Source organism: Onychostruthus taczanowskii, unplaced genomic scaffold (assembly GCF_017590055.1).
Source record: "Onychostruthus taczanowskii isolate IOZ18803 unplaced genomic scaffold, ASM1759005v1 scaffold44, whole genome shotgun sequence".
NCBI lineage: Eukaryota > Metazoa > Chordata > Aves > Passeriformes > Passeridae > Onychostruthus > Onychostruthus taczanowskii.
Genome location: NW_024501903.1, coordinates 6,929,434 through 7,073,612, shown reverse-complemented (window position 1 = coordinate 7,073,612; position 144,179 = coordinate 6,929,434). Strand labels below are relative to the sequence as shown.

The 144,179-nt window shown below is 38.8% G+C and overlaps 3 protein-coding genes across 6 annotated transcripts; 1 reads left to right on the top strand and 2 right to left on the bottom strand.

Annotated features, from left to right (window-relative positions):
- Positions 1-54,682: 54,682 nt before the first annotated feature.
- On the top strand, positions 54,683-71,059 carry CHORDC1 (cysteine and histidine rich domain containing 1). The gene is made up of 11 exons (XM_041414066.1): positions 54,683-55,010; positions 58,286-58,335; positions 60,316-60,372; positions 60,853-61,013; positions 61,590-61,690; positions 62,613-62,671; positions 63,669-63,739; positions 64,015-64,120; positions 65,196-65,315; positions 65,969-66,031; positions 66,559-71,059. The coding sequence occupies exons 1-11, from the start codon at positions 54,947-54,949 to the stop codon at positions 66,700-66,702; spliced, it is 996 nt and encodes a 331-aa protein (XP_041270000.1). The 5' UTR covers positions 54,683-54,946; the 3' UTR covers positions 66,703-71,059.
- A 1,580-nt stretch (positions 71,060-72,639) lies between these two features.
- Positions 72,640-109,948, bottom strand: LOC121340974 (N-acetylated-alpha-linked acidic dipeptidase 2-like). Its single transcript, XM_041414090.1, has 19 exons — positions 109,765-109,948; positions 108,153-108,264; positions 105,112-105,298; positions 103,325-103,426; positions 102,368-102,493; positions 101,507-101,693; positions 99,934-100,027; positions 99,520-99,618; positions 97,749-97,834; positions 96,991-97,110; positions 96,475-96,557; positions 93,510-93,573; positions 91,515-91,582; positions 88,416-88,507; positions 86,906-86,996; positions 85,988-86,252; positions 82,068-82,149; positions 81,035-81,127; positions 72,640-79,449 (listed from the first exon to the last, which is right to left on the bottom strand). The coding sequence occupies exons 1-19, from the start codon at positions 109,850-109,852 to the stop codon at positions 79,260-79,262; spliced, it is 2,229 nt and encodes a 742-aa protein (XP_041270024.1). The 5' UTR covers positions 109,853-109,948; the 3' UTR covers positions 72,640-79,259.
- Positions 109,949-115,551: 5,603 nt separating this feature from the next.
- FOLH1B (folate hydrolase 1B) lies at positions 115,552-142,258 on the bottom strand. 4 transcript variants are annotated; one of them, XM_041414161.1, is made up of 19 exons: positions 142,086-142,258; positions 140,608-140,716; positions 137,501-137,687; positions 136,540-136,641; positions 134,842-134,967; positions 132,747-132,933; positions 131,074-131,167; positions 129,683-129,781; positions 127,683-127,768; positions 126,559-126,678; positions 125,120-125,202; positions 124,776-124,839; positions 124,205-124,272; positions 122,154-122,245; positions 121,242-121,332; positions 120,200-120,464; positions 119,293-119,374; positions 117,906-117,998; positions 115,552-116,917 (listed from the first exon to the last, which is right to left on the bottom strand). In XM_041414161.1, the coding sequence occupies exons 1-19, from the start codon at positions 142,201-142,203 to the stop codon at positions 116,728-116,730; spliced, it is 2,256 nt and encodes a 751-aa protein (XP_041270095.1). In that variant the 5' UTR covers positions 142,204-142,258; the 3' UTR covers positions 115,552-116,727. The 4 variants fall into 4 exon arrangements, with proteins under 4 accessions (XP_041270095.1, XP_041270096.1, XP_041270098.1 ...); XM_041414162.1 differs by lacking the exon at positions 142,086-142,258 and having other exon boundaries at positions 140,470-140,608; XM_041414163.1 differs by lacking the exons at positions 115,552-116,917; positions 117,906-117,998 and having other exon boundaries at positions 120,200-120,240; positions 120,354-120,464.
- Between the last annotated feature and the right edge of the window lie 1,921 nt (positions 142,259-144,179).

The following is a 144,179-nucleotide window of genomic DNA, read 5'->3' as shown; positions in this document are numbered from 1 at the left end:
GTTGGACATCAGGAAAAATATATTCATGAAAGGGTTGTCAAGCCCTGGAATGGACTGCCCAGGGAGGTGGTAGAGTCACCATCCCTGGAGGTCTTCAAGAAATGACTGGATGTGGCACTCAGTGCCAGATTTTATTTGATAACGTGGTGATCAGTCAAAGGTTGCACTCGATGGTCTCAGGGGTCTTTTGCAATCTAAATGATTCTGTTCTTCTGTGATTCTTTAATTTATATAATTTTGCAGTTTTACATGTTAGATAATATTTCTTTATACTTTTTCTTATCCCTAAAGTCTGCTTTTTTTAGCTGTAGGTCTGAGTTTCATTAACTACTATTACTGAGTTGTTTATAGGGTCAGCCTGTTCCCATCTCTAATAATCCCATGCCTGTACTTCTCTGCACCACACGCATTGTCTCCACTTCTCCGGGCTTGTATTTCTCTACAAAACATCCTTGTGTTAAGGCCATAAATATTTCACCTTACGTAAAATATTTATTGATTGACATTTTGTTTCTGCTATCTACCTAAAAGTCAGGGGATATCATAGAAAGATAAGGAAGTGATGCAATTTAGCCTTTTACACCTGGTCATTAAAAGGAATTGATGTCAAGGCTAAATAAAGTCAAGCAAAGATGCAGGCAGGTCAAAGAAAGTTCACATAGAGGAAGCCTGGCAAACCTCCCTCTGAGAACTTGAAAACTCTGTAGGAACTCTGTGTCTCCAAGTAGCAATGGTGCAATACAGAGCTATGCAGGCACACCTTGGGGGAGATGACTGTGCTCCTAAGGTGAAAGTACATCAGGTTCAGAGCTGTAGAAGGTCCTCCTTGGACTTCATACTAGGGCAAGATATCATTAACTACCTCTTTATCTTGCCCAAGGTGCTAGTAATGGAGGCTTCTGACATTTCAGCTCTAATAGTTTTACATATCATAATTATTGACACATACACAGGTTTGACATACAATCCTGAAACACCATCCATTCCCACTTGTATTGTCTACACAGATTATGCTATAATGAGATGCATTTTGAGAAATAACACACTGCATCTGTCTGCTCTGTCTGGGCTAAATCTATCCCGATCCAGATATCTTTGCTATAGAATAATGAGAGGTAACAACTGCATTTTTGGGTGTTTTTCCATAAAGACTGAGTGGCATTTCAATAGATAAGGCAAGAAAATCAAGATATCCTCCTGTGACAGTGCAAAATTTCATCGTGTGATTATGTTGGAGTGCATAATAAAAAGAGTACTGGTCTGCATGAGGACACACAGCTCCACAAAGCTCAGCGGCATTATACCCCTTGACTTAATTCTGCCTTCCTGGCGAAGTGCTGCAGCATGCTCTGAAATTAACTGATAAAAAGCAGTATAACATTTCTTAACATGATCATGGATAGATTTTTATTTTGTGATTGGCTCCTCACTAGAAGAACCCCAACTGTTAGGACCAAAGGTGATCTGTAAAAGCTACCCCTCAAAAAAAAAAAAAAAAAAAAAAAAAAAAAAAAAAAAACCCAAAAAAACACACACACCAGAAGAAGCCAAGTAAGCAACCATAAAAACCCAGAAAGAGTTAATATTTTTTTTTTTTTGCAGATTCCTATTCCCTGTGAATATTGTTTAAAGAATATAAACAATATATCTCTTCATAAGGAGAATAGGCAGTTTCAGAATATCGGTGTGTATACTAGGGTCTCTAATTAGTTATCATTCTGACCACAGAAATATTTTTATAACACCATAAGAGAAAAGGTTTCCCTATAACTACATATCAAAATAATAAAATATGATCAAAATATCTTGCAAAGGCATGATTTTCCATCTGAAAATGCTGACTCCATGCAATAAAAACATTTAAAGATCAAACAGTAATTTTCCTAATTTTCACACTTTGATATAATTAAAAAGTTTTGTGTGGTATTATTCTGACATTGAAGATTTATTACAGAACATATGATGGAAGTTAAAACAATATAGATGAGTATCAATGAAATATCTTCTGAAGTGATCTGTAAGAAAAAAAAAAAGCACAAAAAACCCCAACAACCCTTAATTTGAGATTAAATAAAATCATAAAAGTCACATAAATTACTGTGGGACAGATTTTTTATTTTCAAGTTCATACTAAGCAATCTATTTGTTTGTCAAATAATGTTTGAATCTTGGACAGTTAGAATAGGTAAAGTAAATCCAAATGTTCTCATAATAGAATTAGTGTTGGTCTCAAAGTATACCACTTTCCCCAGATACCTAATTGCCTTGGAAGAATAATTATTCTCTCATGGAGATGAAACTCCTCCAGTTATTAACTGCAACCTCCAAAGACATTTCAATTTTTCTCAACCAATATTAATTTGAAAAGGTATATTGGCAGTGATTTTCAGAGACTGACTAAAACAAACAAGAAACTCTCTGAATAAGGGATGTGAAACAATTTGGTTTAGATATGACATGAAATTCTCCATTAGATCTGTTCATTATCTTGGCTTGGTTCATAGTGAACTTCTAACCTGTCAGAGGAATCTATGGAATAGGAAAGTTTCTCTAGGTTTTTTGTATCTATTTTTAAATAAAACAATATTTATCAAAAGTTTTTAAATAAAAAGTATTAATTTTTATTTGCTCTTGTTAGAAGAGCAACCTTTTAAATAAAAAGGCTGCTCTTCTAACAAGAAAAATTATTTCTGGTACTGCGTACTGAGACAAAGATCATTCTGGATCTTTCATGCATCGTGACCACAATATCATCTTTTTAGAAGGTTTCTTGTACTGAAAATTGGCAATGGTGTTGTTTATGTACTATGAGTGGCATTTTCAAGGGTAAATCACTTGCCTAAATCCCACTGAAATCAAAAGGGCCTATAGATTCCGAGTATGTATTATTAAGTACTTCCCTGCACTACAGGGAGGCATTCAGTCCATCTGAGCTCCCCCTTTCTGAGAAGTAAATATACCTCTTGTATTCATTGCAGCCAGTGGATCAGTAGGCCTCCTAACTCAGGTGTTTAAGATTCATTGATGTAAGTGTTTGCTGTTTTATGGGAAATTGAATTAGAGCTGAATACCCACACTTTCAAATGAAAAATCTCTAAGCAAGCCTAAGCTGTAAGTAAGTAGAATTACATTCTACTCAGTTGTTTTAAACCACAAATGATGAACTTTATTAAATTTAAAATTATTATAGCTGCTATTGCTATGATGATGTTTGAGTATGGTCTAACAGCACTATTTGCATTTTAAAAAGGTGATTTTTCACAGAAACTGAAGCAGGTGATATGCATCTCTCTACCTTTCACTATCCTGCCAAATACCTACATGGTACATGTGCACATTTGACCCTGAACTGAGGTCCAAGTCCATTGTCAATAGAAAAATAAGGGCTCAAAATGACATATTTGACAACCATATTTTTTATGCCTATGTTGCAATGGAAGATGTATTGAGAAAAAGCCACATGGAATAAAAGCATAAATCATAATAAAAATTACAACTTAACTGCTATAAATAGTGGAATTACTGATGTAGCTAAAAATATTAATATGGAAAATTACCTCTCAAGAGGAATAAACCACAAAAATCTGAAGATTTTTTCTTTATAAAAGATATTTGTGCTTGTTCTGTATTCAGCAGATAAAGACAATAAACTGACTGAAAGGGTCTGAATAATGATAAGAGAAATTTAATTGTATGAATGTATCCCACAGTGTTTTAGTCTTTTGATATACTTCAGACTACCAAGCCAGAAAGATCAAGAAAAAAGGTTTATTTAGAGCAAACAGTACAATTATCAGAAGCTGGGAGTAATGGAGATGTCAGCTAATACAGCACAACAAAGACTCTATAGTTCTTGAAATAATCTGGAGATGGGAAGTTGAAGGAATGGTTTTCTACAGTGTACTACAAAACCAGGGAATTGATGATGTAGAAGGTGGAGGAAGGGAAAGATGGCACTGACCATTGAACAATGGCATTCTTGTCTCAGGAAATAAAGGAAGAGGAATAAAGACAAAAGACCTCAAGAAAATAGCAAACTCAATTCATAACTGTGGAAAATATGTCAGAGTCTACAGCAGAAGAACTGAAGGCACAGATATTTAGGTTAGGTGTCATTGAGGGCTGGTGGTGTCCTGGGGCACATCAGGCCCACCATCACCAGCCAGGCAAGGGAGGGGACTGTCCTGCTCTGCTCTGCACTGGGGTGGGCTCACCTCAAGTGCTGGGGCAGTTCTGGGTGCCACAACAGAAGACATTAGAGAATATGCAAAGGAGGAAACATGGATGGTGAGGGGACTCGAGAAGCCATATGAGGAGTGGCTGAGGTAATTTGGTCTGTTCAACCTGGAGGAGACTGATGTAAATTCTCATCACAGACTACAACTTCCTTGTGAGGGGAAGGGGAGGGGCAGGCACTGATCTCCTCTCTGGTGACCAGTGGCAGGACCCAAGGGAATGGCCTGAAGCTGTCTCAGAGGAGGTTTAGGTCGGATATCAGGAAAAGGTTCTTCACCCAAAAGGTGCTGGGGAACTGGAACAGGCTCCTCCGGGAAATGGTCACAACACCAAGCCTGACAGAGTTCAAGAAGCATTTGGACAGTGCTCTCAGGCACAACTCAGAATATTCTATGAATCTGAAATCTTTTTTACTATAAAGTTATGTAAGCATGAGGACAGACCACCTTGGGAGATTCTAGGCTCTCTGTCACTGGAGATTTTTCAAAAGCAGCTCAGAGAATCATCTGTCAGGAAAGAGAGATATGGCTGATCCTTCCTCTGGAGTGGCCATGCCAGCCTTCCTAAATTGTCTCCCTTTGATTTCTTTGATTTTTATGATCTGTGTTAATTAGCTTCCCAAATCCTTTTTTGCCCTCTTTTTGCTGTGTTCTCCTTAGGGAATATATGTTGCATGAAATAAAAATGCATTTCTTTACTGGAGCCTCTTTTGCTCTAAATTCAGCAGTTACAAAATCAATACCAGTAAGACAGCAGTGAAACCTTTCTGCCTTCCTTTCTCCAATCAACTCTGTTTAAAGAAAAAGGAGGGCTATTACACTACATATAAAATATTGATCTAAAAGATACTAAAAGTGCATAATGCATGAGAAAAAGCTGAGATTTCTGTTTCTGAAAAAGTCTAGCAAGACTGTTTTTTATTTTGTTATATAACAGTCCTGTTTATTGTAATTTTATTTTACACTTAGAATATGGATGAGCAACCCTCAAATGATTCCCCATAAAGAAATATGGGAAATATTTAAAATGCACATTGAGCTGCTAGGCCATGTCTCTTTGCAAACACCTAGATCTCATTCCTCAATCCATTTCCCTCAGTTTCAGCAACTCTCACTAGAACTGGGATTTAGGTCACCAGTGCCATTCCAGTCAGGGGGTGATTTTATTTGATCAGGAGGAAAAGCTGATAAGGAAGACTGTCAAACGCATCCTGGCAAGCCTAGTAGTATTGGTGGCAGGCTGTCTCACCTAGCAGGAAAAGATGTTCAGTAGGACAATTCCCTCCCACAAAACTCTTTGTTGTCAAATGTATTATTGTACATAAATATCTTCAATTAGCTAAAACAAGGTTTCAAACACATTTTATTTAGTGCTAGCTCTCAAAATAAATTTTGTCAATGACTGTACAGACATCTCAATTTTATGTGCTTGGCTCTAGAGTGGAATTTAACACTGCACAAACACTTGAGAAAATGTTAGAATAATTATTGGAGAGTTTCCACATTTCTCCTGCCCTGAAAAACTGCCCTACTTAATAAACTACACAGACATATTCAGCATTGTTTGCTTCACCAAGGCAATGAGTCTTGAATTTTTCAGCATAGCAATGAGAAGAACGATTGAATTCACTTCCTGATTTCACTCCAACACCTACGCACACTCGCATAGGTCAAGAGTAAAGGCAAGTAAGAATTTAATGCTTCAAATTGCTCTTGTTTAAAAGCAATCAAACACTCCTTCTCAACTGACTTTTAGAGGACAACAGCAATCATTCCTCCACAAATGAGGACTATTCTTACAGAAGTATGCCAGACTTGCTATTCCTGACAAAATTCCTCATGTGAGGGAGTATCTGGTCTCAGGATCATAGTCAAGCTTAAGCATGAGAGAGGTCAATCTGCCCTGCTACTGTCTGAGGTACACCAAAGTTAAAAAATTGAGACAGATGCTGGGGTTGCTTACATTAAGAACTGGGTGGCAACATAGCAGTAGTTTTTGGGGTTGAATTATATTTCAAACCTACTTCAGGAATGGACATCTTTAACCTGTAATCATGACAGGACAGATAACAGCAGACACACAAGCTTGACTTTTCTGGCTTCTGATCAATTGAAATATTTATCTTACAGGAGTCAATTTATGCTTTTGAGAGCTAAAATAATTGTTCTAAATGTTACATGTTTGGGAAAAGTCTATACTGTTTTGAGGGCATAGATGGGACCAGTTCTCTTCAACATGTTCATTAATTACTTGGATGCAGGATACTAATCAAGTCTGCAGATGACACAAAAGGAGGAGTTGTTGACTCCCTTGAAGGCAGGGAGGCCCTGCAAAGGGACCTTGACACATTAGATGACTGGGCTAAGTTTAACAAGAGGAAATGCCCAAATCTGCACCTGGAACAGGGCAACCGTAGGTGGATGTACAAACTGGGGAGCAGGAGGCTGGAAATCAAAGGGACCTGGGGGTCCTGCTCAATGGCAGGGTGAACACAAATCAGCAGTGCCCTGGCAGCCAGGAGGGCCAAGCATGCCCTGGGGGAATCAGGCACAGCATCACCAGCTGGGCAAGGGAGGGGATTGTCCTGCTCTGCTCTGAGCTGGGGCAGCCTCACCTCGAGTGCTGGAGGCAGTTCTGGGTGCTACAACAGAAGACAGACATTAAACATTAGAGAGCATCCAAAGCAGGACAATGAGGATGGTGAGGGGCCTTGAGGAGAAGCCATATGAGGAGTGGCTGAGGTCACTTCATCTGTTCAGCCTGAAGGAGACTTGAGGGGATACCTCATTGCAGTCTGCAGCTTCCTCATGAGAGGAAGAGGAGGGGCAGGTACAGATCTTCTCCTTCTGGTGACCAGTGGCAGGACCCAAGGGAATGGGCCTGGAGCTGTGTCACTGCAGTTTTAGGTTGGATATCAGGAAAATTTTCTTCACCCAAAGGGTGGCTGGTCACTGGAACAGGTTCCCCAGGGATGTACTCTCTGCACCAAGCATAACAGAGCTCAAGAAGTATTTGAATAATGCCCGCGGGCACGTGGTGTGACTGTTGGGGATGGCCCTGTGCAGGGCCAGGAGTTGAATTTTGATGCACATTGTAGGTGCCCTTCCAACTCAGAATATTCTGTGATTCTATGAATTCACAGCTTCATTAACTCAGTTTTGCTATTGGCTTTAAAGGAGTGATTAAACCTTGGGCTTACTTTTAGAGAAGTGACTTAGTTTTTACCTCTCTAATAAGAGGGTGCTACTTAAAAATCTCTGTGCTAAACAGAGCTCTTGGCATGGTAGATCATAGTTGAAGTTTAGTTTCTAATCCTACAGATATATAATATGCTTAAATATAAGAATGTGAAGCATTACAGAGGTGCTGCCCACTTTGGACTGTTTTTCACTCTCTTCCATGCTGCTAATTGCAATAATCTGGTGCCTTGAAACCTCCATTATTCAGTTTGCTCTTTTTAAAGTGGGAACTGAATTTATGAACTTCATAGCTGTGTTATCAGGGTAACTAAATTTCATTTCAGGATAAACTTGTACTTAGATCTTGGCTTGCAAATCATCATATAAGAAAGGGTTTTCAGATTTTTAAATATTAAAGTACATCACTGGACTTTTAAAGATGATTGGCATTAGCATTGGAAACATGAGGCCACCAGAAATTCTCTTCATCTGAAAAATACATTAAAAAGTTTAGGTCTTTGATTACCCTTGCTTGCACATGGATTTGCATTTCTATATGTAGACAGTCAGATATATTGCTTATGCATGTTCACAATCTTGAAGAATTTTTTTTAAGACTTACAGAGATGTGTGTTTGAGCACTGGTGAGCAGCACTGAGTCTTGGTAGAAAATCAGCTTAATTTTCTTCTTCATGTGTTTTCATTTTCCCAGTTTCGCTTGAGGGATTCATCCCTCATCTTATTATAACTTTGTGGCAATTTATTGCAAAGTTTTGGTAGATTTCCTTAGTAGAATTCAGTTATTGCAAATTGTAAACTGATGTTTTTACACCCACATTGTGACACTGACTTTTACAAAGCCGTCTAAATGACCATTGCTTTGAAACCAAGCTGGAAAAAAATACACTACAATACCAGACTTTAGTTCTGGTTGAGAAAATTGTTTGACAGAGACAGAATGATTCCATTGTCTAGGGACTAAGTCCTCACCTGAGAGGAAAATCACCTCCTTCTTGTAAAAGTAATTGAATAGAAGTGACTGGCAGACAGCCTTCTGCCCCCTCCACTCTCAGTGGTGTATGCTGTCTCTCAGCTGAGAATTTGTAGAGCACATCTTGCTCTTAAATATTAAGACATCTCTAAATATTTAATCTATAATGGCACAGCTTCCATGGGAAAGACTGAAAACTATCCCACCAATTTGCTGATAAGCTGGGTGTCAAGGCAGTCCCCAAGGAACCAAAAGTTTGGACATCTCCACGAAAATTCAGAAATGGAATATGTATCTGCCATATCCTGTAGAAAAAACCCAAGCTGCCAAGTATCAGATGAAAAAGGGGCTGCACATCTGCTCCTGTTTTTTTTTAGCACCAAACCCAGCAATTATGGTTTGGAAATTCCTTACTGATGCCTCCTGCAGACAGCCTGAGGGAATGCTGCACTGCTGAGCTGACTACAACTTGTATAAATCACATCACAATAGATGAAAACACCTACAGTTTAAAAAAATATCAAGGCACATAAAGGTGTAGATAGACATGCCTGTGGGATCTTCACAGGTCCCTGTATATCTAAATACAATTTAGAGACTGAATAACTAGGAGTTTTGCACTTATTGTATCTGAAATCTCACTGGGCTTTACAAATTTTACCCCAAAAGTCTCACTTTTAACTGACCTTTCAGCAAGCAGGGTTGTTCCATGCCATCTTCACTGCTGTTTTATACTGTTGTTAGCAGTGTTGTATGCTTCATTTGTGCTGGAGCACAGAAGGGAAGAGTCATGTCCAAGGAATGTCTCTTTGGATGCACATTTAGCTTCTGCTTTCAGTTTGGGATGAATGCCAGCAGTGCTGGTGCCACTGAGATCTCCCAAACCTCACTCTGTGCACATTGCTGCTCGATATTTATATAATCAACTCTTGATTCACCAGGTAGTAAATAGACCAAATATAATATATGTACACATCTACTGAGGCACAGTAGCCCGAGAGACTCAGCTTCTCTGCAGACCCTTTAATTTTAAAAACAACAAAGATATGCAGTTATGCAGTGATCCATTTGGGAGCTTACATGTGCTAAGATATATAGATCTAATATTTCATTTTGGAGAAATAATTTATTTCCAGCAGTAAATATGATGTTTGTGAAATGAGAATAGGCTATTTCAAGCTGTTATAAGGCCACTGAATAATTGAATTATTACTCATCAGGGGGCAGTGTAATTTGTTACCTGTGTAATTCCAACACTCTGAATCAAAGTAATTACATTCATGGTGCCATTTAGTGAAATAATGCCATGAAGGTCTCTATGAAGAGAAAGACAATCGCTGAAAGGATTTTGTTGAAATAATAGCACCAATTCAATTGGTCCTCTTGCTTCATTCATTTATTATATGGCTAAATAGCTCCTTCAGCTCTGCTTTGTTAGAGTGACAAATAGAAGCTTTGCAAATAGTATCTATGACGGGCAAAAAACCCACATCTTCTAAGGGGAATGTACCAAATAAGCCTTTTTGGAATCACAAATGTGCAAATGGCAAATGGTAGAAAAAAATTATTAAAAAAAAAAACAAAGAGAACACAAAAGCAGATTTTAATATCCTTTGAAAGTTCAGAGGTAAGATTCCACTAGAGGTTTGTCTGGTGTAAAGAACTGGTGGGGGATATCTGAAGATTCCTTCAAACCACAGAGCAATCACTTTTAAATCTCATGAACTAGGCATCAGAAAACTATGAAATTGGTATAAAAAACCAAAAAAACAAAGGAGTCACTTTAAAGAGTGAGCATTTTGGAGTTGTTATTTTATGTTTGTCTACAAACTGTAAGTATGCAAGAATTAATGTATGTAAATATGTTTTCTCTTGTGCTACTTCATCCACATCTTACACCTTAATGCATTTATTGCCAAGACCAGTCTGTGAGGTGAGACAATCCTGCACTCACTCTTTTGAGAAATCAAAGAGAAAGAACTGTAAGCACATGATGAAAGCTGAATGCATGGCTTACAACCACTTTCTCTTAAAATTTATTTTATCTTTTTCTTTAAAATTATGTATACATTGTTGAATATGATCACAACCACCTCTGGCTTTCTTTATGCATTTGTCTCCAGTGTGACTTAGAGAAACACATATAAGAACAAAAAAAAAAAAAAAATAGGTGTCACAGAGTGATCACCTGAAACATCTTTTTTTCAGATTCCTAAATCAGTCTTTAAAAAAGAGATTGCTACACAGCTACACCAAACTACTGATGATGGACATGATGATCCTGGGGGCGGGGGGAGGTTTTTTGAGGTATTTCACAAGATGTTCACACATTCTATGAACACAGGTGGTGAACTTTTCAAACTGTAATAAACTGTAATTGGGTTTTCCTAGGAAGATTCAACAGTGACCTGGAGCAACCACTGACTACCTGCAGTTCTGAGGTTATTTCCAGTGGATTTCACAGTACAATAATAATAATCACAACAACTGGCATTGATGATCCGAGATGAGAGAAGAACTGGAAAACTTGCTTGTTCCTGCCAAAGCCAGCACAGAGCCAGTGCACGGAAAGGGAGGAACAGCAATTCATGAAGAGTTTCATCCACTGAGAGGAATTCAATAGGAATTGTTGGCATTTTCTTGAAGCTGATCTGAAAAGTATGACTTTGTTTTAAGCCAAACATCAATCTGCTTCAGGGACAGAACTTGCAGCTATTTAGGTGCTGTGAAGCCTTGTGATAGACTTGACAACACTCCAGAACCATAAGGATATGAAAATATTTCAGGCAAGCCACTTTTTTTCTATGAACCACTGCTTCCCTCCATGAGATCTAATATTTTTCCTTACCCTAAGGTGGACTCTCTTCTGCTGACACCAGTGCTGGCACCAGAGACATCCAGAACTGATCAGTTCAGGCAGTAGGAGAGGTCTTCCCAGCATTTGAGAAGGATTTGTGTTTATTTAACAAAAGACACATGCCAGTTCCAACAAGCTGTTGAGGACCTCAGTCCTGTAGTGTTTTTAATTCCCAGCCAAAGGTTGAGACCCTGATAACTGAAAAAATTTTTCCCTAAAAATAGATTTCTTCACATTGTTGGATTCATGTAGCATTTTATACAATTACAGCCCTTAGAAAATTTATGTTCTGCAGATCTGGGTAATAAATCCTCCACTTTACAGTACTGGTGTGGCTGTGTTATAAGCGCCTACTGCTAAGTCTAACATTTATTATTGGGTAAAAAGATGGAAAACAAATCCACACTGCAGAAAGTGTTCCACAGTACCACAGTGTATTAGCAATTTCTGAACTGCTATTTTCATCTGTGCATGTATCATGGGGATTTATCATGGTGCCTACACACAGAAACAGCAGGCCAATATGCACATATTTTTGGACTGAGAAACAAAATTGTGATTTTTTTAATAGGAACACAGTTTTCTGATGTGTGTAATCATTTGAGAAAGCAGTCTTTCAGTTGAGTAATTTAAAAACAAGAATGCTTTTTGCTGAGGGAATGTTTTCAACCCTTTCTGAAAAATCTGTCTCATATTATCTTGAGGTGATCTTCAGGTGCCTGACAGTGCAGTTCCACATTATGGTATCTCAGGGCATAATTTTATGCTGAGTTATCCCTATAAGGCAAAACCAGCATAAAAGATGTTTGCCTTTCCCTATTCCTGGTTGCCTGTTCCTTGTATTCTGATGGAGATACACCTAATACAGATGCGCTAAATCCAGAAGATCATCAGGTCATTTTCCTGCACTTATAATCATAGGAGTTTGCAGTTTTCTCCAAATCTCACTGTGAGACTTTACAGACAACTGTATCCATGGCACAGACCAGCTCTGCAGAGCGCACACAGCCTCCTTACAGCAAGGCTGGGATCAGCAGGCACACAGGACCATGGTCATGGGATGGCTGGGAGGGACCTCTGAAGCTCATTTACTGCAGCTCCCCTGCAGTGTGCAGGGACATCTCCAGCTACATCAGATAGCTCAGAGCCCTCTCCAGCCTGACCTTGAACATTCCTGAAGCTGCCTTAGGACTTGCAAAGGAAAGCACTGAGGCAGGTTAAAGACTAGCAAAAAGTGCTGTCCACACCATTTCTTTTAGGTTTTTTTCCTTTGAGAATGCAGGTGCTGGCAATCTGAGCAAGTTTCCAAGACGTGTTTACATTCTATGATCTTACAATCTCCTTGCAATTGATATTTACAGCTGTGACATGATAAGAGACCATGGACAGCCTTGCAAGTAGACAGCAGCAGTACTATATTATTTAAGGCCTTAAACACTGGAATTAAAATGCTAGAGTGCATGTGTGCTACATGAAAAGAAAAAAAAAAAAAAAGAAGGCATTTACATAGGGAACAGAGGGAAGAGCTGAAAAGAAATCAATCAAATAGGGAGGAAATGTGACAGAGTTAGTAAGGCAAAAATTACAGCCTTTCAGTGTTTTTATTAAGGAGGACACAGGAGTCTGAGTCCCTGGCCTGATTGGCATCCCCTGTGAGTTTATGGCAGATGGTGAAATCCCCCTCAGGAAATGCTGTGTGCAGTTCTGAGGAGTTACCAGTGGGAACAGCTGTCGGGTGCCATGGTTTAACAACTACCACTTCCAAAGTGCAAGGTCATCTCCACTTCAGCCTGCTTAATGAAAGCTTTAGGTTCTTGGAGAAAGGAACATTCTGAAAACATCTTCATTTACTGCCAGGACTGTGTGACCAAAAGCTGTGAAATCAGGAACCCTCCCTGCAACATGGTTTGACTATGCTCCATGTGGTACCCTGGCATTCACATGCTGGTGCCACAGGAAAATGGTGCTTTCTAAACAAAGCCTAGTTGAGAAAAGTTCTTGTTTGAGCATAAATCCCTGATTACCTCCAAACAAATGGAAAAGTTTTAGTTAAATGCATATTAAGTGTGGCTTATTTCCAAATATCCACAGCTCTCTATTTGGTGGAATTAAACATGTCTGCCAGAGACAGCCTCTTCTAGTCTTCTTACTGATAATATTCTTTCTTTTCCTTCCTTCCTTCCTTCCTTCCTTCCTTCCTTCCTTCCTTCCTTCCTTCCTTCCTTCCTCCCTTTTCTCCCCTCCGTCCTTTTTCTTTTCCTTAGGTTTTTACTGGAGAAGTTGTAACATTCAAATCCTCCTAGATTAAAATCATATAATTCACCCTTGAGCTAAATAAGCATCCTTGGCTGCATGGTTCTACTGAGTCCAATGGGCCTGTGCCAATTTTATGGTGTGAGGAATTCACTTGTTCACTTGTGTCTAGACTCAATACATGCATGTAACACGCTGGGGAGCACAGGGTCTTTGCTTCGGGGGAGAAATTCTGAGCTTCATTCATTTGCACAAATAATTCAGTTTTATACATCTCTGAGACAGGTTGAAGACAACTTGACACCTTCTGAGCTTTGTTTTTCTGGTGGCTGAAAGATCTAGTTTCATTTTCAGGAGAAGTTTGGAAAGGAAAGGGAGAGAAAGAAGATCCTCAGTTAATCAGTTATGGTAAGCCCAGCCCACTATGCATTTTAGAAGAGGAATGAATACAAAAATCAAGAATATTCCAGACATAAAAATAAAACATTTTGCTATTGTAAAAATGTGCAGCCTGTGCAGACCGGTTGCCTGAGCTGAAAACAAGTTTGACCTATGACAGAATTTTGGGTTTGGATTATCCTCGAGGCACACTGGTAGAATATGGTGTTGAACTTGCCCCCTTAAGTCCATCAATACTGGGATCTTCACTACAATACCACATCACTACTGGGAACTTCACTACATTTAGACTGTATTCACACAGTAACTGGCAACTGCTCTACTTGAGAACGAGCTCTTGCTCATCAGCTCACCCACTGCACTGACCATGATCACAACCCCAGAGCAAGTGCAATTGCATCATGGAAGCTGACATGCTTCACTCAGTCTTTGGAGTGAATGCCTAAGAGGTAAAAGACAATAATTCAATTTCTTGACATATATCTGCTGAGAGCAGCAGTGTAAGACTATGCTTCTAAAAAGGCACTAAAGGTGTTATGTTTTCAGTTCTCACTTGGATTTGGATGATGTGATTTTTAAGGGCATCCAGAAAATTTCAGGAAAAAAAGACACCAGGAGGAATCTTAACTGTTAACTTCAAAACCATGATGTTTCCAGTTCTGAGGAGACACACAGAGCTTTTAGTGTCGAACATTTGAACTGTCTTACAAGAGCAAAAAACTTCCTAAGATGCCATTTAGTACAGATTCATTCCTATTTAACCTCCTCTGGACACCATTCCTAAAGTTTGTAGATATATTAGGCTTTAAGATATGATAATAAAGCAGGCTAAAAATGTAGAGCTGTTAATCAGCAACATCATTTATTTGATCCAGTATTTATTAGCTGATTTAAAATGGCTGTTTGAAGGGATATTTATTGTTATTTCAATAGGATGGAATGCCTTGAATTTAATGAAGTTAGCTGTATTTGAAATCACTGATAATAAATGCATTTCTCTGCAGTGGTGTTGGGTTTTCAAAAGAATTTATGAAATGTTAGACCAATGATGTGAGACCACTGCTTCTGTGGAAGATGACCTGTACATGTGACCATCCCAGCTGCCCTCATCTAAATCCTTTGGGAAGGTAGGGTTTCATGACATGGAAATGAATTGACCCTCACAGTCTTGTATGCTATATATACTGCTTGTCCCCAGATCCACATTAAAAGTCCATGTTGGAATAACAGCATCCTTGTCCCCAGTGTAATATTGTTGTGTGTGAGCTGCCAGGAGAAAATAACTCATCCCAGCCAGCTCCATGGTGTGGAGTCAGGAACTGCTGCATCACAGAGTGTATCTGCTTCAGGGTGCAAACACTCACCAACCTGGTTAAAAACACCCTGACTCTGCTGGCTGCCACTCCTGCTCCTGCTGCTCTGTCTTTTAAGCTGCTGACCATCTCCAGGGAGCTCTCTATGGGCCTCAGGAGACTGAAGAGATTCAGTGACTTTTGCAGACTTATATGTGGCCATTCCTTGCTAAACTCAACACTGGATGTAGCTGCCTCTCCTACATGCTGTGCCGCAGGTAAGACACCTGCACTGCTGCTGCTCAGAGGTTTCCTAAAATGAATGTATGCATTTTTTATAGATTCCTTAATGTGAAGTGTCACACTCCTGGCAGAGAAAGCATATAGCTTTTTGAAGTGTTTCTAAAAAAAAGTATAAATGATAATTATTTTTTTTCCTCTTCAGGTTCCCCTATATCTGTGACTAAGTGGTGGGGTATTTGCAAAATTTAGAGAGGGCTCAGAAACATGGCGCTGCATTTGAGGTTCATTTTTAGAAGGTAAAGTAGCATATGTTATGAGTCAGTTAATCTCTTTAGGGCTTTATCCAGCACAAATTAGGCTCTGTGGTCACCAAGTCACAGCAGGCTGTGGGCCGCTGTAGCCTTGGAGCTTTATTCCAATTCAGCTGCCAAGAAATGAACTGCTCTGTGGGCGCAAAAATTGGCTTATGCTCTGTGAACTCCAGCCAAGCATGAGCAGTTTCAGAGGCTGCTCTTTCTCTGTGCACAGCTACATGATTTCATACTCACCTCTCCAACAACCTTGATTTTTAAGATGAAGAAAATAAAGAAGCTGCTAATTCAGCCTCATTAGAAATCAGTAAAGGTTGTGAAATAGTTTTAAAATATGTGGAAGTCTTTATTGCTTTGGCTGTTACAAATGTCCACTGGAGGGATTAGCTCTGTGCTACTGCTGGAATCAGGAACTGTCTTTTTTTTTTTTTTTTCTGTTTGCTTTGGTTTTCTAGTTTGTTTTGCATTTTCTTTTTTTCACTAGTTGCCCTCAGTCTATAGCTGGAGATACTGCAAAGCCAATAAAAACAAAATGCCTTAGATTTCCTCAGTGGACAAAAGGAACTCTAAGACGTGGTTTTAATTGCAACTAATGTCTTGTGGAGGCTTGAAAAATATCACTCTTAATTCACTTCACAGAGACACTCACCTAGGTCACTCAGGGTGCTCACCTACAGGTGTCAAGATGTCTGGCCCTACATGCAGCTTCCTTCCCTACTTAATCCTTGACCTTGGTAAAGAACTCATTATCTCTGCACTATAAATTGCACATAATAAATGAGGCTATAAATAGTTGCCTGTGTCATAGCTGTAGTGCTGATATCAAATGAGTACTTACTCTTTGTACAAACTAGCAAAAATCAATTTATTGTTACCCTATTTGTTTTTGCCATTCTATTTATTTATTTATTTATGCAATTCATATGAAATAATGACTAACATAAACATTGCTTAGTTATTTTCTCTTCTACTCTTAGTGATTCTCTTAAGTGATCATTCCTGGAGAAGGGGTAAATTTTGATACGTTTAAGCAGAAAATATACAGGATGTGCACAAATGTGACATCCTGAACAGTCAAGACATTACTTGAATACCAATGAAAAGAAGCTGTTGTCACTGATGCTTGGCCAGGAAACATTGCCAGAGGAGGCCAGACACAGGGCTAAATGCCACCTTGTAAAAACACCAAGAACTCCTCATTTCTGCGGAGCAAGAGCAGGAGGGTATGTGCAGCAGGAGTCCAAGAACCAGTTGGGCTGGCTATTGACATCTTATTTCAGCTGAGCCCCCACAGCTCTGCCTTTCCCTCCAACAGACAAGTGCCTGAAGCTGTGACACTGCACACCTTGGACTCCAGCATCCCAGCTCAGGTTCAAGAAAACCTCCTGCTGCAGGATATTTGGGATTCAAAATCTGGAGGTCTTTTTGTGTAAAGTCACCTTTATCTGATCTGGCAGGTGTGCTGAGATCACATGCACATTTACTGGCAGCCCTGACTTCATCATGAAGCATGGTAACCATCATACTTGTCCTCAAAAGAACAGACAGAAGATTAAGTGCCATTTCAAACTATTTATCTTGTGGCATCTCAAAAACATGTCAAATTTAGGTTCAAAATGCACACCTGGTAAGAGTTTGAGCTGGTAAGATCTACAATTGTACTCAAAAGGTAGAGAAAGGCATAAGGAGGCTTCTCCTGCCCACTTCACTGTCTGGCTCCAATATTTTGTGTTCACTGAGGATTGTAACACAACTGCCACAAGTCCATTTCTCATCAACAGCACTGACTGCAAATTTTACAGTGCAGGAAAAATGTAAATATCAAAGGAAGTCTTTCTTAACTCTCCTTATTATCTAAATTATGGATTAGGTATGCATCAGCCTAAAACAATGTATTAAGAGATATTGAACCTCATGAACCAAAAGAGAAATCCAGTAGCTTGGTTATGTATACCCATCTGTAATTTGCCAAATGCATTTTATCTGTGAGTAATTTTTCAATTATTCTACTCTGCACCCAATAACAGTTGCAAAAGATATACTTGGACTTAAATGCAGATGTTTAAGGGGTTTGCTATATTAGGGCAAGTGAGACTGACCCCAATATATTTATGTTGCATAACTGGAAGAAATATTTAATCTAGTCCTGGTAATCCTTCATTATATTTTTAATTTACAGAAGCTGTAGCGTACATAGGATTGCCTCAAAAATACACAGATACTTGTAGCAAGTCAAACTAGATTTGGAAAATCTCTACAATTTTATTTTCAGTCATCTCTGCTGGGGTTTTTTGCTCTTACTTGGGAGTACTGGTCTATATAAGGCACAAATAGAGACAGTTTTCCAAGAGATCTGCCAAATGTTTGTCACATTACAATTGTCATAAACCCATGCTTTCATTATTATTTTTAAGACTAGGCCTCATAAAGGAAAAAATTAAATGTGTTTCTGCAAAGATCTCTGTTAGGAATGTTTGGAAATGTGGAACCTTCACCACAGAAAGTCCTTGGGGGGCAAATTCTTGAAAGACTGGACCTTCCAGATGAAGCTGATCATGTCCCTTTTTTGTACATGACACAGAGCACCTCTACTTCTGCGTTATAATAAGAGCAACCAAAAGGAAGGCTTCCAGCCTTTCCACTGCATCCGGTGAACTGCAGATCCATGACATATATATGTGTTCAGCCCCTGATGTTGTATAATTCCTACAATTAATACAGCCACAAGAGAAGTGATGTAAACATAACACAAAATCATTGGCATGAAACATAAAAGAGCTGAGTAATTTATGAATATTGCTTTTAAATCTATATTAATCACTGTTTAGGGGGGGAAAATAACATACCAAAAACATTCACAAAAACTATTAGCTTTGCAGTTAAATCAAATTTAGGATAGGGCAAAATGCTTCTTAGCCATTAAATTCTCCTTTAGTTCTTACAGATTCGATAGAGAAAATAGATTAGTAAATTCCAAGACAGAATTCCAAGTATGCATGAACAACACTACATGACAGCATAACTCAACAGTACAAGAAGCAGGTATGGACAAGATCACTAGAAAGAGACTCTCAATGCAGAACAATGCTGTCGACTGTCCTGTCTGTCAAGGTGACAAACCAGGATGAGCTGCTGAACTACTCCTGGAATTAACATGTGCATTGTGATTTCACAGCCCTGATACACAGCTAAACCACAGTTATAACCAAAGAGCAAACTTCATTTTCCTACAGAGAACTCACATGCCACAGCTCTTGTCACAGAGTTTTTTCTGGATGGTACTAAGCTGGATGCCTGCAGAAAGCTTTTGTACTATTAAGACAGACTCCTGATCCTCCATGGGTCTGTTTTACTAAAGCTTGGCTACTCAGATGTGTTGTAATGCAACAGTGAACACGGCATGCTGCTCTGGGTCTCCTTTCCTTTTGAATAATAATCCAAAAGCCAGGAAAGCATATTCTGTTTTTCACTGATCTGCATATAACTTTCTTCAAAGTGGGTCACACCATCATGCAAATATATGAGGACCAGCTCACCACTGTGGAAAGAAAAGCCTGGGGAACAGAAACAGACTTAAGGATGACTTCACATTCCTTGAGGCTTTCATAGGGGAAGAGAAAAAGCAAAAAAAAAAGAAAATTAGCGTTTGTGGTTTTGGGTCCTGATTTGCATAGTGTCTGAGATCTCCATTCAGCACCAGCGGTGTTCTAGAAATTAGGCCAGAAATCATGCTCCTCCTGCTGTGATGGGAGTGACAGGTGCCTACTTGGATGACAGCTGAAATGCTCTCTCTGTGCTGGTAGGTTAAAGCCCTGGGCTTTTCATCCTGAATGTGTTCTTTACCAAAGCAACAGATTTGGGTTTGTTTATATCTTTTATGAACATTTTTCAATAAATTAATCAGAAGCTTCAGGGGATTTAAGGCTTTTAAAAACAGATCTGTTCTTTTGCAATTCCCTTCTCAGAGCTTCAAAACTGGATTTCTTCCCATTCAATTTTTCATATTTCTATTTTGCAAAACTGAAGATCCCTGAGTCCGTACTCCCCTTGACTGGAATTTGCCTCCTAGCCACTGTCCATGGGGTCCAATGGACCATGCAGCTTGCCCTATTCAAAGGTCTGTGTCAAGGATTCACAGTCCCCATAATCAGATATATCTTAACCACAATTTCTCCAGCTCATTAAAAAGCTCCAAACACCATCTTGTCTCAAATTTTCCCTCTAAGTTTGGACAGGGTGAATAATCAGCAGAGCTCCTGCAGTTCCTTCTGAGACACTCCCAGCATACTGGGGGAAAGCATACTTTTCCAAATTCCTCTTTGGACCAATTTGGCTGCTCCCAACAGTGAGCAGCAAAACATTGCTTTGAAGCTTTCTGATATTGTTTGGGAAACCAGTTTATAGTTAGTAACTTTCTTATATTCAGAAATAAAAAGCATTGAAATCACCAATAAGCTCATGCTGTAGAGGACTCCAAAAGACTTAATGCTGGATAAAGAGGGTTTAGGCAGAGCCTGGAACTGCAGCTAGGAGTATCCCCTCTTTTACACTAAAATAGGAGGAGTGGGTATATGCAGTTTGTTTCAAGCACTTTCCTTGTTAGCCAATATGGCAGTGCCCTTTTGTAAGGAGAGACCCAAAGGAGAGAACAGAAGTCCCTACAACCCCACAAAACCATCCCACACACCATATACTGCATCATTTTAAAGGATTCTCCATAAAACAGGTGCACAAAAGGCAGGTTATTTGTGTTCTTTTGCTGTTTGCACAGTAAAGAATCAAGGCAAAGGAGACACAAGGGCATAGTCATAGCTCATAACTTTTTACAACAAATACACAACCGTGCCATTCCTAGCAATATACTTTCAATCTCTCTTGTCTTATTTCTGGTTATTTCTATAATATATATAGCTCCATGTGTGTCATTAGAGGTCTCACAAGAGCTTTGAAGTTCTACTGATGACACACCTGACATGGACACAAAAGAGATGTCAATATTACTGATAACACACCTGAACTGGACACAAAAGAGATGTCAATATTTCTTCAGTGCAGTCTTAGCTCAGACAGGTGTCTAGGCAGGGTGCTCACAGTAAGACACAGGATCTCAGAATCTGAGAATCCCTGTTAATATTAATGAAAGCATACAAGAACTTGCAGTGATGTAGAAAAACAACTGTGGTAGCAGAGCAGGATTTGGGCTGAAGACTAGAGTGTAAAGAATTGAAAACTGAACCTACTGGTTCTGAGCAATGTCAAGTCTCCTGGTGCCAGCCAAGACTTCCTTGAAAATACTGATGTTTGACTGTTTCAAGTTTGAAATTCCTTTTGATTTAAAAAAAAAAAAAAAAAAAAAAGCTTTTTTTTCTTTCTTTTTCTAGCTAGCACAGGACCTCAGTAGTCTTCAGGAAATCTCTCAAGACTCAAATCAATACAAGCTGAAAAGAGTAATCGTGGTAAAGGCTTTTCTTTTGGAATCCCTTGGCCAGAGACAAACTGTGCACTTGCCAAGAATATATATACTCCAAGTAAAAGCATGCATATGCAGTAGGGAAAAGGAAAAGGACAGTCCAGCTGATGTGGGTTGACGGCAGATCTGTGGTTTTCCAGTCTGGCAGCCTGCAGAAAATTTCTAAGGAATCTGCAAAGGGTAACTAAGAAATAAAGGCTTTTGTCAGTAGGCTAGAATATGGTATACAGAGGTCTACTTCTACAAAAAAACTTGTAAGAGCTTGAAATTGAAAGAATTTGAAAGACACAGGAGTGGAAAGACATTTGAAAGAGAGACAGAATAGTGTTATAAAATTGTTAATATCCAAAGCCTTAGAGAAAAACTAGTGCAAATACACATCTTCTGAAAGATAACTTATAATCTGAGAATCATAGAATCATAGAATATCCTGAGCTGGAAGAGACCCACAAGGAACAGCAAGCTCAAAGGCTAAGAAAAAAAAAAGTGTAACAGCTCAGAGATTCATCTGAAACCTATATTTTACTGGCACCTCATGTCAACATTTATTATAAAAATAAAATACAATATAGACAGTCACTGGGGTTATATCTGCAAACAAGGGATTACACTCAGATGTTAATAAAGTTTGAAATTCATCTCGAAGGAAAAAAACAGACATGCCAGTGGTTTTGTGTGCTCAAAAAAAAATTTGAGAATATTTTAATAAAAATCAGGTGGGTTTTTTGACATTGTTATCTGGAATAAAATACTTTGACAAAGTTCAGTTGAAGTTTCATTGTTGACTTACTGATATGGTCTCCCATGATCTGGTTGGAACTAGCTTAATACACCCACAGGGCTTTTTTGTTACACCACCTCACTGCACAGGCCCTCTACCTCAGGAGAGTGATGGCCATACTTCCTTGCACAAGTTGGATTATTTTGGCAGCTATTATCATGCATTGGAGTCAGATGATTTCTACCTTGAAACACAGAGCACACTTGGAAAGAAATCCATTTTGTCTTGTGAAAGAAGGAAACCATTCTTTGGAGGCCTCCAGTCCATCAGGAGTGATAACATCTCAAACTGCCATCTCATGCATGAAATGGAAAAGCAGTATAAAAATTTACTATATAGAGAAAGCCAAAACTTCTGAGGCCACTCAACAGAATAAAACACTTCTACCTTTTCTGCACCCACCCAAACTAAAGCAATCTTACTAGACTTTTGCTAAGGAAAGAGAGTTTAAAAATATTTAAAAAGAAAAGATATAACATTTTGACATCATATAAACAGCATTTTGCATCTAAAAATAATTGCAATCCCCTTTACCTGGAAATTCTAAAAGAACATCACTCTTGATTCACAGCTTTGTTTTCCTTTCCCACCAGTTTTTATACATGTAATAAGTTGATGTGAGTAATAGAAAATTTATATTATGTGGAAAAAAAGGTCTCAGCAGCTGCCATTTACTACAGTTAAATACTGATCTTTCACCCACAGGGAAGAAATTACCTTGTTTTATGGAGATGGTACCTGGTGGCCATGGTAGCTGATGGTCAAGATGAGCCAGAGTGGACCCTGGCTCAACTGGGATATGTAGACTGAGAGTCTGGCCCCAAAGGCAGCAAGGCAGGGTTTGCAAGGACAGAATCATGGAATTACTGAATGGGAAAGGTTGGAAGGGATCATTGGAGGTAAGCTAGTCCTACCTCCCTGCTAAAGCAGGGTCCCCTAGAGCAGGTTACTCAGATTTGTGTCCAAATGTCTTTTGAATGTCTCCAGAACCGGAGACTCCACAGCCTCTCTGGGCAGCCTGTTCCAGTGCTCAGTGACCTGCACAGTACCTCATGTTCAGGTGGAACATGAAACACAGAGAAGACATAAGAAACTGGTGAATCAAAGAAAAACACTTTTGCGCTGGCAGCCCTGAAAAAGGGACAAAGTTAAAGACATTTGAGGCATTAGATTTTTAAACTGTGTTCAAGAGCTACCTCTAGGGGTTTCTGCCAGGTTCAGGGAAGCATAACTTTGTGAATATTCATTGTAAATAAGCAGGACAGTATCAAAAAAAGTCTGTCTGATTTCTGTCAGCAATTTCTCCTCTTAATGGAAACCTGGCCAGTCCCCAAATACTAATGGCTTGGGTCAGGGGTTAGTGATCAAAGAAATTACTCTAGTAAATGCTATATAGCTTGTAGAGCTTAAGCAAGTGATCCAGGCCTAGCAGGAGAAGCATCTTTAAAGCTCATTGCTGTAAATCCCACTGCCTTCAGCAGAAATTAGAGGTGCACTTAACAGTCAAGCTCTATTATAATTATTAGGATAATCTTGCACAACACCTTCTGACCAAAAATGAAAATATATTTGCAAAAAATTCAGTAGAGTTATGGATAATTAACCACATTTGTAAAATCCAGATAACAGGCAACTAGCTAAAACATCAAGAGAGGTGCAGTTCTCTAAAAAATGACTATTTTTTTTATAAATCATCAGTCTGCTTCTGATTTACAGACAGATAAGTGGAATGCATAGTGATCTCTAACAGACGAGAAGAGTGAATTCTTTATACTGTGAATATTAATCACTTCATTATTTTGCTTATTTCTACATCTTCTGCTTTTCTGCTCATCTCTACTGGAGTGGTTAAATGTAATTTCAATACTAAAAATCATCATCCTAGGTTGAGAACCATTCTAGGGTAAATTACAGTGTGTTCTTTTTGCCAGTTAGTTTTCACTCTGAGCATACCATACCTGTACACAATAATGAGGCTGCTGGTGACCTGGATGGCCACAACAGCCCTACAGAATTAGAGGTGCTGTACCATAAAGGAATGACATCTGAGTAAACAAGGCTCTAGCATGTCTACTTGAAATCCAATTATTTTTCTACCATGTAGGAAAACCTACACAGCTCCATTTATTATGAAAGGATGACACAACACAGCTACATGAATGGAAAACTTCATACAAAGATCTTTTTGTTCTGTACACACACACTTTCATGTTCATTTTTACAGGTTCTCTGAACAAATATAGCCCATTATAAGCTCCCATTTCCAAGCAGTTCTCTGCTTGGATAATATTTGTAAAAGGACCTGAGGGACTGGGAAACCAAACAATGAAGATTCCAGTGCCCATCACTTCAGAAGTGTTTCAACTAAATTTTTGAAAGTCTCACAGCCACTTGAATGGCGTTGGCTTTGAATGGGATTTGGGCTTCTTTGAAATCATAGGATCCTAGAATCAAATTTAGGTTGGAAAATATTTTTAATATCATTGAGTCCACCAGTTAACCCAGTATTGCCAAGTTACCACCAAACCATGCCCCCTTGTGCCACTACAATCTACACTTCTACATCTACATCTACACTTCTTTTAAATCCTTCCAGGGAAGGTGACCCAACCACTTCCCTGGGTAGCTTTTTCCAATGCTTGAGAATCCTTTCCATGAAGAAATTTTTCCTAATATTGAATCTAATGACGGAAGTGGCTCAGTGAGCATTTCTGCCAGCTCCCTCACTACCCAATCTTGAGCTTCTTCCACATTCACTAAGAAGGCAGTCTTATCACCACATCAGCAAGAATACCTGAGAAATGGTGGAGGAAATCAAACCCAAATCCAAATTTCCTACACTTTAAATATTTTTTCCATTAATACTGTAAATAATTTTTTGTGTTAATAATGCTTAATACTAGTCATTAAAGGGGATAGATAATAGAATTGCTGCAAAGAATGGACTCACCTTCTGATTTTCCTTTCCTTTGTAGACCAGTTCTTGTCTCATTCTTTTTGCAATTTTCCAAAGAAATGCCATACAGGAAGAACTAACAGAATCATGCAGTGGAATGATTAATGTAGCAACTAGGCTTTTGGTCTGCATATGATGCAGAGGGACAGCTTTATCAGGAGGAGTAATAATAAAATCCTATGTCTGGTGCTATCTGGGATGTCTGATATGAACGGTACCCACCACAGAAATATTAATGACTCTAACTGATTTTCTGCATTTTGAATGTCTTTCAAAAATGTGCCTTCTCAGAGCTGGAAGGGACTTAGTATGATTTCCTAATTTACATGGCAAAGAGACTTTATTCATCTATGGTGTCAAAGGTAATTGTTGGGCTAATGAGATTTTATATCAGACATTTATCCAGCTAAATAAACAGACCAGACTCAGCTTGTAAGAATGGCCAGGAGATTAATTTGAAATGTGCAAAAGAAAGAGTGAAATTTGGGGAAAGTATTTCTTGCTGCAATATGCAGACAAAGTGCAAAATGGAAAAGGGCAGAAGCTTTTTTGACATGTGATGTCAGTCACAGAGCTCAGGCCAGGCTGGATCCCTGAAGGATGCAAATATAGCTTTCAACTAATTCAAACTAATGAAGTAATTGAAAGCAAGTGCTGATTGTCATCTTTGATGTGAATCAGCATGGAGGGTGAGGAATATGTTTCTCTCACAGGGGAGATGAAAGCTTTCACATGTGCAGAGAGCAAGGAAACGTGGTATGGAAACCCCAGCCTGGTGTGGGAAGGCAAGCAGTGAGTGAATGAAGTGTCTGTCCTTCCCATCACCCGCCCCAGCTGGATTCACTCCAACATTACCCTGCTCTCCTCTTGCTCTTCCTCCCACTCCACATGGTTCATTGTCACTGCTTCTCCTAATCCTTGCCACACCAGTTTCCAGCCAAGCTTCTCACCCCAATCCCAGCCATCAGACATCAAGCACATTCAACTCCCTACTCTTTCTCCTGCACCAGGCTCCTTGCCCAGTCAGTCCCAGCTCCCTCCCAACTTGGATCCTTGTCTAAGCCATGCCCATCTCACCTCCAGAGCACCAATGACCTGCTCCTTGTCCTAATTCCAATGCATATCATTCAGGTCATGCTTTCAGTCATTCTCTGTAGTTTCTTTGCCCAGGCTCAGTAATTCTGCTCCCTCTCTGTTCACTCTCCATATCACAATCCAGCTCTGCTGGAAGATGATGACCTGAGGGCTGCTAAGTTACAAGGCCATTAGAAAGAGTTCAGGAGGGACTCACTATTTTCATGCCTGGTGCTCTGTGCACCCAATCCCCAAAGAACCAGGAAAAATTTATTAATGAAAGTATAAGATATTCTTGGTAAAATAAAAACATGCAGCAACAACAAATTGTGGGTCCCATCCCCATTACTGAAATATTTCCACCCTTGCTGGATGCTTTAAAGTCCTGATGCTTAGGCAGAAGGAGTTCAAATAAATAAGACCTATTAGCAAAATTATTTGGACATAAACTGCCACCTTAAGTTTGCTCACTGGAGCTTGGGGACAGAGATATTCATGCAAGAGACAGTCTTTTTGAGAAAAACAGCCAAAGAAGACTGGGAAAACCCTCCAGAGATTCTCTGAAAGCAACAGAGGTTTTCCTGAAGGGAAACAGAATTTAAAGGCTGAAGAGGAAGAATGTACTACACTGAATCATGAAAACACTAGGGAAAATGAAAGGACACTCACTGTATCCAAATCCTCCATAAATTTTGACCTATTGCTGACACAAGAGATATCAGGAAGGAAGCTGGAAAAAGCATTGAGGGGATAGTATGAAGAAAAGGTGCTTGGTCTTGGCAAGACAGAATTAAATTTCCTTTCTCCTAAGTTATTTTGCCAGGTCTCTTGCAATGCTCCCTTTCTCCTTCCCTTGATTTGCATAATCTCTTTCTAGGGATTGTGATGGAGCCTGTATTGCCCTTTTGGTTCTTAAGGAATCATTATTTTACTTTTTCTTCAGAGTTTTCTTCCTTAAGGGGACTTTTTCCCTAAGGCCAGCAACACAATAAACCCAGAAAATTCAGCGATCAGTGCCAAGGCAACATGCTAAAGACATCACAGTATACTATATCATGGAAATCTACATTTAGGGTTTGAGCGGAAACTTAGCCTAGGGAAATGCTACAGAAAAAAATGCTGTGGCATTTTAATGTTGGTGGTCTCAGCTTAGACTAAAGATAGAATTAATATGACTATCTGTCATTCCTCTTCCCATATACAGGTCCTTGGCTAAACAGAAATGTTTCAAAAGGAGTGATGGCTCAGAATAAATCCAGTTTCTGCTTGTGGGGCCAAACATGGCCCCATTGCTCCAGTCATTGGAAGATGTAGTTTCCATTTAACAGTCTTTCCAATAGCATACAAGGATTTGTCCTACTTTTCCATTATGAGAAAAGCTGTGCTTGTGTGAAAGTATGTATTTCTTTAGGGAATGAACCAACATAATCCTGGTAAGTTTTCATGTGATCCTTCCCAGTTTCTTGCGCTATGCCGGAGGACATTTAAATAAATATGAAAAGCAATGCAAAAGTTGGTTTAAGACAGAGGCTGCATGCTGTGTTTCTCAGTTCACTAAAGGTCATATCCTTTGGCAGGGATAAACCTCATGATGCTTTTCCTCAAGAGCTTGGAATGCCAAACAATAGAAAATTAACAAGATAACTTTCCCCAGGTGACAGGTGAAATTACATTCCTTCTCCCTTTCAAACTCATACATTAAATGTGCAAGCATGCTGTGAAATAAACAGGAGACACAGACTGGCTGAAAGAACATCCACATAATAGTGTACTTAATGTTGCGTGAACTGATACGTTCAGCATTTATTTTGAAAATTGCTTGTATTTAGTCCTTTTGCCCTTGTTTGGTAAAATTGATAATCCATGCTCAGAAAGGATCCAGAACCCAAACAGAGGAAATGCCCAAGGCCTGCAGTGACACAGAACAGAGGACGTGGATGTCAGCAGTGCACCTTGGGCTTCTATTGATGCCCAGCAATTTCCTATCCTGTGAGTAGGTCAGATATTCTACATTACAGCACCACAATCCCCGAAAGTCCATGTCCTTCTCACAACTGGGGTTCAGCAAATCCCCATAAAGAAGAGTAAATTCCACCCTGAAGAAAAAACAGCAGCTTTTGGAGGGAAACTGAGGCATGGAGGGTAAAGTGACCTATAAAGTTGCAATAGATTAACACTCTAAAGCTGAGAGTTGTAACTTTTAGGCTGGTGCTGTACCCAGGGCCCCATCTTTCTGCAGTGCTTATATGACCAGATCCTACTCAGAAGCTCACTGAAAATGAATTAAAAAACTATCGACTTAATGGTTTTCCAACTTTGCTCTCTAGCTCCAGAAATAAACATCCCTGTTTACTTAGAAATATCTAAAAAAGGCATCAAAAATACCCCATTAATTTTGCAGTCATTAACTTCTCATACATGCTTGATTAATTTGTGTGTGTCTGTTGAATGCTGCCATTAATGAAGCTGACACCCTTTCACTAGGATCAGAGTGCTATGGATCTGCTGGGGAACTGGCTGGGGCTGCACAGAGACTTGTTAAAATTCATTCACTGCATTAGTAAATACATTTCTGAGACCAGAAAAATAATGCTAGTGTGTTTTCCCCCTTTTCCTATTCCTTCCTTACATTTACCTGACTCCCTTTTTTTTTTTTTTTCCTTTTTTTTTTTTTTTGAGGAAATAAAAAATTCAGATTCTGATGCTTTTCACTGAATAAATGACAAAATCCCCTGTATCAGCAATTAAACTGGAGCCATGAAAACAAGCTCAGAGATTTATCCTCCATTCCTTCTGGCAAGAGAAAGTTCATGCCCAGAGGTCTTCTGCAGAGAAGCTCAGCAAACTCATTAATACTCCAGGAGCAGACAATCAATCCCTTCAGGTCAAAGAGGAGAGGTAATGGTATCAAGGCTTAAACAGCAACCCTTCAGCAGTTCATCTGGTGTTGGCTTCAGATTATGAAGATTCATCCCTGAGGCTGAAGGCTGGGTTTTGTGTATTCGCTCCCCATTTCACATAATCCTAGACTGCGGCTGGGACATCTTTTTTTTTTTCTTTTTTTAAAGGAAAAGGCTTCATAAAATACAAAGAGGAAGAATAATACTCCCTCTGGAAGTAAATGGATGTCCTATTACAAAAACACCCAACCTCTGAAGCGCATAAAAGACATAAAATGCCTACATAAAATGTGAGCATACAATCAGGGCAGAAATGTTATGAAAGGTGAGAACGGTGCAAGCACTTTATGCCCTTTTCTGTTCCTGTAGGCTTGTGGAAGCACAACATGTTTACACTTGGAAACCAGAAGAATGGGTAATTAATGACTGAAATTTCATTTTCTTTCAGCTTGTTACTCTAGCTGCCCTATTGCTGTCCTTAGCATCCACAATAACCTCTTCAGCCTCAGCTCTATTCATCAGCTATGAGCACCCCCAACAAAAAAATAAGAGAGCTATTCTTTATACACAAGGCCCTAATTTTGGTAAAGGGGAGGATCCCATAAGAAATGCCTGGTTTCATAATGTGCACTCTTAGCAGATGCAATTTATTTTCAGCACTACCTGCATTATTTAGTTAACAATAACTCTAGATTAAGGCCTGTTTACTGACTTCCAGTGTTTTCTTTGCTAATGCAAGAAAGGACAGAATAAATTACAGGATGCCAAGAATTCAGGGAGAAGTATGTACTGCAGAAGCACACTGTTTCCTCCCAAACAGCGTGGGGCTTTCAGAATGAGAGACCTGCACAGACATCTTCCCAAAGCCTGGTGCAAGCACTGCAGGAGGGAGGCAGGTCATGCAGTGCCCCGGGAGGCCAGGAGAAGGGCTGGGGTGAAGCAGAGGGCGGTGGATGCAGAGCTACGGGCAGCCTTTAGTGCAGGGCATGGAGTGAGCATTGAGCTCTGCCGCTGCAGCCCCAGGCCTCTGTGGCTCTGCCAGGGCTGCATGGCTCCCCGTGATGCTGCTCTGTTTATCCAGTGGGGTATTATTTATCCCAGTGCCTCCTGGGATCCAGGGAGCTTTGTCCCAGCTATCAGGCTGGATGCAGCAACTGTTAAGCCACTTTCCACATAAAGCCTTATCCAGGTACACCCTGGATCAACAAGACAATGCAGCTGAAATAAGTATTATTTGCCAAATGAACTGAACTTGCTGGTCCCAGACCACTCCTGGGTGCAGAGAACTGCACAGCCAGGGCAAAGGCATTCATTTCCATGTGTTTTTCAGTTTTTAAACAAATTGGCAACAATTAAATCAGTTTTTGTAGGAAATATCTCCTAAAAACTCTCTCATATGTCCATGTGCTCTGTGGCAGTAGTGATAGTATATGAGTAAATAAAAGGAATAAAAAGATTAAATTTATTCAACAATCAGATTCTCTAATCAAAACAGTTTTTCTGGAAAAGCTATCACCAAAGTTCACAAGTGCTTCCACAATGGCAGCAGAGCAAATGAGACTCGGTTTTAATTTTACCATCATATTTGCTAATCTGACACTGAGATATTTCATTTGCAGTTATTTCTGAATTACACTACTGTAAAGCACGATCAGACTGGAAGATCAAGTATGTTCCATATGACTTGAGATTTCTTTATTTTTCCTATCTTTTTGATATCTATTGAAGATTTCACAATGTAGAATTTGGGCAATAAATTGAATCTCAGATTAAAATATGCAATAGTATCAAAAACAGTGTTAATCTCAGTTTACTAGCTCGCATGAAAACTAAATCCCATATCATCACTTCCCAAAATGATTCAGGCAGATTAAATCTGACAGGACAGCATGGGGTAATTTGTGCTGTGGTAGCATGCAGTGTACTAGTTTTCAGATAATTTCTCATTTCCAAGGCATTTGAACATTTAGCTTTGAAACTCTGACACATAAAAGGGGAAAAATGCATTTGAGGAAAACTGTTTTCTCTCTTTCCTCCTCACCTTTTCATTCACTTTTGAAGAAATGAAGGGACATGAAGACAGATTGCCATCTATTGGTGTGACCAAGAAATTCCATGACTGAAAATTCCCTGCTCAAATACAACTCAAGTACCAAATTTCTAAAAATCTGAAGGTACTCAGTTTCTGTATGTAGTACTTGCTTAAACATATTGATGCTGTCTACCACATACCTATAGAAAGTTAAATTACCTATTTAGACAAAACCAGATTTCCCTCTTCTCCCCCAAACGACATACCTGGATTCTCCAGTTAGGTCAGTTTTGAATAGTCAATAGGTATCAGGGATTGTCTTTGTATTCTGCTATTGTTTATAGAGGCCTTAGGAGCCATATCCTAGATCTGAAAAACAAATTAGAAAAAATCAAAAAGCAAAGGTCTTGTTTATAATAGCTCATTTTAGCAGAGGAATTTTAGGTATCTTGGGAAGACAGAAGAGATTACCATTTTTACAGAAGAACTCAGAGAAAGGAAGTGGGAAAAGAAAATTAATTCAAGGATTTCAAGGCATAAAGACATTTCCTGATAGGCTGGAAGATGAGAGGTTATATCAGAGAAAAGGACCAGGAAGGAAGCACAAAAATAACATGGGAGAAGTGACTGAGACCAAACAACACAAATCTTTAATGGTTTTAACCAGCTGTCCCCTCTACCGGCCTTTCTACCATGGAGTAAGTATTTTGTGGCTAATCTTCAAATTTCATTGACTCTCAAAGCCAAGAGCAGACAAGCTGCCTTATGGATGATGCTACCTTGGGTGCCTGTGTCACCACACAGCAGCCGGATATTGTTCTTTCCATCCACCACTTGAGAGGTTTACATGGCATTTTTCAATGGCATTCACAGTAGCACTATTGGACTGTGGATATAACATTATTTATTATAATCCATATACTTTTGCTTAAAGGCAATTATTTCACAAAAGCAGAACTAAAGGAATGACAGCCAGCAGCAAAGGGAGTGGTGCTGATCTCTTTCCCCATCACATCTGGGTCCTGAGCAAAGACATGTGCTCTGATATTAAAGCCCTTTCCCTCTGTGTCCCTACAGAAATGGTTCTTAGCACAGATTGGAGTTTTAGTTCAGGCCGCACTGAGGCCAAGGTTTCCCTTTTCTATTGCTATAAAAATTCACTTTATGATAGTTCAAAGAGGCATGTTTTTGTTTCCTTTCTTCCCTCATAAAAAGAATGTGTCAGCATTGGTTTAGTCATCCAGACTTGTTCAGACATTCTCTATCCTTCTTCTATCCATAAGCCTCCATCTGCCTTTAGATTAGGTTTCTGTCTTCCTCCTAACCTGCCATGACACCTTGGCATAGTTTTCCCTTCTTCCACTGACACAGAGCATTTTTCCATTCAGCACAGCCAATGTGTGGGACATGGAGGGCATTTCCCTAATGCCCTGGTAAATGTACTCTGGTACTCTGGAACAAGAATTCACTCTGCAGACTCTATTGGTCAAACTGCAGACCTGCAGACTGAAAAACCTTTTTTTTTTTTTTTTTTCTTTATCTGCATGGTCTTAGCAATGAAATGAGTGGATGGGAGGTAGCTGTTTTCTCTTCCTGAGGGAAGGCTGGAGTGCTACAGCCGAGCAGCACATCCCTGTTCCCTGAGCTCTGGGCTATTACACTGGCTGGCACAAGCCAGGGCATCCCTTTTGCTTCTCCGACACCATCACTTCTGGGCATCAGATTTCTCTCCAAAAGAAACTAAATGAAAACAGCATGTATCTGTTTGAGAAAGGGACTTTCCATGACTTACTCTGTCAGGAGAAAGTTAAAAGTGGCCAATGTTAGCACATAAGTAAAACAGACTACCAGGATGCTAATCAATAAAGCATCTCAAGAGATATTTACCAAGTAGATTGGTTGATATTACTGCCTGTAAGATCAGCATGGAAACAGCCTTTGAGATATAATGAATAAAATTATCAGAGTTGGAGTGCAGAGAATACTAGACTGCATTGCTGACTCACAAAGGGAGAAATTGGCTTATTTACTATTAAGAAACCAACTTATAGTGTTATGAGGTTCTATGTCTCTGTTTACCAGGAAATAATATATAGATCTGATGTTTGTTTACTTATTGTGTAAACCTTTGTCTGTTACTTGTTCCCCGCAAAAAGCAGTTGGTGGTACGGTTATTGTATGGGAAGGCTGTTGCACAACAGCTTTCGCTCACTTTGGTACTGTGAAATAAAATGCTGAGCTAAACCACATTACACAGAAAAAGAATAATAATTACTAACTAAACCATAAAACCAGTTTTCTAAAGCAAGAGAGTTTAATGTTAAGAGGAAGAAAAGTTTGCCTTTAGTTCTACTTTTGTCAACTGATTTTCAAGCAAAAAGGCACTACAGACCACTTTCAACCCACCTAACAGAGGTGCTGAACTTCATCATCATAACTACTGAGGTGCCAAAGCTCAAACAAATCAGGTGGTATCCTAAGAGGGAGGTTAACCTATGCTATTTTCCACAACATACAGATCCTGGTTCCACACACAGTGATGACAGAAAAGTGCCTTTGAGGCAAAGCACCCAATGCAAGACTTATTTTGCAATAGATTGCTTAGGAAAGTGGGAAAGAGGCAAAGTACAGCCCTAAAACACCTTGCTTGATATTTTGCAACAAAAAAATTGTTGTAATCACCACTGTGAAAACCTCTGTGAAAGGTGAAGTGGGTGGTAAACAAAGGCCCTGGCTCTTGCTATTGACACCAAGTTGTAAGACGTGCAAAATCACTGATTTGAATGAAAGAGCATGCATTGGACTTTGCTTCCTTCTTATATCATCTAATGCCTTTCTGTAAATTACTCATTAGTGTTAATTCATTAACACTATAAATAAATATAAATATCTTATAAATATCTTTTCTTCAAGTGTCTACTTTCTTGAGCTTTCAGAAGTCTTGACAATAACTTTGAATCATACCACATCTGTCAGCAGGGAAAGTCTGCTCATTAACATTATGGAATAGCTATCTTCAAGCACTCAAAAGAAATTGTTAAAAAGCTCTTAATGGATGTAATAATAGGCTACTATAAATATGCAGAGCCGGATGTTGTAAACAGGTGAATTCTGAAACTTTGAGTCCTGGGAGCTAAGTTTATGAGTGTCATGTGGTAGCATGAGATGAGGAACACCCCAACTACAGAAAGAGCCTGTGATGATTCATTCAGATTTGGTCTTCATAGCCGCTTGAGTTAGGACAAGGGAATTACCCCATTTCCACCCCTGCCATTCAATTACTTCTATAGATTCAGCATTTTGTGAAATACTACAGAGTAAGAACTCCACTGCCATCTTTTAAATGTCTGTTCATACTTTAAAACACTCACTTGAATGATGCTGGTAAAATTTGTTACAGCCAGGAGAGGACCTTCAGTCATTTAAGTCACGGTGGTAGCATGTATGCAGCTTATATTGGCTATTTGCAGAAAGAAGAATTTCGCCTCCTCCACTCCTGCATATTTTCCCAGCATTTCTGACATGAAATCTGCAGCATAACAGCAGCTAAGAATTGCCTTTCTAAATACTTCACTGTGCAAAACTAAGAATGTAATGAAGGCACAGATCCAGAAAGGTCCTAATAAATAGTTAACATGTCGATATTTATTCAATTCTCTACCAATATTCACTGTAATCTAATCAAGAATGATAGGTTTTTGGAAGGGAGATTGTCATACAACTTCTACAAGATATGTCTTGAAGTCAAGGAAGGTTTGACTTTGGTATCAATTACATGTTCTGCTTGAGAATACTGGATAAGTTCTTCCTTATTCATTATGGGACAGTATCCATCATATATAAAATTAATACTTCATTAAATATTGCACTATCCCAAATGTGCACTTCAGAGTTTTGGTTATAGGTGGAAGGTATTTTAAGATTAATAGTGTTGATTTAATATACTACAGATTTGACAAAGGTTATTTCAAAATGCAGAGCTTGATCTTTCAGCCAGCTGCTATTCACCCATTGGCTCTAATGCACTGTGTACATAAGGAGAGCAAGGCCTGATCATCCGTGTGCAAAGTTTCAGTGTGGACTACAGGAGGGGGATCATTAAATAAGCAATATGAAAGCACAGCACTAATGACATGAGAGTATTGACATAATGTAACAGAGCCTGCAATCAGCATTCTCCAGTGCAGTTAAAGCTGTAGTTTTCAGCTTTGTAATCACGCTGAACAAGGACCTAAATCAGCACAAAAAAAGTCCATCAATTTTAGTACAAATTAGAAGAATAGAGTCAACATGATGGGAAGCATTATTGAGAATGTTAGTTCAAGGACCTCCTTCTTCCCCATTTTTATTTCTCTTTTTTTTGTCAAGGCTTCCACTCAGCAGACACAGCAATTTTTTTTGTAAAGAGAGATGAGTGAAAAGTGCCAGTAGACCTTCCTGACAAGAAAGTTAAACCATGTTTTTTCATCTACACACAGAGATGTGTTACGCATTTGGAATGCTGGGTCATAAGAGGAGCAGAGCCGTAGCATATTCTCATCCTTTTACAGAAAGGCAGTAAGCCATCATCAAACCTCTGTTGTGCAGTGGCATTAGTAGCTCTTCCTACAAACAGCTTCCCCCAGCAACTGAGTAGTCCTTGCTGGGATTCCCTCCCAAATACACTGTTCACACTGCCACCAGCTAAGGGCATTGCACTTGAACACGTTCTGTTGTCCATTGTCACTTCATAGGGGTGGATTCTGCAGCAGAGTTCTGTGACTGAGCCTGCTTCCAGCAGCTTTATCTTAGGGATAATCTTAACTCTTCTTACATGTTTTCTCTCCATTTCAAATGGCAAAATCCATTTCCACGGTACAATCACTCCTTTTGCTGTCAACTCTTATTTTGAAGGAGCACTTGTTTCTGAACCTGTCTCTTCTTTATCCGCCTTGACAGGACCTGTTAGAAGAGAGGAAACGCTCAAGGATTTACTGTAGTTCTGTGAAATACTCTGACTTTCATGTTGCTGTGCAACTGATTATTATTTGGCTTAGATTGTTATTATTTTACTATTATCTACAGTTGTAAGCCAGTAAATATTAACCAATGTTCCTGATCCTACACGTTTTTTCAAAGAACTCAAGTCTTTCTTGTAGGAAAGCTCTTTGAACATCACAAGTGAATGACTTGCTAAGGTCCCTTGTATAAAGAAATTAACATTAAAAATATAAGAAATCAAAAAAAAAAAGAAAGAATCAGGCTTGGTTTGCTAATGTGAGCTGCAGTCAGAAACTGAAAAATGCTTCAGCACTTGCAATACAATGTTGGACACTTCACATTTGTGACCATCTTCCATTATGGAAATATTTCCACTAGCTTTTAATACCAGTTTGTTATTTCTTAACATCTGAATCAGATTTAATAGCAATTACACATGTTGAAAAAAGCTCAGGATTTGGGGCTTTGAGAGGGCAGGAAAGGTGGCTTTCAGTAGAAGAACGAGCCTTGAGTCATTCAAAGGGAATCCCATTCAGGACAAATTATTTACTTTTTCCTTTACCTTACTGAAATGTGGCTCAAAAAGCCCCCTGTACAGCATTTTAGTCCAAGAATTTCAAAACCAGATGGATCAGGGTTCAAATGCCTAAAATAAGCATACAGCACTATTTTGGATCCATTGAGATATTCAAACATCAGTATGGAGCTGTCAGCCATGTCATCAGGAAGACCCATGCCACTCTGGCTGATTCAAGTATTCCAGAGGGAGTGCTGAAAATTAGCAGTCACATTTGTAACCCTTGACCATAATGGTAGAACAGGAGTTGCACAGACATTGCAACTTACCAGAAGTGATAACAGAAAATCATTGGTCATGTGGGAAAGTTGAAATCTGAACCTTTAAACCAGCAAGAGCAGCAGTAGGTCAAAACCACTGAAAACCAAAATATTAAAGACACAGCAGCTTGAAGGCAGCTGCCTTGGATGGTTGTGTTGGATGCTGATCTTTACCTACCAGAGGAGCTACATAGGTTATCAACTCAATTATCAGTAAGAAGAAAATGGAATACAAAATACTGTAATATGCAGGAGACATTTGATTGACTTTTATCACGTGCCAGGTGAAAAACTGTGATTCTGGATCAGATTTTCTCCTTGTATAAAAATGGATTTTGTCCCAACTCACTAAATGAAAATACATTCAATTACATCACAAAAGAAGTCAATCCCTCCATTCTATACACATGGAAAATATATTTTAATTCAAATCCTTTATATTCCAGAAGTATTTCCATTACTGATTTGATTCTTTGGGGGGCAGCAGGCAAATTTTATTTTGTCCACATGTGGTCACAATAATAGTTACGGGGCCATTATTACAGAAAGTAGACATCTGGGGTGGTATTTACCAACTAAATGTAGATTTCTATATTTGAACTACTCTCTATAGGCTTCCTTCAAATTCAAGAAGAGAGGGGAAAATAAACATTTTAGCTGTTATTTTTCTTATGCTAAAGTAGGTATCTAAAATAGGCCAAAAAAACTGTGCCTTAAGTTAGAAGTGTACATTTCTCTTCACCAGTAATCCAGAACTTAGAGTATCTCAGGAGTAAATGTCAGCACTGCAGATAGTTAGATGAGATTAACTCAGTTCCAAGGATAAGATATGCAGATTATGTAAACAACTCTTAACAGCAATTACCTGTATTATGAGGTATACTCAGCTGTGGATTAAATGAAAAACAAGCTTAATGTTTCTTTGCTTTCAAGCCCATAATAGTCCTGCTACTGCAACATTCCTTCTCGTTGGAAGTAAAACACAAGTGATGATATACTGCTATTTAATATGGCAAGAGTTCACTACCAGTTCTGTAATGCCCCTACTAACGTATTTTTCAGCATCACAGCTCATTATGAATGTCTACATTAAATATTAGGAGAACAGCATCTGTCTTGCATAGAGAATTGGAGCAGAGGTGTTTAAACTGGAACAGACAAAAACATACAGGTGTGGAAGCACCACGAAGAATCACGTGGCAGGAGGAGTGCTACAAGAATGATGCATTGATGGCACTATGATCAGAAGGTCATCAAGATCCCAGCACATCTCTAAGTTCCTTCTCAGGATACCCAAATTGGGAAAGAAAAGAGTGTGTAAATCATGAGGGGCCACAGGTGGAACAGGATGAAGAGATTAATCCCCAGTTTGTATGGGGAACAAAAAAGCCATATCCAAAATCACCAATCTAAGCCAAATCCAAAAGACATTAAGAGAATCTGGGCTATTTCTCTCATCCTCTGTGTCATAGAATTATAGAGTGAATCATTAAGATTGGAAAAGACCTCTAAGATCAATGAGTCTAACCATTAACCCAGCCGTGCCAAGTGCCCCAATAAACCATGTCTATAAGCACCACATCTACATCTTTTTTGAACACTTTAGAGACTGTGACTCCAGCACTTCCCTGGTCAGTCTGTTGCAATGCTTGACCACCCTTTCAGTGAAGGAATTTTTCATAATGTTGAATCTAAACCTCCTCTGGCACAACTTGAGCCCATTTCTCTTTATCCTTTTGTTTGTTATCTGAGAGAGTGACATACAACTCTGTCCCTGTGGCACTGCTGGGAATCTCAGTCTGCCAGCCTGCACATAGTGCTGCGAGGGAAGACAGAATATTTGAACATACATGATTTGGTGTTGTGTGTGCTTGTGGAAATGTGTGAAGTAATGAATGAAATCAGCTCTGTTTCAAAATTTAATCGCTCTTGCCTCTCTACAATCTCCTGCTGAGATCTCCTAAGCTGCTGCTACAATGCTGCAGCATTGTTTCTGACAAAGTACCTCTCCATCTCTGTCAAAAACCTCATCAGCCTAGACCCACTATTTTTTTCCATGTCAGTAAATATCCAAAGGCAGGAAATATTTGACACTACTGTAACACTGAAGACTTCATGAATATTATGCCAGATTTTTGGAGGCACAGTTAAGAAGAAATTCCAGTCCTGTTCAGTTTTTAATTTCAGACTAGCAGCATGACTAAACTCACAATTACATTATTTCACCTGGCTGACACCAAAGAGAAAAATGGACAGTGACAAACTCTATTCTACAAAGCACTGAATTATGGGAGACAGGGTAGTTTACAACTGATTATGTTCCACAGCTTTGTCAATGAACAGGTTGATATCTGGCACTTAACTATAAGAAAGAAAAATTATTGCTTGGGTATATTATTCATTCAAAAGAAAAAAGTATTTGCTGGCATAAACCTCCACGGCTCTATTGATTTCAAACAAGAGCTTATTTGCATCAGATAAACGTCCAAGCCGTATTTTATAACATGCTCAATTTTGATTAATTATTACAGTCCTAAAAAGAAATTTTCACTCCTCAATTATTTTCACATTATACATAAAAAGAAAACAAAAAGCCCTGCCACTGAATATACCAATAAATATTCTTTAGCCATAAGGCAATTAATAATTCTTTTCATAATTTGAAGAACATTAGACATGATGTTCACAGTTGACTTGTCTTGAAAAGTGAGCAGCTCTATCTCCTACACTCATTCAGGTGGACTCAACAATGTTGTCTGTGTTCTGTTTTTCCTTCCAGCAATGAGTTAGGCCATCAGGAACACCTCCTGAACAGAAATCCCCAAATGGACACTTTAAATGTCTGGACAAAACTGGATGTGGTTTTCTATGTAACCAGTGTAAAGGTGCCTGTATGAGCCATCTGAAAAACTCTTATTCTCATTGTTCAGAACTACAGAAGTATTATTCATGCAGCAGTCTGGTCCTTCATTCTTCTGCCTTTAATTTACATATCATTACAATTCTTCCTCAGAAATAAAACCCCCCGCATTATTCTGAGTCCTGTGCTCCCATGTGATACAGACCAGGTTTTTCCTTGATCTGCCAATGATTTTATGGTTCATTCCCTTTCCTTCTGTATTATTATAGTAGTAACACACTGGATGTTTAGGAAAATGTCTATAGGCTGTTAGTCTCCAGATGTGTGAGACATGGGGAAAGGAAGGGGAATGGAGAGAAAAAAGCAGGAGTGAAGTAAAAGAAAATTGAGAGGCAGAAGCAGACAAGGGAGGGAGGAAGGAAGGAAAATGGGCAGCTAACTCATGGCTACCAGAATCAACACATCTGGTTGCATTGGGAAATGCTGAGTGAATTCTTGAGGTCAAAGCACAAGTCATGAGGTGTTTGCTTCAGTCAGATCTCTGTGGAAGCACTTGTGCAAAACAAGCATGTTTACATCTCTTTTTTTTTTTTTTTTCTCTGATAAATCTGCCTTATTTGTGTTTATTTAACATGTTTTTTTTTTTCAGTGGCTTCATACTGAATACACCAATATCCTTCATCTCATTCAGCCATGGTGTAATACCCAATGTGGGTAAATACTTGACCTCTCCCTAATTTAAAGCACATTTAGAATTATGTCACAAACCTGCCCTGTGCTGTCTAGTGTCATGATCTCCTCTGACTTCATAAGCCAAGCAACCTTGGACTAAATTTATATTTAGATGTAAAACCTTCTGAAGAATATATCTACAAAAATAATAATAAAAATCCCTATTTTGGTAGTTCAGAACACAAGGTTCTGTGATTAGGCATTCTAAACCTTTACAGAAAAAAGCTATAGAATTTGCTATAGAATTATAAAAGGTTATAAGACTTTAGAGCAGATTGGAAGATTCTTTAATAGGGAGTCTATATACTGTTATATTTTAAGGTCCTGACCCTTTCACAGTGACAAATGATGATTGATTAATATGGTCACATAAAAGGGTATTTGCTTCAGCAAACTGCTTATAAAATATACTGTGGTTCCAAAACCAGGCTCTATTGTCAAACATAAACATCTACAGATGTTTGTAAACTTGTTTCTGCCATATTGAAGATATGACCAGAAAATACAGTGTGTATTTTGGGAGCAATTGGCTGATCCCAACAGTTAAAAAAATGAAAATATGTTCTTTCTTGAAGTGGTTCAAATCTAATGTAGTAAAAACTATGGAAGGAAGATCAGTAAACACTGATTTACTTCTGTGGGTTGTTAATATTTTCTCATACACCATCATTCTTTTTCATAGGATCATAGGGAAATTCAGGCTGGAAGGAACTTTGGGAGGTCTCTAGTCCAATCTTCAGCCCAAAGAAAGGCCACATCTGAGATCACCCCCCACTGTGTCCAGCTTTATCCAGTCTGCTCTTGGAAACGTCCAGACACAGAAGCTGCACAATGCCCCTGTGCAGGTTGTGAATCCACTGTATTCACATATTCCCACTGTCCCTCATCCTCTAACCATGCATCACTTCCTTAGCTAAGGTTTTTCTTTTGGTTTTGTCTTGTCATAGCTATGTTTTAATCCCTAAACTGGATTTATATTGGTGTACCTTACTGCCTGTAGAAAGTCCTGGTGATATTAATGAGATAATGCCCAAGGGCAAAGGCATCCCTTCCTGGGGCAGGACTGCAGACTCTGCAGACCTTCTATGCAAGCAAAGGAGACCAAATATCATATTAAAAAAATATTTCATTGAATTTCAACTTGCCTTTTAAACAAACACATTTTATGTAGATCTCATTTGCTAAGCAAAATTAAACCCAAACACCAAAATCAACAATAAAAACAACAAAACAAACAAACCAGAAAAAAACCACAACAAAAAACCCCCCAAGAACAACAACAAAGTGAAAACAACCTCTTAAAATCCATTCCATTAGATATAGTTTAACATCCCTAATTTATCAAAGCTGGTATGTAAAAGATGCTGGAACAGTAGATATATTTAAAAGTTGAAGTCAAATCCTGAGAAGCATTATATAATGCAGTAACGATCTAACTACAATTACAAGAAATTTTCTATTCAGTATGCTAGCTTATCCCACATATTTAAGGACAGAAACAGGCAAATAAATGAAGACAAGATTTGAGACTGTGATGTAAAAATTAGAGAAAACAGGAATCTAATATATACTGTCAGATAAAAGGAGCCTGAAGGGAGATGATAACACAATTTAAATACCCTGAAGGAAGCAATATCAAGGCATGTAGAGAGTTATTCACACTGTGTAGTAGAGCTAAAGCAATTTGTGTTTAACAGGACCTGCAATTAAAAAAAAAAAAAAAAGTACTTTGGTAAGACAATATGAACATTTTAGGGGAACATTACTGCATAACTAGGACTCCAGCAGGGAGCCTGCCACATTCTTGCAGTTTCTTAAAACCTTTGCTCCCTTGCTGGTCAGCCAGGTAGGCCCTCTGGCCCAGCCAGCTGTCCCCTCTCGCAGTGGGGTGCCCACCCTCCACCCACAATAATCACCTCGGCCAGCCAGAACTCCGTGCTCACCTTCACCCACAAGGACAGGGCCAGCTACTGGTGACGGACACACACGTGAGAGCCAGCCTGTATCTGAGAAGGCTGGAAGCATGAAGATTGTGAAGCATCTCTGTGTAAAGACTGTCCCACAGCCTCACCGTGGTCACTGGTGGAGCCCCACTGCACACCAGCCACCGAGCTGTCCTTAGCACTCAGCAGTGACCAACACCAGCAGACCTAAAGCCCCGTCATCAAGGGCTTTCACATCATCATTATCACATAATGCCTGCACTACACAGTTTCAGGAGGTTTCTTTCAGATTACTGGACTAGATTACATCTAGTGTATTCCTGTCTCCTGCATGACCATTGCCAACAACTAAAATGGACCAGGTATGCTCCGGGAGTCCCTCTTCCATCCTGACTTCACCTGGGATGTTTCTAGTTTAGGTGCTCTGAGACCACTCTGAACAAAAGCAGAGAAAATGTGGATGGTGGGAGTTCAATTCAAAAGTCCACTCTTGATCCAAATTTAAATGCTAATGCAGATTAATGCAATTACTCAGAGTTTCCAGGCAATTGCCTTCTTAGCCCTCTTCACCTGGATGTAGAAAAATCTGGACTATTCCCAGGCACAAATCTCTTTTGTTTCTGCATTTTTACTTTTTAATTCCTCACCCCCACGTGCCCAGTTTCTGCAGGGACCATAATTTATATTGATGACTTCAAAGTCTCCTTTGTCCCTGATATATTTATTTTTCTCATTGGAAATGGCAGTCCCAGTAGATCACATTTAAGAAACAGGCTTGTGTTTTTCTGACACCTTCTCCAAGACCAAGGACCCAAAGGAAGTGGCCCAAAGATTTCCAGAGATTCAAATGCCACAAGAGGGAAACCACTGTTTTACAGAGCAAAGGACAGAGTCAATAATCAGCCTAAACAGTAATACAGAACTTATGGAACATGACCTACTTCTGGAGAGGCAACAGTGACTCTTTAAATGCTCTACTGCTCTGTTGCATTGCATCTCTCCCTTACGCTTCATGATTAAATCAGAGTAATCATACAAGGGAAAGAAAATTCCACATATGTTACAATTAGGTTTTAAAAAATGCCCTTTCAAAGCTCAGCATCACAGATCATCTTTGATTTTAAAGACATTTTATTAGTCATGATGACTCCATACAGTCCTGAATCCATTGCAATAATATTGAAGATGACAGCATAACCAAAAAATAAGAGAAAATGAAGGCAGGCATTGTATTCATTATTCCTTTATATTGCAATATCTTCTGCAGGATAAATCAAGTGGATTTTACAAGCTGGGTGTTAAAGCACAGATTCATTTTTCATAGCTTTCATACACATTTTTCTGCATTAATCAAACAAATGCCAAATAAAGGCTAAACTGTGCTTTTGGAGTCAAGCCATCCCTCAAGCAGTTCTACATGGATCACACTGTGTTTATTGGTAGCCTCAGACAAACATGCAGTAGCCCTGACTAATGGCAACACACATAATAAAATAGCTACGCCTCATTGCTTCTAGAAAACAGGAGAGAAGTAGCATAACCACATTCCCTCTTGTTCTGATGTTACAGTGACTCTTCTGTCAGTACCAGACAAGACAGACATCCTTTCTCAAATTATTTCTTAAGGAAGGAGCGGCTGACCAACAGCAAGTAAATTAGGTATGACACAAGTTACCTGGATTTTATTCCTTGTCATGAAAAAGGCTTCCCACATGACTCAGACAAGTCAATCTTAGTATCTCTCTCTCTGTTGCCAAGCATTATGTATGAAAATAATTACTTCAGTGTGTATTAAGAAAATGTTCATTACATATTACTTGACACTATGGCAAGTAGAGTCAGACGGTCCAAGACCTTTCACATGTGGGATGAGTCTAATTGTTTTGAGAGATGTTATATACAAGCACAATAACATGGTTACAATAAAAGAGCCTGATAGCCTGATTCATTACTGTAATTATCTTCCCAGGAATACATAGGAAAGAGTATACCTGAGTAATATTTCATAGTATTTTTCTTCAGAGCCTGGGAAATCACTGGAATGTTGAAATACAAGTGCCAGCATTCCTTTCTCAAGTCAAGACGGAACAGAGAGGATTTAGAGCGGCAGCACCACCTATCGGTAAATTTGTCACCAAATTGCCTTAAAGCAAACAGAAAATTACCAAAGCAGACCATGAAATGAATTGCAAGATATAACCTGCAAACTTTGTCTTCAACTGTATCATCCTACTGCCAAGATCCATGTGAAACTAGGACCCATATCAAGGGGTACCCACATTATTAGTGCCACAGAACTCTTCTTCCACATGAATTTGCTCTTTTTATTATAGGCACTGTTTCCTTGAGCCACAATTTCACATTTTTTAGCCCTGATAATTTTGCAGGAGCAAAGGCTGCCTAATTTGTGCAGAGGCTTCAGATAAAAATCAGGGTGGTTCTTCAAAGTGAGTATACACAGGAAGGAATGTTCCTGGAAGAGGCAAAGCCATCATAAGTGGCAAACAGTTTATCAAGCTGTCGGCAGTGTCAGCTCTGGCTGTGAAATCTGAAAGAGCAACAAATGCAAGGTTAGCGAGTGATTATTACTTGAGGAAGGATGGCATTCACATAACTGTGAAAACAGGGAAATCTCACAGTTCTTACTGATAAGATTGTTTTTTCCAATGTGGAATAGCAATGCAAATACCTAGAAGATCATAAGGAAAATACCCATCTCATCATCTTAAGCTCTGAAACAGGCTCTAGCATGCAGATAAATATTTTGCTTGCTAATACAGTTTTCAGTGGAGATGTTTAGCAAGGATTATGGCACCCTGTAACAAAGGCAAAATGACACAGAAAGGAAACTGTAGAGATCTGAGCAGCAATATGGGGGGCAGGGGGGGAACAACAAAAAAACCAAAACAGACAATTTCACCAAATAAGATCGAAATAAGAAAAATCTATGGTCAGTGTAGTATCACATAATGTCACACTTTTTACATTGATTATGTCAACCGTTCTAGACCAAGAACCCATCCTCTGCCAGGTGCTGTTGTACTCAAGCCACACTGTATGGTTTACACATCACCATCTGCCCACACAGTTACCTGCCACTAGATATTGCAAGGCACTGCTCCTGTGGAGGCTTTGATCTAAGGCAGACCTGGCCATCACATCACTTGTTCTGCAGCTGAGCATCCTCTCAGAAGAGGGGATCCAAAGCCTCTGTGCTCTTCTACTGCCAGCACAAGTTCAGTGTGCAAAGCACTTGCATCCACTGTGATCTAGTCTACAACCACAGAAGTCTGGATACAAGGACCTCCAGCCTCCCTTGCACAACAAATACGGATTTTTTTTGTTAAGACCTCTAGTAGCTAAGTGCCTGCTCACATATATTTTGAAATAATTAATTAGTTTTATCATGGATTTAGACTAAAATAACTGGTCACATGACTACTTGCATGCTACTTTGGAGAACTCTGAGGCCAGCCCAGCAGACAAAATGACAAATACATACCCTGGTTTTGCTGGTCCTACTCCTAATTGCTCACTCCTGAGAACATGATCAGTGTCAGCAATTTCAGCACTTAAGTTTCTCCTAGTGGTTATATATGATCAAATGCACAGTTTTCCTATTTTTAAAATTTCTCACTGACTGACAGATCCATTTACTTACAGGTTAATAGACACTGCAGGCTGCAGACTTCACTTACATCATTGCAATAGGATAAAGGGAAATACGAGCTGTGTGAAGGACAAGTGGTGGTTGGGTGTCCTCATTCCTCACTTGGTCTCAATGGAAGATTTCAAAGGGGTCAACATAGGACACCCTACAGAATGTGATCTCCACTTTTTACTGCCATAGGGTTTTCATTTCAGTTCTAGGAAAGCGACTCTCCAGAAGTTTTGCAGAATTCAGGCTCATTGCAAGAACTGTGGAGGTGATTGCTCTCCAGATGGAAGCATTACCCACAAATAACTGCACTGACATTTTCTCCTTTGCTCTTTTCCTCTGCTGTTGCAGCCACATTAATAAGTCACTAAGAAAGAGCAGGAAATGGAGACCAAGTTGTTTCAGATGACTAATAGAGTTCAGATAACCCAATTAATTTAGTGTCCAACCTAAGGAACCTTAAAAGAACCTCAATTTTTCAGCAAATAGTCATTCAGTGTAATATGAAGATAAAGTAACATTCAATAATCTCAAAGGAGATGGCAAATACCAATTTAAGTAAATGGGAACATCTTCAGGTTTCATTAATACTTCTCAGACTCTGAGATAAAAAAATCATATATTATTTCTAAAAGATTCACTTGTGCCTATCTAGAAATTACACTTTTTTACCCTGCACATTTGAAATTGCAGGCAGTGTGCACTTCAGAACTGTGCTGAACTGAACTACATATCTGCAAATAATTTCTGAATAATGTGGTCCTTTTCCCCCCATTTGGCAACAAAACAGAAGGATAATGTATTTTTTAAACAGTACTGACAAAATATCAAAGCTCTCCACTAAAAGCATCTTCTCCTTCATCAGCTCCCTTTGATTTCATGTCATTGCTTTGGTTCCACAAAATAAACATTTTGTCACCTTTTTTGAGGTGAAACAGTTAAATACAGAGAAAAAACTGGTAAGCATTAAAGCAATGATCTCTAAATACAATTTCAGGAAATTTAATTCATAAACATTTGAATTTTCATTGAATACGTTCATTTTGGGTTAACTCCCTCCTAGCTTCTACCTAAAGAGAAAACAGGGCTGTTGGCGAAACTTGGGTTTTTCAAATGCCCAGCTGTTGCAATGTATTCTACAATCTTACCTCTGGCATCTTTACAACATCTACATGTTTGCCTAAAAGAGACCTTTCCCATGAATATGCCTCCCCAGCACACATGCAAAATGGATGTTGGAATTTTGTGATTATCTCAGTATCTTGGCATGTTATTTACACAATATATATCCCTTGGTTTTTACCATGTTTTCTTTATCTGTATTATAATATTTATATATCTATTGATATCCATATCTACTTATAATTTGTATTTCCTGCTATCTTTTGCCATGTTCTAAACCAGCTCATTTCATATCTTCGTCACTGTCATCTTTGAGGCTCCATTAGAAATTCTGCACAGTGCCCCAAGCAGTTTCATATTTATATTGTAAAGAACAGTGAAAGGGGAGAGAAGCACGTATGATAAAATAGTCTGTTGTTGCAATCTTCTGGGTGAATGTTTTTCTAAGTCAGAACTTCAGTAAGAGGAGACTGCTGCAGTCACTGTAAAAAGCCAATTTTAAAAAGACCATCAGGTGCAAAATTGTAAGAGTGGCAGAGCTTGCTCTGGGCTTCCTCTTTTTTTTTTTTTTCTTTTTTTTTTTTTTTTTTTTTTTTCCTTTCCTGCACAGCTCCAGCAGCTCCAGCCTGCTTGCTTATAAGCCAGGCAGCTTATAAGTAAGAGACTGATGCTCTTTTGAACTGCTGTTTCAGTTTACCGGTAGCTAGATCAAGCACAGAATGTTTTATTTTTCTAGCTTATTTTACTGTGCTGACTCTACCCAACGCCAAACTAAAGCCTTGCTCCCTCTATTTCCAAACTATCCAGTAAGTTAAAAAATTAAAATAAAAAAACCAAAAACCCCAAGAAACCACAAAAAATTGTAGTTACCATAGAAACTATCTCTTAGGTACAGAGCAATTTCTTAAAGAAGTCTGCAGAGGAGTACTGTGTATCATCAGAACTGTGACACAATGGTTAAGAAAAAATGAGGGATAGGGTGGGATCCAAAGCCTCAATCTCCCACAAGTTTCTTGCAGTGATGAAAGTGTCTCTGTTGAAATAGGAATGGCTATGTGCACAGAGCCATTGTGATAGACACAAGTCCATCACAAAACAATAAAACAGAGTAATAAAACCTATCCCTTTGCATCTTGAAGTTGTTACACTTGATAAAAGTATGACTGGGGTGTTGCATCAGTCCCAGCTGATGGATATCACTCTTCACATTTGTGTTTACATCTGTGAAAGAATGACAGAGTTCCTCTGGATGGAAATCATGTGTTATCTGGGCTTCTCATGATACTGACATCTTCCAGTCTTGTGATGCTATGAGAAAAATAAATCTCTTGTCATTTCAGCTCATAAATGGCTTCCTTTGGCATTAAAAAGTCTGTAAAAGCCATAATTACAATTGCAAAAAAAAACAGAGACAAAACCCAAGTAACAGATCCTACATGCATTCCCAATGCATGACATCTCAGGCATAAGTGCAGACACTTTTCTACTCAAAGATGCTGCCAAATGAAAAAAAAAGTCAGTGCTATTTGTTCCTGCTACTAAAAAAAATATGTTTTCTGAACTGCATTTCAAAATCACTTTGTATTGAGAATGCCTTCTGGAACATAATTCAGAGCTGTTACAGGAGAATTCTGCTACCACCTTCTGGCTGACAGAAATTCTTAGCATTTATTTAACCAGCACACACTGAGTTCATAATGTGTTTGCTGTTTTTCAGTCTGCACTCTTCACATGTTACTGCCCTATCCTCTTTAATACACAAATACGAGTTACACACAAAAACTCAAACTGTCATTTTGCAAACTGTTTTGTATTTTTCAAAACCAAAATTAAACTTCTTGGCATGAAACTAAGTGGGCTTTTTCCATGTCTTATCCCTCTCAAAAAAAGTGTTGTGATTCAATCAGATTTATTTCATTATCAATGAACAGAGAAATCCATTGTTAACACCACTAAGGAAAATACTTCACACGAAGTGGTCTTGTAAATTCTTTTGCACACTTCTCCCGCTGCATGTGCAATTAGTCCCACTAACTTCACAGCATCAGAAACAAATGTAATCAGTATGCTGGATAGCTGTTTTTACTTGAATATACTTGCTTGCAGTAAACTGAATGAAAAAAAGAGCATAACCAGATCATAGCCTCCTCAGTTGTTATGACCTTTTCTATCGTTGCCACAATTCATTCTTTAAACTTCTGTAGCTGCCAAACAAAATCAGCACTTTTTTCCTTTTGCTCTCCAGTAGGTAGTCAGACATTAGCTCCAGAAAAGCCTGAAGCTGTTAGATTCAAGTTTCAGAATCCTTATGACAAACAAATTTACACCATGTATTTAGGCATTTAAAATATTCTTATTTTGAAAACAACATCAGATGGGGGGAAGTGTCCAAGAGAGCGCCTTGAATGAGCTTGGTAATACTGACCAAGTGAGAGTAATTATGAGGAAATTGTAGAGGAGCAAAGTAAAGATCATAATTATTTACCAGAACTAAGGCCAGGCCACTTCTAATGTAAGCCCCTTCTGTTGCTGAAACTGGTGCTCAGAACGTCAACCAGATTTCAACCACCTCCAAGGGAAAAGAAGAAAAAAGGACAAAAAGCTGGAGATGGAAGCTCAAACATTCCATGAAAACATCCACCAAGTTAAAGTGAACATGTTACTATACTGTAACTTTTAAATGTCTGATCTAGAAACTCATAGAACCATTAAGCTGGATGAGGGATCCTGAACATCACCTAGTTCCAAGTTCCCTGCCACGGGAAATGATGTTACCCACTAGATGAAGTTGCTCAAAGCCCCATCCAACCTAGCCTCAAACACTTCCATTCTCCAAGCAAACTGTTTCAGTACCTCACCACCCTCACAGAAAAGAACTCCCTAATACCTAATCTAAACCTGACCTCTTTCCCCTTAAAGCCATTATCCCTTGTCCCATCACTACATGTCTGTGTAGAAGGTCCTTCTCCAGTTCTCTTGCAGCCCTGCTTGTGTACTGGAAGGATGCTCTAAGGTCTCCCTGCAGTCTTCTCTTCTCCAGGCTGAACAACCCCAGCTCTTTCAGCCTTTCTTCAAAAAAGAGGCGTTCCAGACCTCTGGCATTTTCATGGCTCTCCTTTGGACTGGCTCCAACAGGACAACTTCTTGTGCTGGGGGCCCCAGAGCTGAACACAGCAGGTAACATCTTATCAGAGTGGAACAGAGGGATAGAATTCCCTCTCTTGCCCTGCTGGCCACACTGCTTTTGATGCAGCCCAGGACATGGCTGGCTTTCTGGGCTGTGAGTGCACATTGCCAGGTTGTGTTGAGCTTCTTAGCCACCAACACACCCCAGTCCTCAGGGTTGCTCTTATTCCATTCTCTGCCCAGACTGGACCTCTGCTTGGGACTGCGCTGATCCATGTGCAGGACCTTGCACTTGGCCTTGCTGAACTTCATAGGGCTTATGCAGGTCCACCTCTCAAGTCTGCTAAAGTCCCCCTGGATGGCATATTTAGTTTCAGTTCTTCTCTCACCAGTATTCCTGTAATCCATCAACTTTGTGTTTGAATTGCTTTGGGTCACAGCATTAGTGTGCTGTATGTAGCTACACGAATTATCTTATTATTTTCTGTCATCTAGGGAGTTGAATTCTTTAAATTTCAACATAGCATTTATGTTTAATAATTCACAGATTGTGTAGCATTTCAATCTTGTTTCAGCTGCAGGAAGAATGAAAAAGGTCATTATAATACAAGCATCACTACAAAGTTATGACAAAGCAGCACTCTGGAGAACAGCTGTACATATTGCATCAAACAGGTTTTACTTTCTGCAGCGAGGTCAAAGGCATAGAAAAATTTGGGGAAGCATCAACATATTATCCCACATCCTACTGAACTCAGTAACAAAATTTCCAGTCTCCTTAGCAGACTTCTGAAAACGGCCTAAAATATTATAGTGTTTTCTAGATATTGCAGGCACCTAGATTACTTAGAAAATTACCTTTGAAAATTCTGCCTTAAATGAATTCCAACAATTGCACAGCAAGCCTCTGCTAAAGTCTGATATCAAAGGAGGTGGTGAGCCTTAATGAAGCATCTACTTAAATTCAGGTCGTGCTTTAGCAGCAAGCGCTCTGGCGGATTATTAGAAGCAGATGCTGTTTAATCTCTCTTACCTCCGGGGAAAACCTGGCATTTAAAAAATCACAGAAGGGGAAGAAAAGTGTTCTCTCCCAAAAAGTCAGTTGTTCTGCTTTTCCATGAGATGTGACATTTTAAGTTGTTCTGCCCATCAAATCTGAACATATTCGGATGAAGAGGACAGTTTCTTGCAAACTCTGCAGGCTTTTGGCTTTTAGCTTTACAAGGATTTACATTTGTATTTTAAACGCCTGCTAAGCTTCCTAAAGAAAGGATTTGTTTAATTATTTCACATTTTGATATTTTCAGATCTGAAACAGAGCTACCTGCCTTGATTTTAAATGAGTCCTAAGAATCCATTTAAATTTCAAGGACTCCCTCTCTGTTCCAAGGAAGTTGAAGGAGCCCAAAATGCCCTCTGCCTCTGATTAGAAGCAAAAATATTCCAGTGTGATGCAACAGCTCTCACCTGAAGCTTGAGTATTGAAAACCCTCTCATCTCCCTCCTTCAAATTTACTGAAAACTGGTTTACTTTGGGGCTCTTTTGCAATCCCATATTCAGCAGTCCTGCACAAACAATGACCTGATTTGAAGACTCCAGGATGAAAGACTCCTCACTCAACAAACTGGGAAGGAAATCCAACTTGCAAAGATTCTGCATTTTGAGAAGTGAATTGAAACATCCTGTTTCTTTACAGATCCCAGTTCCACAGAGAAGCTATGCCATTTCCAATGCTTGGAAATACACCGAAGTCCCATTAACTGTGGATGAGATGGAATGACTTTTAACTGGTAGAAATCCCTGGCGGCTTTTCTTAGGGAAATCTTTGCACAGAATCTAGCTCAGTGAAAAGAAAGAAAAAAAAAAAAAAAAAAAAAACAAAAAAAAAAAACAGGAAAAAGGTGGGTGAAGGGGATATAAATCCCTCTGCTATCATACACACAAAAAATCCAGAGTGTATATTCTTCTGTCTTATGTCTGTTCAAGGTAGAACACTGCTTCAAAAATTTTAACTGTTTTTTCTGTTATTTCTGTTTTGTTTTATTTATTAAACTGTTATTTCTGATATGAGAAAAATGAGAGATGACGTATTTAAAATAAAAAGCATGCACTCACAAATCTTTCACTATTTCTTAGACAAAATGTCTTGTAACACCTAATACAACATCCAGTCACTAAAGGCACCATAAAAGCTTGTCTAACACTCTTAATCCAACACTTTGGAAGACTTTTAAACTGAAAATAAAGGACAAAAAACATAAGAATTATCTATGTACTTTTCATATTTTAATTTCTAGGGAACCAAAATTCAGTGATCATCCATTAGACCATTATTCCTTATCACTCTGAATCTCAAATGAAAAGTTTCTACACAAAATATATAGGAATTAATTAAAGTCTGCATACCCTCAAGAGGATTATCTAAATCTTACTAGAACAAGTTACTTTCTACCTTTCTACCTTTCCAAAACTTGGTTGAAAGCCGCTCATGCCTTCCTATTAAGCACAGAAAATGCCTTTCTGAAGCTGAGCAGACTTCTGTGAGATGAGGATTACGTACTATCAATTTATAGTGTTTTGTGCTGAATATACACAATTTCAAGAGCTGATTACAAACCATTATTTGCTTCTCTAATGTTCTGTGAAATAAAACACTTCAGCCTATTTAACATCACGGACAATGACGACAGATACAGCTCAGTAACTTTCAGAGATCTGTGTGTATTAAAATTAACAACAACCTGAGTTTTCAGGTGGATTTTCTTTAATGCCATATGCTGCAGAATTTTGAATTATGAAGCAAGTGTATTCCTTTTTGATTTCTGTCTGGAAGATACAAAGGCATGTCTCCATATCAGTGAGATAGCAATTAGGTGGGGAATATAAACATGATACTTTTTGGGAGCACATGGATTGTATTTTTCTTTTCACAAGTCTCCTCTTAGTCTTAGAACCAAACTCCATTACTAACGTCATAGGAATGCTACTGTTTAATCCAGTAAATACCACTGCTAAAATAACCTCTCTTGAATTTTTAAAAAAATATTCTTTGAACAGAAATTGATGCTGCCTCTGCAGAAGCATAGCTTTTTTTGCACTGCACAAAGCCAACAAAATGTTGGCTCCTTCTAAAATGGATATATGCTTGCACGCTATGGCTGAAACGCAACCACGGTCACAGAAATACCACAAAACTTATTTTATGGATATAAATCTTATTTTCATGTGGCACTTTCACTGATGGGGAAACATGAAATTTATGTTTTAAGAACAATTCTTCACCTTATGAAGAATTGATGATGTAATTATGTAATGATGCACATACACCTATATGCAACATTTCTGTCCATCTTCTACTTATTTTATAAGGCATCTAACAAAAAAGAAATAATTAAATGCTTTTATATAGAAAGAGAAACATTCTTATGTATCCCCTGTCTTTCCAAACTCTTATTACCACTCGCATTTACACATTAAAATGCTTCTGGTAAATAGCAAGAGAATGGGGATTTTTTCTTCTTAAACTACAAGAGGCCTCAATAGGAACTGCAGATCAGAGGGAAGCACTTGGTATTCAATGGCTCAAACAAATGTGTATCTTCATGTGACACACAGATAAAAAGATGCCAGCAGACATCAAGCATCAGCTCACAAGTTTGCAAAAGATCAGGGCTACATCAGAAGCAGTCTCCTGATCCTTTTGCATCCCGAAACTCCCTTTAAGAAGCACCTTTTTTGTTCATTCTGTGCATGTGTGCTTCAGGATTTCTCACAGTCTGTACGAACACCTGGGCAATACCATTTTAAAAGCTGTGCTGTAGGTGTTTGACTAGGAGGAATCAGTTTGTAATTGTGTGCAGAAATGTAGATGTCTGTACTTATGTATTTAGAACAGCACGTAATGACAAGAGAAGGAATGGCTTCAAACTGAAAATTTTAGACTCAGTATTAGGAAAACACTTATTTTGAGGGTGGTGAGGCACTGGGACAGTGGATAGTGGATGCCTGATCCCTGGTGTTCCAGGCCAGGTTGGATGGGGCTTGGAGCACCGTGGTCAAGTGAAGTTCCTTCCCTATTGTGGTGGTGTCAGAACTGGATGATCTTGAAGGTCCCTTCTACTGCAAACTATTCTATGATTTTAAATACAATCTCTGTAACGCACACTATAGAGCACATGTAAGTCGGCCATCTATCAGGAGCAGCCAGGCAAACTTTCAGGGGACTAAGACAACATAAATTAGTGTTTTTCATAGTAAGCTTCTGACGCTGGCCTCTGTGCTACAGTGCAGATGAGACAGCCATTTAATACGTACGCACAAACATTTATTTCAAATCAAACTCGCATGCAAGGAAGGGGGGGGGGGGGGGGGGGGGCGGCTGGTTAGGAGAAAATAAAAAAATTTAAAAGGCGCTAGAAATTCTCCGGAGGCTGAGCATTCACCCACAGCCGCGGCCCAGCATTCACCGCTACCGGGCCCAGCCGCCCGGCGGTCCCGCGGCCCCACAGCAGCGCCTGCGCGGCCGCCCGCCCGCTCTCGCCGGCCCCTGAAGCTTCGTGAAGATTCCGGAAGGCTCCGGCCGGCTCTTTCCGCCGCGGCAGCTGCCCCGCCCCCGGTGCTGCTGCCCGGCTTCCTTCCTTCCTTCCCCCTTCCTTCCGCCGTGTTCCTCCGGGCTCGGCTCTCCCGGGCGGCGGGGCAGGAGGTGCTGCGGTCATGTCGCTGCTCTGCTACAACCGGGGCTGCGGGCAGCGCTTCGACCCCGAGAACAACACGGAGGGTGAGAGCGGCGGAGGGGCCGGGGCGTGGTGCCTCCCTGGCTGCCAGCGCGGGGAGCGGGGGCGGCCTCCGGTGCTCTGCGGGGCGGTGTGAGCCCGTCCCGCCCGAGGCCATGCCCTGCGGGGCTGTCTCCCGGCCCGCGGGGTGCGGCTGCCCCGGGGACGCGCGTGTGGGGCCGGGGCAGGCCCGCGCTGCGCGGCGCTGTCATGTGTGCCAAAGGTACACAAGGCCAACGCAGGCTTCTCTGCTGAGGGCTCTGTGAGTGTTGCATTCATCCTAGTTACCAGCGGGTTTTTGTTTTTTAGGTTGGTTCGTTGGTTTGGTTTGGGTTTTTTTTTGTTTTTTTTTTTTTTTTTTGTAGTTAAAGTGCGCAGACTTGCAGCAGGTAATTAAATGGGTCTGAACTGCACACTTGTGCCTGCTTTTCCAAGTGCCTTGAGTGCTTCTGGGTGTGCTGGGAATGCTGGTGAAGCGTATTTAAAGCTCTGTCAGTTGGGTTTTCGTAGTTCCACAGAGGTGCAGGAGGGTGAGTTGAGTTTTCAGAAGGCTCGCCCTCACCTGGTTTATAAAGTAACTGTGTTGGTTGAATTTGTAGAATGCTCTCTTCTTGTTTTTTTTAATTTTTAGTGACCCCCAGGGCTAGAAGTAGGCTAACGTGTTCTAGCTTGCACATTTTTAGTGGTTTAGAACCGTGGCAATAATGTGTATCTTCACATGTGTTTATTTTTCTGAGCTATGTGTTTTTGCATAGAGAGGGGCAACATATTGAGTACAATAAGGGTATTTATTGTTAAAAAAAAAAAAAAAAGGAAATCCTGTTAGGATTTTGTGACCTGTACTCCTTACAAAAGTAACACTTATAAAAGTAACACTTCTTTATGGTTTGTGATCAAGCTGCAGTAAACTAGGTCAGGTTGGCATGGCCATATGCTAACTCTGTGGTGCTTGGGTTGGGGAAAACAATTTCACGGCATGCAGTTTGTTTCGGTAAGTGGCTGGAACGTGTAGTGGAATCACTGTGTCCTAGACTAAGCATTTCTGAAGGTAAATGTAATTATTCACAGATCGCTACAGAGAACCAGGTTTTGCATATGGGTGACCCCTACAAATTTCTAATTTGACATTTAATCAAAAGACCAATAAAGTGCTTTAAGGATGCAGCTGTAAGGTGGTAGTAGTGTGTGCATGGTGGGATCAGTTTGACTATGAAATTGACATCAAAAAAGCTCCAAACAAACAAAACCCTGAAAAATTACGATACTTGTGTCTCCAAAATTTATCTGAGGGTTAGAGAAAATGGCTTTGAAATACTTCGGTCTTCCTGGGTAAAGGAAAGGTGTTAACAGCAGTGGAGAGGTAATTTGTTTTGTTTGGGGTTTGTTTTTTTTTTTCAGTGAAAATGTAGAATAGTAACCAAAAGCTGCAGCAATCTGATCTCATACGAATCAGAACTAGAATATGCTTTTTTCTGCTTGTATCCTAATTTTCTGTTGGACTCAGTGTGAGCACAGACAGGCTGATGTTTTACTGTCCTCTAGCCGGCACATTGGTCAGACTGCTCAGTGGTCAGACCCCGCTGGCTCTGCTGAGGCACTGCAGAGCTCCTTGTCCTGGCATCTTCTCTCCTGGAGCACGCAGGGCCCTCAGGAGGCAGCAGCCAAGTGGGCTGTCATTTGCTCCACCTGGTACCTACTGCAGACCAGGCTCCAGGGAGGGAGGAAAAAGGGTTGTACTTGGCCAGATGGACGACCAGGCACTTGTCTGTGTCTGCCTTGAGCTGGAGCCTAGCCACCCCTGAGGTAGTTGATTTTGTGATGGTCCTGGTCTCTAAAACGGTAGCTGTTATTAACAGCATCTCTCTAGTGAAGAATTAAAAATCTTCATTTAAGTCTTCTTACTCAGAAATAATCTTTGCTACGGAACAGTGTTTATTTTTACTCTCATGGTACTTCTAATGACATACATACTTTTGGAAAAGAATAACTTCTACTTTTATTTTTATTTGATTTAATAGGAAGTCCTGGTCTCTATGCAAAATAACCACATTTTTCCTTTTTAATTTTCCTGTGAGGTTTACCAGAATTAGCTTTTCATCCTGAAACTGAAGGAATTGATAGAGGTTTATGGATATATTTGTAAGTCTTGCTGAAGAATTAATGTTCTAAAATATGTGTATTTTGACTTAAGGTGGGAACTGATGGCCCTCAGACTGTATTAGTCCTTTAGACACAGGCACTGAATATAAGATCAAATTATACAAAATGAGGTTTCTTTAAAAATCTACATATTTATAAAAAAGATAAAAACAACCAAGTTTGGGTTGGGTTTTTGCCTATTAATTATCTGTAGACAGATTGCTAATGAAGTTATTTATCACTTTTTTCTTTTGCTTCTTATTATGTGCATTGTTACTGTTTGTGTCACTTTTAAGTGTTTCTGATTTTGCTTTAAAGGCTAAAAGATAGTGCTCAGAGTTAAGTCAGTAAAATACTGTCCATGCAGTAAATGTCAGTGAGAAGTTATATAATCAGAGCAGTTTTATTACATGTTAAAGGAATACAAGTAAAAGAGAACAGCTGTGTAATGTTGATAAACATCTGTGAATACAAACACTTTCATTAATGGAGGTTGTGTTCCAGTGTAGTGTTTGTACAGAATCTATTAGTAATAAATAGTATTGGTACATCAAAATTGTGTGTGTGTAGAAGACTAACCTTTGGGTTCAGATCCTTAGGTGGCTTAGGATACTACAGACATTTAAAGAAAAGGTAATTAGGGTTCAAATAATGAAGTCATGATTTGCATCAAGAGACTTTTTTAACAGAATGCTTCTCGACAGAAAGCTCTGATCAGGTTCAAGTAGATGTATTTGAAGAGATAAATCAGTGGTTTCTGTCTGTCAGGTAGCCATAGGGTCACCTTCTTACTTCTGCAAATTTACCAGTAAGGCGTGATTACTGACGGAGGCCAGGGATGATCCATAGAGAGTTTCCTTGCTCCATGTGGAAGCAGTAGTTTGTCTTAGATACCTGCTTTCTAGTTTGTGTTGTATGATATTTAAGAAGAAGGAAGACCTCATTATTTATGTCTAATATATGCATTCAGATAGCTTTTTTGGAGGAATCTGGATTTTTCTGAGTAATGATGTGCACTCGGGGAAGTGGGGCAGCTCATGGCATACATGAATTGTAAATGTGGCATTTTTGCTGGGTTTATAATCATATGAATAAAGATTCTTGGTGTGCCTCAATATTAATAATAATCATTGTCTTCTAGGTTCATGCACATACCATCCAGGTGTGCCCGTTTTTCATGATGCTCTCAAAGTAAGTATGCAACTGTCCTTTTAAATATTATCTATTTGGTTTTTCATCTTTTTAATTCCACGTGTTGAGAAACTGATATTCAGCCTATCATGAGCAACCCCATGAAATTAGAAAAGCACAGTTAGTAATTCCTGAAAAAGAAATTAAAAACTCCACTCATATGGTCTAAATGCCATGCAAGTCTAGATGACTTGTTTCCTGTTGATTAACTGACTTTAGGTCTCTTAGCAGTTTAATTAGGTCCTCTAAATAGGACTGTGGAGCCATTGAGAGGTTTCATACTCTTTAAATTAATTAACCTGCTTGGAATTCAGAGCAGCTGCTTGTGGTCTAATGTGGCCAGGGCACTAATGTGTATGTGACATTTGTCTGCTGTAAAAAACAGTCACATTCATTTAGTCAGCCAAATGAGGATGTTGATTAAATTGGGACTGGTCTCCCATGCCTCTTATGCAGCTGTCCAGGATTCATGGGCTTCATCTTCAGTGAAGAATTAAATATACCTGTGATGGGTCTCCAGTGCTTAAACTGCACAGCCCATCCTTGGTTTTGTGCTAAACTGTTTGCCCTCTTCAGAATCTACTGGATGCATACAAAGTGCTTACAGGGGATCATTTCAGACAGAACTGCTGAAACAGTACTGGAAATCATTCTCATAATATAATTGTGTGTAGTCAAAAATCTGGTGTCCAAAAATGGAGCCTGACACTTTATTAATATTGATGTAGCTTAAGTGACTTTACTTAGAACACTAAACTGCTGTTTAGCTGAGCTTTGAGAGAAGTGGGGTTTTTTTCTTGGTACTTAGGAACTACTTCTACTGGAAGTGCATCTCATCCCAGCAATGTGGTGGCTTTTGGCCTTATGAAAGCTTCTGCATTTGTGCAGGGCAGTGCATGTGCTGTGAGCTGTTGCTTATATTGCAGTACCTGACTCTGGAATCAGCCATCGTGTGCCACTGGCAAACTGGGACAAATACTCTTAGATCAAATACTGTACAGTTATTTAAACAATTGTACAAAATTATAGCTGTACTCAGAGCACAGTACAAAAATCTTCTACATAATTACGAAGAGAGCAGTTATACAGTTAGCTCAAAAACTTATGTTTACACCCTTTTTCTCACTACTCACTGTTTATAAACAAGTACCACTTTCTCCTTCTCCTTATCCTGCCTCTTGATCTAATTAAAAATTTATCATAATTGCAAATGAGCAGTTTTCTTCATGCTGTGAATTCTAGATTATCTAGGTGGGCAGGATGAACCTTTTGTCTCCTCAACTGTGGAAATAGTTTATATTTTGAGGGTATTTTAGAACCACCTACCTAAAACCCATTGTGTTGTACCACTTAAGCTTTCAAAGCGGTGGTGCATTAGTCAAACTGTTGCCTCTAATGAAGTTCTTTGAGTTCTAAGATATATTATTCACAGTGGCAAGGCAATTTGCTGTAAAATTGAATTTCTGGTTTATATAATAAAAAGTGCTCTTGATTGATGTAGTTGGGTAGCTGTGTAATGCACATATCCAACTGTTGGTGCAGAATAAGCAATTGAAAGATTTGAGTGGAGCTCAAGAAAAGAAAAAAAAAAACCCTATCATTTTTGGAAGAGGGCCTGTGCATTGAGCCACAGGTGAGCCTGGTCTCAGGTGTAGTATTTTGTTTGTTGTGCTTACGTGTTACTTAATGAGATGAAGTAACAATTCTGTTTTCTGTTGTACAGAGTTGGCACCTAACTTGTCATGGAAGTATTGCCTCACGTTTACTGAACTTTCTGATTAAGGCAGCATCTGCAAACTAGAAGATTTCTCTGGCTTTTAAAAATGTAGATGATTATATTGTCCAGAGTAGGGAAGAAAACAATTGCTAGTCTTGATATGCCACATATTTTAAAGAAATAAATAAGTATTTTGGTTTTTTTAAGCTGTTCTCAAGTTCGGTAGTCATGCCTATGTTGTTTGTCTTCCGAAATGTTTGCAGGGTTGGTCATGTTGTAAGAGGAGAACAACAGACTTTTCTGACTTCTTGAGCATTGTGGTATGTACTCATGATTATGTACAATTTCTATACTTGTCAAGTGACAGTGATTAATATTAAATGGTGCATGTGCTTACATGTTTTAAATTAGGCTACTTCTTTTAACACTGTCTTAATTCTTATATGCTCTATTTTTCTTCATATAATGCTGAAGTCAAGGCTCATTTTCAAGCTTGGTTAAAATTATCAAAATAGGTTTTGATAGAACTGCTTGCTAATAAAGAAGAATTGTCAACATTTATTGCTGCTTTGCTTGACTGCAGAAAGTATGCATTTTTCTTTTAACTCATATCCAAAATTAGAATATTTTCCACTTTAGTGGTAGGATTTCCTTTTCCGCCAGTGTTAAGAGTGGGCTAAAGGAAAAGATGGAGCTGAAGAAATGAGTCAAGAAGGCTTGTTGCAGTTTTTCTTAGTTCTTAATGCATATGAACTACACTGCATTTATACATAAATAAAAACTTATGCTTTCCACGATAGGGCTGTACAAAGGGTTTCCATAACAGCGAGAAACCTCCTGAGCCTGTTAAACCAGAAGTCAAAACTACCTCTGAACGAAAGGAGCTAGCTGAACTGAAACCCAAATTTCAAGAACACATAATTCAGGCACCAAAACCATTGGAAACAATTAAGAGACCGAGGTACAGTATATGAAACTTAAGATTTTCCAGATTTGTAGTCAGTTGGCCAAATTAAAGCTTGCTTGGTGTTTCCGTGTTGAACATTTCATGAAGTGTAGAAATTCTGAAATTAACCTTAGAAGACCTTGGTTTTGGTAGAAGTGATGATGTTATCTTAAGCTTCAAAATGTGAGAAAAGAATTCCGGTTATGACAAAGAAGTATTTGATCTTTCAGCACAAGAAGCAAAAAATTGAAGTCTATAACGTCATAGCTTTAAAATGCCACTAGAAACTGTGTTAAGTGTTTTAAACAGTAATAAAAATAATTTTGGGGTGCTTGTATTTAGATTCCTTAGTATCTCTGATTTATTTTTATTTTGTAGAATATTTAGGATTTCCAGTTGAAAGCCGAGACTGCCTTCTAAGTTTCTAGTCTGTTTTTTCATAAATGGTATAAATTGGCATTTACAAATGTAATTTGTTTGTTGAAGGGAGGTTTGAAAGGAAGAGTTGTAGGAAGATTAAAAGTTACTACTTTGTCTTCTATAAATTCTTTCTCATGAAGCAAGTTGACACTAATACATGGATTTTTTTAGCCCAGATGAGCCAATGACAAATTTGCAGCTGAAAGTGTCAGCTTCCTTGAAACAAGCTCTCGATAAACTGAAACTGTCATCAGAAAATGAAGGCAGAAAAGGTAAGGAGACAGGGAGATTAAGTAGGTGTGTGATGCTAAGTGTCACACAAATAAATGAAATGCTGATCTTGTCATTTCTGAAGTGATAGTTTCCTGTAATTATGTTCTTTTTCTTAATAATCTGGGAAATACCTTCCAGTCCAGGGAATGATGATTGAAGTTCAAATGTGGCTAACATGGAGACTTGGTTGTCGGGAACAGTTCATTGTCATTATTTGAACAGTGTCTTTTCTAAGATTTCGAGGTTAGAATGGACATAATGGGAACATCCGTTTCTGAATATGTGACTGACAGAGTTACCAAGAAATGAGCTTTACTCCCTATTGTCGCAGAGATAGTATCATATAAATTGGTGAAATTCCTTGGAAGAATAGTTGGTTCTCCTTTGTCTGTTCTTCCTCTTTCTTCTTCCCACATTTTATTTAGAATTTGGTTCCAGAACTACACTGCTCCTTAAGTAACTTTATGATTTCAACCTACGCTTGTGGCTATTTTATGCTCTTTTGTTCTTGTGCCAAGCTAATTTAGATCTTCTTTCACCATGGTATCCAAATTATTTCCTTGTGTGTATTTGTAGACAGCAGTTGAAGTCTTTTACATTTAGTTTTACAAAACTGAACAAGATGAATGATTGCTTCAAGTTTTGCTTCTCCTGTGATTGTAATGATCCTCTTCATCTTTTTTTATTTACCCCTCTTAAAATGTGTAAAGATATAGAGCCTAGAATTTCATGCATAGGTAATACAGCTTTTGGAATGTTTCTCTGTACCTCTGGCAGATTTCACTGTCAGGCAGAATATAGATGCTTAAAGAGGAAGGTTTTTCTAATCTCCTCCTCGGCTCATTTTAGTCCTTAATAAAAGCGAAGTGTTCAGTCGATTATACAATTCATTTGCTATTTTTTGTAATAATCTGTTTACAGAGGAAGATAGTGATGAAATCAAGATTGGGACGGCATGTAAAAATGCAGGCTGTTCAAAAGTAAGTGGTTCAGTTGTACTTTAAATGCAGCTACTCAGCTATTAAGTGAGCAGTTTGGTTTTTTTGTGTGCTACAAGTTAATTTGGAAAAGGCACAAAGTCCATTTGGTTTAACAAGTGCATAATTGATAACATGCTGTATTATGGACAAATATGAGTTGTTTGCAGAAAGTCAAAGATGTTTTTCCTAAACCTGTCATGAACTTCTAATTAGTAAGCTTGTCAAATCCATGGTACTGTGGTGTATCAACTTAACCTACTAAATATAATATTGGTGAGAGGTGGCTTACTGGCAACACTTGAGTTGCTCTTGATAATGTGTACAGATCAGAAGCATCTACAGATATTAACAGTTAATGTTTTGTGCAAGAAGAATTAAAAAGTCAGTGTTTTAACATTTCTAGCACCAGAATTAGTCATTATATTATCTAGTCATTAGAAGTGAAAGTTACACTGACAGGCTTGTTTTGTGCAAAATGGGACAGTAAAATTTAAATAGCTATTTTACCTGGCAGATTTTGCATTATCTACTGAAGCTCTGGTGGGAGGAGAGCTTGGCAGTCTTTGTGTTGGGAAGAACTGATCTGATATTCATTGGCTGAGTTGAATATTGTTTATTTTACTTTCTCTAGAGAATCCATGTGTTTTATGAATGACAAGTTTAATTTATTTACAAGTTACGTCCTTGTTTTCTCTGAATGCTCAGAGTATTTTAAAGACTGAAATCTCTGAGGATCTGCAGTGACCTTTATGAGCATAGGTGGTGTCACCATTGAATACAAAGTACAGCTTCTTAGCAGTGCCAGAGAACCTTCTGTGAAGGCAGGTTGAATGGTTACTTTGAAAAGCGAGGACAAGCCATTATATCTAGAGTATTTACCCAAAAGCTTTGTCATACTTTGGTCATTATTTCTGGTTTGTGTCATGTCGTGGTTTTTTTTTTTTCCTTCCTGCAAATCCTGTAACAGTAATACACTTCAAATGCTTTGTCCCACCAGACATACGAAGGACCACACAGCACAGAGGAAGTATGTATATACCATTCTGGTGTACCTATATTCCATGAAGGGTTAGTATTCAGCTAACTTCCATTTTTGTACCTCTGTTCTGTGAAGGGTTAGTATTCAGTTAATTTCAGGTTTTTTTAACTAGTCTGTTGTGTGTTCCTGCTTTCTTTGTAAATGTTGCCTTGATTTATTCTCTATTCCATCTTCTGTCAAAAATTGCAGTGCTTGAAGGGGGTATATGGAAGTAACAGTAATATTGCATAAAGGAAAGATTTTAAATGTTCACAGTAAATAATGTCCTAAATATTGTTTGTTAATTACTTTGCAAACTTTCAAGGATGAAGTATTGGAGCTGTTGTAAAAGAAAAACTTCTGACTTCAATACATTTTTAGCTCAAGAAGGCTGCACAAGAGGAACACATGTATGGACTAAAAAGGATGCAGTAAGTAGCATTAAGATTGCATTCTGTAATTGTCCATCCTGAATTTTGAATAGTGAAATGTAGTTTGTAGCTTTATTGAGTTATTACTGTAGCTGAGTTATTACAGATCACTACCTCTGACATAATGTGGAGAATACATAATGTGCACAGCAGGAAAACTGAGAAATGGAGTGTAAAGTAGTCTGTGCTACAGGTATACTTGATTCTTTAAGATTATAGAATATAATAATGGACCAAAACATTTGAAAAACATTATTTGGTCACACGATAGATACAGGTGAACAAAAATGTTCTTGTTATGAATGTGTCGTCTGTTGCTGAGGCAAAAAGAGTTTGACACTGCAAACATCAGGAATGTTTAACAGAACAAAATAAAGATGTATTATAAATAGTGTAGTTTCATTACCTCATTCCAGAACAATTACTTCAAAATCCTTTACTTCCTTTAAATCTTATAATTGCTGCTTGTTTTGAATATCTATATTTTTGTTCAAGAATAATTTGCAAGTTCAGAAAATAGGGATTAAAAAAAAGCTGAAGTCATGAGTCTAAAGTAGGAGAGTGTAGAAAAAGAGTAAAGAATTTATCCACATTTAAAGAAACCAGGAGTATATTAATTGTATGTGTATTGAGATAATGGGCTTCTATCCAACAAGGGGTTTTTTTACATTAGGTTTTTGGTTTTATTTTGAGGGGTTTTTCACAGTTTACTTTTTCTGCATCAGCGAACAGAGACTAATAAATTTTTTTTCAGGCCTATGAAGCATTCTTGGAGTCATGGCATTCTTTCTCTTTGTTCAGTTCCTTTCTATAACCTGCTGGCTAACTATAGTCTTGGAAAGGAAGTTGATCCACCAAGTAACATTTTTTTGTTGTAGTTTGTTTGAGAGGGAGATATTGAAATGATAAGTAAAAAGAATTGCAAGTGGAGTCTTGCAGTCTCCTGTGAAGATGAAATACAGTTCTTTATTAGCTATGCTAATTGGCTATTAAAAAAACTCCTGGGTGTTTATGCTGTTAATCTTGTAAAAAAATATTCAAATGTAATTCTAAGTCTTTTTTTTTCCTTATATAGAGTACAAAAGTAGTTCCATGCAGGCATGATTGGCACCAGACTGGAGGAGAAGTGACTGTTTCTGTATATGCTAAAAACTCTGTCCCTGATCTGAGCTACGTAGAAGCTAATAGCACAATGGTGAGCCTCTACCTTGAGATCAGCAGCTTGAACCTAGGAAAATCTGCTCAGCTTTATTTACAAGGCAGAGATAGCATAAGACTCTTTTTTGAGTAACTGCTTTTACTTGGCATTTGTGTTTGTTCAAGTATGTATAGCTTTTTTTCTCCCTTCTGTTTGGACATCTGCACTTTAATGTGTGGGGTTTTTTTTTAAGCTGCAATAAAGTGTGCATAAAAAAAATCTTTGATTTGACTTCCATAATTAAAACCCAAGCATGATGGGTTTCCATTGCCATATGTATAAATAATTATAGAGTCATCATTTAGTTGTATTTGACTTAATGTAATTTGATACCATTATTTATTGTATGCTGTTTCACAGCTACTAATATTAAACAGGTGTTAAAATGACTGTCTGATTTCTTTATCTAAAAATTCAAGGTACCAGTGGTCACTGTTGATTGCAATTGTATCAGAATCTATTAAAATAGATACTCATCTCTATTTCTGAGGGACAATTTTATGGCTTTGGTCATTGTAGGATCCAAGTCCTAAAATGGTATATTCTGTTTAAACATACTTGAGTTGTGAGATGTTTTGTTAACATAACTTTTCTCCTTTTTTTTTTTTTTTTTTGTTGTTGTTGTTGTTGTTGTTGTTTTTCCTGTTAAGGTAAATATCCATATTGTATTTGAAGGAGAAAAGGAGTTTCATCGTAGTGTGAAGTTATGGGGAGTAAGTATAAAAATATTTTTTCTATTAAAAAGAAACAAACAAAAAACCCCAGAAGGAAACTGAAGCATAAGCCATTAGCTTCCTCTCTTTCAAAATGGTTTGGTTTTCCTCATTACTCTGTTTTCTGAAAGAATTTCTGTTGCATGTCATTGAGTAATTACATTTAAATAAGAGTAAAATGATCCAGGAGATCCAGTGTGACCTCATATTGGCCACTGCTTTGTACAGAACGTGGCCTTCCAAGGTCCTTTCTGATCCCAGCACCATGGTAGTAGTACTGCAGAAAACCCTTGGTTATGTATTTTAGCCAGTGTATGTTAGATATGTGTAGGCATATGTTTATGCCATAAACTTTCCATAGCTTGGGAATGGGAAACAGTCTTGATTTTTCAAGATACTAGGGAGATCTTGAGATCTTGATCTACCTAAACATTTACTGAAATTTAGTGATGAGGTACTCCCTAACTTAAACCTGCAGTGTCTGTCAGTCTGTTAAATTAAAGTGTGAAATACCTTTACTATTCTAGGTGATTGATGTAAAGAGGAGTTACGTGAACATGACCGCTACAAAGATTGAGCTCACTATGAGAAAAGCTGAGCCCCTGCTGTGGGCAAGTCTGGAGTTACCAGCATCCAACACACAACCAAAACAGGAGAGTTCGGATCAATAACAATTCCAAGAGACAAGTTATTTCCCGTGATGAAGTGGTGACTTGCTACTGTAATCAAATATTTAACTTTTATATCGATTTCTTTTTTTTTTTTAATGCTAGTTCATCTGTTCCCTTCTAGAAAGAAATTTGACGCACAGCAAATGGGGGTGTAAACTTGAAAGGGTAACAGTTATTTCTGCTCTTGCTCCCATGGGTATGTTTATCGTAGATGCAATGTCTTCATGGGAATTTGGAGTAAAATAGCTATTGCCCTTCGCTTGCAACCTTCCCTACCATGCACTGACTATCCCAGTAGATGTGCTCTCTGTTCACAGTGAGTGTTTTTGTTTTTCAGCTGTTCTGTTTAGGCTGGATGCATTTGGTAGCCCATGTTAAATTCAGCACTGTTATGAACCGTACAGTAATGCAGATAGAAAAATCTGAGATTGAACTGATTAGCATGTAATTCTACATCTAAAGTAAAAGGTTACATAAACAAATAGGAAGTTGTGTGCTTATAGACTTTCGTGTTCTGAAACAAAGGTTTCATTCAATACCTTATGGTTCAATACCTTATTCCTTCAATACCAATGGCTTATGGAGGAAGTAAATGAACGGTATTATTCCAAGGATTTCAGTACTTGCTGACTGCTGCTGTCTTTCATGTATCAAAGCAGATCAGGTTAAAATTTTTAAAAAGGTGGCAAGAAGGGATTTTTTTTTACTCTTACATTTGCTATTTGAGTAGTTAAATATGAAAGCAAATGGACAGTGAAATGGCTGTATAACTTGGCATTTCAGCTGTGAAGAGTAAGTAAACAGCAAACTATTGTAAAATTACCAAAGTGCTGTATATATTTGGCAGCCTTTAGAATGTATAATCTGTCCTATTTTACAACATTGAAAATCTCAAGACTCTTCTCAAAGTAGATGGATATGTGTAGTAGGAGAAACCAGGACACACTGTAGGTGTCTTGATAAAACAATTTCCACATAGTTGCATGTATCTCTTGACTCTGAGGATGGTCATCTTAAAAACTGCAGTTACATACAGGACAAATCTTAGGAGAAACAACATGCTTTGAAATCTGTCTCATACTGTAATTGTACCTTTGAATCAAAATACTTTAAAAGAATACTGTATCTTTTGAGCAGACTCTAATTAGAAATCAAGGCCTTAGTTTTATTTTCAGTTCATCAGTAAAGGTGTGTGGCTGAAAACAGGATAGCTGTAAAAATATTTTTTTTTTTAATCCAGGGAGCAACTCACAGTAACAATGCTTTCTATTTCTGGTTGGAGTAGTTTCTTAATTTTGGTTTGCAGCTGAAATAAAAATGTTTTCCTATTAAAGTAATAAAAATACACCATTATTTATTGTGCCTAATCCTGTATATGTAAACAAGAGGTCTTGAGGACTGTTAAAATGCATGGATGCTCATCTACCAGCCTTGGCAGACCTGGAATAGTGTCAGGAGAAACACAGGGTGTAGTAAAGGCATTCTGAAGTGAAATACAGGTTTTTGAGAATCTTGCTGTTTTCCAGTAGCTATGATTTGACTCACATTTTTCTCTAACAGTACTTGAAGTCCTACTTCATGCTTACAGTAGTAGGAAATACATTACCAAAGAAACCATCCCCGAACACCAAGAAGGTAAACACTGGTGATACAAAAATATATATATATATGTGCACATATACAAAATTGTTTTGGTGCTTCTCTGCCTTAATTTCATGATCCTTTGTCCTCAATTATTTGGTTTGAGCATGGTTGTATGCTCCCTCGGGCCTTTTAAAAAAGTTCAGCTCCAAGTTCTGCTGTGTAGATTGTGCTAACCTCTAATAATGCCTTTTCTTTGCTCTTTTTTTTTTTTTTAAATCTGAAAATGTCAGGTACTGTGAAGTGATAAGGGTACAAGCTTATAAAATACATGCCTGCCAGGTGGCCCTCTGAAAATTGAACAGATGTTCCTTGATGTGTTCTGAACCAACAAGTGGAGTACTTACCAGTGTGACACTGAGAACATCAGTGGATGAAAAATTCTAGGTAGCTGTAGCTACTAGCATACCATCTGTGTTTGTGGGTGCAGAACTCTGAACTTGGACAGCTAAATTAGTAATGCTTAAATGCCAGGATAAAGTTCTTGTTTAACAAGCAAGTTCAAATGTGTCTATCCATATGGATATATAAATATCCTAAATATGTCAAACATGGAAAACATATTTTCTCTTAATTTGCATCCTCATGTGCATTAGGTTTATGTAATGTAAAACCTGTTTTAAAGAATGACATGGAAAATGGAATTCCTTGGGAAAACAATATCTGTTTTTAAGTAAGTCATATTCTGTTTTAGTGCACTAAACCCTAAATGGAGAGAAATGTGGATGAATGGGATGTCTCATGTGAATGCTGCAGGCTTTGGGATCCTGTAATTACTTGTATCACTCTTTCAAACTATGTTCTGCTGATAGCTTAGTCACCTTAGCCATAAGTGGGAGAAAGCTCCTGTAAACACAGTCCCCAGTTTTGCTTTTTTTTTTCATTCCTCCTCCTCTTCTGTTGTCCATCTTTCAGCACAAAGCTAAAGATATTTCAGGTGTTCTATAATGACTCCCCAGTCAGTGGCAATAGAACCACTTTTAAAGCTTACCTGTTTAAAAAAGCAAGCAAACAAATTAACCCATGAAAACCCCACCAGCTTTGGTCAGGCAAGAAGGTATAGACTGTACAATAACAGCATAGTTTCTGTGGCCTGGGATGCCTTTCAGAATAAAAGTATAAACCTTCAGATGGCCTTGACTGCCATAAACTGTTTAACTGCAGCAATTCTTAGCAGTGTTTTATAACCATATGTCTGCATCTGTCCTGAAGCTGCAATAGCTGTATTACTCACTGAATTTGTGTGTTTTGAGCAGTTGCTCACAACAGGCTTCAACACACCAAGGGTTGTTCCTGGTGTTTCATGCAATGACATCTTGACATGCATGGTGATAGCAGACACTTTGATGGAATATTGGCTTGGCTATAACTTTTATTAGTAAGTGTGGACAGAAGGTCAGGCCAGCTGTAGTGTACTAAACCAATCATGATGGATACTTTCCCAAAAGCAAGATTTATCAAGTAAGCAAAGTGATATTTGATCACCTGTCTAATAATGACACTATATGGCAAACCAGTATGAACAGGAATACTCGGTGTCAAAGTCACCCTTTTTCCATGCACTCAGATCTTGTGCTATATTTATCAAATTAAGTTGATACAGTCTAACTATATTTTTATAGATAAGTGTTTAAGAGTAGTGTGTTTCAGTGTAGGTTTATGTGTTACACATGTAGGTGAGCATGTTACGTGACACAGAGCTGACTGTACAGGTGCATATAAAACTTCACCTTCACGATCCCTTTATAATATGAAAAATTGCATGGGTATACAAGTTTACAACAGAAATCTTAAATCTTTTCTCTCACGTATAAGCCCATTTTCCTATCTAACATATTTCGTACCTAACATTACATCACAGGTAAAAAGTGATAGGATGAGAGGAAGCAGCCTCAAGTTGCACCAGGGGAGGTTTAAATTGGATGTTGGGGAAAACCGTTCTCATAGAAGGGGTTGTCAGGCATTAGAACAATCTGCCCAGGGAAGCAGTGCACTCAGCATGCCTGGAGGTGTTTAAAAAAATACGGATATGGCACTTAAGGACATGGGTTAATGGTGGACATGGTGGTGATGCTACCTTAGTGGTTGGTGATCTTAGAGGTTTTTCCAATCTTAACAATTCTATGATCTTGTATCTGTAACAACATTTCTTGGAGGAATTGGAATTTATGTGAAATGTTAATACACTGCTAAACACAGGGCTGATCAGCTACTTTGACTTCAGGTGCTGATACAACTTGACAAAAAAATCTTCCATTGGATGGTATTCTGGATTGTGTACATTATCAAGTCACCATTTCAGTAGTTTAGGAATTAGTTTTACTAGGAATTTTGCCTTGGAAAAAAAAAATATACCTATTCTACATAATGATGCATTTTTGGCTTGCATTCTTTAAACATGGCATGAGTATCGATTAAATACTGTAGCTGTTAATGATTGGTCTTTCCCAATTTGCTACTAAATTTTTTTTACTTCTGTTCAGGAAGGAGACCCTTTTTAAAGTAATGAGTTATGTGTCTGGAACACTGTTTAAGGGTGGTAAGAATTTTGCCGTTATAAGAGTCTTGAATTGCAGTTGAAGAGGAGATGACTTTTCGCATGGCTGTTTGATTCTGCACATTCACAAAACTTACATGCAGAAATTAATCTCATGTCTTCATGCTCTAGTTTTTTTCTTAATGTATCCAATAAAATTCTTATTACATGCTGATTGCATTTGGGGTTTGTGTTTGACTCCTTTTGTTATGGGTGCGAACTTCCCTGTTAGTTTGAAGCATGGTTGTTGAAGTAAAACATAAGTGGATATTTTCCACATATAGGTCTATATAGGAAGGAAACTGCATTGCCAAGGGGTTTTTCTCACCTTTCTTTGCTTGTTGCTTGTAGTTCCTTTCTTTGCTTGTTGCTTTCTAAAACTACACTTTTGAGCTGTCACAAACTTAACGGAAGTGGAATAATCCAGATGCAGTGGCTGTTTCTAAAGTTGCTGAAGGTACTGTTGCTTTGATTTTTTTTTCTGGTTTCTTAGAAAAAGAAGATAACTTTCCAAAACCTCTGGCATTCACTCAGTGTAGAAAAGGGTTCACCTCTTGTAGCCTGATATCTTCTATGGTAATAAATACTTGCGCTTTTCCCAAAGTTTGTGTTGATGTTTTGACCAGAGGGTAACCAAGGTATTGTCACAGACATTACAAACTAATCCACAGGCAAATGAGTGTTAAGCAAAAAATGGAAGCAGGCTTTTGAATAAAATAATGTTGTTACCTACTAGAAAGAAGTATTTGAAGAATTAGTTCCTTGTTAAATTTTAAAGCTGCGTTGCAACAAAATTCATTTAAAGCTACCTAGAGGCAGATCTTTTAACTTACAATGATCTATGAAATATTTTTAGTCCAGAAACCTTGTTCTCTGAAATGTGATTTAAACCTATGATAAATATTGATACTGCAATATTATTGCTGAATTCCATGCTTGGGAGAAAACTAACCTAATGTACTTCTGGCCTAATGTGCTTAACCTAATTTGTTCCTCCTTAATTGGAAATCAGGCTTGTGTATAACAAGGCAGAGTTGATGCAGTGAGCTTTTATACCCCAAGGGACTTAATTTAGGGGTTTTTTTAAGGGAATGCCTTGTAATCAGGTTATATCATTATGTACATAAACTACCCAGATTTTAAATATTCTGCCCATAGTGAAAGCAGTTAACATTTGGAGTGTCAACTCATGTTCAAAACCTACAGTAAAGAGGTAGTTTAAGTTCTTTAACTGCAGCTTTGTAAACTGGAAGCTTGTAGGCTCTTCTGTTACCAGAGTTTTACTTTACTGGATAACTTAAGTGGGATGCTTGTGCTTTCCAAGAGCAATTAACAGCTGTAAAGAAGAGAAGGTTGGTAAAATGAATGTAAGACATTGAAATGTAGCTGAAAATAAGCTTTTAAGAAAAATATTTGTTGTATTGTGCTTTTTGTTTTATCAGTGAGTCTATGGTTTGATTTGTGATTTAGTGCTTTTCCTGGTGCTGGTTTTTTCTTTTGTCTCCACCCTTTTCCCAGAAATGTTGTCAGCTAGTTTCCAGTTTCTATTTCTCCAAACTTTACCCATTTCCTAAAACTGTTTTTCTTCCTTGGAAGTTTATTGGTTCGCTCCTGTTATTCCCCACCTGGGTTTTTACTCCCAACTCTCCTGATTTGTTGGAAGTTGGGTCTGCCCCTGCCTTTCCCCTGAGATATAAGTCTTTGTCGGCCCCTTAGTGGGGGCCCAGGAAGAAAGAGGGGAAGAAACACCATCAAATAAAGTTTCCCTGGGACCCCTGTGCGCTGCCTGTGTTTTATACTGCGCCAAAACAACTGACAACTGGGATTCAAGGAGCTCCAGGGGGAAAAACTGCCGCCCCTCACTCTCAACATCAGCTAGCCGGGGAAGCGAAGTGGCAAATATTGTCACATATTTGTTGTTGAAAAATAATTCAGAGAAGATGTGCTAAGGATGATACAAATGAACAACTCCCAACAGCTGAGCTTGACAGTGTTTTATGCTTTTCTCACATACCTTTTTAAGGGTCCACCTCCTTGCTGTGTGAGCATTAGTCAGTGCTTCTTTTGCTGTTATTTTTCCTCAGCAACATTTTACTTTCCAAAACAGCCACTTAAATTTGTTGCATTTATAATTAAACAGTTGTATTGGCACACCTTGACTGAAGACTTGGGTATGGTTGGGACTTCTACAGTGAAAAGTGGCCAAAAATTCAGTGTGGTTTAGTAATAATACCCAAATGCTGAGTGCATAAATCTTAAGCTAAACCATGTGTAATTTTTAATGAGTTTTTGTATTTTACAGTTGTATTATATAATGCACATATGTTTTTCCTTAAACTGCCCCATAAGGGTACTTCAATAAGCATAACTATAAGGAGTGCGTTGCAACCTGCGGCGTTGTACGTCCTCCCTTTTCCTCCATGCGTTGCAGGTGTTCTTCACTGAAGTTTGAAGTGTAGATTTGTGCAGAGTGAGCAGTAGCTGTTAGAGAGCTGATAGATTTTGCCAGAGGTTCTCCATATTCTGGTAATTGTGTTTTAGTACGAAACAAAGTGTAATGCTGCCTGAGAGGCAAGTGCCAAGTCCTGCAGTTGCAATCTGAATCCTATACAAATATCTGGTTCTCAGGTAGGTTGTTTTTTATCAGACTGCAGGTGACAAGAATGGTATTTGCAAAACCAAAATCTTGGTTGAATTGCTCACGCAGGCTGAATTGGGTGAGCAGAGTAGTTTGAAAATACAGAAAGAAAAGCCTGATTAATTTCATCCATTTCTCAGGTTTACAGGATTGGACACTTAAGTGTGCATATGACTATGGATAAACACCTGTCCTTAATGATTTTTCTTTAAAAAACTTGGGACGTCCCCCATGTAGTCCCCAGATGCTGATCTCTGCTGAGAGTCCAATGAACACAGGATTCCTGTGGCTGGTAGCATGGCAGAAGCTTCATTCCAGCTCTGCAGGGTCCCAGAACCTGCCAGGCTTGCTTTGTCTGAACTTCTTTAAACCTGCCTGCAGTTTTGTTCTAGCTTGTTTGGCTGTTAAAACTTTTCTCATGTCCGAGTGGCTGTTGTCTGACTTGGTTTTACCTTGTTTCTCATTCTGTAGTTGCTTGTAGACATTTTTTTTTTTTTTATATAACTACTAAAACTAAAGCAGGTTTACTGTGTAGAGCAACATACTGCTGACTCTAGTGCCATGTCACGGAGGGATACATGCAGGGGCCTTGAAAACTGAGGTATGGGATGTGGTGTAGAGGACTACTGATACAGGATGATTGGAGAAGGGGCACTGCTGGATAGCAGAGATCCCAGGAAGAGAAACAGCTCATAAATGTAACTGCTTTTCCATTGAAAGGTTTGTACTACAATTTCTTTTTTTTTTTTCTTTAATCATAGAGACTAATCATTCTTCAATCACACAGTTAAGATTTCGAGCATACCAACAATGAACCTGTCTTTACTTACAAAGTGTGTTTCTTCCTGCCTGTAAGACTGGCAGGATGCTTATGTGTGACTCCTCTGCCATGGCATTGGACGACACTATGACTGCTGGCAGTACCCACACTGCTGTAAGGGTAGTGCCAGCATAATACGGCGTGTGCTGCAGACTGAAGAGAGCTTTAGTGCAGGAAGGTGGCGTCCAGGCACGCAGGCTCTGGTGTAGAGTGTGAAAATATGGCTTAGGAGACAGAGCTGAGAAAACAAAAGCAATGCTTCAGTAGGGGGGTGGTGGTTCCAGAAATATCTGAAGGGATGAGTGACCTCAGATCTAAATCTTTCAGTGCTCAGTGTTCACAGCTGGCCATGTTTCCTCTGCGTGATCTGCTTCTTACGGGTTACATAAGGGTGTGTTGTCACAACAGTCACTGTGTCCAGCACTGTGACTTGGGTTTCCTTCTAAAAGTGCAACCAAGTTTGGAAGTGATGTGGATGGCAGCATCAGGAACACGTCAGCTGAACTGTCAGCAGGCTAGCAAAGCACATCTGGGGAAGGTGCCATGTAAACTTAGCAAGTCTATTCTTATCCAATACCGTGCTGTGAAATGCTTTTCTATTATTGCCTCTGCTGTTCTTTCCCTTAATGAAAGGTTGGAACATGTTTGGAGTTTAATTGAACCAGGTCCAGCTCCTCCTGCATGAGGTGCCTAACAAAGCACTCTTATTCCTCCTCTTAGAAACCTTGAGCTCCCCAAGCTGAAGAAGATGTTTAAGGGTGCAGAATCCATTAGGAGAAGCACTGTTGATCTGACAGGAGCATCCTTGACCTTATGGATTCTAATTGGCACAAGTCTCAGTGGTGCAATGGGAACAATCTTCTACCTTAACAAAGACTGCTTGCTAAATTCAGCTCCTGCTGGTTTCTCTAAGGACACTTTATATGAGCAGGTGCTGTTTGAGGAACAGAGCACTTTGGTTCTGCTCTGAACAGCAGAAGAAAGATTTCTGTGTTTCATTTAATTAGTGTTGTCTTCAAAGCACTGCCATAGGGAAGTTCATGATTTTCACCATCATTCAGCTTTTTCAATAGCACTGTTAACTGTACACTGAAATCCTATGAATAAAACTAAGGGAATTTAGAAAGGAAAAAACCAGGTTGTGCATGTCCAATTTCTACCAGCTGCAGAGAGGGTCCCCAGATGAGTCTGACAGAGTGTCACCTGGAGATTCAAGCATTAGGGTTACAGATTTCTTTCCAAAGGCAAGCCAAAGGTATTTCAACCATAAGAGAATCTTAATCATAGGCTCAAACAAAGGTTGAAAGGGATCTTTAAAGGCTATCCAGTCAAATCCCATTGCCATCTTCAGCTAGATCAGGTTATTCAGGACTCTCACCCTGAATGTTTCCAGTGATGGGGTGTCTGCCATCAATCTGGGCAACTTGTTCTAGTGTTTCCTCATCTGCATTGTAAAAATCCTACTTGTATCTAATCTAAATTGACCCTTCTTCGATTTAAAACTATTACGTCTTGTACTAATGCAACAGGTCCTGCTAAAAAGTTTGTCTCCAAGCTGAAATAAAGTTCCAGGCACTGTCCCTTTGGAACTGATTTTCTAAAGAGACAATTGACAACCCAAATATCCAAGTGATACTTGATCCATCCAAGTTTAATTTTGCCAGATTTTTTTTGCAGCTCCAGTCTACTAGGCTGAAGGGTCGGTTTCTCCCATTTGTAGGATTTACTGATTGTTTCAGCCAGGCTGAGTGAAGAAACTGGGCAACTGGAATTGAGGAAGGACAGTGTTACCCATTTGTAAGAGTATGAAAAATTCCCTTCCCCCACTTTAAAATTATGGGAAGGCAGAGCTACACTTTGCACTGGGGGACAGCAACAGAGGCTTGTTTGCTTATCTACAGAACATAAGACTCTGCTCATTGAGGAAGGAAAGGCAATTGGAGATCTGAGTAACTGATCCTTTCAATACCAAGAATAAGGGATTTTGTGGAATTTAGTTAGCATAAGCCATTTTTAAGTGGTTTGGTTTCCTTATTTATAAGGGTTTGGATATCGCTCTTCCTCAGTAGAACTTTATAGACAGGGATGGAAATAGATTTAATATATTTTGTGTACTTCTCAGGATGTAGCTGGTCATGATGAATCTCACATTCACACAGTTATCAATTAAGTTGACAAGAGGAACAAAGCAATCAATGCCAGCTGTGCATGCAGCCTGCTGTGAGCTGTAATTTATTCTTACAGCTTCAAACTGCACAGGGAAGCAAGGAGAGATTGTATGTTCTTTTGCAGCAGCAAGGTAATAGTACAGAACCTCAAAGGTTAGCTACCACTGAAAAAATTACGTTTACTTGTGAAACATTTGTTCACTGGTTTATACATTTCTGTAAATGGAGGAAGAAGAAATTTTCATTAAATATTTCTTTGCAATGTGGAAACTCCTTGTTTGCCTTACACTCTGATGATCCTACAGCAGCAACCGCTGGCAGGTCCAAAGTTGGCTGTGGCTCAGAAGGACGGTGCACTAAAGGCTTTTTTCCACTATCTACATATCCTAACCCTCCCTTGGGAGCACATTCAGTACTGCCCATTGTAGCTAATGTAAAGTTATGATGGAGCAGGAAGGGCACATAATTGAGAGAAGGGGAAAAAAAAAAAAAAACCAGTGCAGTTATGTACCAGTCACATCACTGCAAGATTTCCTTAAGCAGTAAGTTCAGCTACAGATGTGGAGATGAAAACTGTGAATGTCCCCAGTTAAGTAAAAGTAAAGAGAACAACAAAAATGTAATTGCTGTTCATAGGATCATAGAACAGGTTTAGGCTGGAAGGGCCCCTAAAGATCCTCTAGTTCCAACACCCCTGCCATGGGCAGGGATGCCTTCCACTAGACCAGGTTGGTCAGAGTTCCATCCAGTCTGGTCCAGGGATGGGGTATCCACACCTTCTCTGGGCAACGTACCAGTGCCTCACCACCCTCACAGTAAAGAATTTTGTCTACTCTAAACCCACCTTCTTCCAGTTTGAAGCTATTCCTCCTTGTCCTGTCACTACGCACCCCTGTAAGCAGTCCCTCTTCAGCCTTCTTTAGCTATTGGAAGGCTGTAAATAAGGTTTTTCCAGAGCCTGCCCTTTCCTAGGCTGAACAGCCCTAGCCATCTCAGTCTTGTGCTCATGAGAGAGATACTCCACCCCTTTGATCATCTTCATAGCCTCCTCTGGACTTGCTCTAACAGGCCCACATGTTGGGGCCTCAGGGCTGGAAGCAGCATTCCAGGTGGAGCCTTGCCAGAGCAAAGGGCAAGAATCACCTGGTCTGTGCCCCAGCATCAGCTACTCTTGTCTCTTACGTGCTGACAAGGTCAGTTTTGCATTCCATTACCCAACAGAAGAGGTGCAGCATGGACTGTGGAAGTGTAATTTCCTCCTCAAGTGCCTAAGGCTTGATCTGTGAAAAGCAATTGAACAGTAAATTATGAGAACAGCATTCACAGGCACACAATCCTTCATCTTTCATGGAGGTGTATTGGAGGCGATGCCAGTAAAAGCCTCTCTTCTTGGTGGCATATATCCCCCAAAACAACTTCTCACAAGTTATTTCTGGTTCTCTTGTCTGAATTCAAGGCATCTGAGATGAGAACAACAACTCTGTCCTGCTTTTCTAATTCTGTCCTTTTTAGGGCCACATCTGTTCTATTCCCCATAAAACAAAAATAATTTTTTTCCCACAACATGGTACAATTTATGGTAGTGACAAAAACTGTAGTATATTTTACATAAGAGATGAAATTGGTTAATGTCAGTTTCCACAAGATGGAATGTGATTCAGTAAAATTCTAGCACTTTTATTCATTTTAAAGCATGTAGATGAGAATTACACCTAAAGGGCAAATGAAGCAAGAAATTTTTAATTTTTTTTTTCTTTTTATACGAACTAAACAGTTTTGTACAACTGGCCTTCTCATGCATTTCAGTTCCTCTTTGAATATAAAATCAGCTCCTGATGGGAAACATTCTTCAGGTCTTACTTGAAGACAGAATTATCTCAAGCTCCATGCTAATAGTAACAGTACCCTCCAGCTCCTTCAGATGGAAAAAATATGAAAGAGATTGCCTGGGAAAAAACAGGAACAAAAGCGGCCCTGGGCTCAGAACTAGAGAAAGTGCCAAAAAGCGCAGAGAGGTCAGCTTTTGGTTACCCCCCAAAATCTTTATTTTCCAAAGTGCAAGTAAAAGAGTGAGATGCATAGAGACTTTCAGAGGGATGGATGTGCACTCCACTGAGAGCATGCTTTTGGATTTCAGCTGTTTTCCTTGATTATCAAGAATGGCTAGTACTGCTTTGGCAATCAGTAGGAGAGTCACTTATTTATTTTTTCAGGGAAAAGAAAGCAAATCAGTGTAAAGAGCATTCACCAGTCCTGCAGAATAGATTCTGAACTGCAGAGATGCCTTTGGTGTCTCCTATTATAAAAGTAATTATCAGAACAAGAAAAAGGTACAGGCTGAGTATTGCATTTTTTCCATCAAAATGTGTGCTATTGATCACTGCTGTGGACAAATTTGCAGGTAGTTTGGCAAATAATTGTTTTCATAACTGTACATGCAAAACACTGGGTCCTCAAAGCTGGTAGATCTCTCGGAAAATTCTAATCAGAAACTGATTGTTCCTGCTTCCCCCTCTTCCCACTTCTCCCCAAATTTGCTTCCATCCAGAGCTGTTCATAAAGTTCTGTCAGTAGCAGAGATGCAGCAATCCCTGTCTCAGGAGTTCTCTGGCACACAGAGCTCTGCACACCTACCGTGTGGTTTGGGAGGCTGGAGACTGAGGCAGGGCAGGCAGTCGGGGACACTGGGACACTGCAGCAGCCTGACAGCTCTGTGTGCCACACTCTGCTCTGGGACTTTTCAAAGCCTTCATCTTATGCTACTTCCTTCAGTGTGTCTGCTGCTGCCTGCACAGTGAAGGCTGCAATGGAAATCTGCCTCTTCACTTCTTCCCAGGCTTCAAGTTGATCAGCTTTGCTTTCAATATCAAACATGGCATCATAGATTCCTGGGAAGGATTCTCCTGCATATTTGTTGTGGCTGCTTTGGGCCAAGATGACATGTCTGGGGGGAAAAAAAAAAAAAAAAAAAAAAAAGCAATTATCCTAAATAAAAGAAACTATTAATGGGGTGTGTGTTCATTGTACGTGTACTGTATGAAGCAGCTGTGAATCCCAGAAAGATCAGAACTCACTAAATACACAGGAAATTTGGCTTCAAAAGGACAGGAACAGTCCCAAGATCAAAATCTGTTGGAAAGGGCACAGATTTAGGTCAGATGGCCTTCTCCTTGGGAAGAGATGACACATTTGTCTAATTAAGAGCAAAACCATGTTACACTTTTTGAAAATGGGAGCTCAACAAACCTATCTAAGTAATTTGCCAGTCACGAACAGGGAATAAAACTACTTATAGGTGTGCTGTGAGAAATGGAGTAGAAACCTCAAAAACAGCTAAGTAGCTGCATGATGGTCAGCAGATTATTTACCTGGGAAAGGAATTTAAAAGGAGGGGAAAAAAATCTGTGGCTGAATTCTTGAGAAAAGCATGAATTATTGAGAAGAGAAGTCATCATATTGGATCAGAACTGCACAAAATATCAATCTTATTTTTTGGTATAGTTTTTTTTTTTTTTCCCTAAATAATGAATAGCTACAGATCTGCAATTAAATTTATTTTAACTATGAAGTATAAAAGCACATTTACAGTATGTGAAAGAGTCCTCCCAAATGAAAAGAAACATTAAAATTACATTAATAAATTCAAGCAAGTAAGAAATAATAATAAAATTTAAAAACCCCAGACAGCTCCAAATGATACCCAACACCCAACAAGAAAATTTCTAGAAAGAAATTACTTCATTCTTCTCAAAGTGTGAATGACAGTTTATCCTAGGAGGATGGAGGTGTGATTCTCAATTCTACCTGCCTGAAAGACTTGTGGCATGGCATGAAAGCCATCCATCAGTGAGTCAGACATATCCAGTTGATAGGAAGAGGCAGATACTGAAAGCAAAGTGAGATGCTTACACCCCTGACACTGAAAGTTGGCATCTTGTCAGGTATTCCTAATAAAAGCACTGGGATTCTAGAAAGAATATAGTAGTTAGTGGTTTAAGCTTTTTGGAGCTCCTATAGAAGCAGCCAAAACTGGGATAGAGGGGGCTCTGTAGCACAGCTCACAGACCTTTATCCTGTGCTGAAAGGTCCCTCCCTCTCCAAACTCTCCTTTCTTGGCTTCTCTCTTCAACTGACCCTCATTACACATCTGTTCTCATTTACTCTGCCCTCTTTTCACTTTTTTTTTTAAATACAGTTCATTCATTCTTCACTCAATCCTCACTTTACAGACAATCACAAGAGCAAGTTGTAACAGCAGTATTACTGCACATCTACAAATAAAAGTCAGAGTATAATGCTGTTGTGGTTTAACCACAGCTGATAGAAGGAGCCAAAAGAGAATTTGGCTCCACAAGTCTGGTGTAGCCAAGGAGTTCTCCTTAAGGGTTATAAACAAAATCCACTATTCATGTACTTAAAGCAATGTGTTGAACTGTAATTCCTGTGAGACCCATACAGCAATTCAACTGATTGGTCAGCTACAAAAATAGGGTGCCTTAGACAGCAGATCAAGAAACTTTTAGCCTCACCTGTAAAACTTCCTTCCTGGCAAGCCCAGAGGATCAGTGAAAGCTCTTTCTACCAACATCAGCTGATCGTTCATGATGCGCACTGCTACTGAACTGCAGGAGAGGGAGACAGAAATGTCACACAGCAGGGAAACATGACCTCCCAGTTTCATTTAAAACGCTTTTCTTCACCTTTTTTTTTTTTTTGACAGAAAAAGAAAAAAAGGCAAGTGTGGTCTACAGTTTACAAACAAAGGTGAGGTTTTGCAAATGGAGATTCTGAATCCATGTTATAATAATGAATTGATATTTCTGTGTTAGAGAACAACACTTCACACTATGCAAAATAAAATGGGAAACTTTCTGAGAGTGTCAGATACTTGCTTAATATTAAATGGCACTGGAAAGATGGCACTTAAGAGAATGGAGAAGAAGACTGAGATTTACACAGATGAAGATAGCTAAATTTTGGTGTCCACCTATAAGCCAAATGTCCATAGTCCTGTTCCAATCTATGCAGCAACATAGGATGGGATTCAGCTGCTTAAACACAACTGGTACCATATGTGGCCTGCAGTCACTGCACTCAGAGGGCACAGGAGTCCTGCAGTAGCCTTAAGCTGTCAAGCATCATACGGATATCTTGGATATTCTGAAGCATCATCCTCTGTCTTTGAAGTGTGCTGAAAGTAAAAATTCTGTCATCAGCTACAACACTCAGGTTAGGTGTCTAGAGATCTCAGTCCAAGTCTAACTTTCATTGCTACCTGCCTCTCCATGTATTGCAGTAATTTTAATGACAACCTGATACTAGTAATAAGCTCATACTATCAATCAAAGGAACATTCCTGTATCTGCTAATTCATCATTAAAGATACTACCTGTCTCAGGGTTCAGAGCTCTGTTATACACTCATCAGAGAGAATCCTTGTGCAGTAGAAGAAATAAAGAACTGCCACTCTGGGTACCTAAGGCCAACCAGGACATAAATGTATACATACATATATATATACACATACACACACATATATATATAAAACTCTTTTTTTCTTACTCTTTCTCGTCTACTTGTTCAAGTCTTCTGTGAAATTCAGCAGCAGCCTTTGAGAAGTTCTCCACAGCAGAAAAAAGAGGATCTAGGAATGGAAGAACATGAAAATCTTTGAAGTATTCAGTAAACCTAATATACTTTTCAGCTGCCCAGTGGGAGAACTACAATTTGCCTTGCTGATATAATAGCATTAATGTTATGAATAAAAATATACCTATTTTTATTTAAGGTTACAGAGCTAAAAACCGGTGGGACCAGTTGCTGTTAAATTAGCTTAATTGTAAAGAGTTCTTTAATTGCCCGTTAATGGTTGGTGATTTAGCCATTGTCCTCCCAATGCTTGCCCCGGAGCTACACCTGGACACGCAGCCCAGGAGAATAGGAGTGGCCTGGGACCACGTACGCAAATGAGAAATGCACCGCGCCAAAATTTTCCCGTTTTCCTAGAAAACCCCTAAAAACAACGAGCCAACACAGAATTAGGGGACCCTAAGTGATGTCTAAGGACGGGCGTGAAGTCCAGTGCCTGCTTGGATCCTTTTTGCTTCACACCCTGACCCCAAGAGATGTTCCATAAGGAGGGGACCCGAAGTGTTGGACTGAAAAACAGGAATCTGCCAATCTCCCGTGAGGACGCAGTCCCCAGCTCTGCCTGCAGACCAGCGGACAGAGCTGCATCACCCTCCTCCTCCGTGCCACTCTTGGGGACAGCGGCGGCGTGGGCGCGACCCGTCGATTTCTCCCCACCTGAGCTGAATCTCTTTAATAAAGGCATTGAAAAGGAGAAAGATCTCCTGCCCTATTTATGTCAATTAATTTTGTTATTTTTATGTAATTTATTGACTTCCCCACTGCAGACTTTAAAGAGCTGCACTACTGGCAAATACTTTTTGCAATGAGACCAACAGTAAAGCAGAGTGCTTGGGAAAGCTTTCACAACCATTCATCTTCCCTCTGCCTTGCAAGCAAAAAACTGGCTGTCATTGCACATTGAGAGCTCTGCAGTTCCCTGTTCAACAAATGTACCGCAGTGCTCAGGTATAAAAAGCCTGACTTCCATCAGAAATACCAGCTGTTCCAGAAGGCTGTGGAAGAACAGCAGGATGTTGCTTGAGGAGAAAGATGTCCCATTCACAGCACAACAGGAGAGTGTGATATGTGCATTGAGCAGCGTGAGGTGAGGCACAAAAGGCACAGCTGTCGTGGCACATAGGACAGACACAGCAGGTTAAAGCAGCCAAGTCCTGGCTGAAATTGCAGCACAGGAGGTGCCTATGCCATGTTCCTCCATGCTGTCCCCCAGCACTGCCTCTCAGATGCCAGGGGATTGCCTGACTGTGTGCAGGCAGGTGGGCAGGAATGCTGCTGCTTTTCCCAGCCCAGTACCTCCGAGACATGTGGAATAACTCAGAGAAGCAGCAGGCTTTCCTTTTAATGGCAGTAGCAGCTGTGATGTGGAAGGCTCTATTTCATACAGACCTGGGGAAAGTATTGATTTATGCAAGTAATTTTTGTAGAATAAATCACAGATGGATGTTACGACGCCAGCTTCTGGCCCCACCAAAACTCCACTGAATTAGAAAAAAAGACAGTTTAAAACTTGCAAATTTTGTCCACAAGTTTCAGAAAACTGGCTAAACCAGAGTATCCTCTCTTCAATTGTGCAGGAAGATGGGACATACGATTAGATCATCCCCTAAATCCAGTCCTCTGTTGACAACTATTATCCCTTCACTGTTTATAGATTTGTCATCCAATTTCACGTGACAGGCTTTCTGTTCCCAGGACTCCTATTGAAAGCTGTTCCTCAGACTCATTTGCTCTCCTATTTCTAGCAACTTATTTATTCATCACAAGCCTACACTTGCTTCATTTTTGTCTTATTGCTGTTGCTTGGTTGGTACAATTGGAAACACAGATTTTATGTATGCAAGCTGTTTACAGACTGCAGTTCAGAGGGACACATCACCTTGTGAGGGTGAGAATTCACACTTGTCCACAACCCTGTGGCAAGAGCTCGAAGTTTGCCAGGGGCAGAGTCCTGCCCTGCTGATATCATGACCATATCACAGCAACAGATTATATTTCAGAAGCAGTAGGAGGGGATTTAAGAGAGAGGAAAAAAAAAGACCATCTGAAAAATAATGTAAGAAACTTTGTGTTCGTGTTCACTAGCTCTTCAGTGTTGCCAATGTTGGTTATTTCAGAAAACATCACATTTTTTTTTTCTCCACTTGAAAACATTATTTCCTGATAGCATATGAGTACAAGCACAAATTTTATGAAAAAAAGGTTCCAGCCTTCATTGTTGCAGATGAACAGCTAAAATGTGAATCGACATGCAAATAAGAGCCTTAATCTATTATTTTAAAAAGGACAATTATATTATTTAGTCAGGCTTAATCAACAATTTTCTGACATTCAGTGTTGACAATAAGCAATTCTAGGAAAATGATGAGTTAAATGAACGTTAATTTTCGCAGCATTGTAAAACCTACCTATGTTATTTAATGTATTCTGGTGCAATACAATAAATAAAAAATTAGAAATTTTAGCTTCATTCCATAAATAATTTAAAATTCATCAGGCATCAGAGAAGAGCTATGAAAATAATGATAAGACTTAAAAACATGTCTTGTAAAAAAATAGTCAAAATGACACATTTATAAAGTTATTAAGGAGAGGTCTTATTTGGGTGAAAAAAAAACCAAACTAAAAATAGAAGATTGCTTCTAGATTCTAGGAATGAGAATAGATGCACTGGTCAGGAGGTAGTTTGTGCAACTTTTAATCTGAAAATGGATAGAAACTCAAACAATGAAAATAAATTATTTCACAGATATTTTTATAGATGTTCCACTACTGCAAAAAAAAAAAAAAAAAATTGATCTTACAAGACATGCTGCAGTAAACACTAGAACATATTGAAGTAACTCTTGGTGTTTTACAGAATCTCAGACCAGATGATCCATCACACAAGATGCCTCCTCTGTCTCAAGAGGTCTTTTTACAAAAAGAGGTGTTCTTTCAAAATAATCAACAATTTTTCACCAAAACCATTACATGACATTTCAAACATAATATTTAATTTCCCCCAAATGTCGGTTCAATTTGAGTTACTTACAATTTTTCACATACCCCAAACAAGGAGTGCATCTCCAAAAGGTGATTTGTATCTTTAAATAATGGGTTCATCAGATAGCAAGTGAATTAGGACTGACTGAAAAATCTCCTTTGTTCAGAAACACAAGGAGTGATCAAGGCAAGAAGGAAAAGGAAGGAAAAAAAAGGAGACTGAAAATGACTGTGGAAGCTATCCCAGCCTGGGATCCTGAGCACTCTGCTTTAGACCTGTTTTATGGGCTCCAGAGCAATGTGCTCAGGTGCTCACAAAATAGATGCATTCATGCAGGAGAGCTGGAGAAAATGCTCCTGTAGCTTAAAAATGGCAACCAGGCACTGAGGGAGATGGTGGAGCTCCCCAGGGTCAGATGAAGTTTTGCATGAAGAGGAATGGACACCTATGTCCCTCAATTTCAAAGCAGTTGTCAGAAGCACTTGACTTCTTTTTTAAGCAAGGAAGCGAGAATCAGGCTGAGATACCTCTTTGCCCTACATTTGAGGTCCTTGACTGCCCATGAGCACTGTAATAATGCCTGTAATTATTAATATGCACGAAAATTCTTATACCCCTTAGTAACTGGCCAGCACTGAAACCACCACACCCTCTTATCAAGACAATGATGTGTTAAACCTGTGTTGTGTTTAGGAAAAAAAAAAAAAAAAATAGAGGCTCTTTGCTATGATGGCAAAATTCAAACAGGAAAGAAAGGAATTAATTTGCAGAGCTATGACAGATGTAACATGTCCCTGCACGATTCTAATTAATACACATAATGCACAGTCCTGTGGCTGTTACTTACCAAATGATACTTTACAAAGTTTCAGCTGTTCTTCATGCTTCTTGGCTAATTTATAAATTCTGTTGCTGTATCCTTTTAAGGCTTCTCCGTAGTCTCTAGAGTCGAATGGAATGACCTGGGAATCTGCCAGTTCATAAACCAGTTTGCCTCGTAACTGGGCAATTGTTAGCTGTTTCTTGAAGGTGGGGTCATAAAATTTTTCCACTAGCTCAAATGTCTCATACACAGTGTGATAAACAGGATAATTGCTGAATTTGTCTTCTTTCTGGAAAAGAGCAAGCAAATTTGTCAATACCCTGTATTCTGACTGCAGTTAAAAGATGTATTGATCCCTTTATGACTCTGATGTTTTGTTTGGTTTCCAAATCAAAAAAGCTATTTGCTACAAAACACAATTTAATATCCTTCATTTGAGTGTGTTTGTATTAAAAAATTGAACCAGTCCGAATCTGTGGACTGTTGCACAGGATTAAGTGAGCAGGCTTCTTTCTCTCTACCAACACAGACCTGCCTTCAGTTTCATTGCACAGAGGTGGCCTTCTCCAAGAGTGAAAACAGTTTGGAGTTTGGATAGCAAAAGTCCTCAATCACAGCCCCTTTTTACCTTGTGTAGCTGTTTCTGAACACAGAAGATTTGTGTATTAAGGGGACTATTAATAGCATGGTGGAACAAACTATCCACCTTCAATCAGACTCTATAAATACCTCTCTGTGAACCTGACATCCTATAGAATATACACATTACTGTAACATGTTTTATTCTCCAAACATTTAGGTTTCTTGCTAAATTAAGAAACGTTGCTGTATACAAACCAGTCAAAGATGCTTTGAAACTTTTTTATTAATTATGAATAAATGCTTTTAACAGGATGACTGCTCAGCACTATCAAACTTCTTCAAGCACTTTGTCAGGCTTACCCTGTTCTTGGTGTAACGAGCTCTGCCTGATGCAATTCCCAGTCGCTGGAAGTAAGCTTCAAAATCACTGCCTGACCCCAGCTTATTTATTCTGCATGCAGAAAAGACATTATCTTAGTGAGAGCACTTACTGAACAGTATGGTAGTAATTTATGCAAAATGCAGATTTTTCAGAGAAATTGAGGTCAGTTCTTCTGAAGGGCACATCAGGGACACTAGCAAGATCAAAAACTAGATGAATGGCAAGCTTAATTACTTAACTGATTTTATTCCAACACTCTGATTCAGTATCCAATATTGCTAGGAAGATCTTTTAATTGTAGCAATCCTAATTATGGCAATGATGACATTAAAAATACAAACACTTTATGCGCAGGAGCCATAAAATTGTATCAGCCATGTCTCTGCCGTCTTAAAACATCAATCATCTATTTCCAAACTAATACGAACTGGGCAGCAGTATGTGTAAAGACAGATGTGTTTGCGTAGTTGGCACATTCCGCAGCAGAATCCAAGACCGATAAATAAATAATTCCCAGGGCGAAAGGCGCGGGCGGCGCTCGGCACCTGCGGGGCACCGCTGCCACCTGACGGGGAGCTGCGGCGTGGCAGGGGCGAGGAGACCGCAGAGACAGACACAGCATCCGAAGTATTTTCAAATATTTACGTTTGAAGTTAAGTTTCAGGTTTATATGTCTGGCCTGATGAATAATTAGTGTTTCTCAGCTAAAGAAAAAAAAAAATTCTTAGTGTACATTTCTTCAAGGAATGATGTGCATCAACTAAGAAAGATCAAATCTGGCTGCTTTTTCAAAAGGAAGAAATCTCAGTGGGTCAAATGAATCCAGAAACTCAGCAGAGCCAGAAACATGCAGAAGATTTTTGTCAAATCACAAAAGGGGGCAGTTCTGTTTACCTCATGTCAGTAACACCACTCTGTGAATAAGATTTAGCCTTTCTGAGTCACAGGTGGAAAGTGTGTTTTGGAGTTGTAATACCTTCAAATATGAAGTGTTAATAAACTCATATATAGACATGTAATGTAATACATTTACATTCTTTGTATAAACAAGAAATAATTATCTCAAGTTTTTCAATTACTGCTTTTTAATTACTGCTCTAGGCAGCTTCTCTCAACTGTTTGCTTATCCTAACAATTTTGATTTTATTTTATCTAGTATGTGACTAAACTATGTTTTGAACTCTTTCCCCTGCCTCCTTTTTTTTTTTTTTTTTGAATGCTTTTCAAGTTGCTTTTCTGCTAATAAAAAGGTCTTTAGAAAGTGTGAGGTTTCATTTCACCACAGGAATAATATCACCATCATTAAATAAAAATAATACAATCTCATTTTATTTTACTATTAAAAATATTGCTAGAAGGTCATCTTGTGCTAAAAGGTTTTGTATTGCTGCCATAAATAGCACATCTCAAAAAATTCTAATGAGTAGCCATGCCATGATATGATGAAAATATTGGGGTAAAAAGCCCCAAAACATATTAACAACTTACCTGGGATAGTTGTTATTTTCAGGTGCAGGATCTTTTTCAAGCCAGCTCTCATAAAGAGATTTATTTTCATAACCCTCATCAGGGCTTAAAATCTGGAGAGGGAAATATGATAATCTCATTGGAAGTACCTCTAATTCAATTCATTATCAAAGGAGATCTTTGCAGCTCCCTGCTTTGTTCTTAACCAGCAGTGCTGCTGCATGCAGGGAAGTGAATATTGGCATTTGTTGCACACATTTATGCATTCCCAAACAAGGAAAGCATCTCACAGACACTTGGAACCAACCACAGACAGTAGGAAAGAACAGGTTAAAAGGAGGAGCTCATCTACACCTGGAGCTCATCTACTACAGGGGGAATGTGCATGTACACACACAACAGCATATATAACACCATGGGACTCCTCCAGAAACTAGAACCTGCTTTCCTTTCAGCAGGCATGAGGAGATGACAACCACAAGCCTGTTTTGCCCTGAGGTCTGCCCTGCACAGTGGCAATATTCTCTCAACAAGGTTAAACCTAAAATTTGACTGCTTGTTCAGTAGGAAAGTTGCAAAAGAATTGTACTGGAAGGAAGGGTCCAAACCAGTCATATTGCAGCAGTTCCAATGGGACTCAACCAAGCCTGGAGAATCATTGTGCGAGACACTGTATGTACAAATGTAGGTCTCACCCTTACCTCAAAAAAAAAAAAAACCCAAAGCTCTGTAACCAGGATGGAAAAGGTAAGTACTAGTGCTGTCATCATGCTGCCAGCAAAACTATGAAAGACTATAAAATAAGTTGATGAAAGCTCTTAGGAAATCTGTGGCAGAGCAGAAATAAGTAAGACTCCCACCCTGGTCTCCACCTACACTTAAACAACCTTTAATAGACACAGTCCTTTAAGTATAAGATTGGTTATGATGTGCAAGAGGATTCAATATTTTTTTCCTCCAAATACAAAGCATAAATATTCATGGACACTTACATGGTTCCACCATGTTGTTGAGACTTAAATTTGGACTTGAAAAACATACAAACTCCAAATTGAAATTGCAAAGAGTTCTGACCTCTGAGATTCTGTCAGCAGCTAGCAGGAAAATAACAACTTTGTGAAATAACTGCTTGGCTGCTGTCATTTTCAGGGTACTCTGATCAAGTCCTGGGGCTAAAGTGAAAACTGCACATTAATAAGAGCAAGCTGAACTCTGACATATGGGAGCAAAAGCACTCTATGCTCTGGCAAAGATATTATTCTAACAGCTCTGGTCATGTAAAAAACATTGGTCAGCTTTTTCATACAACACTGAGAGCATAGTAAAACATATTTGCCCTGACTTAGATCCAAATCTAGCATCAGCATAAGCTTCCTGCTAACTCAAGAGAAGATGGAGAGTTCTCTAAGTATAAATGCAAAAGAAGAAGTGATAATCTCAGGGGAATTGGAGCTGAACTATTGCAGACACCATTTGGTGGTGACCAAATGTCTAAACCCTGGCAATAAAGCAGGGCCAAAAGACCGTCAACAGCTCAATGTCTCATCTGTAGCTAGAGCACACTTAAATGCAGAACTCCTGAAAGAAAACACTTCTTGTGTACACCAAACTTCTTTCTGGTGAGAACTGGCCCACTAAAAAACAAGAAGATCAAAGAGATCTCTGTTGGACATGTTGGACACCTTACTATGAAGAGAAATAATTTTCCTTTGGACAGGCATAATCAGGCTGCCAGGTTTTCTATTGTTTACATCATGCTTCTAATGTTAAAAGCTAAAATAACAGTGAATATGACATTTGTTTTTATAAATCACTCTCAAGTACTTTGCATGGTACTTTAATGGAAGTTTTCTACTCAAACCAGCAATAGCTGAATAGTTGACTTAAGATCAGAGCTAGGTACTATTTTTACCCCAGAGCACTTTTTTGTAACTTTGTTTATCTTTTACAGTGAAATGGCTTCCTGAGTTAGTGGTTTACTGCAGACAGAAAGTAAATTATTTTATCAAGGGCCCTGCAGCACTAAGGACACGAAAACTTTTATAGACAAAAGAGAATGCTCTTCAGTGCGCCAAGTGTCAGACCTAATATTTGAACAGCACAGCTTCATCCCTCTGCAAGGATGAAAGAGTAAGATAGCATTGATAGGAAAATAAAATGTAGAAAAGAGAAGAAAACCATGGGAATAGCACAGATAAACTTCCCCAGATCTAAAATATGGCATTTCAGCTGGCAAAAGTGTGCTGTGTTTGAAAATAACTTGGGATGAATGTATCTAGCAGGATGGGACATTGGTACCTGGATCATCCTACCAAGTGCTATTACAGGGCAGGTTTTTACACTGGACCAAGTGACCTGAGTTCCCTTAAGATTAGGGGAGGAAATAGTCTGAGTTCAGTACATACAAAGGTAGACAACTACATTTGGTCAAACAAATCTCATCCTAAAGGCACCAATTTCTACCCAATGCCTTTACAGGGAGCCTGTGCTGCTGAAGTCAGACAGAGCTGTCTTGTGTTCGTTGAGATGAATCCTCATCTGATGACAGAAACCTAATCTCATACGGAAAATAAAGTTCCATGCTTTAATGGATCACAACCCTTCAGCCTTATGATAATGGCTGAAAGTAAAGGAGTCATGGTTAGACCACTTGAAGTAATGCAAATCCACACATCGGACCTGTTAGAAAACCTTCTTAATCCTTCAATATTTATCACATATTTCAGGGGCTCAGTGAGATATGGAGGAGATTCAGGGAACAGGCAGAGAGAAAATGGTAGCTAGCCAATGTCAAAAATATTTCTCTTCAGTGTTTATAACTTTAGAGCATTGATCTTACTCAAGCATTTTTGCTTTTGTTATTATTATTTTTACTCTATATTTCAAATAAGATTCCACTTATGTCAATAACACATTTCAATCCTTTTAAGAATACTGAGGAACTGTGAGCATGGATTGTATATTGCTGATGGGATGTTTTGTTATTGATTTTGGTGGAATCAAGATTCTTCTAGCACAGCAATTAAAAAAATCTGGTATTATTCAATAGTCCAATTTTATCAAATAAACTTGGAGTCTTACTTATTTTTAGAAAGGCAGAAAAATAGATGGATTCTGTACCTCTTTTGTCAGATTATGCACCAGTCTGTAGAGAAGAGGGGTACAATCAACTCTTAATGTGTAGTTACCTGAAAATAAAACAAAAACATGGAAATTTTGCCTTCATGTACTAGTGGCATTATCTTCTTAATGGATTAAACCCTGCAGTCCTTTCTTAGATAAACTTTTTGACTGAGGCAAGAATTTATGTCTTGCCTCAGAATATATACAGCAATAGACTGCATGGTCTCACTTTGTAAGTTACTGCCACGACAAGGCAATAAAGTATTGGTTATAGTAAATCCACAGTAATGTAATTAAGCCTTCCCATAGCTCTAAAGTATGCCTAATTATCCCTCATTAGATACAAGCCCTTGTCACTCATATGCTTCCCAAAGCTTTGGTTGAACAGAAGGCAGAAAGTAAGATGATGGAAAAATACCAGATAATGTTAATGATGTTTCCAAGAAGAGTCTGTATGTGAAAACTGGAAAATCAAGCCACAAAAGTGCTCAAAACAATGACTTGCTTTGCTTATTTTCATTGCTATAGGACAATAAATAGAAGTAAGTTGCTGTCCAAAAAGTGGTAGAAGAAGTGTTGTGGAGAACATATGATGATAAACAAAATAATTTTCAGAGCACATGAATGCTATGAGTCTACAGGGGATTTTACTGCTCAGGTGAGAGATGTCCAAGATACTTAAGCCAGTGCACTCAATGTGGTGTTCTTTTCCTTATTACACACTTCTTTTCCAGTTGTTTTGCTTTCACATTTTCTTTAATGCATAAAGCAAGAGACATGTTTGAATAATCAAGATTTAGAAGAAAATTGTTAAGGCAGCAGCATGTTGGCTGCAAACCAAGTAAAAAAATATGTGTTACAATTCATGGTGAGAATATGAAGCAGTTGTAAAGCTATTATTTAATTTGTGAGATTTTCTAGGTGTGAAATTCTGCTCTACTTTTTACACAGCATGTAGGCAGCATAAATGAAGGAACAGCTCTAACCCTCCTTATTCCCCAGCTCCAACTCACCATTTAGAAACTAGGTTTGGCTTTTCTTTCTTTCCAATCCTTTTGTGACAGACAAAATTTTTAGCTAACAGGAATAAAGAGAGTTCCTAAATATGCCTGTAGATATCAATTTTATTCACACACAGAAAGCCCAAATAATTTGACTTGGGAAGAGTTATGTCCTGAGTAACTGAGGTTATGAAGCAGAGCAGCTTCACAGGACACTTCTGACTGTTATTTCAGCACAGAAAACAGCAAAAAAGGTCTTTCTGTAATAAGGTGCAGCATAATTTCAGAAGGATTTTGTGATATAGATCATGGTGTTGGGCTCTCTCTCAAAAAAAACAAGGCCCGTTTCTAAGCAGCATTCCTGAATGACAAATTCTTCTCATAATCTGAAGGACGCTGTAAATTGGATAATGGTGGATAAAGTTTTTTTGTGAAACACTTTTCAGTGCCTATTTTTTAAAAAAGTCCTGCTGTAATAAATATATAACCCCCTGCTCCTGACAATCAACAAAGGTGAGCACACTGGCTGAAAGCACCAAAGCATCTCCCACCCCCACAAAGTGTAAGCCTGAGGTCTTACCATCATAATAATTTACTGCCTCAAAATATTATAATTCCACAGGGAAAGGAGCTGGAGCTGTGACGAATAAGGAGCAGGCTGTCATATATTAAAACTACAATTGTAAATTAAAGTTAATGCAGTTAAGAGACAGTTTAACATACAGAATGCTCAGTTCATTAGCACAGAATAATAAACTCCTCCAGAAGGAGGCATTCTGGACTCAGACACATGGACTGCATCTCATGGACAGCACTACTTGCAAAAGAAAGCAACATGAAAACTTAAATTGTTCTCTCTCTCCTCTTAATTAGGTATTTGCTCCACTTACTCTGTACACCACAATACCTATCTCATGTAGTAAATAATTCACAGAGAACTAATAAAAATTACACCTGTAAAGCCAGGTAAAGTTTAAAATAAAAGACCCACCTTCTATAGAAGAATCTGCATTGATGTAAGCGACTGCCCGTTCCTGAAGGACTTTGGCATTTTCCTAGGGTTGTAAATGTATAATTCTTACTTCCAATTAGTGGCATTTAGTCAAGAGCATGTCAAGTGCACTGTTTTTTAGAGCATTATTGTTAAGATCTCAGTCAGGATAATTACTACTGTGTACCTTACTAATTATATTGTTTGCGGATGGGTAAATGTTCTGGGCATATAAAATTCATTGTTCCTTTCTGGGACTTAATTTGTTGTGGAAAACATCCACAAAGGGTATATGCTGCCTGCTGCATCAGACAAGGGCAAAATGGAGCAGGAAAATTACTGAATAGAATTGTAACACAGTAAAATTAGGGTATGACATGCATTTTAGCTCTGCACTTCAGGACTTTCTGAACATGCAGCATGTGACTGTGAGGTCAGCCAGAATTCCTCCACGCTTTTAATCCCGAGTTTTCCATATGTATTTCCAGCACTGAATTCAATTTTAACACTGATAAACCAAGCACTCCTGCCATATCTACCATCTTCCATTTCAAAATGGGATAAGTCAAAGCACTGAAATTTTCTGCTAAAATGCAGTTGACTGACTATTCTCAGTTCACTAAGCATTCCTATCATGGTAAATATATGCAGACATCTTGTTTATTTTTTTTATTCAAACTGGTAATTATCTTTGAAATTGATATTCTAATTAGTAAGTGGTATTTCACGAGATTTTGGCTTTGTGACAGATATTTTAATTAGGTTAGCAATTGTTACTTGATTCATTCAATTTATAACCCAACTAATAATTTGTAAGTCACGTGAACTAAAAATTTAATTGGTAATTGATAACTACATAATGAAATTAACATCATAAAAAAAAAACCAAAAAAAAACCAAACAGGAGAGGAGATCCTGCAAAAGAATATGATGGGAGGGAGCAAGACTGTACTTGCCAATATGGGGCCTTGCATATATGCAAAATCATATTTGCAGCATAAATAAATTCCTTTGTTCATGAGCAATGGAGATTGCTCATAATGCTCAATAGAGATTGCCTGTGTAGCAAAAGGATGTTGCCACAGCTGAATTCTTTCTGTTACACAGAAAATGGTGAATATCATGGGTTAATTTTCCTCAAGATTTAATACATGACAGATCTGGCAGCTGCAGAGAAGAGGAATGTAAGCTGTGAGGAATGTCTTTAGAGAAACTGAATCTAATTTAGGTCTAAAAGAGTAGTAATGCACACCACCAAGATAAAGCAAGGAAAAAATAATATTAAAAGACATGTTCAAATATGAACTGTGCTTAGAGTTTTCTAACCTTGTACAGCTGCCATTTCATGAAATAATGAATGATAGACTACTAGATACCAAATTATTACAGAAAACCCATTACAGAACAGCAGTAGCAATATTTAACAAATAGAACATAAGAAAACTCCCTAATTTATTATTGACTTGTTCAAGAGAAATTGATTTCTTAAGTATCATTTTTTTCATATTCCTCATAATGAAAACAACTGTGTGTTGTTTTGTTTTTTTTTTTTTCTTGACAGCACCTATATGTGTGCAGAGACACACAGACAAAGAAATCTCAAACAAATTTTTACATACAGCATATTTTTGCCACCAGCAGAGTTCAGGAGTTCAGGTGAGATGAAAATTTAATGCCAACAATGTAAAATTTCTCAGTAAATGATTTAAAATAATTTAAATTACTTTTTATTCATGTTTCATGAACCAGCAGTAAGATGAAGACATTGTTACAGCTGGAAGCCAAACAGTTTATGGGTGAAAAAAATAATGCAAATCTGAAGGAATAGAAATCTCAGCTTTGTTAACAGAAGAGTGATGGAATCCCCTTGGTGTTCGGAAGCATTTTTCTGGGTTTGTTACCTCCTCTGACATGTGCCATTTTGCTATGTAATTTTGTGATTTGCTGAAACATGCCAATAAACTAAACTAAAAAGATTTTTTTTTTATTTTATATATTCTGAAAGCTCTATCCACACAGCTAAATATTAACTTGTAAACAAAATTCTAATAGAAGAATAAGACAATGCATTTCTGTTTAAATATTCAGTACTAATAAATTGACATAGTTCAGCAGAAATGTGTTTCATCAGGCAATTTTCTTCCTGTTCTATTTCTAATTTGGATTTAATATACAAAGCAATGAAAACTCTCGTAAGACCTGTATTTGTTATTGGGGTTGAACAAATCCACTAAGAAGTGAACATGCCCAACAGGAAAAGGAACATACAAGTATTCAGAACCTCACTACTGAATTTCCCAACATTTCTACCTCAGGCAGGAAAAGGAAGATAAAAATAACATGCCCAATAGGAAAAAGAAGATAAAAATAGCCAGAACTTCACTTCTGAATTTGCCAACATTCTTCTTTCAGACAGGTATACAGTCAGGGATCCTCCTACACAATTAATTGACTGTTCTGCCCCTGAGACTCTACAATCCTGGAATTCACAGGCATTTTGTTCTATTCACTCATAGATTATCTATTCATTCATTTGCCCAGTAGGATTGATTTTCATACAAAGGCTTGGCATGCTTATGGATCAGAGGTTCAGAATCTGGACTTGAATTTACAGAAACAAAGGAATTTCTCAAATAGAAAGTTAGACCAATCTGGGTCAAATAAAATGCTATCATTCTGTTAAATGAGAAGATAAATTGCCACACAGAGACCACTGTGGGATATTAGCTTTGAATCAAAGTAGATTTTTAAATCTTAGAAGAGTTACTGCACTTATATTGCAAGAAGCTAGGTAGGTAGGTAATTTATATAAACACGTGAGTGCCTCACAACAACTGAAGGACTCTGTTGTACTCCAATTTTACCACAGAGTTTTTGATTGCAGTTTAAGAATAGATCCTGGCTACTGCAGTCACCTGCAACACACTTTCAAGTTTTGCTTTGCTTTACAGTTTTTTTTACTTACCTCAGCCCACTCTGTGGAACCCAATAATCCAAATTCTTCTGCATCCCAGCTAGCAAAAATAATAGTTCGCCTAGGTCTCCAACCTGCAATTACATAGTTAAACTTGACAATTGAACTTACACTTTAAAAGTCTACTGACCATACTTAAAGAAATTGCTTTAAAAACAGCACCTAACAGACATAACAGTAAAAAAAAATCCTCTCTAAAATCCTTAGGGTAACATATTGTTGCAGAGGCATTTCTTCTTAATGCAATATTTTTATTCTGCACAGCTAAGAGGGTACCAATACACTCACGAGGGAATAAATTCAACCAACTACCATGCAATGCCACATTTGCATCTCTCCAATGAACCTACAACTTTCATAATGAGAAATAAAACTTTCTGTAGAGGTGAAAAGTTAAATCAATACAACAGCTTATGGAAGCTTATGGAAGTTAAATCAATACAACAGCTTATGATCCTCAAAGCTGCTGTTTTCCATATCCATCATTTTACATCTGTGGTAAGTTACCTTCCATCTTCATTTTACCGAAACTCCGTACGATTTCTTGCAGAACAGCGGCACCGGTGGTTGGATCAATACCACCGAACACCCAAGAGTCTCTGTGACCACCTAAGATAATATATCTGTCTGGAAACAAACATACAGTATCAATTAATAATTTAAAATGCACTTGGATTAACTGTGATTTTCTTTGGCTTCATCTTTACTTGTATGAAATCAAATATGAAGTTCAATACCAGTGCTACAAGTTTATTTTTTAAGGGAATCTGCAATCATTCACTTACTCTGCTAAGGTCTGCAGGAAAAGACAATAAATATTTAATAAATATTTTCCATCTAAAAGCCTTTGTTGTGTGTGACCTGCTACAATAGTATAATGTATCAATAATATAATGTATCAATAGTATCAACAGTATAATCTTAAACATCCCAAATCATCACTAGCTTTCTGTAATTTGAATGATGTTAATTATTGCAAAGGCAAAATCTATGACTGATGTAAAGTGAAGCCTACTGTAAAGTGGCAGGCATTATAAAAAAATAAAAAAACATTCTCCCATGTCTATCACTATATTTTAAAGGGAATGCCATTCTTGGGAATGCCAATGACTAATAGTGTGATGGGAAGGACAGAAAAACTACTAAGAATTCCTCATGACTCTGTATTGTATGGTTATCTAAAACACTTTCTTACAACACAAGTACAATTTCAACAAATACAAAAGAAAGAAGGAATTAAAATCATGAAGCAACCTGATGCTCACCTGGTTCCAGAGCTCCTCTGAGGATGCCAATGACATTGTAAATTCGAGCGATTTTATTGCTTGTATGAACATGCATTCTGACTTTTCTGAAATGAAAGGGAGTGTGGAGCAACCATTTCTGATTAATAAGCCAATAAAGAGCCAATGTTAATACATATAAACCAGAGTTTGTGCTTCTGTCCTGCTTTGTGTTTTCAATACTGATCCCATGTGTGTTCAGCACTGCCATGCTGTCTCAGACACTCATTTTTTTATTTCAGTTTAGCCGGCTGCTGATGCCTTAGAAAACATCCTATGAGCTGGGCCAGTTTATAAATCTGCAAAGATTTAGAGAATTTATAGAACCTTTTTTTTTACAGGAACCAATCAGATAATTGTGTACTAGAAGAATAACCTGAAAAACATGCACAGGAATTAAAAATACATCTACCTTTTGACCAAAACTATAATTGTGGATATGTAAATGTTTATACAGAATACACTTTGGTTTTTTAGCACAGGTCCATGCAATAATATAGAACTTGGAGAAAAGGTCATTAGGAATATTCATCCAGGAATAAACTGAAATCTCTCTTTAGGACAGCAGATCTAAGGGATTAAGATTTGTCAGTCACAGAATCACAGAATGGTTTGGGTTGGCAGAGACCTTAAAGGTCATCTAGTTCCAACCTCCTGTCATGGGCAGGGAATCTTTAATTGAAGACAGAAAACCCTCTACTAGAAGCACAGTTTTTTTCCTCCCTGTCCCCCACCAGTAAAATCCACTTGTGAAATTTTATAAAAAACAAAGGGAATCCAGGTATTTGGAGAGATAAAACTAACACAGTGTTCAGCCCCCTTAAGCTGTGGAAGAAACAAAGCACCAAACAATGGGGGGGTTCTGTGTCTGGCAAAACCTCAGGAGATCCACATTTGAAGCTATCTTTTCAGCAGCAAATCTGCATAGCTGTCAAAATCAAAACCTACTTCAGGACAGCCACTGGATCTTTGCCCAGGAAGTAACAGAAACCAGTGCCTTGAACATGCATATATGTGCACACTTTCCATGTGCAAGTGACTTTCTACCTAGAATCAAAAGGTTCATTTTGATATGGAACTGCTATGAGAAAGATGTGTCGAATTAAGCCATATTTACAATTAAAAAAAAAAAAAAGTTACTCTATCAAGTAGGAAGATGTTAAAAAGTCTACTCAAAAATACAAGTTTTGTGGATGAATCATATTGTTTTCTCACTGTTGCTCTTCAAAACACTCCAAACAGCACTGTAATTATGTCAAATATGCTGTCTTATTTAGTTATTCCTACTTTATTCATTTTCAGCTAGTGAATAGTGATAAAGAATAATGATAAATGTTTATAAAATTATATATATACTCAGACATACACTTATTATCCAGGAGATGGGGTAGAGATAATGATATACCATTTTTACACACTGTTCATTGGGGTCCACTAACAGTCCTCATTGAATAATACCTCATGTAAACTGAAACTATATTTATGTGGAAAAGTCACAGAAAAGTGATCTTTAGCTTTATTGCAATTTATTGCCAAATGTCATTGTCATGCGGCTTGATCTGCTAATTTATGATCTTTTTCTAGTGCAATTTATTTTCAAATTCTAATAATTATCTCTAAATGTATCCCTAGCAGAAGGAAGTAAATATCTCCAGAGTATGTGTAGATGTGTAGATGCATTGCTCAGAGTCTTTTCCTCAGAGGGATTTTTTTTTTTGTAATACTATATAAACAGGCAAGTATTAAAACAGACCTTGTAGAAGAGTTGCCTGTGAATCCTGGCCCTATATTATAAGATACATTGAGACTTCCCTTCCAGCTGCTGTCTGGAGCTGCAGGTCCTCCCATTGCACTGTGAAGTGAAAACCAAGAAAATGCAGTTGACAATTAGGCTGAAACCTTAAATTCTCTTAATAATTATTGCAGCAAAACCTAGGTAGTTTCACAAAATTCTTAAAAGCATTATTGCAACAACAGAATGCTTTGAATTTTCCACATTTTCTGGAATAACTACATTACTACTACATTATTATTTCTGAATTACTTTCATTACTACAAAGAGTAGCAAATGTAAGTAACAGCATAGATTTTGCTGTCTTAATATGAAAAATTTGTCTGCACATTTGTCAGCCCTGACTTCTGGAGAGGCGGACAGATCTATACTCACCGCAGTAATACTTCTGCATCATGATATCCAATGGGATGAACCGGGATTTTGGGAATCCCTACACCTTCATTAACTTTGTACCTGAAAGTGTACTCTGAGAAACCAGAACAAAATGTTAAGTTTATGGTGTTCTTAGCAACTTTCACCAAACCAGAAGCATTTGAGCATAGCAGCCACGAGCATGCATGACTGCTTCTAGAAAACCAAACTGTAATGACAGAACCAGTAATGCATCTGCACTGCAGTGCAAAAGATGTCCCCACACTTGATGCAAGGCTAGATTTGCTGTCCAACCATGTTATAACATTTCCTCTAAGCTGGCTCTGGGGAAACCAAGCTGGTATGTGAGGTGAAGCTGGCACCTGTGCAGCTGCTTGACAAGCTGCAGAGGACATCCAGAGAGGCATTTCCCTGGGTTGAAGACATCAGCCAGCATCTCTGTGAGCCTGCTGAACCTGGCACACACAACCTCTCCTGGGTTTAGGTTGTCTTATGTCCCCAGCAGTAGCCACACAAGCCCATGAGCTTTCCAGAAGCATCCCTGTACAGCCATCCCATCAGCACTCAGCACTGGCAGGCATCTTAGTTCAGACCAAGTTTAGGATGCCAAGAAGGACAAGAGAAGCACATGATGCCAACTTTTGAAAGACCCCAAGCTGCTCTTATTTTTGCTATAGGAATTTTATTCCTCTTAAAAAGGATTTTAAACTGTTTTTTCCTGCCTGGAAGTTATGATCAGCAAGGAAACATCCCTCCAAGTAAAGCTATTAGCCCTCTTTGTTGGCAAAGTATAACCTTGTTTAAAATGCTCCTCTTGGGAACCACAGATATTTTAAAAAGGCTGTAAATTCTCAGCCATTTTCTGCTGCTTCACAATCTGTAAACCTACATGTCCTGCTTTTTTAAGTGTCACAAGGGTGGGACCATACAAAGAGTTTCCTAGAAACTTTATTCCACTGCCTAACTGAAAGCAGTTAGAATGACACAGACAGAACTTAGTGTGTCACTGTCATATTTTCTGAAAAATCCCTTTGCCAGGATTTCTTCCCCTGGGAAGCTGAAAAGCCTCAGAGAAAAATGAAAACAATAATTATCTGATTGCTTCTCCTGTTTTTGCTGCTTTGGAATGTGGTCCGGAGTTTGTTTACCAACTGGTCATTGTTTGATTGGTTTCATGTGAATTGTTTTAACTTAATGACCAATCACGTCCAGCTGTGTTGGGACTCTGGAAGAGGGAGTCAGGAGTTTTCATTATCATTCTTTCTAGCCTTCTGTCTGTATCCTTTCTCTATTCTTTAGTATAGTTTAGTATTGCATTCTTTAATATTATATAATATGATAAATAATAAATTAGCCTTCTAAGAACACAGTCAGATTCACTCATTCCTCCTTCATCCTGAGGACCCCAAAAACACACAGTTAGTGTGCAATAGAAAATTAACTATTGTCACTAAGAATTTCAAGCAGCTTTTTTCTGTGCATCTGTACTGAAAATAAATTAACTTCTAGTGCCTCACTTTCAGCAGCAGTTTATGAAGTACTTGATGGCCCAGGCTACAGAACTTGCACTCACCTTTTGCAGGATAACCTGGTGTTAGAGGGTCCCCAGCTCCATTCAAATTTAAAACATTCCCACGCTGGACTCCTCCACCTGGAAGGTTCCAGCCACCTGGATAAGCATCTACTCCTGGGGCACAGTAGTCAGCAGGGTCTGAGTAAAGTATGATCCCTTGGGCTCCTGCTAATATGGCATTTTTAACCTGTGAAATTATTTGGCTTTAAGATGAGGCTTTTTTTTTTTTTTTAATGCAGCAATGAATATGAACATGGAGATTTGCTTCCATGCACACATGTTTTTAGAAGACAAGTATGTGAAAGAGTTTAAAATTACCCCAGATTCAGCAGAAGAACCAAGCATAGTGAAACACAGTATGTTCATTATTTGTGTCAAACTTTTAGTCATAGCTCAAGGCTATGAAATGAAGAACAGAACATAAAAATGAGGCACAAAACCCGAACACCATCCCTACTGCCCCACTATCACCAATTTTGCCAGATTTATTGTCTAAAATCAGAAGAGATAGTTACTCAGTTTCTGTGCATCAGACTCCTTGTCAGAGTGCTGCTATTTCAAAGTACCACGGTTCTATGGATGGCACATATCAGAAGACTTGGCTCTACAAAATACTCAGTTCCCTGAACTATTCTCTTTCAAGAACTGCCTAGGGAGTTTGCAGTCGTCTCTGTCTCAGGAGTTTAATACATTCATCTGGTTTTATTGTTTTGAAAGTTATTCTTAGACTGTAGTCACAATGGATACATTGCACGCTTCCTTCTGCTCATATGTTCCAATGAACAGCCCTTACTAATTCCCTCAAGCTCTGCCATCAACAGTGTCTGACCCACAGAAGGAAAATTAAAACACAACCCTTACTTTGTTTCCTCTGAAGATCTTCCCATATCTGGCAATAACAATCTTTCCTGTACAGTTAATTCCCATTTCACGCTCCAGCTTAAAAAAATCTTCTGTACGGCCATAATTCACATACACCAGATCTCCCTGGGCAGAAAAGAAAAGCAGTGGTGTGGCAACTGGTCAGTCAACAAACAAAATACCCATTATCAGAAATAAAGTTTCATTCATTATGTATGACAGAGGATTTTCATTTTTTTTTTTCATTTCTACAAATGAGATCCAGTGCCCATAAAAACAATAGCAAAAAATATCCACAATGTTCTATAGGAAGCTTTGGTTCAAAATTCTGATTGGCTATTATCTTACACTTAACAGTCCTAAAAACAGGTTGGAAAATAAACCAGAGTACTTTGGTAAACTGATAAACATCTCTAGCTGTGACAAAGCAGTGGTATGCCTTATATACACAAACACTCACTACTATAACATTTCACTCATTTATGCAATGTGGTGTTGTCCCTGACCTGTTCCATAATGAAGTACCAGATTAAGTGAGGAACTTTTGTGGCCTTTGAAGGCATTCATTTAATCTAAAATGTCTTCCAACTTATATAACTATAATAATAGTGTTATTCTACTAAATGCTACTTCTACCTGTGCCTTAAGCTAGTCCTCTACATATCACTGAATAATATGGAGCAATCTGAGATGTATCCAAAATTTTCCAACAAAATAAAAACTTTTCATTTATTAAGTGATTCAGAGCTCTAGCAATTTGGGAAAGCTCTTTTTTTAGTCATAAAAGACTTCTAACCTTTGCATAATATGAGCCCTATCTGCGCTTAAGTGTTTTTTAATTAAGAAAAACGGTAATTAAAACTACTGCAACAAATATTTTGAGAAGTTGGAGCAATCTGTCCCAGAAAGTGTTTCAAAAAATAGGTAATAGTACCATTACATAATTTATTTTCTTACCTCTGGCACTCCTTGTGCTGAAAAAGCATTATATGGTGGTAGTATATCAGTAACACTTTCATAGCCCTGGGGAGGAGGTTCAAACAATGATGTATTGAAAACCTATCAAAAAAAATAACAGTAGTTTTTGGTCAAACATTCTAGGCACAAATTCATACACTAAGAAGATCTTAATTATAGTTTAAACTAAGGTCATGAGACAGCTATTCAGTTTCTGTGCATCAGAATCCTTGTCAAATAATTACTATTTCAAAATACTGCAGTCCTATGGATGAAAAGTATCAAAAGCCTTGGCTTTTGCCAAGTTAGCTTTGTCAGAAGTTTAAATTATAGTTTCCATTAATTGATAGCAAAAAATACAGTTTTGCCAAGTTAGCTTTGTCAGAAGTTTAAATTATAGTTTCCATTAATTGATAGCAAAAAATACAGTTTTGCCAAGTTAGCTTTGTCAGAAGTTTAAATTATAGTTTCCATGAATTGATAGCAAAAAATACAGTTCTAACTGGTACACATATGTTCAAACAAAAACACAGGTAGGGATCCAGAGCTGAAATTTTGCAATAGAATGCAGATATGAATACAAAGAGACAGATCACGTGTCAGAAGATGCCCCTCAGTCACTGCCTGAACCTAAGGAAAGAAGTAGCTTAAAACTGCCAAAAGATGGTGACAGAAAAAGACATCTGGTTCATCCATGCCATCCCAAGTGTCTTTTGTGGTTTCTCCCACCTGCATTATTATTCTCTTTATCTCTTGTCTAGTAATACTCCAGTTAAACATGCTGCCTTTCATCACTATGCATTGTAACACACATTGCTTTAAGGTGCATGTCCACCTTTTGGCACCTTGTGAGACTGTAGCTCAGACACTGTTACAGGGTTTCTGGAAGAAGTCCTTCATTCTTTCACCTCTAAGCTTGTGTTATCCCTGAGCACACATTCCTTACTTTCTACTCTGGCTCTTCATCCTTACCTATGTGCTATGATGCTGCGCTAGCAGTCCCACCTCCTCTCCTTGCTCAGGATCCTTGTCAGAATTTAATCTACTTCTTTATTTCCCCAGGTATTCAAAAGGGAGAAGATGTCTACAGACTGACTAGTTCATTAGTACTTCCAACACTAACTTAGGGGACACCACAGGAAGCCAGTGGGATCGGGTTCAGAGCAAAGGAAACATTAAATGGATAGTATCTCTGCAATTCCTTACCTCAGCATGCAGTGGAAAAAAATATTGTACAGATGTTCAAGCAGGGTTTGGATAGGTACTTGGAAGAGAGATGTAATGAGGGTCACTGACTGGATAAATCCTTGGAAAAGGTCTAATGAAGATTTTTCAAGAGACTAATTGTAGCACATTCAGAGAAGCCCTGAGCTGAAAACAGCTAGACACTGGAAGAACTGCATGCCTGAAATACATTTCTTTGTTATTAAAAGTCCCTGTGCATCCACTTAAAGCTGTTTATGGAAACAGGATATTAGCTTAGATGTATCCTTAAGCTGAACCCTTCTAACACCTTATGGTCTACTGGTGTTAACTGCAGCCTCTCCACACATCCTCAGTCTTCCGTATGAGGCACTCAGATCTCAGCCACTTTGCTGTGTTTTCTGCATAGCCTGGAAAACCATTTATAAATATGAATTCCCTTTGCACTGGATTATTTTTAATAATATAAAGCATATGCTGAGCTGAGTAGGTGAGAATACAGAGGATGACACTTTTTTAATAGGAAATCACTTGGAGGTTTTTTAGGTTTTACAGTAACATAATTTTGTCATTGAAAAGATCACCTCATTCCCTTGATCATCAATTAGTGAAATGTAGTTTGGCTGCTCTTCATTTGGGTATGAAAGAAGCACATCATAATCAACAAGTTCTGCTGAATCTAATCCAAATTCCTTCCACTGGGCTTGAATTTTTTTGGCAAGAAGAAGATTCTGTTCAGTTCCTGCGAGGTGAGGCAACTTGGTAAATGAACTAGAACAAAACAGAAAACCACTGGTAAGCAGCAAATGCAGAGAGATACAATACTGAAATAGGATCAGTGTGTATAAAGATAATCTTCAAGACACACAGCATGGACAGGAAGGTCTTAAAGCTTGAGCTGTAAAACATGATTGCTTATCAGATTCTGCATGAGGACATGACAAAATATACCCGGAGCAGAGGATCTTTCCTGAGGCCTTAAGATAAATCAACTGAACTTTTTTCTTTACATAACAGAAATAGCCACATCTACACAGAAGCAATTAAAATCAACATCAAAGATTCAGCAAAAGAATATTAGCAATACGCAAAAAGCAGAAATAAAGGTAGGAAAGCTACGCACTCAGAAAGGAGCCTTGCAGATAATTCTGGTATCTGATCATGGATTTGTACTGTTGTCACAGCGTGTCTTAATAAGTTTAACTTGAAAATCACTACATTAAATTATCTGCATAGGTTTGCTCTTTTTTCTTAATCAAAAGCCTGAATAACAAAACCTTCTTAACAACATTTACTTCCATATCAGATATAATACATGTTGATATATAACACAATATTGATAAATAGTCACAAACAGAATCCAGTCCCTCTGGGCTACCCCAGAGAAATCTGTGTACCATTTACTTGGCCCAGTGAATAAGTAAGGAATGGTGAAAGCTCATCAGTCATCCAGGTACTCTGCATCAGCTTCCAATTCCCAGCAGGCTACTTGTCCATGGCTGCCCCACAGATGTCAGATACCAGCAATTACCATTAATTAGTGGTAGCAAATACCATGATTAATATCACTTCAGCCTGCTGTTTCAGACTGTTTTCAACCCTTGTTCTGCAGTGTGCACTTCCTCAGCTTCCACAGGAGAATGATGTCCAAAGCCTTGTTAAAGTTAAGGTTGTCACAGCAACTATAATGTCTCCACTCATGCACATAGCCAGTCATTTCCTTACAGAGGGCAATATGCTGACCATACAAACAAATAGTAAATAGCTACTGACTCTTCCAAACTATATTTCTGTCCTTTGTGTGTTTGAAAACAGATTCCAAAAGGATGTTTTGTCACCCTTCCAGACCTAAAGCTGACCAGCTCAGAGCCTCTCCAGGCTGTCCTTATTAAAAGCAGGGCACAGAATCAGCCACATGGGGCCTCTTGCAATCACCAGAATTTCTCATCTACAGCAACACTGCAAACACAACATAAAGGTCTTTCCTGGCCCCAGGATTTGAATGCATCAAGATTCTCTAAGTAGACCACAACCTTTTGCCCTCTGCTGTTGTTGTTCCCTTTCTTTAAACTGTGAGGGTATGCACCAAAGTCTGGAAGCAACCTTTGACAAACTCTGTTGCTTGTTTGCCCCTTGCACTTTAATTCCCATTAGTATTTTAGGTACCTTTTAATTCTTTAAGTATACTGAATACTACATACGCCATCAGGAAAAACACATATGATTTTTTTTCCCAAATTTTCCTTTGAAAGCAGTTCAATCCTTTCCAGAGCTGTGATAAAATGCTAAGACCAAAGAGTCTGCATTTTCTGAGACTTGTAAGTTTTTTTTCTCCCCATTTCCTGATTTTTATTTGAATTTAGGCAAAAAAAATCCACAACCAGCATGAAGTATTTGGCCCATCACCAAAGCAAGCAGACAAATTAACCATTAATTAAGCAGACAAAGAAACCATTAATATCCCACAGCCAAGAGACTTTGGCCTAATTACAGAGCTATTTCATGCTATGTTGCCTAGACTCTCACGCAAACATAATTTTCAGGAACTCTCCAATCTACTGAAAGTAGTGAATACAAAATAAGATTAGGCCTGTAGACTTAAGCTTATTGATGTTAGGTATGAAACCTTTCGGGTTTAGAACACATGCATAGAAATCAAATTTGTCAGTAATCCTTTGATGTCCTTGATGCAACTGCTGACTTACATGCTGAATACAAACATTTGACTAACCAGACTGAGTATTTATTTACTCATATTTACTCATATTTATTTAATATGTGAATATATTTGTTCCTCTATAGAACATATAAATATACCAAATAATGTGGTTTTTTTTCATTTTCATGGAATGGGGGAAAAAAGGTAGTTTTATATCCCTAATATTTTAGATGTTTTTAAAGAACTGCATGGATGCACTATGATGCAAATAAGTATATTAACTAACATAATGGAAGCCTTAACTAACCATACACTCACACAGATCATGGACAGAGCCCTTAATCTCAGAAGATGGGGTATAATGGGATGTCAGAGCTCCCAGTTAACAACACATTATCCAGTATGGCCACACTAAAGGAATTTTAAGTTGCAAGTATACATACAACTCAGTGCCATGCAAATTTGTAGCATTAGTTTTTAATAGATTAATTTTCTACTTAGACTAGCTGCTCAAACTGAAAGTTTAAAGAGACACAGAACAGATGATCAGTCAGATATAATTCATGTCAATCATCATATCTCAGAGTAAAATCGTCTCAGTCTGAAAGAAAACAGTTATCTGAGTTTAGAGCTTCAGATACTTTCAGTGAAGATAAAAAAAAGGCACACTTCATTAAATCATAAAGATGGGAAATCATGAAGACTGATAAGCACTGGCAGTAATGCAGCTGGGGGAAGCACACTGGACAGCACAACCACCTCAAACAGGCAACTTCAAAAATGGGGAGTGGGGGAACAGAAGAGTTGTAAGCCTTTCTCTTCTTCCCTCAGTCTTTCAAACAAACTAAATACTTCCAAAGCATCTTAAAAGCTCTGCTTTCAGAGGTCCTTCCTTGGAGCTGACGTTACCACTTTCTGGCTTTTTTGACTGATAAAATTGTTCAAAAAATGATGCACAAGGCTTACCGAAGAAATTTCCTGATATTCTCTGCTTTCATTTCAGCCACAAGTTTCTGTCTCACATTTTGATGCACATCTGAAGAGTCGGGGTTTTTCTCAGTCAGTTTTGTAAACCATCCTGAAACACATTTGAGAAGTTTCCTACTTAGCAAGAATGTCCTCACACGTTTGAGCACAGGTGCAACCTGTGGTACTAAACAGTTAAAACCACAAGGATGAACAGGGCTTAGAGCACCCTCTGCCAGTGTCTAAGGGCCCTAAAAGTAAAATATAAAAAAATATAAAAACTTGTCTAAAAGTAAAATATATTTCATTGACTGAAATGCCTAAAAGTGACATAATTAAAAGAGTAAACCCTAAATCCCTGGTAAATCCCCTTTTTAAGGTAGACTCCTCATTAATTTTAAACTATAGTTTAAATTCTCAGTTAACTGTTTGTAGTGTGGGGTTCGAACTCCTGATACTCATGATGAAATTACTTTATTTAGCTTATGCATATATTTTTAAACAGATGTGTAAGCATATTTAAAGTGAAGGTCTAGGACTCAACAGCCACCCTGCCAGCATTGTAATAGTTACAGACTTGGGGAAGGGTGGGGTTGGTCTATTTAATAGCTAAAAGAATAAAGTTAACTGTCACCCAAGCCAGTTTTAAAATGTTTATTCAGTGGCCATAAATAGTAGAAGGAGAGGGTATATCAACTATATGAGTTTTTCTTAAGAAAAACAACAACAACAAAAATCCTTTTATTATTATAGCTAGACAATCCCAAAGTGGGAAGATTTTCATGAGACAAGCACATGTGCTGTCACTTGCACAGTATATATGACCTCTTACACTTAAATACAATTGTAGCAACTCTCTGAACTGAATAGTGATGCTTGATCAGACTAAAAGTCCATCTTGCCCAGTATCCTGGGCCAAAAGATGATGTTCAGGGAAATGTATAAGCATAGCACAAGCACCAGAAATTAGCAGCTCAGGGATCTCCAAAATTAAACTAATATTTTATATATTTAATAACCCTCATGGATTTTTCTTTCATCCTTTAGTGTTAGGTTTGTGTTACAACACAAATTCAAAAAGGACATGCAATTTTAATTTGAAATCAAATGCTGCAAGTGACTTCAGAAAAGAATCTCTAATGAAGTTCAATGTGCATAATGAAAACTTCAGTAACTTGGCTGTCAGTCAAACTCCTCCTCTACATTCTACCCTTAATTTCTAAAATAGCAACAGAATAGGAGCCTTTAAAAATATCTTCAGTAAAAAACAGGAAATAAAAATTAAAAAAAAAATCTGGGAGATCTTGCAGTCGCTGAAGTCTCAAACTCTCGTATTAATCTTTTCCCTTTGAATGCCTGGCTGCCTCTTTTGGGAAGCTGTCAGCTCCCCAGGGCTTGTCCTGAGCTGAAGCACAGAGCCGTTCTGTTCCTCGCTCCCTGAAGACTGAAACTGCTAGACAGAAAAGCTTAGAAAAGCAGCGGGACGGATACTCCATCATGCCCCTAAAGAGTACTATAATCTCCCTGCTGGTGAGTTAATCACAACGGGGGCTGCACACAAGTGTGTGCAGGGGAAGGAAGCTGGGGCTGAGCCCTGGGTCTCCGCACTCACCTGTAAGAAAGCCCAGCAAGAAGCAGCCGAGCAGCCCGGGGCACACGAGCCCCGCACGGAGGGCGGCCTTGCTCCTGCTCCCGGCCATTCGGTCAGCGCTGCCCCGCAGCCTGGCAGGCTCTGGGGGCTGGCAAACTCTGCCTTCCTCCTCCTTCTCCTCCTCCTCCTTCCACCCGCAGTCCCAGGGCTGTCCCTGCCTTCTTTGCTTCTCAGTTCTCATGCTGCCTAAGTAAGCAGCCTTAATCCCTGGGTGATGGTGATGAAATGGTTTTCCAGATGCAATTAAACTCTTCCATTTCCAGCAGACAGCCCCTGTGTAGCTGGGTGTGTATCTCTGTAACAAATATGTATCCAGGCTGTGCACCAATGTACATGTGGTATTTAAAATCCTAATTTATACTAATTAGCAGGATTTTTGGTTTTGAAAGTTCCTGATTTAGGCTTGTTCACAACTTGTTCCAGCAGAAGTGGCCAAGAGATGAAATTAAGGGAAAAATTATTTCCTCTTTACCAACGAAACGCTGAATTTCTTCCCTTTTTAATCTATGGTAACATTAATCCTTAGCAAGCAATGTATACTTAGAGCAGCTGAGAATATAATTTAGATTGGCCAGACATCATCCAATTTGAATCTAGGAAAAGTCGCAAATTTATTTCCAATATTCTCTAGCTACTTGCACTAAGATTACAAACTTCTTAAGATGAAGTATTCCTTGTCTAATTTAGTAAAATCCATTAGTATCTCATGGGGAAGGAAACAACTGCAGCCCACGGAATAGTCAAAAGATATCCTCACAGAACCACCACATTTTTCATAAACTCACTGACCTTGCACATCACTTCCTTCATGGCTACATGGAAGCCAAGACTGATCTTTCTGGAGCTGAGGACCTGCCCATTTGAGACCAGTTATATGGCTGAGGGCAGGAAAGCTTTTCTGGGAGCCTGGGCATTATTCCAAATTCCTACCACTCATTCCCAAAGCCCGAAGTAAAATATTGTTTGTGAAAGAAATGTCAGTACTTTGAGTATCAAAACTTTCTTAAATACATAATGATGAGTTGAAAATATTCAGAAAAAGCAGGAAAGACTCGTTAATGTCCTGATTACTTAAACTAGGGCTTTTCAGAGAAAAATTACACCAATTGGTATTCCACACCAGTCACAGCCACTATCTTAAGCACAGGGCTGGATGTCTTTGTTCAAATGATAAGCAGGTCCAGTCCTGTGATTTTTTTCCCTGTCATTTCCCAACTGCTCATAAACCATCACAAATTCTGAACAGCAATGACATTTCACTCTAGCATCTGAATTGACATATACAAACCAGATGGAATTCCACCTACAGAACTCACAAAGAATGAGCATATTGATGTATTATTAACATTTATACAGCACCACAGGTGTAGGACTGGCACATAATAGACAGTAAAGTGACAAGTGCTTTTGGAGATTGCTATCAAATTAGACCTCACATGATAATAACATCAGTGGAGGAAGAAGGTAAGAATAGCAACAGTGAGAATGTATGAAAAGCATTTATTTCTATGTGAATGTCTTTTTAAAGTGACAAGGGCATTAGCAATGCTGAGGCTGAACAACAAGCAGCAGCCAAATGGCTTCTACCACTTAAAATACACCCCTATCACTATTAGTTATTAGTTGTGACATGTCCTTACATGCCATGGATTAGCCACAGGTGGAGTATATTATGTTACAATTACATGCAAGTATAACATACAGTATAAATCTGTCTTCAATCACATGCCCTTCTCAACAAGACTGGGGCAGGAAGTAAAATGAAAAAGCTCATGGGTTGAAATGAACACAAATCACTTGATGATTACCATCATTACCATCATTAGCAACAGATTCCACTCAGGGAAAAGTAATTTATTACAAATTAAAAGAGACTTGGCTACTCAGAAACAAAGCCAAAAATTAAGACATCTTCTCCCACATTACAACCATTTTTTTCAGCCTAACCTTCTTTACTCGCAACCCCTTTGTACCATGGGGTTTCTCCATGCAACACAAGGGTCATCCTGGGATCAGGCCAGCTATCCTAGGGTATCTAAAGTGTGATAAGCACCTAACTTTAGGCACTTGAATTATTCTGCACTCCCTAACAGAAAAATAGCCAGTGTCACCTGGGAGCTCAGAGAGTGTCCTAAACTTCTAGATAGAGCAAACCTCTACAGGGCAGCATTTGTGTCCTGCTGTGGGGTAACAGCTACAGACCAGGTGAGACTTCACATATTTTTCAGTCCTCTGTAGTCTGGCTCTAATTGCTTCTGCACAGTAACTTCCTCCCTTTCTAAAATCTGTTCTCCCAGAGGTGCTGCAACCACCACTGATGGGCTCAGCCTTGCCCAGCAGCCATCTCGGAGCTGGTTTGCATTGGCTCTGTCAGATACAGGGGGAGCTTCCAGGGCTCCTCACAGAAGCCACCACTGTAGCCACTCACCATGAAAACATCACCACACAAACCCAATACAGATGGGGACAGACTTTTTAGTAGGGTCTGTTGCAATAGGTCAAGTCATGGTTTTAAACTAAAAGAGGGTAGATTCAGACTAGATATAAAGAATCTTTTTTTACAGTGAACGTACAGTGAGGGTGGTGAGTAACTAGTACAAGTTTCCCAGGGAGGTGGTGGATGTCCCATCCCTGGAAACATTCACAGTCATGTTGGACAGGACTCTGAGCCAGCTGGTCCAGTTGAAACTGTCCCTGCTCATTGCAGGGGTGAGAGGACTAGATGGTATTTGCAGGACCCTGCCAACCCAAATTGTTGTGTTGTATTTTATTCTATGAATCAGCTTGGTGCGCTGTGGAGGCTGGTGAAAAGAGTGACATTACTACACAAGAATTTTTGTTGTCCCCCTGGGATCATACCTGTTTTATGTACAAACATTTTGTATTGGCTTGCTAACAGGTTGCAAAAGTATCCCTGACTTATCTCACCTGCAAACTCCTTGGAAGAAAATCAGTATGTGAAGGCTGAGTAACTACCATTCACTCAGGTGAAACAGAAGCGAGATGAGGTTTTGTTGCATGTATACATATACACAAAGCCAAGTATAGCATGAAGTCTTACAAATGCTCCTCAGAATAACTGGAGTCAGAGAAAAATGATCCTGACATGTGAGATCCAAAATAAAGCACTGTCAGGAATGCAAAGTCACATATGTGAGAAGGTGGAAGAAGCTGCTCCAACACAAACCTCATCTTACTCTTAGCTGTTACTAATCATCTCATTTTGCACCCAAGGAGAGACCTCAGAGCTCTTCAGATGATCAGCAGCCCGAAAGACTCATCTTCCTTTGAGTCCTTTCTTGGCAGTATCAAGGTCACATCCATCAGCCACCCTGTTATTTTACATGAGGCTTTACCAGCTAGAACTAAGATATTACCAGTGTCAGCTACCTCTACGAGTTCATTGCTGATAATAGCTGACTATTTTACTCAATTTTGAAAACACACACTTCAGTCTAAGTTTAATCAAAGGTTTGAGGCTAAAAGGAGGTAAGACCAACCCAAAGTACTCAGAGAAACTATGCAAAACAAACTATGAAAAGATTACAGGGTAAAAGGACTCCTTGTCTTATAGCAGGTGAGAAAAAGCGTCCAAACCATAAACTCCCGAACACACAGTACTTCTTTAAATTAGTATCACTTTTAGAATTATCATGAAAATTATTAGTTACTGCATATGCCTCATGCTGAGTTCAGGAGTAGTGAGAATTGCTCATTCTGACAGTGAAAACAAGAGTGGTTCAGCTGAAGCTAGTAGTACTTGCAGGTAGCTACATATACTTTATCTACTTAAAACACATAAATCCATGGTAAACTAAAAAAGCTCAAAAAATATTTGGCAAGGATAGACATGTCAAATGCAAAACTAGCATGCATTTGTGTGTTGAATGCATAATTCTGCTATTCAGCCGATTAGTATAGCCAGTAATGGTACATGAAAAACAGAATGAACACCAGGGCTTGTAAACTGTAGGCTGTAGCTGTAGTAACTGGGCCCTAAAGCTTAATATCCTCAGCAGAAAGATACACTACTCTTGTGCTGTTTGACCTACTGCCTGGCCAAAGACTGAACTTGTGGCTTGAGAGATCAAGGGACCCTGATCTGTGGGAAAGACAGCTCTGGCAGGAAAAAACGGCAACAAGGGAATGCTCAACTGCAACTTCAAATCAGTAGTTTCCTTCTGACTCTGGCAGTTGCACAGTCCCCTGAACTCTCTCACGGCCTCTGCACTCTTTCTATCAGATTACAACAGTAGTAGATGTTGATCCTTTGAGTCTGAGTCTCTCTTATCTCGAGCTTCATAAGACCATTATCAGATTCCAACTAAATGTTTACACTGCCGGCAGCTGACAAGTGCAGCTTGCAAACTTTGACCCTTTCTTTCACAAGACAATGTACCCAGTGAGGCCAAGAGTATAAAGGACTGTGCATTGAACACAGGGACTGCGCACTTCACCTTAAGGACACTCCTCCTTGTCCTGTCATACATGTCCTTATAAAAAGTCTCCCTCCAGTCCTCTTTAGGTCCTTTTGTACTGGAAGGTGCTGTGAGGTCTCCATGGAGCTTTCTTTTCTCCATGCTGAACAGCCCCAGCTCTCCCAGCCTGTCTCCACAGCAGGGGTGCTCCAGGCCTGTGATTTAATGGTTCTCCTCTAGATTCCTTACACTGGGGCCCCAGAGCTGGACACAGCCCTGCAGGTGGGGCCTCTCGAGAGCAGACCAGAGGGGTAGAATCCCCTCCCTCCACCTGATGGCCACACTTCTCTTGGTGAAGCCCAGGATGCAGCTGGCTTTCTGGACCACAAGTGCACTTTGCCAGGTCATGATAAGCTTCTCATCCACGAACACCTCCAAGTCTTTCTCCTTAGGGCTAGTCTCCATCCATTCTCTGCCCAGCCTGAATTTGTGCTTGGAATTTCCCTGACCCAGGCACAGCACCTGGCACTTGGCCCCACTGAACTTCATGAGGTTCACACAAGCCTATGCCTCCAGCTTGCTGTCATTAGGAGAGAGAAAATTTCTTTTCCTGTATCCTGTTCCCTGCAGTGATGAGGGAACAGGCAACAGATTTTTTTTTTAATGGATGTTGCTGTAGTTTAAGACTGTAAGTACTTCCGGATTTTGTGTGGTCCTGGGCCAGGACATTGCATATTATCTGCTAACTATTTCTAAAAATAGCCCTTATTAAACTTAAACTTAAATCGCCAGAGATTTAAAAATTACCTCTTCTGGACTGAAAGAAAATTTTGCTGAAGCAGCATACAGGTCACATAGGGAAAGATCTCCACAATTTTGGAGTTGGCACCTCAGTTGATCCTCCTCATCAATAGAAAAATACTTTTACCTGGTCAACAGGAGCTGATTATTGCTACCCCTCTCTGCATGGTGGATTTGGCATATCATTGTCCTGACTGCTGCAGACAAAATCGTCTTGGGTAAGATAACTAAACTAACCTGGCTAATTTTCTTCAGAGGTGGATTATAGGCAGTCATAATGAATTCTCCACTGGTAAAAGTGGGGCAGTGAAGCAGCCAGAAGTGACAGAAGAGAATCAGCAATGTCTCCCATCAGCACTGGATTTGGGGGCAGACATCTCCATCATTTTATTCCAATAAGTTTCATAAAAAAATGTGAAAATAACTGGGCAATAACTATGGGTATAAGAGCATTTCCTATTATCTGGTAAACTAGATTATTTTATCAGAAAGACCAACAGTTAAGCAAAATAATGACTTAATTACAGTAACTTTTCTAAAAGGTTTTAATGTGAAGTGCAGAAATATTTATGACTAAATGAAGCCTCATGGAAAAGAAAACAATTTGCGATAGTACTGAAAACCATCAGATCACAGGACAGTAATTTAAGACATGGTAGAGGTCTCAGCTAACATGACACATCAAATCACATAAAATATTAGCTGTATAAGTCAGTAAAAGTCAGTGGCACAATTTCAGATGAAGTGATCTGATTTTCTGAGTCTTCTTGGTCAGGTCTTGGTTGTCCCATGGTCCATCATAATAGCAAGTAGCACATGATAATCAGATATACAGACTCTACAAAAATGGTAATAAATTGGTATCCTTTCAAACTAAGGACATGATGAGTTTTCTTTGATTCTGTCTTCATATTAAAAATACCTCTATGGGGACAAGGCATAGCAAGGGTAGATTTTGATTAAAAGAATAACAATAGGGTTGTCATCTTGAAAGACATTTTGTGAGATGACTGTATGTCTGACAAGATATATTGCCTTGTTTTTGTTCTAAAAGTGACTAAAAGCTTCTTGCTTAAAGTTATTTGCAAACAGCTGCAAGGTTCAGCATGTGAGGAAAAGAATGTCATGGATGAGTATTCTGGGCTGGCTGCCCAAAACTTGTTACGATTATTATAGATCCTGCACATGGTATGTGACAGTTTTCCCATCTCCATGTCCATCTCTATCTTTGTGGAAAAGGAGGGCTGAGAGGTCTGTCTTGAGGTAAAATTATACAATCCCAGTGTAAATAACAAAAGGCAACAACAAAATTAGTAACTCATGGTAACATGAAATGAATTTTGTTTTCCTGAAGAACTATGGAGATTGCTATAATAATCAAGCTAGAAAAATTCAAAACGAAGAAAGTAAGTCCAGTGGTTAGCAATTCTTAAAATACAAATCTGGGAGAAAACCTGAAACCTTATCAGTCTCAATTCAGAAGATCTCAATTCAGAAGATCTAAATCCTGACCTCTCAGAATGGAGTACATCACCTTGTTAACATTACTAAATGCATTCAACTTGGGTATATTATTTGCAAAGACCAAGATTTTGTTGATTTTTTGTTCTTTGTCATATTTGTCCTAGTGTTTTCGAATGCTCCATTTTTAAGGCTTCTGCAAACTGTCACATTTAGTCTTTACTGATGACTAAATTTTTCATATTTATGCTACTTCTTTCAGTGTGTCTGCTGCTGCCTGCACAGTGAAGGCTGCAATGGAAATCTGCCTCTTCACTTCTTCCCAGGCTTCAAGTTGATCAGCTTTGCTTTCAATATCAAACATGGCATCATAGATTCCTGGGAAGGATTCTCCTGCATATTTGTTGTGGCTGCTTGGAGCAAAGATAACATGTCTGTAGGGAAGTTGAGGAAAAAAATAACAATATTATGCATCAGGAAAATAAACCATACTATTTTATAGTTTATAAACCAGCTGTAAACACTTGACATTGAAGATGTAAATAAATAAGATTATTGCAGCAATAGTGGCTAATGTCCATGAAGCAAGAAAATAACATAAGCTACATTATGCCATATGAATTCCACAGCCTTATAGCTACTTGAGATAAAATTAATTAAAGTATTTTCCTTTCTCTCAACTTAGATGAAATGAAAACATTTTTTAAAAGCCAGATTTTTTTTTCTCACAGATATACACAGTCTCCAACAGATACAGGTATGCTTTGATGTAGGAAAGACTTTTAACATTCTTAACAGATTTTTAACCATGAGCTAGAAGAGGTACAAGGACTGCAGATCTAAATTTCTCCTTCTGCAGTTAGTTTTTAGTGGAGAGATTACTGTTCTGAATTATGCAGACTGGTAGAAGGACCAAAAAGCCAGACTTGATTCACTGCCTCTTAAATAAGTTTTACGTCTTGAACTGGATGAGAGGACCACTGAATTCCTCTCCTGATGTTTCAGTACTGCCCTCCACACTACATTTGCTAGCATGGCTATGCTCTTAAAAGTGATCAAATTGTAGGTTCTTCAATTATACACTATTTCACTTTCAAATAATAAGAACAACTTCTTGAAGTTCCTACAATTAAAATGACTCAAAATGACTGCAGGGCTAAATTTTTACATCTGTTCAGAAGCCAAATCAAACCAAGAGAAATTATCTGAAGCCTTCCAACAAGAATCTTCCTCACTCTCTATAATGTATCGCACTGAAGTTTTCTCCAATGTCGTTTCCCCTTTTTATCGTATTTCTCCTGTCTCGTACTTTTGCTGTGTTGAACAAAATCATTATAACTCCATTTAAATGGAGACCTGTAAATATTAAAGGAATTTTCACAGCATACTCCATGAGGAAAGTGAAAAGTAAGCCTTTCTCACCTATAGAATGGCCTGCCAGGCAATCCAAGAGGGTCGATGAAAGCCCTTTCTAGAAACATGAGCTGATCATTTAGTGATCTGACAGCAAGCAGACTAAAGGAAAAAAAAAAAAAGGGAATATGTTGAATATATTAGCAGTGTATTCAACCTTCTCTTATCCCAGCATACACATTTATTATTTATACATTATTTATAAAGGACAGTAGATCTGGGATGTTGAAGTTTAAATGTAGGCCACAAAAGATAGCCCGTTCTATCAGCTAGCCTGCATAACCGAATTATGCTGATCTGTGCTGTGACAGAGTCTGGTTCATAACTGGAAAGTCTCTTAAAGCTGCTTTTAAAGTCCAACTGATAGCATCAAAATACAGTGTTTTGGGTGTTTTCTCTCATTCCTTTATTTCCTTTTCATGAGGATGCTTAGACCATTTTCTTCTTTTGTACAACAATTTTCTAAGGACCCTCTTTTCCAGAAAGCCAGCCAGCCACAAATTACTTCAATAAAGTTACATTTGTTTTTATGTAAAATCACAGCATATCAGAAAAAGGAACCCTGTGATGTTAAAATCCTCTTTTGAGCCTTCTGAGAATTGTGTATTTCTGATGGTAGATTTTAAATTTCCTAGAGCAGAGACTGTCTGTGTCTGTGTGTTTTTAATAGCCCTGCACATACTGTTGATGCTTAATAAATTAAAAAACTGTGACAAGGTTATACAGCATATATGTGGGCTTTGTGGTCTACATCCAAAGTAACTTGTAGACCTTCAAAGGCATTTACCAATAAAAAATGTTAAAATTTATATCACAGTAAAACTGGAATAACTCTACTACCATTAAGGAATTTTTTTTAAGTTTACAGAAACTGAAAGTAAGTTCTGTTTTATGTAAACAGAAACTGAAACTGGTTGGTTGAATTAAAGCATAGATTTAGGCCATCCATCAATAAAGCCATTTTGAAAATGTCACATACATGTCATATGTCATAAATGTCATCTTTTGCATAAGAGATTACTGTTAACTCCTTTATCTGAAAGTTGCTGCCATTAAAAAGATGGCTTTTATTCTCAGTTAGTGTTCCATAAGGGTAAGCATATGGCTAAATTAGAGTCTTCCCAAGAAATGGAACATACATATATGTATACAAAAAAGGAAGTTTGGCTTGTCTTTCTGGCCATGGCCTACAAAGAATAAATTAAGAATTAAGTCAAGTGCAAACTAGGCCTTTTGGCATAGGTGGTGCATAGAACTTCTTGAAAGCTCATCGTAAGGCACGCCACAACTACAGCTTATTTATTTTTTTCCATTAATGCAAATGAAGACTAAGTCCTCTTGAGCTCAGAGAACTACATGGAGTATTTGACAGGAAGAAAAAAAGAGTTGAACTTACTTATTGAGATCTATTTTTTGCAGTCTCTCATGAAAGCTAGAAGCAACTTCTGTAAAATTCTTCACAGCTGAAAACAGAGCATCTGGAGGGAGCAGGAGCAAAGTATTTAACTACAAATTCTGAAGATATCATTTAACAAATCAAATTCTTCAATTAAAGCTTTATCTTCCACTGTGATCATGATAATGAATTGTTAAATGTCTCCCTGAATGAAGATGACCCATATTCCTACATTAAGAAGTATGTAATTCTGTGTGAAAACCTCTCTTAGAAACAATAGCAGTAAGTATTGTTGTGAATATTGTTTAGTATCTGCTGCTTGAAGAATGTACAGAAATATCAAAACCTGGATCATGGAACCAGAATCAGACTGTTCAGGCAGGTCTGAGATTTTATAAATCCCAGCAACCTGTGTTTTACTGTTATGTTCCCCCACAAAGACTTTTGAGAAAGACTGAGAATGTTTGTGTGTGTGTGTACACATGCACGTGTACCTGATATTGGCCATTAGAAGCCAAATCCTAAACTGAATATTCTATAATATTGCTAATTAAAAAAAAAAAAAAAAGTTCTTAGGCACAGAGTTATTCAACACACTAAGCTGCAAAACAGTGTGATTTTTTTAAGGAAACATGACAACGACACAGTGTTATCAATACTGGGGAATCATACACAGGTCAAAGCACATGCAATTATAAATGTTAGCTCTATTTGGCAGTGGCATAGGCCCCACACAGGCAGGTTAGTGAAAAAATATTCCCATTTCAAATTAATGAAGGATATTGCTCTTGTTTTACTTACTATTCATACAGCACACGGTAAATACCAGGTCATGACTAAGTCAACCATTAATATAAGGCACTGTAAGCATTAACAGAGGAGGAATGTGAAAAAAGACTGTACGTACCAAAGGATACATTGTATGTTGCCAGCTCCTCTTCATGATTCCTTGACAAATTATAGATGATGTGAGCATAGTTACTCACAGCTGATGCATAATCTCTACAGTCAAAGGGAAGCACAACAGAGTTGGCCAATTCAAACACCAGCCCTCCCCGTACCTGAGCTACTGTCAGATGATTCTTGAAAGTGGGATCATAAAACTGTTCCACAATTTCATAGGTTTCATAGACACTGTGGTAAACGGGATAGCTGCTGTATTTTGCCACGTTCTGAAACAGAGGAAACCAAGCCAAAACAAAAGCATTATTCAGCTATGTCTATTTCAGTGTGGCTTGAAAACCTTTGCTGTGGGATTCAAGGCATGGTAAAATGTACGTGTTCAGGTCACACTAATCCTATGTAGCCACTATAGGCAGTCTAAGGACAAGAACTGGTCAGTGGCTCTCTTAGACATTAACCTATGCTGAGATGAATGGTCATTTGGAGAAATCTCTCTCCACTGACCATGTACACAGCCCAAAGAAAGTACCTAAGCACAGACACATAACTTTCAGTTGGCTAAATCCAGGTGAGACTGGACTTCTTCTCTTGCTTGGATTCAATAAACATTTGTTTGTGTCCTTAGATATTCATTCCTTTTCAGAGGAAATTACCACATGGAATAGTTTTCTCCTTGAACATTTCTCAGTTAATCTTCTCTCACAGTACATTTTCAATAAAACACACACCATTTTGAATTCAAAGCTTTGTAAAGTGTTAAAAATGATTCAAAAGTCACCATAAGCTACTCAGAAGCCCTCATCAGCCACAGGTAATTTTGACCACATCCATTTACCCTGAGCAAAAGTCCTTTTTTCTAAGTGACAAGTTGATCATTCTTATTTATTACATATTTGTGTTGAGGTAGCACATAGAGTTGTAGTAAAATTAGACACCACTCTGACACACTGAACTGTCCTATCCTAAAAATCTGGAAGCCTAAATGGCTCCTTTAGAGGTGATGTTATTCAGGCAGTTACATGGGAGACCAAACTACAAAGACTTACCCAATTTTTACTGTAACGTGCTCTGCCTGAAGCAATGCCAAGACGTTGAAAAAATGCTTCAAAGTCGTTGCCAGAACCCAGTTTATTTATTCTTTAAACAAGAAAGAGGAAAAATGTCTTGAGTGACAATACCTAAGGTATAATTTTAGTTTGCTTCCAAGTATACCATGGCAGTTATTTATTCAGCAGTCAGTCACTACACACTAAATAGTCTTTTCCCAGTGTGCCCTTCTTTGTCAACACACCATGAACTGCCTCTGACCCCTGAATTAGCTGCACCTCATCAATTGCATTCTCTGAGGATTAAAGTCACCCTTCTCAGGGTCAGAGATATCCAGTTCTCAAGAGGAGAATGTACCTCACTGACTTACTATCACTGATAAGAACCAATGACCTTCATCCTGCTGAACTTCCACTATCCCAAGCTCTCAACTCAGAGAAATCACAGCAGTACCAGCATGGCTTCATGGAATAAAATCAGTTTTTGAGATCCTGTAGAAACCCTCTGGTAAATTTAAAGGAAAATGTTGTAAAATCATGCCTAGTGTGCTCCCCAGCCACCCAAACTCAGAGGCTTCCAGAAGACTGGAAAAAAAATCCAAAGGAAAGCTGTTAACATCTTGTGTAATTGCCACTGGCTTGTGCATACTACCCTTATTTGTCTAAACCTCTATAAACTAAAAGAACACGTTTCACATATAAAGGCTCTTGCTCATCTACATAGGCAGGTTCACAAACCTGTTGTACAGTAGTGTATCAGCTGCAATCATTACAACTCTGGAATTTATACCAGCTGAGAATCACACCATTTCTCTTCAGAACTCAGTTTTTCATATGAGTATTTCTTTAAAACCAACACTCTACAAGTTAAAAAAATGCTTGGTATGTAATTTGTTTTCTTTTGTCACTGACCTGGGAACCTCTTTATATTCACTTGATGGATTTTTTTTATACCAGCTCTCATAAAGAGATTTTCCTTCAAACCCTTCATCAGGACTTGGTATCTAGAAAAAAGACAAAGGGTACAATTTTAAATGTTACTAAACAAATCAACAGCCTATTATCACACCAAGTCTATGGCTTAGGGTTATGAGTGAGTCATCTTAAGTCCCTCAACCTTTCTACATTTCCATTTTAACACTTCAAATGCATAGCATTTTCCAGAATAACAGTGTATTTGCGAAAAAAAGGTAAATTTAGATGGAAGAAAACACAAGGAAAGCAAAACATTTTAAGTAAATATTTACATTGTGATATTTCTTTATGAGATTTTCAGCCATTTAATTTAAATATTCAACAGAGAAATCCCCCACAAAACCACAACATTTTGCTTTACTTTGACAGAAAATTTCAATTTTATCTTAGTTTAATTTAAAACTGTTTCTACCTTGTTTCAGTTCACAAAAAATTTGTTTATGGATGCAGAAGCGACCTTAGAAGGGCAAAGTACACAGTACTTTGTGTTTATGTCATCACAGCTGCTAGAGAGGTATACAAATCACAATCATTCTAGAGTTCATTCCTAGCACTGACTAATTTTTAGGTAACTGAGAAGCTTAAACACTCTGGATGTTTCTTCATCTTTCCTTTATATTGGTGGACTGGTGAGATTTTATTATTTTGTATCTATTAAAGATTATTAATATATATTCTATTATTAATCTGTCTTCTATCTAAGAATTACTCCACAATAGCAATCAAATTAAAACTAATTTATTTGGGGTTTTGTCCATGAAGAAAATTGTTCATAGAACAGAACTATCAGCATGAAAACTTTTTATCACAGATTAACTACGGATGGGATCAGAGGGGACAAGCTTCCTCATCAGCATTCTCTTCAGACATCAGCCACCAAAAAGCTGTGGTTACATGCATTCATCAGCCTTTGCTTCCCAACTTGAGGAAGGGTTACACAAGCATTTTTACTGGTATTTAGGTCAAGATTTTAATGATGGCTCTTGGTGTCCAAATTGAGACTCTGCTGACCTGATTTCCTGACATTTCTGAACATCTTCATTTAGCACAGGTTACCATGGGAACTGCAGGTGATCAACTCTTCTTGAGTTCAGGACAGAAGTCTCTTTATTTGGGTACCCACTTTTAACAGAGATACAATTTGTTTGCTGTCTTTTAATTGCCAGAAAATTACTATACTGATTTACTACTTTTCCTTTACTTTTGCACCAGTCTAATGCCAGCTTCCAAGAGATGATAAATTATCAAATGACTTAACACATAAATCAGATAAAGGCAGATAAAGTAAATTCACAGAATATACACAGTAGTTGAATGTACATCACACCAGCATCTAAAATATATACAAAAACTAATTAAATGTTTACTGATTAATACAGTTAAATGGAAGAACGTTCAGAAATAAAATACCAGCCTCTAAGACCCATGCCCAAAGCAAGGAACATCTTACATGTGTGACTATTTCCTGAAAAATGTCCCTATCTCTCAATTTTGTGGGCCACACAAATATGTAACAGCATCATGGTCAGAGACAAAGAATAACTAACAGGGTACACTGAAGCTGAGCACATTGACCAAACCTGTCACATCACACAAAAACAACACAGTAGCCACCCTAACTTCTTCCCCTGCCTAAAGGGAGTCAGAGTCTCCTACTATCATGGGCATTCTAGCAGTTGATCAAGGCAGCCAGGTATAGGCTTGTTTCTGTCCTCTGGTTCACAGCATGCTTTTATGCTCTTGTGCTTAGAAGGACTGCTTTCACAGGAGGAGTTGAGAAATGCCCTAATCCTGAATAGCTAATAATTTAATGGTATAAGCTTGGAATCCCCTTATTTGTCTTGGGAAAAAGCTCCAATTCCTTAGCTATTGACCTAACAGGGTACTGCAGTCAGAAAAGAAAGATCTGACACCATATCTTCACAGACAGAGCCCCATCATGTAAGTGAGCACTGAACATACCAGCTAAAACTTTCAAGTGATATTACCTTTTTAGTCAGACTGTAAACCAGGCTGTACATCAGTGGAGTGCAATCCACTCGCAGTGTGTAGTTTCCTGAAAAACCATAAAAAGCTATTTATTTGAAGAAGGAAGTTCCCTCAGCTGAAACTTCATGCTGTTATTTACTAGGAAAGGGACAGGGAGCTGCACTCTTTATGAGGAGAAAGCTGAGAAGAGTCTTCCTATGATCTTCTCAGTACACTTTATTGGCAAGAATGAATTAGAGCCCAGCTTTTGAATTAACTCTTAAGAGGTTTTCTTATTTCCCCATGATTATTATGCACATTATAAGAGAAGAAGCTGACTCTGAAGAGTTGCCATAGAACTCAGGGCACAACACTTCTTGTCTCTCTTATGACCTCCCAAACAGTAGGTCATTACTGCAAAGGGCTTTTTCCCTGAAACATGAATATCTGAAGCCACAGTTTCTCCTCATATTCATTTCTGAATTAATGCAACAAAAACTATCACACTGAAGGTCTCATTGATCTCCAAGACAAAATCCCTCCCAGTCATACCATCACTATTCCTGTAGAACACAAGTCATATCCATGTACCTTCAACAGAAGAATCTGCATTGATATAAGCCACTCCCCGTGCTTGCAATACTTTGGCATTTTCCTATGAGAAAGAAAAAAAAGGAAGAAAATGCTGATAAACTTTTTGTCCCTCAGAACTGTCTTCTCACGCACAAAAGAAACAGCTGTTTCACAGAACTTTATGATATCCATAAAGTGCAAGGAGCTAGAGATTCCTGGTAGTTCAAAAGGAAGCTCAAGGGAGAGAGAGACCATGTGTGTAAGGAAAAGAGTGGGGGGGAGGGAAGAAGTGCTTCTTTCTAGTGCAGATTTCTCAAAGAGCAGCCACCATGCAAATCTCTTTTTGAACACTCTTGGTTTACCTCAGCCCACTCTGTTGATCCTAACAAGCCAAATTCCTCTGCATCCCAGCTTGCAAATATCACTGTTCTCCTTGGTCTCCATCCTGAAATGAAAGACAATGAAAATTTATTACAAAAATAAAGGCTGCTTGTTACATGACTAATGTGAAAACATATGGCCTTTTTGGGGGGCTGATCTTTTACCATGATTTGTGGGGAAAGAGATATACATAAGGAACTTCAACACCAACTTCAGTAACCTTATCTAATAATGATTTGCTATTGTAGCAATCTCTCCTGTACTTCAATATTGGGCCAAATAATGTATTTAATCTCTCACTTTTAAATGCAAGAAAAATTTCTGGAATCTAACACTATGATTAAGGAAAAATAATGTGCTGTGCACAAATTCTTGAAAGAAGGCTTTTCTAATCCTCTTGCTCTGTTCAGTCTAGAATACATTGTATATCAGTGTCTATTCTGACAGAAAAGTGACATATTTTCATATCTATTACAGAACTTCTTTGACCTGTCTTTCAAACGCAAGATTTCAAAACCTAAGCAATTTCCTGTAACTTTAACAAATCACCTTCAAAAGAAGAATCTTTCACTTGAAGTCCTCCATTCAATTTAAACACAGGCCAAATAGTCTCTGATGCTGTACCTCAGCCCAAAGTTTCCTTTGAAGCTACTGGAACCTTTTCATCTTTTACTCCCTTTCTTTTTTAACATGATTTTTTTCCCCATTTGCATTCCAGAGACAGCTTCCCCTGATATTCAGTTACTGGGAAGAAATGCAAAGAAAACTAAATGTCAATAGGTTTTATGCGTAATAGGCAGGCAAAGAACACTTCTCTAACACAGTATTTATGTCAGTGCTTCTCTCCATGGGATGTCAGAGAGGGGACAGGATTTGCTCTGACAGTAACAGAAACTTGGTGCAGTTGACATTTGCTCCTATTCTAATGCAAGTAGGCATGAGGTATTTTTAACCATTACCTCCTACTATGTTTGCACAGCTCATTCTCAGCATTACACTGACATCCTTCACTTATTCTTGAATATGCCTCCAGGCCACAGTCAAGTGCTGAGAAGGCTCTCAGTGTGGCCCTGGTGAAGCCTTTATGAGTCCACCACTGTGTCAGTATTGTAACACCACTGACATATCCAGTCTGACCTACCTCAAATAGAGAGTAGTCAATTGTACCTAAATGTTGTGTTTATTTCACCATCCCCCATTTTGTTATGTTTCCCTCTAGGTGTACTTTCTGTTGAGCAGAAGTACTTCACATACACCAAGGTACACAACAACATGTTTATTCAAGACATCAGTGAGATACACGTTTTTCATTTCAAGCATATGTTTAAATCTCACAGAAATCAATGGGCACTGCTGAGAGTAGTTACTTTGATGTGCTCTATTACATTATTTACATTACATTATTATTTTATTACATTACCTTTGTTTTTCAGTTTTCCAAAGCTCCTCACAATCTCGTGAACTACAGCTGCCCCACTCTCAGGATCAATGCCACCAAATACCCATGAGTCACGGTGGCCTCCCAGGATGACATATCTGTCTAAAGAAATTAATTTTAGAGGTTTACTTAGGAATACTTTTTTCTGACATAGAGATGTTAACTTGAAGTAATTTCTAATTTTCACGTATGTACCAAGCAACAGCGATTAATAGTTTATAATATACATGATAGAAAGGAAAAAAGTGTTTTAAATTTCTGGAGACATTTTTCTGTATTTTCAGTCAGTGTTGAAGAATTTGTCAAACCCAGTAACTGGATCCTTAAAGACTTAAAACTTCAAACTCCATGTTATTAGTTCTATTATGGAATATACTACAGGTTTCATCTAAAGATAGAAGCATTTTTCTATACTTCACAATAGTGTGTTTCATGGTGAAGCTAGTTATATCTGTACAGCACAGAAATTCACAACATTGTGAATTCATGTGCTGAATGCAGTATTTCTCTGGATATATATAATCAATCACAAAAAGTGTTGTCCAAATCATGACAGAGATACGATTACTGAGATAAAATTTAGACTAGGTTTCTGTGCTACTATAATATGGTTAACAGTTGTGTTTTAGGCAAAAGGAAAAGTGCTGCAGTCAGAAGACAAATGATGTTATCATCATTCTAGGAAAGTCTATATATGTGGGGTTTTTTTAATTATAAAATCACACTGGTTACAAGAGACTGTAAGATAGACAAAAAGTCAATAATGGTCTATATATAATAATATAGTGTCTCCCAATGGAACGCAAAATCCATTCCCATGTTTCTTAGGGGAGAATATCCACTTAAAAATATTATTTCAATTGCAATGTTACTTGCCTGAAGACAAGTATTTCCATCTTGGTTATGACTCTCCCTTGAAAATCAGCATTTACAGTGAAAGTGCTGACATACCCTGAACCATATGAAAGCCAATGCAAATACCATTTCAAAGATTGTGCAATACAGTATTTCAGAGAAAACTAAATTCCTCATCTCCTCCTTGTAACCACGAAGTACATGTAGAGGTCACTGCTCTCTCAGATTATGCTGAAGGCAAATGATTTTACCTGGTTCCACTGTGCCTCTGATGGTACCAATCACATTGTAAATCCTTCTTACTTCATTGTTGCTATGAATGTGCATTTTCACCTTTCTGGTGTATTGGGAAGAAAACACAAAGAGAAAATCCACCAGATTAGATAATCAAACATCTTGACACCTTTCAAAAGTGTACAATATAAATGACAAAGAAAGCATTTTGACCAAATTTATCTCCTATTAAACCATATAAATCTGAAAATATTACAGCGTATTTTTTTTCTGGATCCATATTTGCACAAATGAGAGCGACATTCAGCCCTTGACAGCTATGTAATATTTCTGATGTAAATAAGATTCATACAGATAATGAGATCAGAACTCCAAAGATCTATTGCTAGCAGCTAGTTTTTAAATTTGAAATATTGAAAGAAAAATGTAAAGCATCTAATGTTAAAAAGGTAAATAGTTCTAATTTTCTGCAGTTTGGTTCAAATCAGAACTAACTCCTGAAACTGAATGTCACAGTTTCATCCCAGCCAGCAACCAAGCCCCTCACAGCCACTCACTCACTCCCCCACTAACAGTGAGAGAATCTAGAGGGTAAAAGGTAGAAACTCATGAGATGAGACAAAGACAATTTTATACAAAAAGCGCAAAAGACATGGAAACAAGCAGAGCAAAACTGTTCAACCATCTCCAGAAGAGCAAAGCCCCATCACATGTAATGGTGACTTGGGAAAGCAAACACCATCACTCCAGATGTCTAACTTTTCCTCCTTCTCAATTTTATACAAAAAGCGCAAAAGACATGGAAACAAGCAGAGCAAAACTGTTCAACCATCTCCAGAAGAGCAAAGCCCCATCACATGTAATGGTGACTTGGGAAAGCAAACACCATCACTCCAGATGTCTACCTTTTCCTCCTTCTTTCCCTCACTTTATGTACTGAGCATGATGCCATGTGGTCTGGAACATCTCTTTGCTCAGCTGGGACCACCTGTCCTGGCTATGACTCCTCCCAGCCTCCCATGTACCTCCAAGTCTCTCACTCTTTTGTGTGGCAGCACAAAGAGCAGAAAAGGCCTTGGCTCTGTGTAAGCACTGCTCAGCAATAACAAAAAACATTTCTATATTATCAACCCTGTGTTCATGAGAAATGAAAAACAGCCTCCTACCAGTCACTGTGAAGAAAATTAACTCTACCCTAGCCAAAACAAGAACATTCCAGCACAGTCCATACTACTGCAGCATCTCAGGCAGCAGAAAATAAGACACCCTGAGTTGCATCAAGAGATTTTTTCTACAACATCAAGAACTGTTTATCTGTACCACAGCTGAAGGTACTCAGCCCCAAGGGTTTATATAAAGTTCAGTATGAACAATCATATCAAGTTAAACAGTTCATATGAAGTCAGTACATTGTACTCAGACAACATTAAAACACACAGACTTTAGTCCCAAACTGTAATTACTAATTCAATTAAAAACAATCTGAAGCAATAAAATTGACATCAGAGTTTAAAACTGACATATTTTTCTGGAAAAGCTGAGTGGAAAAACTGCTTATAAGAAGCAGTTTAATATTGCTTTATATAAGTAAAAAGTTAAGACCAAAAGCTGGACTCACACAAACTTGAAACAAAAGTACTCAAAAAACCAAACCAAACCAAACCAAAAAAAAAAAAAAAAAAAAAAAAAAAAAAAAAAAAAAAAAAAAAAAAAAAAAAAAAAAAAAAAAAAAAGACTCTCAACAAATAGTTTATCAAAGGTTAGATGCTTTTCAAATGAAACTGGTCCAAGACTAGCTAGAACTAGAACTAGAAACTAAAGCAAGGTGGTCATATCCATCCAATCAAGTCATAATGTTCTAATGCTTTGCACTGAGCACATTTCAGCCAAGGAAATAGCCAGAATCAAAGGAATGATGTAAATAAACCTAGCTACTCTGACTTTGGTCAAACTCTATTGCTCTACCTTGTTTATTTCCCTGATCCCAAGAACACTCCCCTTAGGAAACAAAACTGACCTTGTGGAATAATTTCCTGTAAAACCAGGACCAACGTTGTAAGATATATTCAAATTTCCTTTCCAGCTACTATGAGGTGGTGCCTGTCCTCCCATATTACTGTTATGAAAAAAAAAAATCATTATCAGTTACAGACCTCTTACAACAGCACCAAACAAATGAGGACCTAGAAACCACACTGTGCTAGGTCCCATGCACATGTAAACCAGTGTTGGTCTTTTGTTTTAGACAATTTATACTACAAGCTTTGGCAGGATAATAATCTGGAGTTTTAGCTACACTAATACTAGTAAATTAACACAGAACAATAATCATGGGCATAGAGATCAGCTTGGAATGGTCTACAGCTAATCTGGAAGAAAGTGTTGGTCGAAAGGCTTTGCATATAAACTGCCTCTTGTAAATGGTCGCTGGAACATTCTACTGCCTTGAACTGCATTTACATTTGAATCAGCAGAGAGCAACTTGGGCCATTCCAGAACTTAACGGCACAGGCAGTAGCTTTATGGTGCCTGTCCCTGTACTCTGTTTAATCTCATAGCATAGGCAGTTGATGTGTGTCAAAAATGGCTAAAGTAGAGAAATATGATCAGTCCAAGTCACCCTTTCTTGTTCCATTGTCAGAAGAGCCATGCTTTTCCTGTTAACACAATTGGAAATGCAGTAATTCAGTGGATCGCAATCACCCAGACTTATTCCCTTGAAGGACTTTTATTTTTGACATGATCTTCTGAGATACAAAGAAAATATGCTGGATGTTCTGGTTCTTAGGAAGCAAAATGTATTTAATATAAATGAAAGTATGTCTTTTACTGTAAATACATACTTCAGTCAAGCTTTATTCTACATAACACTTCAACATGTCTTCATGCTATGACTTCTCGAGACAAAAGTGAAAACAAGGACAGAGTATTTTTAAAGGATTTAGGTTTCATTAATAATTATTAAAACCAAGATCTAATATTATTTAATACTTATTGAACAGAAATGTCTGGCTACATCATATTTACACATTTATACATTTATATATTTATCTGCTCTATCACTACTAGTTGGCAGTAGATAAAAGAGGTTTTTTAACCTATACCTTTATCATTATGAGCAGTTATCCCGATAACAGTGACAACTATCAAGTTTTAAAGGAAAGAAAATATGGTGACATATTAGTCCATGTTACAAATGACCATTTCCAGATAACTCTGCACATACTTCATATGTAACAACAGATACCACATTTACCTCCTACAGAGGTCCCAATAAGAAACAAACATATTATTTCAACAGCTACAGGAGAAGCAGAGTGCAAAAGTCTTTTTACTCTCTTTTCAAATACTCTCACAACTTCCAAAAAACAATCTGCTAAAATTACCTCATGTCTCCCACGTACTTACCGCAGTAATGACTCTGCATCATGATAGCCAATAGGATGAACTGGAATTTTTGGGAGACCTACACCACTGGTTTTGTCTAATCGGTACATGTATTCTGAAAGCAAAAGACAGATATTTTCATATTTACAAGTCTCAGAAGGAAGCTGTATGTTGCGGTGCGTTTTGAGGTGGGGGCACCCCGGGGAGGTCCCCAGAGGGCCCCCTAGGCTGTGAGCTGGCTGGCAGCAGCAGGCAAGCAAGGAGACTCCACACGGCTTCTGAGGGTGCTGAGCAGATGAAGGTTTATTTGGGGTCCCAACCCCGGGAACAGCATAGTTACTGAGGAAAAGGGGGGAAGGGGGAGCCTAGGGGAGGGAAGGGGCAAGAGGGGGGAAGAGGCTGAGAGAGAGGAAGGGCTCAGAGCCAGACTGATCCCCTAGCACAGCTTAAGAGGGGAATTGAAGTGGGCGCGGAATCAGACTTGGGCCAATGGGATTGCAGATACAGGAGGGTTCAGGGCAGGACCACAGGCTTAGAATGTACCATACATTTCGGAGGGGTGAGACAGAGCATACCATTTAAATAAAATGGAGTACAACAGCTGTACAATTCTTAGCCCAGTCTTAACACTGGAGTCAGGGATAATCATTTCACTTTCCGAGAAGCTGAGCTGACATCTTCCCAGTAATTTCATTCTTTGTGCTTTACCAACATATTTTCAGAGACACTAATCAAGGTTCTCCCATAGTGTCTGCAGTCATGCATATGAAGATGGCTGCAAATTTTTAAATTATTTGTTCATTTTTTGTTCTTTTTTTTTTTTTGAGTTGAAATACTTTGACATTGAAATATTTTTCTTCATGGGAAAGAAGTTCAGACTAAGCTACACATAAAGAACAACAGCAAAGAAGGAGCCCACAGTGTGATGCTTGGAACATTTAGCTGGGAACTAAAAAAAATTTGCCAGTTGATAAAGAGATGCAGATAAAATCTTATACACTAGACTACTGAATATTCTGGATTGCTGTTTTTGTGTACAAAACAAAATCTGGGTTTTGTTCTGACTAAGCTTAAATACAAGTAACTTTTTTTTGCAAATCTTAATCTTCATGGACAAAAGCATATACAGAATAGTTTCCTCCTTAATACAATATTCATGGGAACCCTTTGTAATTGAGGGAGACAGGGATTCATCTGTGTGATCACTGATTCTAGCATGAGGAACCAGAAATTTTCTTCATGGTCTGCTCTGCCATTCTGCTGTTTTGAACATGTATCCCCTTCCAGCTCAAGTTCTGATGCCTAGAAGCAACACTGCCCATCACTTAGGGACTACTTTTCTTGAAGTGATTGCTTCTCTCAGATAAGCTGGCCCAAGTGCCGGCATAAATAGTTCTTAATAAATTTCCATCAAAATGATCTGGTTTAATTGCTAAATGAAACAGCTGAGGCACAGCTCAAGCATCTGAGGAAGCCTAAGGTGAAGGTGATGAATACAGATCATTACTCTAGGGCTCCCCTAATATCCTTTCTCTCATGCACCATTTACAGAAGTGGCCTATTGCAGCGAAACCCAAAGCTGCCTTTTAGCAACAAAGACTAAGAAAGAAAGTGTGTTGTTGCAAAGAAGAAAACATCCTCTGCCCTTTCTTGGTACCAGACCCTCAGAGAATGCCTTCTCTAGAGTCACTCACCTTTTGCAGGATAACCTGGAGTCAGAGGATCCCCTGCACCATTCAGGTTTAATACATTCCCACGCTGGGCTCCCCCACCTGGAAGGTTCCAGCCGTTTGGATAAGGGTCTACTCCAGGTGCACAGTAGTCAGCAGGGTCAGAGTACAGAATAATTCCCTTGGCACCTGCCAGTTCAGCATTCTTCACCTGTAAAGCACATCTCCCATCCTTATGCAGTTCTTTACAGCTTGACTTCAGAGTTCAAGGGGCAAAACAAAGTATAAATTACAGCGATTTTTCCTCAGGGTCTTTTACAGTGCTTGGGATAAGTCAAGGGCCCATAACTTTCTCATAATGTTCTGAAACTTATATATACAGATATCAGGTCTCGTATGAAAGTAAAAGGTTTGCTCTTGCTTTGACTTTTAGTTAGCAGATAACACCAGCAACATGGAAAACATCCTTCACAGCATTGCTACCTAACCTGAGTTTGAATTCTGTCATCCAGATTGATACAATCATCTGACTATTGAAATGTACACATCATGAACTGAAAAAACTGTATCACATTAATGCAACAGTATCCTTCAGGTAATCCTGTGTTTACCTTATTTACCTAAATGATCTCTGAATGTATCTCAGGGTCTGGTCTATACAGGAAGATTATAATTGGAGCGCTTGAAACTGCCTTTGGCTGTGAACAAGACTAACTCTAGGGAGCCCACATTTTAGGCTCATTATGGCAGAAGGACTGACCTGCATGCTGTTTTAAAAGTGTTCTTGTATGACTTTATTATTATATAATAGGTATCATTCTGACATCCCAATCTGGTTTGCTACTAGATATGACAGTGATGGATAGTGACAGAGTGACAACTAATCCTCAACAGTTTTAAATTTGGGCATTTTAACTCAGAAACATCATAGCTTTTTTTTTTCCTTTTTTTTTTTTTTTTAAGGAAATACAGTACTTGCCTTCATCCTCTATCCTATTTTTGCACACCATTAGGAAGTTTAAAAACTTTCAGTACAGTTCTCCATATTTTATATAGGCTACCAAATTCTTCAGTCATTAGAAGCAGTCATTAGAAAATATCAGTCATTAGAAATACTACTGTAAGAATGAGCATATGCCTTTGTGTAAATGAGGTGAGGGCATATAATTTCCAAACCACAGGAAAACTGCCTCTCTAGATATTAGTAACTCTAAGATATTTGTGTTTCATCTTAAGGAAAGATTCACAGACAGCAATACCTTCTTTAATTTTTAAATCTTTTCCATTCAGATAGTATCTTGAAGAGTAGTAAACAATTTAGTGAAAATATTATCTGACCCAGAATATCAGTTATATACCACTTCTCACTGGTGAAAATTATATGTATGTAAACCAGTGAGTTATCTAAAAGCTTCACACAAGATTAATCAACAGCATATAATAAAAACTGGCATCCAGTGAAATTCAGTGCTTGACACCCTTAGTTAAGTGACAAATATAAATTAGAGCCCTGCTCAAATTAGGGTCAAAATAGCTGTTGAACAAGAGCCAAACACTCTTAAAATAGATTGTCTTCTTACATCTCTTTTGAGAAAATAGCCCAAGTGTATGCCTCAAGTATGTACAGGATTATGTCCTTTCTTGTTAGGTCATGGAAATCTGTGAAAACTGTAGTTTAAAATCAAATTTATATGACAGGGATGCTGAATAACCAAATATAGAATTTAAAATAACTTTCATATAGCTATAGTCTCTTGCTGGTGTACAGAAACCATTATAAAGAAACAAAATATACACACGGTAAAGAACAATTGAACCAACAGGGAAGAACAATCTGGTTCAGAATTAGAGTGTACGACATTCTATTAATGATATTTTGGAATAATTTATAGAATGCAAATAAATATTAAAATATGGAATATTTTTCAACTGATTTACTTTTATCTTAGAAATAATAAAGAATCATCTTTGAGCACAGGTCTATGGAAACTCCGTTACTCTAAAATCTCCAGAACAACTTAGGGAAGTGTTTCAGTCTCTTGAAAACACTGAAGGGCAGAACTGTTGAAGTGGGAGTAACATTGAGAAGGTCATCAATGTTTTTCTACACAGGGATTACCTTATTTCCTCTGAAGATCTTCCCATATCTGGCAATAACAATCTTTCCTGTACAGTTAATTCCCATTTCACGTTCTAATGTAAAGAAGTCCTCGGTGCGGCCATAATTCACATACACCAACTCACCCTGAGAGAAAGAGGCCGAATTTGAAACAATAATGTCAAAGAGCATGTTGAAAGGAGTGTGTGATCTAGTAAGATAATAATGGCTTTTCACATAAAATTCTTGGCCAGCAAGAGCTCAGAAGAGCTTTGGCCCCACTGAATATTCCCACTGAGGAGCTTTATACATGCTCCCTTCCTGTGCTTTTTGCAGTACAGATGCAGACAACAGCTCGCTGGAGAATGCTACTGCTAAAAGCACTAGATAAGTACCTGGAGGTCTTGTCAAATTATTATGTAATAAGGTGGAAACAAGCACCAGATTTTGAAATTACAATCTTGTCTTTAGGTATTGTTTTCATTGGAAACAAAGTTTTTATATTTAATTTAAAAAAACAATTTCCTAAAGAAGGAAGATGAAGCTTTTTAGATTTTTCATCATTTCTCACATCCCATCAAACCAAACAAAGCAGCGATGTTAATCTATCTTTCTTGGATGGTATGTAATGATAAAAGGTCAAAACCCATTAATTTTATCTTACACTATGTTCCAAAATTTCCACTGCAATTCTTGGAACACCCAAAGCTCTTATGTCCCAGGGTACAGATTATCTGCCTGGTTCTCCAGCTTTCTTTGAGTGTCTGAGGCAAATGAATACAGTATTCCTTTTGTTTTCTGGATTTGAACAGCTTATTAACTAACACCACAAAGTACATGACTGATACAATACTGAGCTGTGTGAGTAGAAGCATTAGCACCTTTCGAGATGGAACTTTAAAGCAGAGCCTGGACCAGGGTTGTATCAACCTAAATTATTCTACATATAGAAAGGAAAGATACTGAGAATAACACTAAGAAATTCTAATCTTACAAAATATTAATTGAAACCCCTAATTATCATAGAACAGAAAACTCATGTTACACAGGCCAGAAAGCCCATCAGCTGATACCATCTGTATAACAAGACAGGAAGGATTAGTGTTAAATTCAGATCACAGCAACATCTTTATCGCCAGCTAGAAATGTCAGCAAAAGCTTTTCAAGCATACTCAACACTGTGCAGCTATACCTGTCAGTGTGAGCCTTGGGCAAGCAGCATTTTGAAAAGTGAGATTGTTCATTTGGCTGGGTAAATGTAACAGTCTATTTGTTCACCAAGATGGGAAACAATGGTGCATAGTTACAGAAATGTCTGGGGAGGTTTACAGCAGCTGATACTAAAGATTTATTACCACAGTTTTTAAGGAAAATTAAAAAAAAAAATACAGTTCTGACTCAAACTAGAGGAAAATATTAAACATATATATGACTGCTTAATTTGAACGCTGCTTCATCACAATAATCTCAAGAACGTCAGAGCTAGGTCACCCTTCCTACTGCTGATAAGGTGGGTTTTGAACTAAAGCCTAAGGAATTTCAAATTATTCTGCATTGATCTGTATTGCTCTCTGATATTCTCTGCTATGCTACAGTACACTGTGGTATTCCATCTTTTCCAATTCTATTATTACTATTTCTGTCTCTTTTCCTACTTCTCTTTTCCTGCTTCTGTTCCCACCACTATTTTTTTTACTATGTAGCATTCTACTATCCTACCTCGGGCACACCTTGGGCTGAAAAGGCACTGTAGGGTGGCACCACATCTCCAACAGCCTCATATCCTGGAGGAGGAGGTTCAGACAATGATGTGTTGAAAACCTAATAGGAAAACGAATAAGGTGAACAAGGCAATATGGAAAAGAAATACTTTCTATTCACAAGGTCATTTCAAAAGCATTTGCAATCTAAAGGACTCTGGTTTTATAATTCCACCTAAGAAGTGGTCAAAGTTTTAGCAGGCACTGGGCACCCTTGTCAGTAGGCATGCCCAATGTGTGAACTTATAAATCCCACCTCCACTTTTCACAGAGAATCCTGCATAAATGAATACAGTGTTCCCTGAAGTGGTCTGGGCACAGCAGATAAGAACAGGTTAGATCACAGTGGTAAAAATGTTTACATTCTGTTCATCCCTGAAGCTTCTATGTGCACTTCAGCCAGTATGAAATTAACTCATTCCCCTTGTGATAGATAGCACATCTTGAGACCTAAATTCTAATCTTCCAGAAACTGAATTTATTATTTATTGATTATTGATTATTTATTTATTTATTTTGATTTATTTATTTATTATTTATTGATTCATTATACAGTACTGAATCATCAGTACTGTATAATGAATCAATGCAAGAATGGTGCTGACCAGGGTTTCTTTCATCTTTCTAAATAACAGAGTAATTTTCAAATAATTGAATTGCATCAAGTAATTCTCTTACCTAATTGTTTTTAACCAATATGTCAGGATGCTGCATGAATCAGGGTAAATATCAGTATTCCTAACACTTATGAAATTTACTTACTATGAAATGAAGATGCAAAATATAAAAGCAAACTGGAATCCCTGATTTCCATGAGCCCAATACCATTAAGTGAACAGAGGACAGTTTTCCCTCACAGCCTTCCCAGGTGTATGAAAGTGATTTTGTTCCTTGGTTGGAAAAACTGGTTGTTTATGTACCTCATTGCCCTGCTCATCAATTATTGAGATGTAGTTGGGCTTAGTGTCATCAGGGTAAGAGAGCAAGACATCATAATGAACCAACTGAACCAAATCCAAACCAAATTTCTTCCACTCAGCTTGGACTTGTTGTGCCAGATGCATATTTTCCTTTGTTCCTGATAGGTGAGGAAGCCGTGTAAAATTGCTAGAGAAAAGGGAGAAATAAGCAGGGTCAGGCAGTGAAGGTCATAATCAGAACTCCTCTTAGCCTAGCTGGAAGTTAACCACATAGAGATGATCAGATATGCTCAGGCTAAATAAGGACCAAGACTTCTCTGCATCTATGTATTGTTATGCTGCACACATAAACTGAGATGAAGGGTCTCAGGCTGTCCTGATTTAGCACAGGTATTTAGATCTTGCTCGCAGCATGGTTTAGCAAGAATGGTGTAATGACACCAGCTATAGGGTCTTGTCCTTTCATTACTCCTTGTCTTCTGAGCTACAGTGGGCCCATGCACTCCTATGCACAGTAAGATCTTATCATTGTGAAGTGATAAAAGAACTGAGTACAATTACTTTTATGCATTCAATTTAGAAACATGCATAATTACTCTGGTCCTTACTTGTAATTAACTAGATGTTCTCCTTGAATCCCACAATTTTAATTAATTTTGGCACAAATACTGGTTTATCTAAAAGTTCACTCCCAGTGTGTCTTGTTGGCAAGTAAAAGATAGTGAGTTTTGAGTACTGCATAAACAAGGAACAGAAAAACTCAACAGTTTGTGACTTAAAAGTCATGCCAGCATGAATAACAAACAGTGAAAGAGAACATAAATAATGAACAGCCCATTGTCTAGAAAAAAAAATTGTACAGACCATTGAAAGCCCAGTTGTGAAGCCAGCTGAAAAAACCCTCAGTTGAATGAGGCTGTCATCATGATGTCCTCATTCCATCATGACCATGCCACAAACATGCCAAAGTAGCATGTGTGGCACCAGCTGGTGTTAATGAAGGAAATTGTATCTTTGACTATGAAGGGGTGTGAGATTAGAAAAAACTTAAATTCTGGAGTTTAAATAAGACCAAGGCCATCAAAGAAATTCACTTTGAAAGAACTATATATATAGAATAGAAATAGAAATAGGTTTGCTTGTAAGGGATCTAAAACAAGCATCTAGCCCCACTGCCTGACCAATTAATGACTGACCAAGTTCAAGCATGCTGTTAAGGGCATTGTCTAAACGTTTCTCGAACACTGACAAGCTTGGGTCACTGATCATCTCTCTAGAATGTATGTTTCAAGTCTGAACATCCTCTTGGTAAAGAAATGCTTCCTCATGTCCAGTCTGAACTTTCTCTGGTGCAGCTTTGAACATGCATTCTATCACTGGATACTAAGGAGAAAAAATGAGCACCTCTTTTGCCATGTCCCCTCCTTAGGAAGCTGTAGGAAGCAATGAGGCTACCCCTCAACCTCCTTTTCTCCAAACTAGACAAAATCCTTAGCAGCCAAATGCTGCTGGATAAAACCATGTTCCTCTGATCATGCAAAAATCTAATACTTACTAAAAGCCACTGTTATAGTGACAGTATAATCTTCTGGATGACATATACTGAACCAAGAGCAAACTTACATGCTATTGTGAGTGAGAATGGTTGCTTTCTAAAGGAGTTACAAGTGCTTAAGCATCACATTTTCATTAGAAGTTGATTTATGCAATAACATTTCCCTGTATTACACTCCCATTTAACTGAACATTGTGGTTTTCTTCATTTTCTCTTCTCATCTGACTGCCTGTACTGGTAGTTCTGAGCAGTGACTAAGCATCTGCTGTATTTCACTGCAGGACTGGCCACATGACAGTAAATGAGGTACAATGCTTTCTGCTTACATAGAGACATGGAGTTTAAAGGGCAGAAAGGTCCTTTCACAGAGCTGTTTAACAACAGTTGACTTTGCAAAAGACAAAACATAGGTTAAGACTCTAAAAACTCCTAAATCTTTGGTTTTGGATGTGTATGTTATAGTCCAGTACATGACTGCTACGTAGTAGAGACCATACTTTTGAGCTAAAACATCTGCAATAGTTCATGGCAAACACATAAAAAGGAAGCAGTGGATTGTTACAATCCTACAAACTGAAAATAATATTTTAGTAATTTAGTTTTGCACAACTCCATGCTACGTAATCAGACTGGGAGCATAAGGCAAATCCAAATTTGTTGATTATTCCTACAATAGCTGATGCTCTTTCTTTACACTGAAAGTAAATTCCTATCAATAAACTATGACTTGTGGCCTATTACTCACTTGAATAAATATAAGATTTTAACAAATACTACACTCTCTTAAGAGAAAAATAATCCATTTACAAGATGCCTAAAATGAACAAATCAGGTACAAGTCAAAGCTAATTTACTAAAATAAAAAATATTTATTACATTGATTAAATTTTAATAGACTTCAAAATATTGATATTGTAATGTTCCATTGTTTTGAATTGTTTGAAGCATGATCAACAAGTCAGAGAGGTGATTCTGCCCCTTTACTTTGCTTCATGAGACCCCAGCCGCAGTGCTGTGCTCAGCTCTGAGACTCAACACAAGGAGGACAAGGACTTGATGAAACAAGTCCCAGAGGAGGCCATGAAAATCATCAGAGGGCTGGAGCATCTCTTCTGAGAAGAAAGGCTGAGAGAGTTGGGGCCGTTCAGCCTGGAGAAGGCTCCGAGACCTTACAGAATTTTCCAGCATCTGATGGGGGCTTACAAGAAGGCTGGAGGGACCTTTTTCAAGGGCATGTAATGATATAAGAAGGGATAATGGCTTTGAACTGAAAGAGGTCAGCTTTAGACTGGATATTAGGAAGTAACTCTTTACTGTGAGGGTGATGAGGCACTGACACAGGTTGCCCAGAGAAGCTGTGGATGCCCCATCCCTGGAATTATTCAAGGCCAGATTGGACAAAGCTCTGAGTAACCTGGTCTAGTGGAAGGTGTTTCGAACCAGAGGAGCTTTAATGTCTCTTCCAACCAATTCTATGATTCTGTGGTCACTGGGCTGGCTTCCACTTGATTTTTTTTTCTTGTCTGAACTGATTAGTCTACACACTGCTTACTAAAGAAACTGCTTGATGTTTTCCGCTTTCATTTCAGCCATAAATGCTGTCCTCATGTCCTCATGAGTACTCAGAGATGTCTTCTTATCTGTAGGTTTTGCAAACCAGCCTGTACAACACATGAAAATACCAAAGTAAAAACATCAGAGCAATATTCCCATGACACACACCACTTCTCTTTGGTGTCACCACAAGATTTTCACTGCTTTACATTTCAGAACTGTTTTCATTTCAGCTCATACAGCCAGCTACAACCTAATGCAGGCTGAAAAATTATGGCAGTGTTAGTCCCACAAACAGTAAGAGAACTTATTCGTCTAGGTAGATGTTGAGGGATATAAAATACTATCTTACACTTATTCATCAGTTATTCTCCTGTAGATGCTAAGGAGACTTTTCTATCTTCCTTGAGTACCAGAATATCATGCTGTCAGTCACACAGTTACCTCAATAACAAGGCAGCAGCTTTACAAAAAATGCACAGAAACACAGGCACACTTTGTAAGGAACAGATGTCTTGTAACTCCTTTCACACTCTCTGGTCTGTCTGGCTTCTTTCTGGAATCCCTCCCTTTCTGAGCAAGCACTACCAGAGTAAGTGATGAGAGGAACAGCTGGCTAGGAAGAGAAGTGTTCCTGACATCTGTTTTTAAGTCAGACTGGACACATTCAGTGCATGTGCAGCAGCAGCTACATGGGTAGTGTGAATGACAGAACTAGTGGGTTCAAGAGGGTAACAAGTTGGCACCAGTGAGGCACTGGTTACTGGCACAGTGAAAGGCTCCACATCACAGAGGAATTCAGTCGGGGCATCCCAGTGGCAGCAATCCCAAGTACATACCAAATGGCATTGCAAAATACAAGCGGCTCCTTTGTTTTCTTTCCTTCTGTAAGCCCACCATGATTCATATGTGAAACCAAAAGGAAGGTAGAGAGGGGGAATCTATTGTGGCCGCAACCCTCAGTCCTGCCTGCTTGGGACGAGGAGCAGGTGAGACACTGAGAGACTGTTTCTGCCCCATTGTCCGTGCCCCTCCAGCCCCATGTTTACCTTCCTGCCTCTCTGGCTGCGCCTGGTGCTGTTTCAAGGCATCAGGGTCGAGGGGTATGTCTTTTGTCCTCTCCTCACAAACCCAGCGCGCCTTTTCCTTGCCCACAGCACTACATTACTCCAATTAACTTGAACAAAAAGTAAATCGAAAAGCAAGGCAAAGACACCAGAACCCTTCACCGGCGGAGGAGCCGGCTGTCCCAGAGGGGTCAGTGACTGCGGCTGCAGCTGCGAAGGGCGGCAGGCACGGAGGGTGCTGTCGGCCGGCTGAGCACGGACTCACCTCGGCCACCCTTGGCGCAAACTCCCCGGAGCTGCAAACCCGCCCGCTTCTCCCCCCACCCCGGCCCTTCCTCGGCCCGGCTCCGAGCCACGTTCCCCGGCTGGACGAGCCCCCGATGCGAAGGAGGGTCAGTCTGCACTGTACCGATGAGGAACCCGAGGAGGAAGAACCCCGCCGCTGCTCCCAGGACGGCAGCCCAGAAGCGGCCGCTGGCTGCCCTGCGGCCGGCCGACTCCGAGCGGGCACCGAGCGACGTCCACATGGCTGCCGGCCCGGCCGCCTCGCCTCCCGCAGTGCCCCCGCCGGAGCCGCTCTGGGAGGGCCCCGCTCTCCCCGCTCTCCCCGCCCCTCCCGGGTAAGGCCCTCCCGCCGGCACGCCCGGCCGCGGGACGGCCGCTGGCTGAGCTGGGCCCGAGCTCCCGGGGCCGCTGCGGGCTGCCTGCCTCCCCTCTGCCAGAGCCCTGCGACATCGTGCCGCCCCGCGTTCCGCAGAACCACAGAAGCAAATAGCTTGGAAAAGACCTCTGAGGTCATCGAGTCCAACCTATGACCGAGCCCCAGCACATCAACAAGACCATGATACCAAGTGCCACATCCACTCCTTCCTTTAACACCTCCAAGGATGGTGACTACACCACTTCCTTGGGCATAAATTCCAATATCTAATCTCCCTTTCTGTAAAGAAACTTTTCTTAATGTCCTGACTGAATAGCTTGAGGTGATGTCCTCTTGTTCTGTTCTTGGTAGCCTGGCAGAAGAGGCTGATCCCCACCTGGCTGCAGCCTCCTTTCAGGGAGTTGGAGAGAGTGATAAGGTCACCCCTGAGCCTCCTTTTCTCCAGGCTGAACCCCCATCTCCCTCAGCTGCACCTCACAGGACACGCACTCGAGAGCCTTCACCAACCTCATTGCCCTGCTCTGGATACTGGAATGTCCTTCCTGAACTGAGTGGCCCAGAACTGGACACAGGATTCAAGGTTTGATCTTCAAAGTTTGAGTACAGGGAGATGATCACTTCCCTCTCCTGCTGACCACACTGTTAATGATACAGGCCAGGAGGCCACTGGCCTTTTTGGCCACTTCGGCACACAGTTCTTTTGATTGACTACAAAGGGCAGTGAGAAGGCAGAGCGATGGCTTCCACACCTGGTTTGCCATGGATTTGTCACAATGTGTGGTGCCATGCCATCCTCCACAACCCACGCACCAGAGCTGGCAACACCAGCAGGGGAAAGCTGAGGGGGAAGAAATGTAAAGGACAGTGTTTTAAAAGATACATTTTAAGAAACATTTTACTCCAGTACCTAACACACTCTGACATGCTATAAAGACTTTTCAGAGAGATATGTGCCCCTGTGAAGGTGGGTTGATTACCGTGTATCTCCATGCCCTGTGTTTCCTTCCATTTTAGGGAGGCACAGCCCCAAAGACAGTGGGTGCACCCAGCTGCCAGTTTGAGGACAAGGCTGAAACTTTGTCTACTTTTGACTTTGCTGGTGTCTTTTTTCCCACCTCTTAAAATTATCACTGTATGATTTTGGGAAAACCTTTCCATTCAGTTCAGCCATCATCTTTGGGATGAGTGTGTACCTTTAAGGCAGTGAACAAAGTGGAGCTTTGTCTGCAGAGGTGATCTCACCAGCTCTGCATGGATTTTCATTCTCAGAACCCTCTCTTGGATGCCTGCTAGGGAGACAGCTGATGTTTAACACAAGAAGTCTGAAGTTGTGTTTTTTTGCCTGTGCCCACATGAAGTACAGGCAGTCTGTACTCAGCAGCAGCACAAGAACTGTGCACTCTACATGACTGCTCCTACTGAGCCATGCTACTTGCTGATGCAGACAAAACCTGAACCTAGGATGAATTCCAGACATTGGACTTTGTCTTGCCTCATCTGCAGAACCTATCCTGCCAGGAAATCTTGAACAAGAACACTAGAGGGCTACTGTGGAAAGCAGGAGTGTTGCCTTTGAAAAGCAATACACCAATAATGCAACTTTGAAATTTTCTAAGAGACAAAAAAATCCTGCAAATCACCAGCCAGAAGGGAAAAAAAAAAAGAAAAAAAAAAGAAAAAAAAAGCGCCTATATTTGTGGTATTGGTCCTGTCTCCTGCTTTGTATTATCATATGCAGTCTGACCCTGCTGTGCTGATGCCCTGCTTATGATATTCTCAGCAGGGTACTCTGTCACATTGTCAAGTCAAACTCAGATCAGCCTGACAAGTTGCCATCAGCTT

What these genes read in the sequence shown, in the direction of transcription:
- CHORDC1 (XM_041414066.1), top strand. Translation starts at nt 54,947, where the DNA reads ATGTCGCTGCTCTGCTACAACCGGGGCTGCGGGCAGCGCTTCGACCCC. An exon ending in TTTTTCATGATGCTCTCAAA is followed by an intron (nt 58,336 to 60,315) that starts GTAAGTATGCAA and finishes AAATGTTTGCAG; the next exon opens with GGTTGGTCATGTTGTAAGAG. An exon ending in CTGACTTCTTGAGCATTGTG is followed by an intron (nt 60,373 to 60,852) that starts GTATGTACTCAT and finishes TTTCCACGATAG; the next exon opens with GGCTGTACAAAGGGTTTCCA.
- FOLH1B (XM_041414161.1), bottom strand. Translation starts at nt 142,203, where the DNA reads ATGTGGACGTCGCTCGGTGCCCGCTCGGAGTCGGCCGGCCGCAGGGCA. An exon ending in CCTCCTCGGGTTCCTCATCG is followed by an intron (nt 140,717 to 142,085) that starts GTACAGTGCAGA and finishes TGTGTTGTACAG; the next exon opens with GCTGGTTTGCAAAACCTACA. An exon ending in TCCAGGTTATCCTGCAAAAG is followed by an intron (nt 131,168 to 132,746) that starts GTGAGTGACTCT and finishes TTTTGCTTTCAG; the next exon opens with AATACATGTACCGATTAGAC.
- LOC121340974 (XM_041414090.1), bottom strand. Translation starts at nt 109,852, where the DNA reads ATGGCCGGGAGCAGGAGCAAGGCCGCCCTCCGTGCGGGGCTCGTGTGC. An exon ending in ACCAGGTTATCCTGCAAAAG is followed by an intron (nt 100,028 to 101,506) that starts GTGAGTGCAAGT and finishes CTGGTTTCTCAG; the next exon opens with AGTACACTTTCAGGTACAAA. An exon ending in CCAGGAAGGAAGTTTTACAG is followed by an intron (nt 79,450 to 81,034) that starts GTGAGGCTAAAA and finishes TTTTCCCCCCAG; the next exon opens with ACATGTCATCTTGGCCCAAA.